Source organism: Sus scrofa, chromosome 4 (genome assembly GCF_054392235.1).
Source record: "Sus scrofa isolate SSC_HxYL_T2T_F1_AM1 chromosome 4, Sscrofa_HxYL_maternal_Yorkshire_Landrace_v2.0, whole genome shotgun sequence".
Classification (NCBI taxonomy): domain Eukaryota; kingdom Metazoa; phylum Chordata; class Mammalia; order Artiodactyla; family Suidae; genus Sus; species Sus scrofa.
The window spans coordinates 26,292,836-26,437,014 of record NC_139386.1 but is presented as its reverse complement, the minus strand read 5'-3'; the positions used below and the strand labels follow the sequence as shown (position 1 = coordinate 26,437,014).

Below are 144,179 nucleotides of genomic sequence, written 5' to 3'. Positions count from 1 at the left end.
CATCATTAACAAGTCGACAAATGACGTTGCATGAGAAGGAGTAGAGAAAAGGGTACCTTCCTTCACTGTTGGTGGGAATATAAATTTACAACCACTATGGAAAATAGTATGGAAGTTCCTTCAAAAACTAAATATGGAACTACCATATGACCCAGCAATCCCACACTTGGGCATATATCTGGACAATCTTGCATCAAAAAAAGATACATGCACCCCTATGTTCATTGCAGTACTATTCACAATAGCTAAGACATGGAAACAACTTAAATGTCTATTGACAGATGAATGGATTAAAAAAATGTGACACACACACACAAACACACAATGAAATACTACTCAGTCATAAAAAAGAACAAAATAATGCCACTTGCAGCAACAGAAAAGAAACAAGCTCTTGGACTTGGAGGACAGACTTGTGGTTGCTGAGGGGGAGGGGGTTGGATTGGGGTAGGATGGATTGGGGGTTTGGGGTTAATAGATGCAAGCTATTGCATTTGAAGTGGATAAGCAATGAGATCCTGCTGTATAGCACAGGAAACTATATCTAGTCACTTGTGATGAAACATGATGGAGAATAATGTGAGAAAAAGAAAGTATATATATGTACGTATGTGTGTATATGTATATATATATATATGAATATGCACATATGTATATGACTGGGTTACTTTGCTGTACAGCAGAAATTGACATAACAATGTAAATCAACTATAATAGAAAAAAAACCTAAGAAAAAGAAAAAAAGAAATTTGCAAACACTATAAATCATGACTTGATTATTTTATTGACTGTCTAGAGCAGAGGCTGACAAAAAACATCCTTTGGGTCAAACACGGTCCAGATCCTCTTCTCACACATTTCGTTTTAACATGGCAGCACCTGTTTATTTATAAACTCTCTAGTGTTGCTCTGCAAATACAAAGATAGAGTTGGCAGCTATAACTCTATGGTCTTCAAGTCCTAAAATATTTATTCTCTAGCCTCTTACAAAAAAGTTTACGACGTCTGGTACAGAGTTAGCAAAGTGATGGAGAAAAATTAGCAATGTAGATTAAAGATAAAAGTGTTTTGTGTCTCTAGCAGTTTTATGCTCTGTAGCACAAAAAATACAGTGTTCTTTCAGTATTATGTGATTTGACCAAAGAAATTGTTCACATCATTGATGGATGAGCAAATTTTCTAAATATGTAAAATGCTGAAAGAGGTTTTAGTTTAATTAATATGATATTTATGATGATGAAAAAAGACAAATAGTAAACCATATCAAACTTAATGACAAATCTACTGAGAAAGTCTATTGATTGCATTGCAGCAGTATTGTCAATCATGATTAAGTTGCAAATGTAAGGAAGGTGGCTATAAATACAAGAGTATAACACAAAAATAATCAGTGAAGAATTATGTGAGTTAATGGCTATATGCAATTTACAATAAAATTGTTGTATCTTTTATTCTTATTTGTAAATTCAATTCTACATATTCCTTATATCAGTAAAATTTATAATAAATTTGTGTAGGTTTATGTACACCTGTGTTTTTTTTCTCAGAGGGGAAATATTTACCAGCATATCACTATATGAGAGAAATATTTTTAAAAGTTTTAAAAAGTTTGCTATAAAAAGTCACATATATTTAAATATATATTACTCATTATTTAAAAATTTATAAACAATAAAAATTTATAAATCAATGGGGGTGGTAACATGTTTAAATCAAAAAGTTAAGTGTATCTCCTTTGGACTATCAATCATTTGAGAAATATAACAATTCAGAAAGAAGTGCAAAGGATGAGTTTATACTTAAAACCAGAGAACACTGACCTAAACAGTGACTGAAATATTTCTGTCCATTAGCTTGCGTTAGTAAAGATATTATTTTGAGATCTGATTCAATAAAGAGACATCATATTTAAATTTTTAAAAGACATAGAGCAGTTATAAGAATAATTTGCCACTCAAGAGTTTGGATCCATTCCAACAATAGAAGGCTCCAAGCCTTCTGGGAAACAAGCAGAACTTGGGGAAAATGAACCATCCAAAATGGGTAACAAATCTTGCCTGTTCACTAAAATTACCAGATCCCTAGCCTCTCTGCTCTAAATTCCTTTAGCAGCTTCTTCTGTTTAGAAAAATGTCTCTGTTCCTTGGTATGACCTCTGAAGCCCCGCTGACTTTGCCAGTCCTAGCTCTGTACAGTTCCTGCCCTCTCTCCCAGCACTTCTTTAGCAAGTCCAACTTCCTTGTTTCCAGGAAATATCAGATATGCTGACCTAAGAGCTTCTACACCTCCCTTTTCCCTTCGTGTTGCATAATTTTGTCCTAGATATTCTTTACATTGTTATCCCTCATGTTTCTCTGTTCAGATGTTATGTCTAAGTTTTGGGTTTTTTCCCCCAGGTCATGCTCCCTCAATACTGTTATTTTCCTCTATCTTTCTCTATCCTTTTTTTTTCTTTTTTTCATGGTCACACCTGAGACACATGGAAATTCCCATGCCAGGGACTGAATCTGAGCTGCAGCTGTGGCAATGACGGATGCATTAATCCACTGTGTGGGGCTTAGGGATCAAGCTGAGCCTCTGAAGTGACTTGAACACCCATAGTCAGATTCTCAATCCACTGCACCACACTGGAAACTTCTCTGTCCTATTTGTCTGACTTAGATTTATTTGCATCGCATATCACAGACATTATTGTGTTTGCTGTTGTGTATTTTTTTTTTCCTCTCCCACTAGAATGTGAAGTCCCACAGGAACAGAGGTTTTTATATTTTATTCTTCACAGTATTCCGCATGCTAATGAGTGCCTGGAAAGTAATGCTGCTCAACAAATGGTTCAAACAAGTTATTGAAAAAGGAAAGAAAGTTAAGAAGTTAGGAAGGGAGGAAGGAAAAATTTCTTTCCTCTAATGTTATCTGCCAAATGCTTTTTAAGCAAAAAATATATGCTATTTTGGAAAGAATCTAGACATATTGACTTACCCTTTTAATTCTCATTTTCACATCTTTGTCTCTCCTGCTAGGCATTGTGATTATTGGCACTCATGAAGAAATTAAAAATTTTTATATGTTCTTTTTGATGGGAAAATTAACTTCTTGACTAAGTTGAAACTAAAAAAAAATCATTTATCTGCTAACACCCTTTATATTGGATAAAAATAAGAACTCTAAGATAATTTACATAAGAAACTACTCTTTGGGTACAATCAACTATATTTTCCTGTTAATTTTTTAATGCTTACTTTTTTAATGCTTACTGTCATGAAGGCAACAGTAATATTGAATATAAAACACTATGTTGATGATGATTATTAAAAGAATAATTTAGTTGCTTTAAATATTGAGGTTTACCTCCCTAAAAGCAAAGGTGTATATCCAGGGTAATCACTGAATCCCCACTGCCCCAGGGATTCTAATTCCTTGACAACATCTGTGTTTCAATTTATTGTCTAATGTCAGAAATAAGCCCATATCTGTGACAAATTTCAAATTAAAATAATTATCCTGGGTAGCTTTTTCATTCTTTTACATTAGATTGGAAAATATAAAGATGTGGGCATTGATTTATTTATCCCCAGGTAGGCTTAATGTTACATCCTTCTAACGCAACCTAACAAATTTATGTCAAGTGCCCAATATTAGGTGTTTTATTAGACACTGGAGTAGTATAATGGTGAATAATGTACAAAAATAATAGCTTCCATTTATTGAGTATTTATTATATGCCAGTTACTCTTCTAAGTGTTTTGTTGTATCAATTGAGTTAATCTTCAGAAAGGAAAGGAAAATAGCTTCTCTTTTCTTATTGTCTCTTTTAAATTTTTATTTGCCTATCTCACAATTCAATATCATTCAGTATCCAAGTTATTCTCCTGATCTTGCGTGTCAGAAAACACACACAAACACACACACACACACACACATTTACTGCTTTCAAAATTATGTATTATTGTTGTTACACAGAAATCACTCTCTTAATGATTTCAAGGGTATTAAAATCTGAGGTCACACAATAAGCAAATGGCAGAGCAAATTGTTCAAGCCAGTAATCTGGCTCCAGGATGAATTACTTAAAGGAATATTTTTAATGTACAAAGATAATGAGAAGCTAGAATGATAAGGCAGAAAGATAAGAGAATTTAGTGTTATACACAATTTGATTTGAATCTGTCAGGTGCTTTCTAGCTGTAAACTACCCAGCAAGTCAATTAAGCATGATAAAACTCACTGTCCTCATATATAAAAGTGATAATTGAGGGTTGGGGTGAGAATTATAAATCACATCTGATGAGCCAATATCTGATAACACACTAAATAATTTTCTAGTAGTTCATATTACCTTTTTTGATTTTTCTTTAGAGGATATTTGTATTTATCACACAAATATTTTCTTTTTGACTTTTCTTTAGCTATTTTTAAAAAGATGAAAATAAACAAAGCTTTTTAGTAATCAATTATGACTGAGAACACAGAGACAGTATATTACCTACCAATATTAATAAAGTTGAAAGGATGAAAAACTCTTAGAAAATATCTTTTGATTATAAGCAATGTTTATAAACTTTGAGGAAACTTTGTGTTTTTCTCTCTTTAGGGTTTCCCACTGTGCATAATACTGAAATAGCTTACCTTAGAACTCATTTAGTATTATTCGAATTGATTAAAAGTCATAAGCAGTTACTTCAACAGTTTATCCCTGCCAACATACAGTTCCTTCTCACAGAAATTGGAAATTTACTCTAAATAGCTTAAGCAAGAGAGAGAGAGAGGAGAGGAGGAAGAAGAAAAACAAGAAGAAGGGGAAGGAGTTTGGAAAGCGGGTAGGAGAAGAGAAGGCAGAGAAGAGAAAGAAGTGGTTGAGAGGGAGAGAGAAATATTGACTAAGCTCAGTCTCAGTGTTTAAAGGACTATGCAGCTATGTAGGAACAGTGAGAAAGCATAGAGGAATGATGTCTAAGTGCTTAATCATGGTTAATTTAAGTCTACAGACATAGTTTAGTATAATCTTCTGCAGTGGTAGAAATTTAGAACGTGTTTTGTGTCACCTTATCATTCCACATAATTTCATTCATATTTAAAGATATTTCTAATGATAAATTCTAGATGAATTTCTCAGTTTGTGCACCTGATGTGTTGTAGTATGCGTATTTCATTTCACTGCATTCAGATTGTTTGCCTCTATTTATACACAAAAACAGGATGAAGCCAGGCAAGATATAAGGAGTATCTACTATATCTATCATAGTATAAAATGGTTTTATGTTGTTAAAGAAAAATACTTTTTCATACACTTGTTGAATAGTAATGCAGACTTTATTCAGGACTTGGCCATAGGTATAGGGACTACTGCAGTGGAGTTTTGCATTGGAGATATTGGGCTCCACTCCAAATACAACAAAGAAAAATGGGAATTTATAGCCATGGACCTGGATGGGCAGGGCCAGTGAATGGAAAATTACTAAGAGAAAACATAGAGTAAGGAGGGGATTTTGGCCAAGTCAACCTAACAATTCTTGCTGAAGTCAGGCCAGGGTGATTATATATAAGCTGGTAGATGGTGGGGGATGAGGAATTTGGACAGATAGTGAGGGTTATTCAATATTAAAGGTGGAAGATTCTGACTAAACCAGCTTAGCAAAATTCTTGCTAAAATTGGACTCTTATAAGGTCATGCCTTATGGGGCTTGGTTGAAAAATGGCTCAGAGGAGTCTGACTAGAGTTTGGTTAAGGAAAGATCTTTGACAGAATAAGTATTCTAAGAATTGTAGTTTTTTTCCTAGGAAAACAACAACAACAACAAACATTTTAATGTAAGTAATAATGGAATAACTTAAATTCCATTTATTTATTTATTTATTTATTTAGTCTTTTGCCTTTTCTAGGGCTGCTCCTGCAGCATATGGAGGTTCCCAGGCTAGGGGTCCAATCGGAGCTGCAGCCACTGGCCTACGCCAGAGCCACAGCAATGTGGGATCCGAGCCGCATCTGCGACCTACACCACAGCTCATGGCAACGCCAGATCCTTAACCCACGGAGTAAGGCCAGGGATTGAACCCGGAACCTCATGGTTCCTAGTCGGATTCTCTAACCACTGAGCCACAACGGAACTCCTTAAATTCCATTTAAATGTAAGATATTAAACATAAGTCAATCTTTGCTTATTTATTCAGGGTTATATTTTTGAGTTTTCGTTATTGCAATCCACAAAACTGGAAAATTTTCCAAAAATTTAGAATTAGCAGAAGCTAATGATCTTGTCTCTTACCTAAAGAACCCAGGTTAAATTTCATTTAGGTATTTTTTCCAAAAGTTTGAACAATTCAGTCCAGAATAGAAAATGTCTAGGGAGTGCCCATTGTGGCTCAGCAGTAACAAACCCGACTAATATCCATGAGGACATGGGTCTGATCCCTGGCCTCGCTCAGTGGGTTAGGGTTCCGGCATTGCTGTTAGCTCTGGTGTAGGTTGCAGAAGTGGCTTGGCTTTCACATTGTGATGGCTGTGGTGTAGGTTGGCAGCTACGGCTCCGATTCAACCCCTAGCCTGTGAATTTCCATGTCCCATGGGTGTGGCACTAAAAAGACAAAAAATAAGAATTATATATATATATATATATATATATATATATATATATGATCAAACTTTTAAGATGTCAAGTGCTTTTTTTCTTATAGAATGCTAGCTAGTCAAAAGGGAGCTGGAATAGTAGTATTTTCTAACAAAATATATACTAGATAAATATTATCAGCTATAAAGAGGGATATAATATAATGAGAAAAGGTCAATTATCCAAGGAGAGAGATAACCTACATTATACTATCAACCACCTTGACCTAATTGACATTTATAGTGTTCTCAGTTCATCATTAGCAGAATACATGTTTTCTTTAAGGACAAGTGGAATATTCGCATGATGTATTCTGGGACATAAAACAACTCCTAAGAAATTTAAAAGTATAGATGTCACATAAAGTATGTTCTAAGACTGCAGTGGAATTAAAATAGTAATCAATAATAGAAAGATAGTTAAGACAGAAATCTCCAAGTTTCTGGAAATTTAACAGCATACTTGTAAATAATCCATAGGTTTAAGGGGAAATAAAAAGGAGATTTTAAAAATTATTTTGAATTAAATCAAAATGAAAACAGGGCATGTTAAAATATGTACCAAAGCAGTTATTTAGGGAAAATTTTAGTGTTAAATATATACAATAGGAAAAAAAGTCTAAAATTAATAACCTAAGTTACCATGTTACAATACTGGGGAAAGATGTTACAAAGTTATAATTTAACATGCCATTCCTAATAATCTAGATACTAGAATAACTTTGCTATTTTTTTAAATCCCAATTATAAAGCTATGCCAGACTTTCCCCCACCCAAAAAAATTTGTTTTTTTTTTCAATTGAAGACAAGTTCTGATATATTATATTTGAAGATAATCAATAGTTCCACCAACTGCCATTAATTTTGAGGGATTGTTAAGTAACTTCTTCATTAATTTTCTTGCTACATTCTTGTATTTCTTTTTTTCTTTTCTTTTTTTTTGTGTGTGTGTTTTTGTCTTTTTAGGGCCATACCGTGGCATACGGAAGTTCCCAGGCTGGGGGTCTAATCAGAGCTGTAGCTGCCAGCCTACGCCACAGCCACAGCAATGCCAGATCCTAGCTGCGCCTGTGACCTACACCCACAGTTTCTGGCAACGTTGGATCCTTAACCCAATGAGCAAGGCCAGGGATTGAACCCACAACCTGATGGTTCCTAGTCTGATTCACTTCTACTTGCCACAACAGGAACTCCCTCATTCTTGTATTTCTGATGGACATTTCAACTCCTGTCTAAGGGACAAAATAATACATCACTTTTATTTTAAAATATTTCTTAATATTTCTCTATCTTCCCCAGTAGCTTCCTCATATCTCAAAATACCTGGGTGAAAAAACAGTAGTAGTGGTTTCTAATCTAAATTCAGTTGCCAGTGTTACCTCTCCTTACCAGCATCATGAAAGCAGCTTGAAATACAATAACCTTTTTCTGAAGATGAATGGAAAAAGCTTCTTAACATAAAAGGCTCAGAGCACTTTGCCCATGTATATATATTTAATGCCAATGAAGGTATCACTTGACTTCATATTTTTAAGTTATCATAGAGGCAAATGGAATGTTTCAAAACAAGTTTAGCATTATAACATGTGATTTATGATAAATTCTCAAGAAACAAGTCAGTTTCTCTGCTGCTGATAGAGGAAAATCAAGTTTGGGATTAAAAATATGGAACTTTCCTTTTCTTCTCTTCTCAGATTCATGTGTATTATTTTTCCCTTCCATTTTTTAAGTTGTCTCTTCTAGTCTGTATTTAGAGAAGCAGCTGGCCAATATTTTGTGTCAATAGCCCCAGGAAGTAGCTATGGGGTTTCTGGAAAAAAAGTTAAATTTTAGAAGTATTTCAAAGTGTGTTTGCCAGGTGGCAGCTGAAATGTTTACAAGTCAAAATTTTAGGCAAAAATGAATTATGATTTGAGGGTGGACAGTTTTCCATGAACTAATAATGACAGTTACAGAAGAATTTAGACATTTTCATTATTTTGATATGTCGTTTGTAGCTGTCACTCTATAAAAAGTTTATGTGCTGGGAAATCATGAGCATCATGCTAGAACATACAAATTTTCTAAGATTAAGGCAAAACTTTGGATTGTGTCTAATTCATCACTCTACAATCTGTTTAATGTGGATTTATCACTAGTTACTGGTTTGAAGTAGGTAATCTTTGAAATCTCTATTCAGTCTGAACAGCGATCTGTAAAATTTCATCATTGAGCCTCTGTAGGACTCCTGTAACTCAGCCAGCATCATACTTAATACAAACTCAAAGCAAAAACAAAAAAACAAAAAGATTTATATCCAGCTGTGGCCAAATTGTAGCTCGCTGCTTTAACTTGTCCTTCCATGAATCCAAGTATTGCAAAAAGAACAGCTGCGTGGGCAATGCTACCCTTTTCTTATTAACCATGCTTGGTTGAAAATTTCTGGAAAGGAAGTTTTTATCTTAAAGGGGTGCTTGACTATGGCACTGAGGTTAATTTATATAAATTGTAGATCATAGATATAGAACTATACCCCTAGTAGTCTGATAATGAGACCTAAATTATTGTTGATACTCTCAGAGGATATCATCCATAATGGTCCAAATTGTTATGAAGTTCTGGGATGCTATAATTAAATTATTTTTATTGTTTCTCTTTTATGTTTTACTTTATAGTATGCATGCATAAAACAACAGGTTTCACTTCTCAAAAAGCCTATTATGTAAATATGCCTATGTTTTTATAGTACTATATCCTTCCTATACTATGATACTTAGATACCCATGTTATTTCTGGAGATCTGAACTAAAATTTGTTTCTAAGATAAACAGTTTTGGAAACTAAAGCAAAAATATTGACAGTAACAGACTAATGCGTATATTTGATGATAGACCTTTGTTAAGACATACAGGGCTGTGAAAATCAAAGATAGTCAAAAGTGGTAGTAAAAGGCATTGAAGGGCTTATTTTTGAGAAGAGACATCATTAGACATAACAAAAGTAGAAGGGGAAAACTAAAGGAGGATGCACTTGAAGCTTATTAAATAACAAAAGAGACAGGTATCCTGCTTAAACAAATAAAAAGAGGCCATTACTTGTAAAATAAGAAATGAAAATGGAGTTCCTGTCGTGGCACAGAGGAAATGAATCTGACTAGGAATCACGACGTTGCAGGTTTGATCCCTGGCCTTGCTCAGTGGGTTAAGGATCTGGCGTTGCCGTGAGCTGTGGTGTAGGTCACAGACACGGCTCAGATCTGGCATTGTTGTGGCTCTGGTGTAGGCTGGCAGCTGTAGCTCTGATTGGACCCCTAGCCTGGAAACCTCCATATGCCACAGTTGTAGCCCTGAGAAGCACAAAAAAAGAAAAAAAAAGGAGAGAGAGAGAAAGTGAGGAGAAATACATTTCAGGACCTATGTTTCACAGAATGTAAAATGTAACTAGATTCTAGGAAAATATTGGTATATTCAAATATCATATGTATAGCTTGCACAGTTAGGAACGGTAGGACTACTGTTCATAGAAGGACTTAACCTTTTAAATTTGTTACCTCATAAGAGACCTTTCCAATTATTGCAAATCCCCTATTTCATCTTATTTATCAGTTTGTCGAAGTGCCCATGGGAATTCAGATTGCAGTATATATGTTAAAAGTATATTTCTATTTCTATGTTAGGATTATTTTATTGAATGCAGAGTTAGCTTTAGTAAATCAGGGAATTTCTTAGAAATTGCTGCTTTTTCTTGAAGGACATGTTCTACTAAGGAAAGAATATCAAGTTCTGCTGGACTTTGATAAGACCTGAAATAAGAGATTTGAAAGTTCTCAGCACATTTTCTTCTCTCAGCTCTGATTTTCTGTGTGATTCAGACTTACCTATACATTGAAAACAACTATGGTTTCTGAGCTTCATCACTGACCTAGGGGAAAAAATAAATTCAGGAAAGAGCTCTTCATGGCCTGCCTACTTGTGTCCAGTTTCTGGGCCTGGGCCAAGAAAATGTGGATAGAGGTAAGGTCATTTTACATAAAACAGTGTTTTTATTTAGTAATCATTCACATGGAGGAGAGAGTGCATTTTCTGAAAATTTTATTTTATTTTATTTTTTGGGCTGCATCCACAGCATATGGAGGTTCCCAGACCAGGTATCAAATCAGAGCTACAGCTGCCTACCTACGCCATAGCCACAGCAACACAGGATCCAGAGCTGTGTCTGCAACCTACACCATAGCTCACAGCAACACAGGATCCTTAACCCACTAACTGAGGCCAGGGATAGAACCCAAAACCTCATGGTTCCTAGTCAGGTTCATTTCCACTGTGCCACAATGGGAACTCCTCTGAAAACTTTAAATGCCGAAGAGACAGACCTTAAACAATGATGATAGAATATATTTTGCAATCTGATAGGAAAACGTAAGATTGAAATTATCATCATTATCAATGATGCTCAGAAATGGATGCTCTTCTAAATCCTAAACTGGGGGATACATTTCTAGCACCATTTCAATATTGTCAATACTACATATTACAGTGAAAATTATCATAACACACTTAAAAATGAAGAAATCTAAGTATAACCAAAAGGATAAATGGTCATAGACTACCAGTAAACTAACTATAGAAAAAAAATATAAATAAGGGTAAATGTCCCAAATCATTCATGACTGAAGATATGCAATTAAAATAAAGTGATATGTCACTTTTAATTTTAAAAATGAAAAATTGTGTGATACTCTTTTTGGTTAGGGTCTTGGGAAAGCTGCACTATAATATTTTGGGGAATATAATTTTGTTTACCTTTTTGGAGAAGACTCTTGTAAACCAAAATGTACTGCTAAAGTATCCTTCAGCCAATAGAGCAGAAGTGTCACAATATTTTAACAAGTATATTATTTGTAATAGAGAAAAAACTGGAAGAAAAAAATCAAGGATTTGTAAAATATGAAATTATATCATGGACTATTATACAATGAAAAGGAGTACTTACTTTTGCTAATATAAATTAAACACAGGGAAAGAGATTAACTCCTTAACCACAAAAGTATTTCCATTACATTGAGATAACACCTAAGATCTTGCTTTTTTCCCCAGAAACTATACCAGTTTAAAATCCCTTCAAGCTCCCATTGTCTGAACATCATCCTACTACTTTCTATCATACCCCCATGACAAATAATTCATGTCATTTGAACTTCAGTTCCATTAGCTCCATACCTTTTTAGTATCCACTACTTTGTTTTTACCTACTTTATCAAGTTTATATTTCAGGGCACATCATTATAAACCAGCCCTTGAAAATATCCTTCTCTCTCTCTCTCATCTATCATCTCTCATCTTTCTAATTTTATTCATAGGATGAAACTCTGATCCCAGATTAAATTTTCTATACATTGTCCATGAATTCACCTTAGGGACTGACCTTGCTGAAGTAAATCTCACAACTAGAGTCCAGTGATTTTATTTTAAATTCATTATCTCAACAACATCTTGGTTGCCTGATAAGCTGATTTCTCTATGATCTCATATGACTGTGTTATATCTTCTCCTTTTTCCTAATGCTTCCAATTATGTACATTTTGCCAATAACCTTTCCTCATATTTCATTAAGAAAATGAAAGCTATGATGGATTTATCCAATATCACATGCAAAAAACCCCACTTTTTTCTTTACTTAGTTTCTATGCCTCCCCTTTTGTTATAATGGAATATTTTCATGTTCTTATAAATTACAAATTTTTCTTCTTGAGCCAGATCTCCCCACTCTTCCCTCCAAGACCCCCTCCCTCAGTGGTCCTTTCTATTCTCATATCTAGCCAGTCTTATACACCAAAATCCTTATGTGTCATCATGCTCTATTAAATCTCATCCTGGAAAACAAAACAGAAAAATTTTATCCCACATATCTCCTATTACTCATTAATTTGGCTTCCATTCCAGACAAATTTTCAAATAAACTTTCTGTATTAGCTATCTCTACTTCACATACCACATTGTTTCAAAAACAATGAACTGGACTTTTTTCCCCACTTATTAAAATTACTTTTCTTTCTTTTTTTTTTTTTTTTTGTCTTTTTGTCTTTTTAGGGCCACACCCATGCATATGGAGGTTCTCAGGCTAGGGGTACAATTGGAGCTGTAGCCACCAGCCTATGTCACAGCCACAGCAATGCGGGATCCAAGCTATGCCTGTGACCTACACCACGGTTCACAGCAGCGTCAGATCCTTAACCCACTGAGTGAGGCCAGGGAACAAACTGGTGTCCTCATAGATACTAGTCGGGTCTGTTAACCTCTGAGCCATGACGGGAACTCCTATCATTAAAATTCTTTATTCCAGGTAACCAACAACTTCCACAGTGCCAAATATGTATATTTACTTTGAATTTACTATGTATTGGGATTTTCTGTAGCTTTTAATATTAGCGGCTACTCCATTCTGTTGAAAGCCTTCTTCATTGGGAACCATACCCTTCTGATACTTATTCTCTCACAATGCCTTTTCATACTTTACTTTCATTATTAGATCTTTCTTTGATTCTTAATTCTGTATATGGTAGCTTTACAAGGATTTCTCTTGGAAGCAGTTCCTTTTGTTTTGTCTAAAATCTTTTCCTATGAGATTACTTCAAATGCCATAGCTTGAAGTAGTGTTTAAAAACTGGTATTCTCAAATGTATCTTGATCTGCTCTATTTCTGATCTGGGTCAGTTCACCCCTCCTTAGGCAACCTGGTGGCCCCCTACTCCTGGAAGGTCACCATATTGATGCTGAACTTAGTGAAGATACCTGATTGGCATAGCACACTATAGCCCAGTACTCCTGGGCTCAACCAATCCTCTAGCCTCAGCCTCCCAAGTAGCTGAGACTACAGGTGTGTGCCACTGTGCCCAGCCTCCCAAATGTATCTCTCATTTTAGTTGCATACTTTTTCATCCTTGATATGTATTTCTACTTGGAACTGTGGAGAAAATCTCAGAAGTAATATTTCCCAAACAATGCCCCGGATTCCGATAGTTGAAAATGGCACCACCAGGCTTCCTGACTCAGCTCATAAGTAGATTATTTCCATTTCTTCCTTCCCCACCTCTGCTTCTTTGTAAGGTTCTGTTTCTTCTATCCTCAGTATATACTTTGATTCTGACCTTCACTATTGATTTCCACTGATATTAATTTGGCCCAAGTCACCATTATCTACTATTCCTCCAAGTTTATCTTCCTTCTTCTTTCAAATTGTTTTATGTTTTTTCAATAGATCTTCATAGAACAATAGGAGTAATCTACTAAAACAAAAGCAATCAAATAAAAATACACTGTAGAGCTTCGCCATTGAACATGTGTCAGTGGCTTATCATTGGTAAAATCTAAAACTATCATGTATCATAAGACATTGCTTGCATGTTGCAGTTCTGCCTTGCTCTCCAACCTCATGTTATACCATGTCTCTCTTTACTGCTATCCTGACACTGGGAGATTCTCTTTTCTTTGAACAAGCCAGGACCTTTTTGAATTTAGGGCATTTCCAGACTGTTTCCTCTCATGTTACTATTCTTCCTCCAGTTCTTCACAAAGTTTTTCCATCTTTCTTCTTATAATCTGTATCATTCAATATGTTTACACCTTGATACAATATCAACTTTATTCTAATTGACCCATAAAATAAGAAAATCCAATGGCCCTTGTACTAGAAGTACAAATGGAATGCAGACTTCAGGGTATTTTAATTCCAGTGACATCAGCTCTATTTCTCTGTAACTCTCTGAGGATTATTTCTGTGGGCTGGCTTTGATCTCAGTGTTTACAAATGGCTATAGCATTCCCAGGCTTCATAGTTACATTCTGTAATATCATACATAAGAGAACGGTTCTTTTCTGCCTCTTCCTTATTAAGTTCTAGGTATTTTTAAAATCCCCTAAAAGCGACTTTAATCTCCAAAACTGGAATTCACAATCTTACTTCAGTCAATGCCCATAGAACAGGAAATATCAGAAGCTATTTTAATTAGTCCTGTATCATCTACCTCATTCGTAGGTACTGTTAGCATCCCTCCATATATATAAGTTGTGGTTATGCAAATCTATATCTGAGTAGTTTCTAAGTGAAAAAGAGATGGTAACTACCATATCCTCTGCAAGGACTCAGTTCAAATATCCTATTTTCAAAGATACCATCTGTGATCATCCTAGCTAAAACAGCTTCCTCCAACTCCCTCACTGCTCCAGAAGGTACATGAAGGCAAAGACTTTATGCTACTACTTTTGTTTATTTCCTTAACTGCTTCAGTGACTGATACATATTAAATGCTATGCAAGTTCCCTATTGCTACTCTAACAAATTATCACAAACATAGCCAACTTAAAGTGACACAAATTTATTATCTTATAGTTCTGAACAACAAAATCCAAAATGTATCTCATTGGACTAAAGGTACTGGTATGGCTACCTCCCTTTCTGGAGATGCTTGGGGGAAAATATCCTGTCTTGTCTTTTTTAGCTTCTAGGCACTGTCCACATTCCTTTGCTGATGTCTCATTTTCATCTTCAGAGACAAAAATGACAATTGAGTCTCCCAATGTTATATCTGGCTCTGACACTGCTTTCTTTTTCCACATTCACAGGAAGTTTGTAATTAAATAGAGCACACCCAGAAAATTCAGGATAATCTTCTTGTCTTAAGGTCATTTGATTAGCAATCTTTAGCAAACTTAATTCCCTCTCCCTAGGTGACATAGCATACTCACAGTTTTCAGGGATTAGAATGTAGACATATTGGAGGACTGTCCAGAAATCCTAAATTAAGATTTAAGTTATTTAAATAAACAAAGTTTAAAATACTAATATAATATAAAATATATAGTTTAAAGTAACTTAAAAAGTAACACATACTCATGAATTCTCAGTTATTAAATTTGTTACTTGAAAGTATATTAAAGAGGCAATAGAAACATTTATGAAATAATGACTCTGTTGCAGACAATGCAAATTAAAATTATAAGGTGTTATTTATAATGATCATTTAAAAAGTGAAGCATAAAGTTTTAGAAAACACCTAAATTAAACAGCTAGATAAGCAAAGCTTGCAAAAGTGCTATCAAAAAGCTAAAGAAGATAATGTTCAGAAAAAGGGACAGCTACAGTCTAATTTGTTAGCTTAAAATTGTGGATAATTTGATATTCTAAGTGCCTAAGATGGATACTGATATGAAAATGAATCAGAAGCAGAGGCTTAGATGGTGGAAGAGACAGGCGCTGAGGAGAAGGAGGAGGTGGAAGGGAGAAAAAAGAGAAGAAGAGGAGGATAAGAAGTCACAGAAGCAGCACTAGTAGAAAGAGGAGAGAAGGGAATAAATGGGAGCATAAATTCTAGAGAAAATGCCTAATAATGCAAAATCAAAGATGGCTTTTATATATTGTATATTGAACAATCAACTGGATAAAGTGATGGGAAAGAGAAGGGAACTGATTAGAAAACTGTATCTTCTAACACCTTTAAGCTAAAAGGTAGTATGGCCAAGTAGTCTAATACCTTTAAGCTAAAAGCCAGGGATTATAGAGCTAATATCATTGCAGGTTAGTGGTTAAGGTACAACATATAATTTCAACATCAAAATTTATGTAGAGGGGGATTTTTTTGTGGGTTTACTTTAAAGGAACCACGATGACAAAGTCAGTACAAGTTGAATATAGGAGAATCATACTAAGTTCCAATAAATGCTGTGCTCAGAGAGAGGAAACTAGAACAATTTAGCAGAAATATGTGGCTCTTGAATCACAAAGAAAACTGATATGAGATGTTTTATGCCTCTCTCCAGATCCAGTTTTGTTCAGACTTATGTGCATCTATCCTGCTGAAGGTTGCCATTTTCCCTCCCATATGAACAGATTGCACCATTTTTAGTCTATAGTTAACCTGTTTCAATTCTATACCTCAGGGTCTTTGCCACATATTTTCTTTCTTGGGCATATGCTAAACTGTTCTAAGTGGTCCATTTTCCTATCAAAATATGTATGCTATTCCAGATCAAATCTCTTCCATTTTAGAGGAAAACTAACCAGGAGAGAGACAGTATACTTAAAATGCTAAAAGAAAAAAACTCCTGCCAAATAAAAATACTTTATCCAGCAAAGCTGCCCTTAAGAAATGAAGGAGACAGAAAGTGTTTCTTAGATGTAAAGATTGGGAGAGTTCATTACCACTAGACCTGCCTTACAAGAAATGCTTAGAGGGAGTTCTTGAAATTGAAAATGTAGGATGCATTGAAACATGACAACATATGAGAGATAAAACTCCCTGCTAAAAGTAAGTAGGTATTCAAATTCAGAATACTCTGATACTGGAGTTCCCTGGTGGCTCAGCAGATTGAGGATCTGGCATTGTCACTGCAGTAGCTCTGGTTACTACTGTGCCACAGATTTGATTCCTGGCCTGGGAACTTCCACATATCATGGGAGTGGCAAAACAAAACAAAACAAAAACAAAAAAAACTATCAGAATACTCTGATACTGAAATTTTGGTATGTAAATCAATTTTAACTCTAATATAAAAGTTATTTAAAATAAAGTGATAAAGTTACTAGAAGCTGAGTTCCTGCCGTGACTCAGTGGTAATGAACTTGACTAGCATCCATGAGAATGGGGGTTCAATCCCTGTCCTTGCTGAGTGGGTTAAGGATTCCAGTGTTTCTGTGAGCTGTGGTGTAGGTCGCAGATGCAGCTCAGATCCTGCATTGCTGTGGCTGTGGCATAGACTTGTGGCTACAGTTCCGATTGGACCCCTAGCCCGGGAACTTCCATATGCTGTGGGTGCAGCCCTAAAAAGACAAAAAGACCAAAAAATAAAAAAATAAAGTTACTAAAAATAACTATACCTAAAATAATTTGTTCATGGATATGCAGTATAAAAAGCTGTAAATTGTGACAGAAATAATAAAGTTGTAGGAGACCATCAACAAATATCAAAACTGCACCTAATTTATCACTAATCCAGGTATGCCTATCCTTCTATTTTATACAGCCAAGATTCTTACTTATACTTGTAAACTTTCAGACGAACAGTCATGATCACACTGAATAATGGTGATTGAGACATTATTAATGAAACCAGAGTTTGAAAAATGCATTATTTAACATGAAAAATGGGGCTCTACTTTAGTAATTGCCATTATTTAGGACCATATAATGGTAAGATACGAAGGGGTAGAAGATGAGGCCCTGAGGCTATTGACTAAAGGAAAAATGTGAACAAAAAGAGTTCTGCATGAGGAATTTACACTTAGATGGAGCATGGAAGAGCACAGAAGTATGAGAGTGTATGTGTGTGTCATGGATAGAAAAGAGAAAGAGGTAACATGAAAGGAGGCAAGAAGCAGTAGGTAAAGGGCATTGGCAAAATTCACTCTCAGAGATGGTATGGCCACAGTATTACAAGGGTAGAGATGTCTAATATGCACCTTTAATTTGCTGCATTTTCTGTAATTTAAGCCCTGAGTCTCTGAACTCTCAGCAAGTATGATGCTCATAACTGTATTGACTTTGAGCTTAAAGGGATAAGACAGTAAATGGACATGTTAAATGGTTTTGTATTCAGCTCTCTATTTCTGATGCTCATGCTGATGAGCATCTTATTTGTTTATTTATTTATTTATTTTATTTTATTTTTCTCTAGAGTAGGTATACCCTGGAGGTTCAGTTTATGAGCATTATGAAGGTGAAATTTATCCACCACTGAGCTGGAGACTTGCAAGGAAGCTGCAGTTTGGGAATAATTTAGGACATTATGTGGGCCAGCTTTATTTTCTCAAATGCATTAGAGGGAAGTGAGTTTAGAAAAGGGGAATTGACATCTGGATTACAGTGATGTAACCACTTACTTGCAGATGGACGATGATTTAATTATCCTAGGAATTCCTATCTGTATAGATACCGTGCCATTAAAATGAAAAAAATTTTACTGTGTCATTTAGAATGCTTCTAAACAGAACTTTATTTAAATGAGGACCATCACAGTATGTTATAATCCATGTGATGTGAACTTTAAGTTGTGCAATGTTTGGGCAGAAAGTAGCAGCTTTTACCGAGGGCTATCAACAGGCACAAGATACAAGAGAATGGAGAGTGAGAGCAGTATGAAAAGAGGGGTATACTTTAAATTTTGAGATGCAGAAAACAACCAAAGATGAAAAGGCTTTTGAGTCATGTTCTTCTACATGCAATAACCCATCTGTCAGATGATTTTTTAGTTATTTAAAGGTCGGCATGTTTATGAACCCTACCACCTCCCCACATACCCCATCTGCAGTTATGCCAGGCAACTTGCCAAGGGCGTTCACAGGCAGAGGGCGTTCAAAAAAAGCATTTGTATTCCAGAGTAGTACACAGAAAATCATGTCATCTCAAGCTCTGAGTAATGTACAGATATAAGTAGCAACCCTTAAGATGAGATAAAAACAACTCTCCTGTTGCTGAGTTGTGAGCAAGTAAATCAGAAAAATTCTGCATCTTCAGACTGGTAGGAAATAAAAAGAAAAAAACCCAGCGTAATTAGGTTATCAAGCACAACAGCATAAGATACCTGATTAAAATGAAATGTAAGAGAGTAAGACAGTGTTTAAGATAATAAGCATACGAGACTTAAAAATGATAATAAAATGTTCTTAAAAGAATAATTTTCTAATGCTATTCAGAAATATCATTGCATCTTCATTAAGAGGTACCAAGGGCTTTCCTGTTGTCGCTCAGTGAGTTAATGATCCAGCATTGTCTCTCTGTGAGGTTGTTGGTTTGATCCCTAGCCTCACTCAGTGGGTTAAGGAAACTGCACTTCCATAGGCTGCAGCATAGGTCACTGATTCGGCTCAGGTTTGGTATTGCTATGGCTGTGGTGTTGGCTGTAGCTGCAGCTCCAATTTGACCCTTGGCCTGGGTACTTCATATGCTACAGGTGCGGACATAAAAAGAAAGAAAACATAAGTAAGTTTTTCTAAAAAAAAGATACCGGGGGTTAGCACCAGGCTCACACTGTGGTATTGCTTATATGTTATCTGTCTACTTTTTAACACATTCATGCATTGTTTTCATATATTGTCCAGTCAAAGGATACCTTTAAGGTTTTTTTGTTTTGTTTTGTTTGCCACTCCTACAGCATGCAGAAGTTCCCAAGCCAGGAAATGAACCTGCTCCACAGCTGTGACCTGAGCCACAGCTGTGACAGCACCAGATCTGTAACCTGCTGAGCCACCAGGGAATTTCTCTTTAGGTATTTTAAAAAATAGCCTTCAGGAGTTCCCGTCGTTGCTCAGTGGTTAACGAGTCTGACTAGGAACCATGAGGTTGCGGGTTCAATCCCTGGCTTTGCTCAATGGGCTAAGGATTTGGCGTTGCTGTGAGCTTTGGTGTAGGTTGCAGATGTGGCTCGGATCCCGCGTTGCTGTGGCTCTGGTGTAGACCAGTGGCTACAGCTCTGATTCGACCCCTAGCCTGGGAATCTCCATATGCCGCGGGAGTGGCCCAAGAAATGGCAAAAAGACAAAAAAAAAAAAAAAAATAGCCTTTAGGGAGTTCCCACAGTGGCACAATGGGTTTAAAATCTGACTGCCGTGGCTCCAGTCACTGCAGAGGTGCGAGTTTGATCCCTGGCCTGGTGCAGTGGGTTAAAGGATCCAGCAGTGCTGCAGTTGTGGCATAGGTTGTAGCCATGGCAAAGGATTTGATCCCTGGCCCAGAAACTTCCATATGCTGTTGGTGTGGCCATTAAAAAAAAAAAAAAAAAAAAAAAAAAAGGTAGCTTTTTAATTGAGAAGAATAACCCGGTTTTGAGATCTCTTCTCCAAATTAGCAGAATACTATCTTTATGAGATCGTTGCAATTTTCTGTCACCCTTTTTATATACACAGAAAGAATGGAAAGGTGTGAATAGAAAAACACAGAAGCATGAAATATTGCTTTTAATCTCTATATTTATTCCTCTTGTGAATAAAAGTATTGGAGTTCTTTATCATTCCAGAGACTACTATGTACTAGGCATAGTCTGTGCTAGTCTCGAATATAGAGGCAAAGAGGAAGGATCTTTAACAGCATTGATTAAAGAAGACTTCCTTATGGAGGTTACAAGATAAATCGTCCTAAAAAAAAATAGTAAACTGGGTAAAGAAAGTGAGCCTGTATTTTCAGTGGCACTCAGCTGGGATGTCACATTAACAACCCACAATAAACCAACCATACCCTCTTTTATTTTCCCACCTGCAGTCCTGCCCACACTGACCTGAATTTAGCTATTTGGCTTCTAACTATAGCCAATGAGATCTTAGCAGTGTAATATAAACAGAGGTTCATATGCACTGTTTAAATGTGTTTGTATCCTCATCCAAATTCATATGATGGAGCCCCAGACCATAATGTAACTATATTTGTAGGTAAGACTTTTAATAGAAGTAATTAAAATTAAATGAGGTCATAGGGTGGGGCACTCATCTGACAGGATTAGTATCCTGATAAGAAGAGACCAGAGGGTTCAAGCACTCTCTCTGCATACAATTGTGAGAAAAGGCCCCAGGAAGAAAGAGAGAGAGTGCAGCCACCTGCACTAGGAAGAAAGCGCCCAGCAGAAACTAAATGGGCTGCAACCTCGATCTTGGGCTTGTAGCCATCAGAGCTGTAGGAAATAAATTTCTAATGTTTAAGCCACCCAGTCTGTGGTGGTTTGTTATGGAAATACAACCTGATTAAGACTTGCACTTTTGCATAATTTAGAATGTGATTTTTGGTACTCAGCCACATAGTTATGGAAGTCCAGACCCTCCTCCTGTATAGAAAGGCTTCCTGGGGTATAAGACACCATATGAAGAGAGAGGACATATGAGGACATAAAGAAAACTGAAAATTCAATTCCTCTCTCCCCCATTCATTTGCAGCCATATGAATGGCCCATTGACATAACATGGACCAAAGGACCCATCACATTTTCTCAAAAGAAGTATAATACATATTAAATCATTGTTGTTTTTATTTTTTTATTTTATTTTATTTTATTTTATTTTATTTTATTTTATTTTATTTTATTTGCTTTTTAGCGCCACACCCATGACATATGGAACTTCCCAGCCTAGGGGTCAAATCAGAGTTACATCTGCTGGCCTACACCACAGCCACAGCAACACAGGATCCAAGCTGCATCTATGACCTACACCACAGCTCATGGCAATGCCAGATCCCTGACCCACTGAACAAGGCCAGGGATAGAATCCACATCCTCATAGATACTAATCAAATTCATTTCTGTTGTGCCACAATGGGAACTCCAAAATCTTTGTTGTTCTAAACCACTATGTTCTGTGATGGTTTGTTTTGTAGCAGTTGTTAACTCAAACAGGCAAGTGGCTTGAAAAAGATGTTTGGGAATGTGCAAATAGTTTAGTCATGGTTAAAAAAAAATAAGGTGTAAGAAAGAGCTGTAGTTCATTAGGGATACTATCAAGAAAATTTATAATGGAATTAGAGTATTTAGTATAATAATATGTTCTTTATTATTCAGCAAATACATACAATTTTTGTCTGAATTGTATATTGCTTTCTTAAATTACTGTGTTAGAACACAATAATAAACCAGATATACAAAGTCTCTTGCTTTCAAGCTTGAAGGAAATTTGCTTACAAAAAAAAATGTGACTCCAGGCCTTTCTATCTTTCCCCATGGAGGAAGCTAGAAAGAGTATCTCTCCCACCCTAATGGGAAAAAAAAAGGATAATTTATATTATCATAATGTTTATATAACCCAACAGAGAGCTAGGGTTACAAGGCAACCAAGTGTTATGAAGTCTTAAGCAAAGACAGGCGCCTCAGATGGGGACAGATGTGAGCACTGCCTAAGGGTAGCAACATGAAGATAGTGAGCTCCCATAAAGCACGAAGAAAGAATTCGGTTACAAAGTTTAAAAATTACTAAAGTTCAAGTGTGTGTTTGTAAGTATAAAATCTAAGGAGACACACACACACACACACACACACACACACACACACACACACACACACACACATGCGTACACACACAGAGGCCCTTTTTTTCTTTTCTTTTTTTTGCGGGGTCTTTTCTAGGGCCGTACCTGTAGCATATGGAGGTTCCTAGGCTAGGAGTCTAATTGAAGCTACAGCTGCTGGCCTACACCAGAGCCATAGCAACGCAGGATCCGAGCCAAATCTGCCACCTATACCACAGCTCACAGCAGCACCAGATCCTTAATCCACTGAGCGAGGCCAGGAATCAAACCTGCAACCTCATGGTTCCTAGTCAGATTTGTTAACCACTGAGCCATGATGGGAACTCCCACAGAGGCCCTTCTCTGTGGACCACTCCAGTACTCCCTGAGAAAGCCCATGCTGTTTCTTCTTATTACATTATCTTATTTTACCCTTAGTAAGTGAGTAGACTTCTAAATTTAATCCGAAATTTATAAAGCTGAAGTTGTGTAAAATGATGACCCCATCTATTAGGTGTCTCCATTTTTTTTTTCCCATAGGGTTTGATATATAGAATAAGAACTGAACATATGAGCATATATGGCTCATCCTTTCTGATATCGAGATGGCTTTCTGCACGTGGTCCAGACTAGAGCACCAGCATAGATACTTTGGTTTGAGTTGGAGGACTACAGGGTCAATTTCACCTTCATCAAATCTCATAGGGTTCTGCTCAGGTGTAAATGAGTTGGACAACAGAATAGTAGTTTGGTGGAGCAGCACTGGGAACATATGACAGTTGTAGCAGAATTTTATTCTTTGCTATTTGTGAATTTTTGCATGTCTAATTCATGAGCCGGGACATTCTTACATAGAACAGTTTATAGCTGACCAAGCTAGGTGCAGTCTTGCTTCAACATCCCATGAATGGCTTGATGTTTTAATATTGGCTTTTACGCTCATTAGCAAACACAAGTTTACATCAGATCTCCATTCCCAAGCCATGAACCCTGGGAAATGGCAACTTTTTAATAATTTTTAATAATTTGCACAATCCTTATTTTCCCTAAGTGTTATATGATTAAATGAATACCCATTGACATACAATGGCTAAGTAGAAAAATACTTTGAATACATACAGTAATTTTGCCTTTAGAAGTTTTGATTATAATCCATGACTAATATAAAGTGTACTGTTTTATTTTTCTATTTTTTATACTTGAATGTGATTAAATCTTATGAAACAAGTCTCTGTAAATGTATAATGTAACCAAAATCTGATACCAGCCCATTCATATCACCTTTTCATAGAAGTTTCATAAGTTTTCAGAGGTAAGATACACATAAGCCTACACCACCAGGCTTGGTAAACTATAAATAGTTATCAATTAGTAACAGAAAAACAAAAACGAGTATTACATAAAGCAGTAATATTTTTTTGTGTGCGTGGAATTGCCCCTATAGCTTATTAATGAAATTGTAACACAAAATTCTACGATGCTAATTTTTGTTCATATCTTGAATCTGAAATGCATAAATTTAAAATATCAAGCAAATGTAAGATCTTTATGTTATAATTTCTTGACTTTAAGAATTTTATCTTGATAGTTACACAAGACTTTTAGTTAGTTATTTTATTTGGATTTTCAGGTCTATAATAAATTTATTTATGAAGGGTATCTCACTTCTGTTGAGCCAATGATGTGGGTCACCATTGTTTTCTTTATCCTGTGTTTTGAAAGAGGATTCATGGCATGTGATTTGACTTTAGATTCTTTGAATTTGATATGGCAAATGAACCATAAATCTCTTTATTGCAAGAATCATATCAAAAGGATTATCTATATTTATTTTGAATTTCTAGTTCAGAATCTCAAATATGAGCCAAAACTATAATATGAGCAGCTGGTAAATACTTCTGATATCTCTGATAATTACCAATATAATGGAAAACTTGAGGAATAACAGAGTAAATTACCCCAAAATTTATACTGATTCTCTCAAAGCACAAATTATTTTGAAGTAATAAGTTAACACTTTTAAGGAGCTTTTTAGTGAACAACTCACTAAATTACTCTTGTCACCTGGAAAAGTTCAACTTTAAAATATGAAAACCTAGATTTGAATCATGGTTTAGCAATTGTTACTTATTTTTCAGGATGAAATTAATTTTATAAATTCAATTTCCTTATCTAAAATAGGGTGTTTTAAAGATGAAATGAAATAAAACAAGTAAAGCACTCTGCACAATCCCAGACCATCATAGAGCTGAATTATCATTAGCTTGTCTTGTTATTTTGGAGAGAAAGCTTTTTCCACATTTAACCATCTCTAGGAAAAGGTATTTCCATCTGCAATTCTAGCCATTGGACTTATAGTTAACTACTGCCAAGTTACCTGAGTAGTGGAAAACAAACATTGATTAAAATCCTAAACTAGGTGTTGCTAAATTATCAAAAATCCTAAATTTGTCATATTAATTTTCCTGTTCTTCTCTGTAAATTTCAACTTTCCCTGAGGTGGGGGGTTAGGAATAAGCGAGCTTATTCTCACATCTTACTTTTATCTTTAAGTAAACATGCATACTTTTATTAACAAAAAAAGGTCATATTACACTTCCTATGTGATCTCTCTGTTGTTTTCTGTCTCAATTATTTTAGAACCGTATTTAAACAGAAGGATATTGATTGTTGGGTCCCATTTGAATACAGTAATTATTACCTGTCTCATGGAATGATTTTGAGGGAAAAGGGATAATCCGTGTAAAAGAGCTTAGAAAGAGGCATGGCACATGTTAAATGTTAGTTGTTATAATTCTTAATATTTTTCAAAAAACTAAGCCTTCTCAAGAGTTATTTGAAGTACAAAGACGATCAAATGAGCTTATGACGCATATATCATTTTAACTAATAACATGTTACATAAGTATAATGATTTTCCAATTCAGGGCATGAGTTAGACTGCATTCCCAGATATTTTGTTCTTGAAAAAGATCATAGATGTATAAACATCACAAGCTTTCAAAATCATCTCAATTAGTCACACTATACTAGAAAAATATCTTAGTGGTACAAAAACTTCACAATGAGATTAGTGGAATAAAAACTTCAAAATAGGATTAGCAATCCATATGATTTCAATAATAAAACAAAAATAATGATTATACTGTTGATGCTTGAATAAACAAGGAGATTCTAACAAGTAAAATATTTTACTGTCATTTGAAGAAAATAAACATATTTAAATAACCCCTTTGACCCCCACCTTGTCTACTAAGAATTCCATTACCTTGGGTTATTACATGGTAGTAGGGTGTAAGCATAAGCATTTAGGTATTAAGTAAATAGGAAAAAGAAGTTTATATATTGCAACAGTTTTACAACATTTTTTGGCATAAAGCTATACCTCAATTATAACTTTTGATGACACTAGACCATGATTAAAAATGAGTTTCATAAAAATTATGCTAGAACTTGAATGAATCCTAGATTAGTAGAATATATTCAAACATATTAGCAAAATCAGTCATATCTGAGCTGAGAGTATCACAAAATATATAATACTATGTGGAACCTTATACCCTATGAAACAATTTCACATTAGTGAACTAGCATTTTCACCATATAAATTCATTAGGTAGTATGAAATATTATTTTTAATACTTAACAGAAGAATGGACATTTGGAGAAGTAAAGAAATCCCCTTAAACTGATGGGTTGATAATAAGAGTTTAATTCTATTCTATAGTTATTAGATCCAGATATCCTGCACCATATGGAAATTCCCAGGCTAGGGGTCCAATTGGAGCTGTAGCCGCTGGCCTACACCACACCCACAGCAGAGCAGGATCCGAGCAGTGTGTGCAACCTACACCTCAGCTCACAGCAACACCAGGTCCTTAAACCACTGAGCGAGGGCAAGTATTGAACCTACATCCTCATGGGGACTAGTCAGGTTCACTTACCACTGAGCCAAGATGAGAAATCCTAAAAGACATTTTTTGTACAAAGTACTGTGGTAAAAAGACCAAGATTTCTCCTACAAGAGGCTACCTGCACTGAGGCAGCGGCTCTCCCAGTGCAGCCCTCCCAAATGGTGAGGATTTTAATAACTAGCCTTAATAATAATGTAGTACAATATTTAAACAACCATTAGAAACCTTTGATAGAGTTTTATGTGTTTCTGTTTCCTGGTGAAGTCAAGAATATTATTAATTATACATTGTTCTTCACTGATTTTAGTTCATTATTATATTGTGTATATATATATCATCTTCAGGCACCATAAGGAGTTTTTAAATTGTTTTATAGTATACCTTAATTAACAAATAAAACTAGTTATATTTAAAAGTAAACACTTTTGCACCAGCCATTCAATTCTGTGAATGCTAGTGTGTGCATTTTAGATCACCACTGTATATCACCACTGTTATTCACTTTTACTTGAATTGAAATGTTTAATAAGAATTTTAAAGCATATCAGGTGGCATTTTGTAATATATTAGATTGAAAGTTTTAATATTTATTATTGAATTATTCTTGATTTTTCATGACACATAAAACTAAGAACATTGAACATAAATAATTAAACATGTAATTTTATGTGGCATGATATGTTTAAAAACAGAAAACATAGACTAGAGGTCCCACTTCAGCTGCATTATTGCCCTGAGACAGACTTTTGTAAATCATTTTGCATTAAAGCTCATAAATCATGTATTCGACTCTCTGAACTGCCATAGGAAAAAACAATGCAAAAAAAAGTTATTTCAGACCAAATGTTAATAAGATGTGGATTATTGCTATAACACTGTGGATGCTAATTGCTAATTGATGGTAGAAATACTAGCTCTAAAGGAAAGATTTTCACAATAAATTAATGCTTTCTGATGATATTTAAGCAGATGCTATTTTTATTTTAATACATACTGAAAGAAAAATTTACATAAAATTTTACTATAATTTCATTAAACTATTACTAAATTAATAGGAGCATAAAATATATATTTTACCTTTTATTAACCCATTCAAATCCATCATGCTTAAAAATAATCGCCTTTAAGGGACATTACAGCAGCTATTATTATTCTAATTACACATTCAAAAAGGAGAATAGGTCTTTAAAATTAAGGAAGCCAAATATAAAACTGGAATGTTGTAATAGCTGGAGTGTCCCTTTAAGTGTATTTTATATACTTATTTATTGATGAAACTATACTAGTGGAAATGTGTGGATCCAAGTCCATGCTTGTTCTTAGAACAAAAACCTTCCTTAAAGCTACATCTAATTAAAAAATTTTAGACTTGATTGATTCAATTTTACATAATTTGTTAAACTAGTCAGAGTAGTGGAAAGAGTAATTCTAAGACATAATGGTAGATGTGAGATGTGCCCTCACAGATAAATTAAAATGATTTGGAATTCTAAAGAATGTTCAGATGCAGCTTAATTTGTACTTCTGTATGAAAAATGCCTCTTAGAGAAGATCAGAGTAAATCTGCAGTCTATAGAGAAAAGAGTTCATGTTCTGTTTGCCTAGCCAACCTGTAATCTTTGGTTAATATCTTCAATATATGTTCCATTATGTTTTACATGCCACATGTCTATTTTTCTAAATATAACCAAGGAAAGCTATTAAATCATAACATTTAGCAAATATTCTCATTCACATTTCTGTAACAAGATTGTATCATTCATTTCTGTACTGTAATGGCATTAGATCCTGTTGTGAATCATATTATAAAGAGTTGAGGAATGATTTTATGAATCTCTAAAGAAAAATTAAGAGAACTATTATCTGCATTCTTATATTTTATTATCCAAGATATGCAATCTTTCAAAAAAAAGTCCTTAATGTTTTAAATCAAAATATTTTTTTAAAAAGCCAAGAATTCAGGTATAGGAGGAATCATAAATATAAGCTCAATCTAAATACTTAGGGAAAGAAGAGATTTCCCAAAGCTCTCATACTTTATAGCAATATTACTTTTACCAAATAAAACAGAAGGAACAGTTGTCTACTGACAGTTATGTTCACATGGCTCTAGTCAACAGGAATGTTATGAGTCCCTGTTGCCCATGCAAATCATCAAAACATGTTTTCATTGAGAAGAGAGTGATTAGGGAACTATTTTTATAAAATAAGTCATGTCCTTTTGGGATGGCATCATGAGTTAGAAATTTTTGCAATCTAGCTTATGTTAATTTTTCTTCTACCTTCACTCTAAGCCGCAGATAAATTTGGTCTATACTGTCAGTTAATGAATATAAATTCTATAAAGCTGTCTACCGAGCATGCGATAATATTTCAGATGGAACTTTATTACAGGATGTACCTATCAAAGAACTGCAATCAGAAGCCTAGGTGTTCTGTGTACTTCTCCTTCCAAATTTCTCCTCATCCATCCTCTGTGTTGACTTCATTCTCACTTTATTCTTCATTGATAGTAGGGTGGCATTAGCAAAACAAGGCCTCATCAGACCCAGACAAAAAAGTAATACTATGTATGTTTTTTGGGGGAAATCAGATGGTATCATGAGACCCTCCTATCAAATTTCCCCTCATATTTCATTGGCCAGGATAGAATGTGCCTATTTCTTAAATAATCCCTGACAAGGTAAATGGGATTTCCCCTTAGACCTGATGTAATAGCGGCCAGATCTTCAGATTCCCCTGGAAACAAAGCTGCTAAGAGGGAAGTGATAGACATGAACAGCTAAGGTTCTGTAAGAAAGAAGGAAAGAATGCTGGTAGGTAACAGTTTCTATCGTACCAGCTAAACTAAAGAGACTAAAAATATGTATATATACTAATTGCTATAATGCATAATGATATGTCTCCAAATATAAGTTGTAATACTATTCATTAAAATCAACATCAGGAATTCCCTGGTGGCTCAGCAGTTTAAGGAGCTGGCATCGTCACTGCTGTAGCTTGGGTGTCTACTCTGATGTGGGTTCAATCACTGTCCTGGGATTTTCCATAGGTATGGCCAAAAAAGAAAAATCAATGTAGTTATTTTCCATCAATGATTTATGATGAAATATCTGTACTTATAATAAAGTACTCATATGGACCAAGGGAATAGGCCCATAGACAGGGTACTTTGCTCATGGAGGTGATCTTCTGGTACTCTGAATTTTTTCCAGTGTGTTCATCAAATAAAATTAATACTTATTATCCAAGTAATTATTCATGTCACTCATTCACCAAGCAGTGATCGAGCATTCATTAAAACATATATGAGCTAAAAGGAATGAAAACCAAGGTAAGTATTTATTGACATTGTGTTTATGTGGTAACAATTAGTAACAGGTGTCACTAAGCCAATAGGAGTTTTTAAACTAATCAGGAATTTAGATTTGATGTAAGATGAAATGTGAATAGTAAAATAGCCTTTGGAAGAATACTGAAAGTTGGTAAAGAAGTCTAGCAGGAGGGATCAAACAGTTAAACAGTACAAGAACATGGATACACTTAGGAGCAATTATTTAGTGTAGTGCACTAACAAACTAGATAACCTTTAAGGAATGGACGTTTATTTTTCCCTATTCACTAACTCGTGGCATTTTTTTCTTCCTTCTTCTCAAGCATGTTTTCTCCATGTATTAATGGAGGTAACTCTGTGATTTAGGATTTTATAACCATTACTGCCAGCACTTGCTTCTAGAAGAAAAAAGGTTAAGCATCTCTCCAGCATCCATACCAGTCTCCAAAAATTAAATTTATTGGCTAAGCTGTATTCTCACATCAATAACAAGGGAGGTGAAGTAAGTTGACATGTGGCAGGGGAGGCTGTTTCCCAAAGGAAGGGGTGCAAAGTTAATGAAAGTAGATGTCTATTATATATTTATATATATTATATATTTAGTGAGAAAAGAAAAATCTTTATTTATAGCTTAAGTACAAATGGTAAAGAAATGAAACAGCCTTGAATCTTAAGGTTTATATTGTCATGAGAATTGGAAGAACAGAAGTTTCACCAATAAATGCTAGAAGATATATTATTCTCTTACAACCCCAAAGCACTTAAGTAGCTGACAATTACTCAAAAATAGGACTTGAATGAATGCGAGTGTATAAATGAATGAAAAAAAAATCGATTTGAGCAGATCATTGAAATACTTACTGTGTGTTAAGCCTTATATGGAAAATGCAAGGAATAAGATGACCCAGTCTTTATCTTCAAGGATTTGAATGCTATAGGGGAATGTAATTATTGTAAAAAAATTATCATAAAAATGCATATAATTATTGTAAAAAAATCTCCTAGATGATGATTACCATTTGAAATATGCCAACAAAGAATTCCAGAGATAAAGGAAAGATGATTGTTTTTTTTCCTCAGCAAAAACTTTCTTTGATATCTGTTTCTACAAAATGCTCAGTTGGGACTTCAGGACAAGAGTCTTTGGGGGAGATTTTTTCAAATGTCACACACCAAAGTAGGTTTTTTTGTTTCCTCTTTTTAAAATCTTACTGAAGTATAGTTGATTTATTACAACATTGTGTTAATTTCTCCTGTACAGTGAAGCAATTCAGTTATGCATATACTCATACCCATTCTTTTTCCAATTCTTTTCCCATACAGGTTTTCACAGAATATTGGGTAGAATTCCCTGTGCTATACTGCAGGTGCCTTTTGACCATCCATTTCATATACAAAAATGTGCATTGCCAATCCAAACCTCCAATCCATTCCTTCCTGCCACCTTTCCCTTTAGTAACCATAAGTTTATTTTTGAAGTCTGTGAGTCTGTTTCTATTTTCAAAATAAATTTTTTGTATCATTTTTTTAGATTCTACATATCACTTATTCATGTGATATGTGATACTGCATATCACTAGTAAATGAATATCACTTATATGTGATAAAAAATAATGTTTATTTTTATCTGACTTGCTACACTTAGTTTGATAATCTCTATGTCCATACATGTTGCTATAAATGATATTATTTTATTCTTTTTTATAGATAGTAATGTTCCATTGTATATATGTACAACATCTTCTTTATCCATCTGTCAGTGGACATTTAGTTTGCATCCATGTCTTGGCTAATTCAAACAGTGCTGTAATGAACACTGGGGTGCATGTCCCTTTTTGAATTATGGTTTTTCCTGAATATATTCCCAGGAGTGGGGTAGCTGGATCATATGGTAGTTCTATATTTGTTTTTCGAAGAAACCTCCATACTGTTCTCCATAGTGGTTGTACCATCTTACATTCCCACCAACAGTGTAGGAGGGTTCTGCCTATGTTTTCCTCTAAGAGTTTTATAGTATCTGGTCTTACATTTAGGTTTTTAATCCATTTTGAATTTATTTGTGTGTATGGAATTAGAGAATGTTCTAATTTCATTCTTTTACATGTAGCTGCCCAATTTTCCCAGCACCACTTATTGAGGAAACCGTCTTTTACCCATTGTGTATTCTTGCCTCTTTTGTTATAGATTATTTGGCTATCCATGCATTGGTTTATTTCTGGGCTTTGCATCCTGTTCCTTTGATCTATATTTCTGCTTTTGAAATAGTACCATACTATTTTGATTTTTGTAGCTTTGTAGTATGGTTTGAAGCCAGGGAGACTACTTCTTCCCACTCTTTCTCAGGATTGCTTTGATGATTTGGGTTTTTTTTTGGTGTGTGTGTGTTTCCATACAAATTAAGCAATTTTTTCTAGTTCTGTGAAAAATAAGTCATGATGGTTAATATCAGGTGGTTTGAAAGAGGTGAAAAAGAATCAACTGGAGTTCCTGTCATAGATCAGTGGTTAATGAATCCAACTAGGAACCATGAGGTTGCAGGTTCAATCCCTGGCCTTGCTCAGTGGGTTAAGCATCCAGCATTGCTGTGAGCTGTGGTGTAGGTTGCAGATGCAGCTTGGATCCCGTGTTGCTGTGGCCAGCAGCTACAGCTCTGATTAGACCCCTAGCCCGGGAAACTCCATATGCTATGGGAGCAGCCCCAGAAAAAGGCAAAAAAAAAAAATGAATCAGATAACATTTTAAATGAAATTATATATGCTTGTGGCTTTGATGATGGGTAAGACATTCACTGAGTGTTGGTTGACTGTATGCAAGAAGAGAATATATTCCATATATGACTTAATATGTTTAAAGAAATCAACAAGTAATGACATTTTTTCAAATAACATACATTACTGAGTCCCTGTGATGTTAGCCACACAGTGCTCAGAACCAGGGTTATAGGAATGAATTGGACATTTCTCATTTCAACTTACATTTTAGTGGAAGAGGTCAAATTGATGAGTAAAAAAAGAGAAAACAATACTATCAAGAAATATACGTACATTATGGATATTAATTATCTATTATCCTCCTCAGAGACAAAATTAAGATTAAAATTAGTACCGGTACCGTGCAGTACAGGTAACCTGTGTCATAAGAAACATCACATAAGCAACTATGACTAGAGAATCAATATAACTATGGCAATATAAGTCCTGGAGCAAATCAAACTGACCAAAGAAATTTAACTGAACAATTCCTCTTTCCTCTATAAATTAGGATATTAAAAATCTTGCCAGGAGAATAGTTCTTAATTTATGCATGTCAATTTCATACATTTTTATTATGTACATTATTGTCAGTGAATTCTTGGGATTTCAAATATATGATGTCATTATAAAGTAAAAACAAAGCTCTGATGTGGGCTGATAATATAAACCATTATTTACAATAGCTACACATTTAGGAAAATTACATGTTATTGTTGAAAGCTCTATCTGTAGATACATTTATTATATTTATATAACATAGTATATCACATTAATTTATACATTTAAAATGGATGATGTGAGATATTTTAATGAAAAAAACTGTCCCTTAAAATACTTCACTGAGGGAGTTCTTGTTGTGGTGCAGCAGAAACAAATCCAACTAGTATCCATGAGGATGTGGGTTTGGTCCCTACCCTATCTCAGTGGGTCGGGGATCTGGTGTTGCTATAAGTGTGGTGTAGGCCACAGATGTTGCTTAGATCCCACATTGCTGTGGTTGTGGCACAGGCCAGTGGCTGCAGCTCCAGTTTTACCTCTAACCTGGGAACTTCCATATGCCACAGTGTGGCCATTAAAAGAAGCAAAAAAAAAAAAAAAAAAAAAAAAAAATTTCCTTTAAAAAAACAACAAAGAGAAATGTTTTGTGATCTTTTGAAACAGAAATTACAATATTGTAATGTCAAATTGTGTCTTTCTCTTTACTTGGAAAGTGGCTTATTGGGATTTAAGAGATTATAGTAAATTGATTTTACATAGTATTTTGAATATTATCTTAAATTGAATGTTTTATTCATAATCAAGGTGTTAGGCATTTATGAATTAATTATAATATAATATGATATGTATAATAATACTGTAATATATATTACTATAACACTTTGGTGTGATATATCAATTTATTCAGCTATTTTTTTTTTTAATTTTCAGATAAATTCTTTGAAAAGGAATCTCAGAATAGTTATAATTTTGATAGTTGTGTTCAGATACACACAGGGCAAGATTTATCAGGAACCAGCTGGGCTTCCTGAGCAATGCTCCACAGCGGCTTAGAGGAAACTCTCCTGGTCTTAATTGGCAGTTTGTTTTTCACAGGACCCCTATGGCTAATTGATGTCCCTGGAGCTGTAAGGAGGGAAGAAATGAGAGAGAAATGATCCAGTTCCCTGTTCTGATTCCTTAATTATAGAAAACTGCTGAAACAAACAATATATATATAATCCAAACTTCATTGCCCTTTGTTCCCACTCAGTTTTACATTCATTTGAATAATGGTGGATTCTGCTCACAGATCTTTATACTCAATGAAAACTGTTTTTGAAAATATATTTTTCTCTTTCAGAAATATGGCATTAACATTCTGCCTTAATAGCCTAGGGTAATTATTATCCTGTTTTGAAAGAGAGACTTTGTTACACTAGGGAGACCAATATATACTTATACATTGTCAAGGTTATACCTATTATTTTAATAGAAACACAGTCTTTTTGTTGTTGTTGTTTTGTTTTTTGTCTTTTTGCTATTTCTGTGGGCCGCTCCCGAGGCATATGGAGGTTCCCAGGCTAGGGGTCCAATCGGAGCTGTAGCTACAGGCCTACACCAGAGCCACAGCAATGTCAGGAAAGGGCAGATTGAAATTGGGGTATGTATTCCTTTGACTCCTTCTCTCTGTAATGTCATGAAGTGTGTTTTTTTTTGGGGGGGTGGGTTGTGTGTTTGTTTTTTAATACCACCCAAAGCCAGCACTTCCGTCACTTGGCTCTCTATTTTTTCTGGCCTAATAGGTGACCCCCTTACCCTTTTAGTTGTAAGTGGGCCAGTGATGCACAATTCATGCTACCCCCATGGCCTGCCCTATCTATCTTGAGTTTCCTCATACCTTTGTTAAGTGAAGCCATTATTAAATTATTTTCAGATTAACTTGTGTGCCCCATCTCTTTCTTTCAAGACCATGAATGATTCAGGAAACATTTTTTTTCCTGCCACTGGTGTTCTTATTCTGATTAACTGTAGCGATTTCATTAAATATCTATTAGAATTTAGTAGAGTATAACACACATTACAGTTAATGTGTGTACTTGCCTTCCATTCTATTAGATTGTAAGTATTTTGATAGCAAAGACCTTGTCTAATTCATTTTACCCTCTATAGAACACCTATCGCAGAGATTTACATTGTAGGAACTCAAGGAATATTTTCTAAAGGTTGAATTATTTATGGGTATATTCTGGGTGAATTTATTTGTTATTTATTTCCTCTTTGCATGCATGAGAAATAAAACTCTCTTAAATATATATTTATTTTTCTCTTCAAAGTAAGTTTTATTGAGTGTGTAAACAATTCATTAGCAAATAAAATAATTCATTTCTTTCTAGCTGAGTAATATATTACATGAGTTGTAAGTACAAGCTACAGCATATAAAAAGCTTAGATTTTGTGCTTCCTTTACAAATTTTTAATGAAGGGTAAATTGACCTTTAAAACGTGATATATGAAATGAGAATACAAATATTTGTGAAGAAATATGCATAGTACACATAGGTTGTATAAACACATAAATGCATGTATACCTACATATATGCTTTTCTATATGTATAGGAATAAATTTTGCACAATGCCTGGCAAATATCAAAAGCTTGAGAAATAATAGTTATTAGGTGAGCCTTTGTGTAGACCATTTATTTGTGCTCTTCTTCTTATTCACCCTGGATACATTTAATGTCTTGAATAAATACAGTTTCTCCTTATATGTCTGATTCATTTTTTGAATTTATGTTACAGCCTATAACTGTAACTACAGTGCATAAATTCTCCAAAATTGTCTGTCATTTTATCCCACCTTATTGAGGTATGATTGAAATATTGCTGTACATATTTAATCTATAAAACTTGATGAGTTTAATGTATAAAATTTCTCAATGAATTTCAAGAAATCCACAATTTGCAATTAGGTATGACTAAATACTTTCTTCATTCATTATTTCATGTGTATCTTGTATTTACTTGTTGTCTATTTAGGCTGTATATAAAATTGTGGATTCCTATTAATCTCAGATAACACACAAAAAAGACTAACATCATGCCTCCTCTAAAGATGAATTCACATGAATTTTTCACATGAATTTTTTCCTTAGCTATTTTATTCATTTTATTTCCCACGCTATTTTATATTTCATATAATCTACCACATTGCATGTTTATAACAACCATATCAAACTCATCAATCTCCTGAGCTGCAGAATATCCCCACATTAAAAAAACAACTGTGCAAGATATTAAGTTTCACATTCTCAAAACACATTATTTCCAATTCTGGAATTTTCTGTGTCAAAGCTTTTGCATCATCATCTATCAATTTCTCTAGTTAACCTAATTTTTTTTTAATTAATCATAAAATTTAACTGTTTTTAAATCTGAAATGCCTCCTAAAATTAACACTGCTCTCCATTTTTCCATACCACTATTACTCATTTTAGTTCTTTGTACACTGAAATAATCTCTTTACTGCTTCTAGTGTCCGATTACTAATACACCTCAATTCTGAACTTCTAATGCCATTGTATTAGCCCCCCCAAATCAAAACAAAATACAAATCTGAAATCTTATCATTTCCCACTTCACTTAAAAAACTTTAGTTACAAGTTCCCATTGTGGTTCATTGGATTAAGAACCCAACACCGTGTCCATAAGGATTCAGGTTCAATCCATGGCCTTGCTAAGTGGATTAAGGATCCAGCATTGCTACAAGCTGTGATTTAAGTCACAGATGCAGATCAGATCTGATGTTGCTGTTGCTGTGGCTGTGTTGTAGGCCAGCACCCTGAGCCTGGGAACTTCCATGTGCCACAGGTGCAGATGTAAAAATAAAGATAAAGAACTTCAGTTGGCTATTTACTATCGCATGAAATTCCAACTCTGTAACTTGATATTTAAGGCCTTTAGATTCAGGTATTTTCAAACTCATCCTCTCTGCTTTTCCATCTCTTATATCATGTTCTGAACTCAACTAGCCTTCTTGATCATCTTACCCCGCTTTATAAACTCTCACACATTAGAAGTCTTGCTCAAGATTTTCCTTATAGTCAGACTACCCTTTCATCTTTACTAATACACTAAAATTATATTCACCTATTAATGTCCAGATTAAATCTTACCTGACATGTGGAGTTTTCTTCTGTCTACTTAGAAAAATAATTCAAAAATCATGTTGTTTTTATATTACATATAGTACATTAGGTTTAATAAATCAATATAACTCTAAAGTAGTGGATGTCCATTTATTTCCATTGCCAAATACATGACACTTTCATATTATATTTAGTTTTTCACTGTGAGAGTGATTCTTAATTGTGTGTGTGTGTGTGTGTGTGTGTGTGTGTATCAAGGTTGAATACTGGGAACTTGTGGTTGGAAAGAACCCTGTAAGATTTTTGCTTTTCCTTTTTTTCAGCTTTAACTTCTTAAAAATGTTTTCCTATTTTGTTAAGTAAATCTGAATTGATAGTTGCCAAATTTTTGTTTACTGCAAATTAAATAAGTGATTTATTACCTTAAATCAGTAATTCTTGATGGGGGTTTATTTCTCTATGAGGGACATTTGGCAGTGTCTGGAGTCATTTTTGCCTGTCAATCTGGGTGGAGAGATGCTGTAATCTAGTGGGTAGAAGCAAGGAGTAAGGCTAAACATTGTATAGACACAAGACCGTCCCACAAGAAAGAATTATCTGGCCCAAAATATCAATAGTGCCAAATTTGAGAAACTCAGCCTTAAATGTCTTGCCTAGTATAGTTTACTGTCATTGAAATTCAATGTATGGAATTGAATTAAAAATTAGCACTACAATCAATCTTTATAACAGGAACTGGCGATATCAGGAAATAATATTTAAAAGATAAGAAAATACAGTAAAAAAATAAACAGCGACCATTCTATAATTAATTTTCTGGTATATAACCTCCCCTCATTAAGTATTTTTTTTGTTTGTTTGTTTGTTTTTGCTTCTCAGGGCCACCCCGTGGCATATGGAGGTTCCCAGGCTAGGGGTCTAATTAGAGTTGTAGCCGCTGTCCTATGCCACAACCACAGCAACGCCAGATCTGAGCCGCATCTGCAACCTTCACCTCAGCTCATGACAATGCCGGATTCTTACCCACTGAGTTAGGCCAGGGATCCAACCTGCAATTTCATGGTTCCAGGTCGGATTTGTTTCTGCTGCGCCACAGCAGGAACCCCTCCGCTCATTAAGTTTTAATTCACTTTTCCAGAGCACATGTTCATATACATCCATAAAAACACATGTACTTATTGGACAAATTACTATTTTAGCTTATAATTTTATAACAACTATCAAAATGTTGGCATAATTTAAATATAGTTTTGTTGATCACAAATTATAGTGATTTTCTAAATAACAACGGTATCTTCTTAAATGTAATCAATCAATTCATCAACTTGTTAATTTGTAGTTTATCTAATGTAGCCAATTAAATAATGAAATTGAATGATCCATCATCTCATTGTTCTTAATCTTGCTTGCTCAAGTATGGTACCATAGAACAAAAGAAATTAATATTAAAATGGCATTGCATAGCACGATATTTATTACATCTTCAAGGCTTTAATAGAAAAGATTTTTTGTTTTGAAATAAAAAATTTTCTTACTCTAGCAGATAAAATTTAATTAAAATCTGCAAATAAACTCTTTTCCTGACACCCTTTTGCTCTCACAGTGAAACTCCGAAATTACTAAATGAGTTCAACTTGTTTTAAATCTCAATGAGTTGAATAGATTTAAAATCTTCCTTTGCGTACCATCTACCACAATGATATCAGAATATGACTACTTAGGAGTTACTACATACAGTCATAGATCATAACTGAAGAAAAAAATCAATACATCACTGAATTAAAACAACTACATAGTTTAAAAAGTTGCCTTAAAGCCAGATAAAAAGGAAAACAACACCATTTTTATAGGTTGGACTTAGAGGTGAGGAGGGCCTCAGCTTTATTTTTACCATAGATCTTGAACTTGTATAAGGTAGGACCATCAGCGTCCTAACTGCCTGAAATATTTGGGGATAAGGAAATAAGTAAACTCACTTTAAAGACAATAAGACAATAAGGAAAATGAGCTTTTGTGTATATACTGGAAGCTGTCACTCAAAAATTGACCTATGGTGCAGGCTTGAAAGAGTCTATACTGGAAGGATTAGAAAAGTATAATTCTTCACTTTATCTCTGTAAGACAATGAGAACTCAAGGTAACACAGTTTTGTAGGTTACAGGGAGTTAGGCTGAATGATGATTATCTTTTACCCAATCCATAGCAGTGTCTTTAACCACTAGGCTCACCAGGGAACTCAGGGGGTTGTCTTAATGGAGTTATTTTGAAGCATGTTAGGGCATGGAAAGAAAAAAGTGGCCTCAATATAAAAGTGTGATAAACACTATTTAGAGTTTGATATTGTCCACTTTACAAGTACAGGAGCCCAGTCCTAGATAGGAAGAGTGAAGGATGCCACACCATCTCTGATATTTAGCTTGGAAACTTAAATATGCAACTGAAGAGAATACACAGGATGAGTTAAGAGAACAACTAACCAGCAGTATTTGATTAATATTGAATATTAACAATTTTAATTATATTTTAATTTTATTAATAAAAAATTTTTGATTTGCTGCACTAGGTATCTATTGCCTAATTCTGAAATGATATATTTTGAGGGTCCTTTAGATAAAAATGAAAATTCATTGTATATTTCTCTATTTTACCTGGATATATGTACATAATTTCACATATGCATATATATACTATTTATGCATATATGTGTATGAGCATTCACATACATATGAAATTTGGTTTTATTTATATTTTTTCTGTCTCTGGGTTAGTTTTATTTGTTGTGATCCATGCACACAGGTCAGAAAAAGAATTTTCCAGGATAGTGAGGTGAAGAGAAAAAAGAGTTTATTGAGATAAGAGTTGCTACTAGTGCAGCAGAATGACTTTCTGATGATCAGGTAGAGCGGACCCTGAGTACATGGTCCTGTCCTGTTTTTATAGCCCAGAGGCAAAGGAGAGAGATAGAATTGTTAGCATACACCTGTTGACCTGATGATTGGTTGGGGAAAGATGAGCTCTTCTGATACACTTGCTGGTTGGTTGGGAGTGTATAAGGCCCCTATAGGGGCAGGGTGGGCCCCAGGGTGGGACCCATACCCTTTCTAGTAGGGGATAGGAGGCCAGGTCGCTGGGAGGAGGAGGCTTGTTCTCAGGAACATTGTAACAATTTCAGTGAAACAGGTGGAATGATATGGGTCTGATAATTCTTATCTTGGCCAGATGTATTCTGAGTTTTATCTCCTTGGAGAGGACTTGAAGTCCCAGAGTATTTCTTTCTGTAACTCTCTTTCTTAATATGTATTTTTCTAGTGGCTAGGTAATAGTTACCTATTTTTTTCATAAGTTGTATATGAAAATATTCTAAAATTAAGATGCAATTGTACATTTTAATCAGATTTTCACTGTACATAAAACACTTGAAATGAGTTATATATCTTCAAAACAATATAAACATTTTAAAGATATTTTTCCATTCTTAAGATATTACACTACCTGTAAACATTCTAATTCCTAATTTTGAATATAAAATAGACTTTTTTCTACTTAAAGAAAATGATTTCACTGACTCTTTCCAAGATTGAAAAGATACCTAACTCATTCACTGTGGCATCTATAAAATAAGCATGAATATGGTTCAGTGGTATGCAAATCATATGGAAATTGTAAAAAATTATATTCACAAAAATTTTAAAATTATATATATATTTTATTTATATATTTATACTCATATATATATATATATATATTTCCTTGAGGAAAACTAAAATATTTTAAGTTATATTTTTTTCAAAAAACACTTAAATAGAAAAAAAAGCCATTTTAAAATCATTAAGACATTAAATTTTGAGGTTATTTAGAATTAGTTTTAAAATAGTTTATGTCATATCTGTATAGTGTTTTAGAACTCACAAGATATAGTTACATACCTCATATGAACATATACTAAAAAAAACCCAGAAGATTTGGGTTCTTTGTTATCAGAAAACATAAGATATTCAACTCAGACATTTCACATAGTCTTAATAAGTGTTACCTGATAACTGGGTTTGCCTCTTGGTGAGTGCTGAGCCAGTATTTACAACCAAGTCAAAGATCGAAGAAGAAAAGGATATATTACTTGCAGCAAGTAAGGAGAACACTGGGGACCTTTTCCAAAGATCTGTTTCTTTTGAACAGAAAAACTGGGGGAGTTTTAAGCTAAAGGTACATGCATATTCATGAGAGCAGAGGAGAATTCAGCATAGAATTGGGACAAATGTTGACAGAATCCAAGCTTTAGTTCATAGACATCAGGAGGGTCAACATCATCTTTCCATCTTCCACTGTGGGATGGGGGGGCTTTGATCCTGCAGAACTCAAAGGAATTATTATGCCTATCCCTTGAGGAACTAGGATCCTGCCCCAAGGCTGTAGTATTGTTTCTTGACTGCTCCTCCCTAGCTTCTGCATCCCCTCACTTCCCTTAAGATCATTAATTATTCAAAGACAAGTATCGAGGCTAGGCTTGGATCACAAAATTGCTTAGGCCAAAATAGGTTCTCCTGTCAAGAAAGCCATTCCTGATTCTTTCTCCAGGGACCTCCTGATGACGGAAATATGTTAACAGAATCCAGGTTCTTTCACACAGTCAAAGAATGAACTCTGCGAACACACAGGCAGCAAGCAAGCAAAATCTTTATTACGGGAAAGCAAATAGCTCCCAGGACAGCTGGAAGTGGGGGAGAAGAGCCCCCGATCTCTATTGTCCAATAAGGATTTTTATCCCATAAATACGGGGGGAGGGTACCAGCATGGGGTCCAGAAAGATGTGGTTTTCTCCCATTGGCCTTGCCCAATTACCTATATCAGTCCTTGTCTAACAGGGGTTTTAGAGGTGGCAATTTCCCATAAGTCTCATGGGTTTTTTTTATCCTTTTCTTCCCATAAACTGAGTCACAGGAGTTTAGGGACTAATGTCCATCTGGGTGTAGGTACACTCCCTATAGTAAACAAGGCCTGTGGGGATGTTACTCCCTGGAGCCATTAAGCCACAAATGTTAATCAAAAGCCATATCAAAGAATGCATCGAAGCCCATGCTCCTACACTGACTACCTGAGTTATTATTCTGCCTCACTCCTAACCTATCTGTTTATAAAAGGACTATTCTAGGAGTGCAGGGAGATTAAGGAAATAACAGAGTGTGTCAAATCACCCAACAACAAGAAGCAATTCTGGTAACTGGGCCCTGAAAGAAGTTAGGGAGTGGGTGGTATGTTTATAGACCATGAGAAATGAAAGCCTGGAGAATATCCTGCTTGATAGGTGCTGTGGTCATGGAGGAAGTCAGTCACTTTTAGAAAGGTGGCTCAAAGAGGGGAAAGAGCAGAAAGGAAATACCTAGGGATTGTTCCATTGTTCATTAACAGTGAATCTCTGAATTTTAGCTGGGTCCATTTGAAGTAAAAATGAAATTTCTCCATATCCTTTATGATTAGTTAGTCCTATAGCTAAGTTCTGATCAATGTGACAAAAGTAGAAGTGGTGTAATTTCTGGGATGTGCCCTTAAAGGAGCTGGAATATTTCCTGCTGGATAGAGTATAAATATATGGCTGCAACTTGCACCTTTCTCTTCATGGCATCATTTTTTGAAGATGGCTGTGCCAGTATCTTCCCTCTGCTCCTCCAGATTGATTCTCCATCTATATGATATCATCACAGTTTCCCTGGTCCTTGTCTCACTGTAACAAAGCATTGGGATAGCAGATGCTTTACAAATTTATTAAAGTGAAAAAACATTTTCAGAGAGGGAAAGAGGACTCAAGTGCACACAGGTTAAAAAGAGGGCCTGACTTCCTCTGCAATAGTCTTTATACCCAACAGTGCCACCTGAGTGGAGACCCAATCTGATCTTCTGATTGGTCTTGGGCAGGATACATAACTTGCATGAGGAACAAGTTATATGGTGGCCAGGTGAGGAATGGGTGACATTCCTTCTCTAGCAGGGAGTGAGCAGCCCAGGCTGCAAGGCCGGGGATTACAATGAGACATGACCAGAGGCTTTGGGGTTTAATCTTGAAGGGGACTTGAAGCCTGTAACACTTTCTACCTTGTTCAGTGCCCTATAGAGGCTGATCTATATGGGCTATTTTAACAGGCTTACTTCTCAGGTTTCTGGTTAGGTTTAAGTAGAGGGCAACCAAGTCAATAAATTGGAGAAAGTATTGAGAGTGAACTCAAGCTGTTAGTTACTCCTGGCTCCCTCCCAGCTATGTCATGGTGTGCTAAGAGTACCCCTCAACTAAAAGTCACAGCTCTTTTCAAGTTTGTCTTTTGTACAGCGCCTTTTCTTTTAGGTTTGAGTAACTGTTCCCCAAACTCTATCCCTTCTTACTTAAGGTTATTAATGATTCCACTGCTCCTAGCCTTGGGTTTTTAGTGTATCTCAACTATATCCTTTAATCATTATATAAAATCTCCCCAGGTGATTCTAATTTGAGTTATCTCAAATTTCTGTTGATACTCTAAGGATGGAATGGTGGAACAGTAAAATAGAAGGAACTTGGTCCCTGTAAATTTGGATTTATATTGTCTTACTGAAAAACCAATGCTAACACACTGATTATTATGATTACCTATAATTGTTGAATGGCCCAGCTGAAGTTTAGAAAGAGCAGTGGTGTGTGCAGGGTATACCTAACAGTGATAGAAATAGGCCTAAAATTAGCTCATTTGATATAAACATTGTTTACAGAGTATCTGTTATGATCCAGTCACTCTGTAATGGTTTAAAAATACAGAAAACAAGAAAATGTGGCTTTCTGAGTTCCCGTTTTAAACCTCCTGTTATAGGTGGGACTTCCTACTTGAGATAATTAAGGTAGGATTAATCCTGCAGATAGAAGAGCACTCTCAGTGTTCATGTTCTGGGAGAGGCAATCGTTCAGACATCCAGTGGAATCTTGTTGAAAGGCATCCTATACAGACCATCATTACTTCTCTCTTGTACTTCCCTGTGTCCCTATTGTTTTGTTATTGATCGATTTCACTTCCCAAATAGATAACTTTCACTTGAATTCTTATCTCAAAATCTGCTCCTTGGGGAAAGAAACTTAAGGCATATGTATTTCTGGGTTATTCCTTTTACTTCCGTGAACTAGTTTCCTCTTGTCAAAACCCCACTATAGGAGTTCCCATCATGGCGCAGTGGTTAACGAATCCGACTAGGAACCATGAGGTCGCGGGTTCGGTCCCTGGCCTTGCTCAGTGGGTTAACGATCCGGTGTTGCTGTGAGCTGTGGTGTAGGTTGCAGACGCGGCTTGGATCCCGCGTTGCTGTGGCTCTGGCGTAGGCCGGTGGCTCCAGCTCCGATTCAACCCCTAGCCTGGGAACCTCCATATGCCGCAGGAGCGGCCCAAGAAATAGCAACAACAACAACAACAACAACAACAAATTATGATAACCTGTACATAAGCCATAGTACAAGGCTAGCTACTTTTTTCTTTGAAATTTTATGTTATTCTTGGACTATTATAATTCTATGTAAACTTTATAATCATCTTGTTTTCCTACAATAAGAACTTGCTATTTTTTTTTCTTTTTAGAGCCACATCTGTGGCATGTGGAAGTTCCCAGGTTAAGGGTCAAATTGGAGCTGCATCTCTGACCTATGACACCGCTTGCAGCAACACTAGATTCTTAACCCACTGAGCAAGACCAGGGATCAAACCCACATCTTAATGGATATTAGTCAGGTTCTTAACCTGCTGAGCCACAATGGGAACTTCAAAATTTTGAATGAAATAAAATAATATCTATAGAATAGTTTTGGAGAATTTTTGATATTTTTTTATTTCATACCAAATCATAATTTGGAATGAAATAACATTATATCTATAGGATAGTTTTGGAGAATATTTGATATTATTTTGAAGTATAAAATTTGTCAAAACTAGGATATTACATAACCCTCCATTTAATAATTTCTTTAATTTGTGTAGATAATATTTATAGTTTATTTGGTAGAGTTCCTACACACCATTTATTATAACTTTTTTTTTTGGCTGCACCTGCAGCACATGGACATTCCCAGGCCAATGATCAAACCTGGGCCACATCAGTAACTGGAACCACAGCAGTGAGAATGACAGATCCTTAACCCACTGAGCCACCAGGGAACTCCTATACATTTTTAATGCTATTTTAAAAGACATTATTTTAGAATTTTATTTTTTTGTCTGTTGCTTATATGTAAAAATACAATTGATTTTTCCAAATTGACCTCACAAATTCATTCATTGATTCTTATAGTTTATCTGTAGTCTCACATGGAATAGCAATGAAAAGAAGCAGAGGGTATCTCAACAATTCAGATGTAAAAAATACATATATGCCTTTATGAATCTTAGTAGTACTGTAATAATTAATGTTCTGATTTTCCCATGTGGAAATAGCAGTGGAATACTTGTTTTTGTGTCCCAGAGTCTTTGTTGGCTTGCTCTGCCTGCACATATTAACTTCTGCAAATTACTTGACTCTTGTATTGCTTCTTATTACCTCTTCTACTTCTATTTGGATAGATACACTTTTTCAATATAGTCTGAACTTTAAAAAAAATATAGTATATAAATTCTTTTTTTATCTTTATGGCTTAATTCCAAAACTTCATTCATATAGTTATTTCATTCTCTGTATTAGGCATTTTTCTGACCACTGGATTAGGGGAATGAAAAAATTGATCATGTTCTTGTGGAACTTAATATCATAAAAAATTATGAATTAATTCTCAGACTCTCATTGGATCATTATAACTGACTCAACCTGTTTAGTGCATTTTCAGAGTTTCAGCCAATGCTGTAATTAGGGTTCTGACATTCTCTGTGTTGCCTTATCCTATGGCTGCCAGAACTCCCATTTGGACAGTTAGGCAGTGGGCATGCTTCTCTACACCTCTTTATATAAGATTTGAGCTATTGAACTACTTAAATAACCAGTTTCTATATTTATTTTCTCTAATAAACTGTGAAATGAGCTGGTTCCTTGTTCATTTTTCACATATTCAAACATAAAATGAGAATGTATTCTTATGACAGCATTTGTTCATTTTTCTGTAGGGGAGAATGAACTGTTTCATTACTTATCATTAGCAGTCTATTTATATAATAGGATGGTGAAAAAAATAATGTGAAAAACAATTGGACTTGTAGGAGAATTTCAGGTTTACAGAATGCAATTAATCAAATGTGATGACACTGTGGTCATAATCCTGCTTGGTGAAAAGTCCTGAAGAACCTTAAGGGTCAGAGGCGTGGTTTTGTATTTCCTTCTAAAGAAGATTGCCTATTCAGCAAAAATGAAGTTGAATTTCTAATTACTTAGTTGAAATAAAATTTAACTCCTAAAAATAATTCTTAAACAATTTGTAATCCTACCCACAAAACTTGCTAAATTCTTTGAAATGGTAATCAAAAATATCTTCTACACTCTAATTTGAAATAAGTATGATGTTTAACAAAATTTCATTTTAGAAAAGGACTTCCTTTCAATATATTATTTTTATTTTTACTATCTAAAATATTTTCTATTTTCTGTTATAATTTACAATTATAAGTAATTGGGAAATAGAGTCTTTGGTTTTCAAATCAAATTTTATGAAATGGCAAGCCTGAAGTTTTAATAGGAACATGAATTGTATGTAATACCTGAGAATTGCCCTGTTGGGTTAATACTTTCTTACTGATGGAGCCATCAAAACAAATTAGGTTCTTTGATTATCCAGTACTACTCCTTAGCGTATCATCACCTTCTTCAAGGTCATCATGCTTTTTAAACATGCTGTACTCTCTATCTGGAAGATTTTATTAAAGTCCCCTCCTTTGTTTCACCCATAAATAAATAACAACAGAAAAACAAACAAACAAACAAAACACTCAGAAAGCCCCCAAAATACTAGACCTATGAGAAGAAGTTCCAGTATTCCAGAAGAAATCTTAATCCTTTATCTTGGTTAAATTTTTCTTTGCAATAGAAAAAAAAAAAATATTGGGGAATGGAAGTTGTTCAGCCTAATATCTTTGTAGTAAGTGAGCAAGAGTAAAGGCTTGCAAGTCTAGATATGGTGCTAAATGGCTTGAATTTATTCTTGGAGAACATTATTAAAAGATTAAAAGAAAAGCAATAATTATTAATTGGTTTTATAGTGTTATTGAGGTACATCTGACAGTCAATAAACCTGACATTGAAACCTTTTTTAATGTAAAGGGAACTATTCGACAAGTATATAGACACTATGAAATCATCACCACAATCAAAATAAACATATTTATTCCTAAAAGTTCCATTTTACCCATTAGTAATCCCTTCTTCCTTATACCCAAGCAATAAATTTTGCATGTTTTATAACTGCACATTAGCATAACTTTTCCAGAATTTTATATAAACAGAATCAAAATGGTATGTATTCTTTCTTTGGATTCTTTCACTTAGCTTAATAATTTTGAAATTCATTGAAATTGTACCTATCAATACTTTGTTCCTTTTTATTTCTAATTAGTATCCCATTGTATGCCTATACTCCTATAAAGTGGTTGTCTATATACCTGTTGATGAAATTCTGGGCTCTTTCCAGTTTGGAGGCATTACAAAAAGCTGCTATAATCTGGAGAATTAAAAAATCTGTTATGAATAGTTGTATATGAATCTTTGTGTTGACATATGCTTTCATTCACCAAAAAGCCAGAACCTGTCTAAGCTTGCATGAATTTAATAATATTGCCTGATTGACAAATTGATAGGAGTAAATTAAGTATTAGAAAAAAATCCGCTATCATTGGAGGGGGATAAAGCAACATTTCTCTCTCAGTAAATGATAAGATAAAGAGCAGTAAGTCAATCAGGAAATAGAAGATTTGAACAAGCTGATCCACTAAAATGATCTGACATATTTATCATCTCTATCCCTATCATCTATCTATCTATCTATCATCACCCACTTATATCTCACTATAATAAATAAACCTCTATGGAACATTATGCTAAAGGAGTACTTAGGGGCAGTGGATGATATCATCCAATGAAAAGAACCTAAGGAGTTCATGTTGTGGCTCAGAGGTAATGAACCCAACTAGTATCCATGAGGCTGCAGGTTCAATCCCTAGCCTTGCTCAGTGGGTTAAGAATTTGGTATTACTGTGAGCTGTGGTTTAGGTCACAGATACATCTTGGATCCTGTGTTGCTGTAGCTGTGATGTAGGACAGCAGCTACAGCTTCAATTCGACCCCTAGCCTGGGAACTTCCATATGCCACAGGTGCAGACCTAAAAAGACAAAAAGACAAAAAAAAAAAAGAATAAAATAAAGAAAGATAACCTAAAACATTTGGGAAAAAGATTGAAGTAATGAAGGAAAGTGCTCTGGAAGCAGAAGTAAGGAGCCAGTGGTACAGAGGGCACCTACTCTACGTTCTGGCCCAGGGATGTGAACAGTAAGAGAAAGCAACCCATCCCCACTGAAGAAAGGCAAGGAAAAGGAATGCAGTCAGGAAAGAGCTAGTATTCCTAAGAGCAAGAAGGAAATACAATGGCAAAAAAAAAAAAAAAAAAAAAGAATTTGAAGACAAAGGGAATTTCGCTTATGAGGACACAGTGAAAGAATTGCAGAAGAGAAATGGAATCAAATATCAAATTAGAAGATTTATAGAATTTGGTGGTGGGAAGGGTGAGCCTGTGTGCTGAGGAATGACTTGGATCTCTTGAGATCCTTGAGTTCCTTGAACACTGCGGTAACAAGTTAATGGGTAAATCAGAACTGTTCCATAACAGAGATGATGAAACTTAGTAGCTGAGGTATAGTAAGGGTGGAGGCTTGGTCAGAAATATTCAGAACCCCCAAGTTGTGTCTTAAATTGTTTCTCTTGTTTATTTTTAGCACTCTGTGGTAACGCAAACCCTCTATTCTTTAACACCACCCTCCTGAACAGTCACCCAACAATCTTCAGAATATGACAAACATTTGCTCATTGTCCACGACTAGATTCTGTGGGCTTCTTTTGAGAGAACACTCTCCAGACTAAGAAACTTCTATCATTAGCAGGTTGGTTGGTTTCTTTGTTTTTTTTTTTGTTGTTGTTGTTCATTTGGTGTTTTGGGTTATTTTGGGAGGGTTTGGGTTTGATTTTTTCTCTGTGACTGATGACTTGTTCATAATTCACTCTGCTTAGCTTCAGGATGAATAAAATTTAAACTTCTTAATGAACTTGGATCTGTAATTCTCGAAACCCATCTCTTGCCACAAACATGTTTTAACCTACTGAATAACTGTAGTGATGCCTTAACTTCCCACCCTTTACCACATGTGTTTACTTCTCTCCAGGATTTCCCTTGCATTTCTAATCTGAAAAGACCTAACCATGTGTCTAGAATGCCTGATTCTAAATCTCAAAAGTAATTCAGTTCTAGGACTTAAAGGCTTCCATAGCAACTTGGCTGTGTGGCTATAAACTGTACTCTGTACTAGAATCAACTGCTATACTTTACATTCCTTGTCTATTTCCAATCCATGTGATATTCAGTGTTGGATATTATTGATGAGGAAGAAAACCTATTGTATTAAATGTGAAAATACACACATTAAATTCATAAAATTTATGTGAAAGTTTTGTATAGGAACAACTATGTGATTTTCCTTAGAAATGCTCAACATATTGTATTATTATAAATATAATTATACTTTAGGAGAACAATTGTGAAAAGGAGGAAGGAGCCACAAAACTTATTCCTTGATCTTGTTACACCCCACAAATGTGAGGTGTAACAAGATCAAGCTTTAACTAAGATTGTATTAGGTCCAACCAAGACTATTCTAAGTATTATTCATATTCATCTGAGTTCAAGAGTCCTTCTCTTGAGGAATCAAAAAAAAAAATTAAGAAAAGAAAAAGCAAGTGCATAGCACAGAATTAGTTAAATTTTAAGGAGAGATTCTCATGGAGTTTTGGAGAGATTTTAATATTATCTAAGAATGCACTTATCTGGAGGAAAAAAAATTTAAGGGATGTTATGAACTGAATTGTGTCAAGACAAAATTCATGTATTGAAATTCTAACCCAGTACCTCAGAATGTAACTCTTTTTCAAGGTGAAACCTCTGAAGAGGAAATTAAGGTAAACGAGGTATTCTGAGTGAAACTTAATTCAATATGATCTGTATCTTTATAAGAAAAGATTAGAAGACAGACATGCATGCACATGGAGATACCAGAGCAATCTGGCCATCTCCAAGTCAAAGAGACAGACCTTAGAAGAAACCAGTTGTGCCAACACCTTGATTTCAGACTTGTAGCCTCTAGGACTATAAGAACTAAGTTTTTGTTGTATAAGCTCCCCAGTCTGTGTTGCTTTGTTGTGAAAGCCCTAGAAAGCTGATACAAGTGGTTAAAAAATGAAAATATCTAGCTTCCCTGAAAAGTGTCTTGATATGGCAATTGTTTAATAAATTTTGTTGTTTATAATGGTGTGGCTGTAATTAGGGCAGATGAATTAAATGTTTATGAATCCCCATTGCTTTTCACATTCTAACTGGAGACTCCACTTGGAGGCTTTCTTCCCTTAGTGTTCATAGATAAATTGATTCCTTTATCTTTCTGTTACTAAAGACATTTGGGTGGGGGGAGTAAGAAACTGGAGAATAGCGGTCCTACCTACAGAAGTCTTATTAATTCATTTAGCTTAAATGTTATGTAAGTAGATGGCTACATATAATAATGGATTCATAATTAGTTTTTGTTTTTATGATTAATTTGATACTTATGAAAGCCCTAAAGATATTTGTTACTAAAACAAAACAAAACAAAAAAATAGACAAGAGAATTATTGTGAACACATGGGGGTAATTAAGCAAATAAAAGATATTATACTGAATAAAGGATGTATATTCTTATATATTTACCAAAATGTAACTGTCTGTAGATCATTATATTTGTGTGCCATGTAAAACACTGTGAAGTTACAACAAAATTTTTCATTGTTTATAAAATTAGGTTTTTGCTATTTACTACACAATATGAGTGCATATTAAATTAGGAAGAGTAGAAATTAACTTAGTGGGATAAATATGAAAATCTTTAATTAATTTCATAAGAGACTTACACTTAATGTTGTTAATTAATCTAGTTAGCTGATGGCATGTTTATAGTAATTTTAGAATCATTTATATGGGGAAGTTTAACACCTAGTCAAGGTTTCAATTAAGTGAATCTTTAAGAAACTACAATTTAGAAATAATAAAATGTCGAAGAATTGCTATAAATATAAAACACTTGGTGAGTCATACTTTTTTCAAAGCTGATTTCACTTGATGGTGCTATTAAAACTTGGGCTCTGAGGTGGTATTTTTATTTTAAAGAAAATAAATGCATTTGGGAAAAGTGAGAGATGAAAGAAATTAAAAGAAATACTTAGCGATTCTATATGAAAAGAAAGCATACAATTTTGGAGATTGATTTCAAATCCAAATAACCTTTTTTGTATAATTCAAAATCTTTATTTTATTGATAGTTAACAGAATATGTGTTCTCCTTTTGCACTGGTCATTGAGATATTAATATACTCATACACATTAATATATTTGTAAACAACACTTCAAGCAGAAACATTTTAAATAAGTGACTAAAGTCTAAGAGAATACATATTAAAATATCTACATGTTTTTAATATACCAGCAATTTTAAATTACATGTATATCTTGGGGGCTCTTCACTCCCTTCCCAGCAGCTCTGGGAGCTATTTGCTTTCTTGTAATAGATACTTTGCTTTCTTTCTGCCTTTGTGTTCAAGGGGGTCAACCTTCAACTGCGTGAACAAGAACCTAGATTCCAGTAACATCTTTCTGGCATCATCTTTTGGGGACTTGTATAGGATACGATCCAATACAGCCTGAATGTGTCTGATTCCCTGCTATATCTCTGGCAGCAGATTCATAAGATGTTGGATCCATCTCCAGCTTTTAGAGCTGCCCTCTGGAACTGATTGACCTCCTCCTCCTGGTGGAAGCATTTCCTCACCATAGTCATCATTGTGATCTTGATCCTTTTATTTGGATCCTATATAATTGGTTGTATTCTCACTTCATTACATCCTGATTAGAAGCTATCAGCCTTCAAATGGTGATAAAAGGGGTGCCCAATGTAATGTATCAAAGCCCACTCAACTGTTCCATGAGTGGAGACCTAACTGCTTTCCCCTAATGATGCCCCTTTTCAGCAGGAAGCAGTCAGAGATGTCTTCACCCCTTTTCTCTGCAGGTAGAGTCTCCAACTCTAGAAGGAGGGATTGAGGCAGAAATATAACTCAGGAAGTCAGTATAGGAGTGTGTGCTTTGATGCATTCTTTGATATGGCCATTAATTAACTTTATTATTATTATTTTTTTTTTAAAAGTTATTACCCCAATAAATTTTTTTTCTACTGTACAGCATGGTGACCCAGTTATTTATACATGTATACATTCTAATTTCACACATTATCATGCTCCATCATAAATGACTAGACATACTTCCCAGTGCTACACAGCAGGATCTCATTGTTAATCCATTCCAAATGCAATAGTTTGTATTTATTAACCCCAAGCTCCCCAACGATCCCACTCCCTCCCCCTCCCCCTAGGCAACCACAAATCTATTCTCCAAGTCCATGATTTTCTTTTCTGTGGAAAGGTTCATTTGTGCCTTTTATTAGATTCCAGATATCAGTGATATCATATGGTATTTGTCTTTCTCTTTCTGACTTACTTCACTCAGGATGAGAGTCTCTAGTTCCATCCATGTTGCTGCAAATGGCATTATTTTGCTCTTTTTTATGACTGAGTAGTATTCCATTGTGCATATATACGACATCTTCCTGATCCAATCATCTGTTGATGGGCATTTGGGTTGTTTCCATGTCTTGACTATTGTGAATAGAGCTGCAATGAACATGCGGGCGCATCTGTTTTTCTAAGGAAAGTTTGTCCAGATATATGCCCAAGAGTGGGATTGCTGGGTCATATCGTAGTTCTTTGTATAGATTTCTAAGGTAACTCCATACTGATCTCCATAGTGGTTGTATCAGCTTACATTCCCACCAACAGTGCAGGAGGGTTCCCTTTCCTCCACACCCCCTCCAGCATTTGTTCGTTGTAGACTTATTAATGATGGCCATTCTGACTGGTGTGAGGTGGTATCTCATGGTAGTTTTGATTTGCATTTCTCTAATAATCAGGGATGTTGAGCATTTTTTCATGTGCTTGTTGGCCATCTGTACATCTTCCTTGGAGAAATGTCAATTCAGGTCTTTTGCCCATTTTTCCATTGGGTTGTTGGCTTTTTTGCTCTCAAGTTGTATAAGTTGCTTGAATATTCTAGAGATTAAGCCCATTGCATCATTTGAAACAATTTTCTCCCATTCTGTAAATTGTCTTTTTGGTTTCTTTTTTGTTTCCTTTGCTGTGCAAAAGCTTGAAAGTTTGATGAGGTCCCATTGGTTTATTTTTGCTCTTATTTCTGTTGCTTTGGGAGACTGACCTGAGAAAATATTCATAAGGTTGATGTCGGAGAATGTTTTGCCTACATTCTCTTCCAGGAGTTTGATGGTGTCTTGTCTTATATTTAAGTCTTTCAGCCATTTTTCATACACACCATGTATGAAAATAAACATTAATTCACTTTTGTGACTTAAGAGCTCCAGAGAGTAACATCCCCACAGGCCTTATTTACTATAGGGAGTGTACCTATGCCCAGATAGACATTAATCCCTAATTCCCTGTGATATAGTTATGGGAAGAAAAGGGCAAAGAAACTTTGAGACTTATGGGACATTTCTGTCCCCAAGACCCCTAATGGGAAAGGACTAATATAGGTAATTGGGCAAGGCCAATGGGAGAAAACCACATCTTTCTGGACCCCATGTTAGTACCACTTTATCTTTAAGGGGTAAAAACCCCTACAGGACAACAGAGATCAGGGACTCTTCTCCCCCCAGCCAGCAGCCCTGAATATATTCTTATGTGAGTTTTGATGAATTATGTCTTTCAAAGAGTTGCTCTATTTCATCTAGGTTTTCTAATTTGTGGGCATAGAATTGTTCATAATATTCCTTTATTATCCTTTTAATATCCATAAGATCTTTGTCATTTTTTAATTTCTTTTTCTTTTTTTTTTTTTTTTTTTTTTTGTCTTTTGTTGTTGTTGTTGTTGCTATCTCTTGGGCCGCTCCCGCGGCATATGGAGGTTCCCAGGCTAGGGGTTGAATCGGAGCTGTAGCCACCAGCCTACGCCAGAGCCACAGCAACGCGGGATCCGAGCCGCGTCTGTAACCTACACCACAGCTCACGGCAACGCCGGATCCTTAACCCACTGAGCAAGGGCAGGGACCGAACCCGCAACCCCATGGTTCCTAGTCGGATTCGTTAACCACTGCGCCACGACGGGAACTCCTTTAATTTCTGATATTAGTAATTTGTGTTCTCTTTTTATCTTAGCCTGCCTAGAGTTTTATAAATTTTATTTATTTTTACAAAGAATCAGCTTTTGGTTTTCCCTATTGATTTCTTGTTTTCAACTTTATTGATTTCTGCTCGAATTCTTATTCATCCTTTTCTTCTACTTATCTTGGACTGACTTTTCTCTTTTTTTTCCCCCAATTTCCTAAGGTGTAAAGTTAAATTATTGATTTTAGATCTTTATTCCTTTTCTAATATGTGCACTTAATGCTATAAATTTCCCTCTAAGCAGAACTTTTGCTAAACTCCATAGATTTATTGTGGTTTTAATTTATTTAGTACAAAATATTTTAAAATTTCTCTTGAGGTTTCTTCTTTGACCCATGTGTTATTTACAAGTGAGTTGCTTAATCTCTGTGTATTTTGGGATTGTTCAGTTATCTTTCTGTTATCGATTTCCAGTTTAAATTTCATTGTGGTCTGAAAGCAAATATTGTATGATTTTTATTCTTTTAGTGGTTAAAGTGTGTTTTATGATTCAGAGTGTGGTCTGTACTGAATGTTCCCTGTATGCCTGAGAAGAGTTTGGATTCTGTTATTGTTAGATGAAGCTGTATATAGATAGTAATTATATCTAGTTGAGTTCAACTATGTCCTTACTAAATTCCTGCCTGCTGGATCTGTCCATTTCTGATAAGGATCTCCACCTATAACAATGGATTCATGTCATTCTCCAAGAATTTCTATAAGGTTTTCCTCTAGACATTTTCAGGCTCTATTGTTAGGTGCATAGGATCATTATGTCTTCTTGGAGAATTGACCCCTTTATCATCATGTAATACCCCTATTTATCCATGATAGCATTCTTTCCTTGAAGTCAGCTTTGTCAGAAATTAATACAGCTGTTCTTACTTTCTTTTAATTAGCATTAGCCTGGTATGTTTTTCTCTATAGTTTACTTTTAACCAATATGCACCTTTATATTTAAAATGGATTTCTTGTAAACAGTCTAAAGTTGGGTAGTATTTATTGATCCACTCTGGCAGTATGTATTTTAATTGATGCATTTAGGCCATTGATATTCAGAGGGATTATTGATATGTTGGATTAATATACTATATTTGTTACTGTTTTCTATTTGATGTCCTTGTTCTATGTTGCTATTTTTCTTCCACTTTTTGTCTACCTTTTGTGAACTGAACATTCTATATCATTCCATTGTCTCTTATTTCTTATGATATAGGCTATGCTTATATTTTTTTCTTTTTTTTTAATGATTACCTTAGAATTTGCAATATATATTTACCACTAATCCAAGTCTATTTTGAAATACATATTACCACTTCACAGGTTATATGAGAATGTTATAATAACAAAATAATACTAGTTCCTTTCTCTTGTCTCATATCATTACTAGTGTTCATTTTAGTTTTATATAAGTGTATTTAAATATATATATATATATATACACACACACACACATACATATATAAAATACATTGTTGGTATTTTTTTGAACAAACTATTATTTGTTAGATCAATTAAGAGTAAGAAAAATGTTTTTAATTGTACATCACTTATTCCTTCTTCATTACTCTTCCTTCCTTTATGCTGCTAGTTTCTGACCCATGCCATTTTCTAAAGAATTTTTAAAATTTTTTCTCTTTTTCCTAAAGAAGTTCTTTTAATATTTCTTGCAAGACTGATATACTGACAACAAATCTCTTCAATTTTTGTTTTTCTAAGGATGTCTTTATTTCTTCTTTATTTTTGAAGGATAATTTTCCAAGGTACAGAATTCTATATTGGTATTTTTTTGGGGGGGAGGAGTGGTTTATCTCAAAACTAAATATTTTACTTCATTCTCTTCTTGTTTGCATGCTTTCTGAGGATGTATTGGATGTAATTGCCATCTTTATTCCTCTACAAGTAATGTTTATTCCCTTATCTTTTATTTACTGTAATTTGAAAATTATATGCCCAGGTACAGGGTTTTTTCTGGCATTTTTCCTGCTTGGTATTTTCTGTGCTTCCTGGATCTGTGGTATGTTGTCTGACATTAATTTGGGAAATTCTCAGTGATTATTATCTCAAATATTTCTTCTTTTCTCTTTTTCTTCTCCTTTTGGTATCCTCATTAGGCACATGCTATTTCTTTTGTAGTTGTCCCACAGCCTGGGAGATGCTGTTCTACTTTTTGGACCTTTGTTCCCTTTTCTTTTTAGCTTTGAAGGTTCCTAAGGAGATATACACAAGGGCGATGTTCTTTACTCAGCTGTGCTCAGTTTACTAATAAACCCAAAAAAACCTTATTTCTGTTACTATGATTTTTATGAGTATATCTTTTTGGTTCTTTCCTAGATATTCCATCTCTCTGATTATATTGGCCATTCGTTCTTGCATGCTATTTATTTTATCCATTAGATCCTTTAGCATATTTATCAAAGTTGTTTTAATTTCTCTAGTCCAAATAATTCCAACATCCCTGCCATTTCTTCTTCTGATGCTTGCTCTGTTTCTTCAGATTGTGGTTTTTTTTTTTTTTTTTTTTTTTTTTTGCTTTTTGATATGCCTTGACATTTTTACTTGCTATGTAGAAATGATGTACTAGGTAAAAATGAACTACTTTGTTTATTTATTTATTTATTTTAAAATGAACTACTTTAAATCAGCCTATAGAAATGTGGTGATGTGTAAAGGGAAAGGAAACTGTTTATAGTCCAATGATTATGTCACAGCCTTTTAGTGAGCCCTTGGTCCTCTGTTCTGTGAACTTCATAAGTCTTTCTCAGGGTTTTTTATTTTTGTTTTTTTCCCCCCTCTCTCAGATGGGAGAAGACAGCTAGAGTGGGGAGGCATTGGGTATTTCCCCTCCCCCAGGTCAGTTAGGCTCTGATTGTACTGCAGCAGGTTAGGCTCTAGTTAACTAGTTTCTCCTGAGCACAGGCCTTGTTAAGAAGGACAGAGTGCTCTATTGCATTTCAAAATAGCTTCTTTTCCCCTCCCCTTGCCGGAAGTAGGAGGACATTTTTCTCCAGCATTTATTGTGAGAATCTGGTTGCCCTCCTGGAGGTAAATCTTGCAGGTTTGTGGAGGCTCTTCTATGACTGAGTCCCTTTGAAGTTTTTCTCTCAGAATTGTTTCCACTGAGCATGCAGCAGTTCTTCCATTATAGTTCAGCTTTTCCTGTCTTGGAACTGGTTTCATGGAGAATTCTGCTCATGAATCTTTGCTCTAGCAAGGTAAGCCACAACTCCCTGTATTCGCATGTCTCTCCAGTCTTGGGGGCAGCATTTGCCCTTGTGTTTTTACCTCTTTTGTGGATACTAGAAAGGTCATTGACTTTTCAGTGTGTTAATCTTTTTACTTGTTTGGAGAAACAGTGTATTCCAAGCTCCTAACCTGTGGATTGGAAATGGGAATTTCTTTGATAGGCTTTATTCACTCTTGGAAACTATCTGTGTTGTGTATTAAACCTTCCTTGTACTGAATGCCTGATTGCCTCGCATAACTATTGAATGTTTGCTATCCCTCTATCAGTGAAATATTAGGTCTAGTGTTTAGGATTTTTCAAATTTCCTGACAGCATTCCTCAGGAAGCCTTTTTCATTACTGACTGAGTAGCAACTGACAGGTAAATCTCTATTGCTAACTGAAATATTTCACACTGTACAATGGGTTTATGAGCACCTTTGCTAATTTGAAGAAAATAAAAGGAAATCATGGGCTTTATTTTTATCGTCATGGTCATAACTACAGCATTTTATCAAGTAGGAATACATGAGCATGCAAATAAACCTGGTTTAAAGCAATAAATTAAGCTAAATTAACCATGAAATATAAACCATACAGAAATTAAAAACCCTTTCAAATGATTACTTAAGTCTTATTGAATGTTGTTTTCATCTGTGTGCAGATTAATTTTATTGGCTATATCAACAACGTGTTTCTTGTGTGCTCAGTTTACAGTGTTCTAGGCCTTTCGTGTGGTCATTTGTCTTAGTTTTAATTAGGTAATTATAGTACAATCAATACTGAAATGATATCAACAGAGCAATTTACAAACAAAATTTCAAAAAATTTATTATTCTTGAAAAAATTTCACCAAATACACATCAGAAACCATTTTTCACTTGCATAAGCAGACTCAATTGAAGAGTTAAGTGTTTTTGTAACATACTCATTAAGTGACGATAGTAATCAGGTGAATCAGGGACACAAACTAGATTTTCTTCAGTGTGAATGTAATCTAGCTTCATCTGGTTTATTGATTTAGTACTACTGCTAATTTACCATTTTTATATATATATATACATATATGTATGAGGATAAAACAAATTGAAAATAATCTTACTTTTCTTTATTGAAAATAAGAGAGACTTCCCCATTCTCAGAGTCTTTACTTTAGGAAACTTATAATTGTTGAATTTTCTCATTTATTGAAATCTGTGAAGTCCTATAAAGGCTAATTAAGCCTCTTGACAGCTTTAAGAGCCAGAAAAGTCTTTCTTAGGGCCTGTATACCATCTCTTTGAGGTAGCACCCCCCCATCTTCCAGTTTCTTTGGGAGGACATAACTTCAGTGGATACCAATTTGGGAGAATGACCTCTTGTCGTAAATATGAGGAGCATATATTTTCCTTGTTGTAAAGACAAAAAATTGACACGGGTGGTCACCCCAAGTGCTGAGTAAATTTAGAGTAAGCTGTTGTGACAAATGGTTCTGTCAAGTCCTTTTACTTGAGGACTAGTTATTATTTATCTTGAGAATGTATAATGGGTTTTATCTTCTTGGCCAAAAAAAAAAAAAAAAAAGGGTGAGATTCCTTTCTGTCTTTAAATCCCTTAGCGGATTACCTGTGTACATCACAATTTGCTTCAGTGTTTATTCAATAATACAATTGTTTCATTCTCTTTTATGTTTGTGAAGAGATTTTCTGAGATGAGAGATTTTGTTTTAAATTATATTTCCCAACAAATAAAACTACTGCATTATTTTTAGCATTTGCAATCAAAAGGAAATTGGAACATAACTAGTAAAGAGCTAAGTCAACGAGTGATATAAAATGGCATTTTTAAAAAGTGATGCTATTTAAAATGTCAAGACACAATGCAGTTACTTATTTCATGTTTTGAAGTATGAGAACTTCAAATAATCGAAGTCTGCAGAAATACAATTTTTTTTTTCCTTTTGTCTTTTTGCCTTTTCTAGTGCCGCTCCCACGGCATATGGAGGTTCCCAGGCTAGGGGTCTAATTGGAGCTGTAGCCTCTGGCTTACACCACAGCCATAGCAATGTGGGATCCGAGCTGCATCTGCAGCCTACACCAGAGCTCACCACAATGCCAGATCCTTAACTGACTGAGCGAGGCCAGGGATCGAACCTGCAACCTTATGGTTCCTAGTTGGATTCATTAACTACTGAGACATGATGGGAACTCCCAGAAATACAAATTTTTGAAAAAGAGTTTTAAACAAGCCTGTGGTGACTTTGAGATAACATTGTCTCAAAATGCAAAATTGCATTTTTGTTTTTTGAAAATAGTACTTGTTCTTGACCTAGTAATTTGAGTGCTTTCCAATTTGATACTCTTTATGATATAAGGTTTACATGTTTCAAATATATTACTTTAATAAGGATGGGGAGATGCCATATTTCAACATTTTATCGATTCTCATACACTTGTACATTAGTATCTGAGAATTCTCTTTATAGTAAATATTTATATGATACCAAGTTGGCAATTTCTGAAAAGGATTATTATATATTTTATGAAATACTTAAATGTTATACACTAGAATGCTTTCTTATTTGTAAAATTTTAAATTTTGTTGCAGCTATGTGTGTAGGATATATTCATTTAGAGATTAAAACATGTAGTAAACTCTTGAGTACCTGATAATACACTGAGCATAAGAGACTATATAGTCTTTAGTGTTTTTTTTTTTCAATTAACATATCATGGGCATTTGTGTTAAAATTATTTTAAAATTTCATTTCCGTGATTGTCATATACCACCTTCTGTGGTGATTTAATTCTAGTGTGAGCCATTTCCAAATCTTAAGTTTTTAACTGACACTGCAAGAGAAGAACTTGACTATACATTGGAGCTACAGAAATAAAAAAAGTCTTTACATATATTTGTGGGTAGAATGTTGAACTTCTATGGCTCAGTTTCCTTACTTGTGAAATGAGGTACTGAGACTACCTCATAATTTTGTTTGGAACAGTAAATGAGATAAGGTATGCGTCACAATATCTGAAAATATAAGTGTTCAGTTAAAAGTCAAGTGCTTTGGCACTTAAAGGTGTAAGGGGAATTTATAGCAAATAACTATGGCCTAAATGTAACCTCAGAGTATTATATGCCACACATGTAGATGCACTGAAAAATTATTATAACATATCTTAAGTGGAATAGTAATGTAATATACAGATCAGAATCTGAAGATAATAGAGAAGATCATCTACCAAATTAAGGTCAAAGAAAACTTTCAGATAATGGTACCATTTTTGAGTCTTTAACTCAAAGGGCATAAGGGCTTAGGAAGCTCAATAATAAAGTCTGAGGAGATAAGCAAAGCAGTTTTTCAGCATGAAGAAAAGTAAGAAATTACATTTCCAAAGAGAACTGTAAGAGATGCTGCAGAATAAGTGAATCGGAGATTGGATCATATCTAATCATCACACAAACTCATACCCAAGTACTTTCCTAACTATATACCTAATAACACATATCCTGCAAATTTATTTAACCCCACTTCCATCCTCTCCCTCTTTCTAGTGTGCTGATGGAACACATTTTAGGAACAATAGGAGAGAGTGAGGTAAGGAATCATATTCTATTTCAGAATCAGGTCTCCTTATTTGGAGGGTGCAGCTACAAGATGATTTTTGTCCACCAGACTATTTTATTTGTTTATATATGTGAAGTTTTCTTAGACAAAGACTTAATGGAAGTGATGAGAGTGGGCATCCTTATCTTGTTCCTGATCTTAGAGGAAAATCTTTCAGCTTTCATCATTGATTATGATGTTAGCTGTGGTCTTATATATATGGCCTTTATTATGTTGAACCACACCCTATTTGGTTGTGGTTCCTTCTTTGGTTGTAGAAGCTCTTTTCTTGTAGGTTGCCATTTTTCTCATCAATAGTTTCTTTGTAAATAGTTGTAATTTTGGTGTGGCTATGAGCTCAGGATCTTCTTGCATCACCATCCTGGGAACTCTAAAAAAAAGTACTCTTTTTGTGTAAAAAACAAACAAACAAAAAATGCTATTAAAAAACATTTTCCATGATTTTATACATATAATCTTAGACTTTGGATAAATATGTTTAAGTTAAGATGCATTTGTATAATAAAAATCTATAGCACAACTATCCCTTTTATTTTTGCCAACTAGAGGTGCCATTTTATACTGCTTCATGGTTGGCATGATTTGTGAGAAAAAATGAACTTCCTATAAGAGAGAATGTAAAGACTGTATAAATACATGACATAGGTCCTCATGTAGGTGCTTTCAGCATAGTGATTTCACTAAATTTTTTTAATAGCATTTGATTTTGAACACTATTTTACAGCCAGTCTTTTGAAGAAAGCAGATATACTCTATGTGTGGGGAAATTTTTAATAAATATAACATGTTCAAGATAAATATCCCATGCTATAGGAATCCTGAAACTAATTTTTTTCACCATGCAGGAATTTATATTGTAATTTAACAAAACTTAAAATGAAATTTGTCGAGACATATTTATATCCCATGATAATGATGTATCAATAGACAGATTTTCCAAAAATTAATATGGTTAGGCTATGGGGGATAGAGTATGGTTATGCTATGGGGAATAGCGTATTAAAGGAAAATACTTAAGCAAGGATATAATTCTATGAAATATAGCTCAAGTATAAAAACATAACTATATGCACTGGGGCAAGATCATAGAAATATAAGGAATAAACACGAATGATGTTAGAAGAGACTCAGTGAAATTCTAGAGAACAAGAAAGGTGAGATAAGCCAGTTACTTTTTTTTTTCTTGTTCAAGCCAAAATGTCTAGAAAATTAAAGGTAGTATTTGTAGAAGTAAAGCTGATTGAGGAGATGTTGAAAATAACCTTAAATGTGAGTTCAATATATTTATCCTGAAATTTCCAGTAGCAGTCACATTTTAGAACCCTAGTCTGTTTGCACAAATGTTTTATTGGTTCCATTTTTTAGGAAAAAATATTTCCTTTAATTTTTGTTGAATTTGAAATTTAATGTCCAGATAAATATATCCAAAGCCATAGAGATGAGAGATAGTGGTAAGGAGTAATGTCAAAGAAAAAAAATGGAAGTAATTAAAACCAAGAGGAAAATAGAAGAAATTCTTCACCATATGAGTCTTCACAAAAAACCTGAGCCTGCATTCTACCTCAACCTAATTAGCATCTTATTTTCTCCATGAAAGGAGAGAGTGAGATGAAAACTTGAATGTAGGTCATTCCCCTCTTTATGACACCACAAGGTCACAGCAATGCTGGATTCTTAACCCACTGAGCAGGGATTGAACCTGCATCCTCATGGATGCCAATCAGGTTTGTAACCCCCTGAGCCACAATGGGAACTCCCAAAGCCTTTCTCATTGTTGGATTCCTATAATTTATGAGGCTAGATCTTGTACTTTACCATTTTTTATTTCCCTAGAATACACAGGTTGTCATCTCAACCTTCATGGCATAATCTTGTAAACTGGATAAGTTTTTTTGTTTTTTTTTTCTTATTTCCTCTTTGAATGGTATTTCACTTCAGTGTGTTTACATCTCTTCCTTCATTCTTCTTTAGGTATTCTTTCATTCTCTATGTCTTTCAATTGACTTTTCTCAACCCAAACCTTATGTCAGTTTCTCCCTCCCTCTAAGTCATGTCTGTGCATTTCTGTTTTGTTTTCCCACCTGGTTGTTATTTCTCTGAAGGGTTTACTTTTTTTCTCATGGCATCTATGTCCATGCTGTTTTCTCATTTCATGTATGTCCAAGCACATTTAATCTGTTGTTTTTTCATATATCTGCTTGAAAAGCTTAATATCTACATTGAATTCTTTATTTGCACTTATGACCATAGTGAGATTTTTAAGTTTTAATAAAAAATTAGCTTATTGCAACATTGATTTCTAATGAATGTTCTCATATAACATTTACTTATTTTATTCCCTTTGGTTATAATGAGCTTATATAGCTCCTATTTGTGTTCCTTTTTTATTGTCAGTTATTTTTGAGATTGTGTTCTTGTTAGAGAAGTTTGTGTGGAGGAGAGATCAAACAGGACTCTGTACATCAGGGATTCTTTCCAATTCAGAATAAATTTTCTGTGTTTTGGACTTGACTACAGAATGGCTTACATTTCCAGGATTGTTACAAGGTAATTGACAGAAGGCAGGGAGGATAAAATATATGACCCTGTCCTGGTTTGCTGATGAAATTAAAATTTCTGAATCTCACCTGAAAAGGCAATGACATTTATATTAGTTAAGGTACTACTGTTTCTCTAACAAACAAGTCCCCAAATGTATAATGGCTAAAATTTCTTAAGTTTATTTTACCTTGAATTTATTTGAAATTGGTATAATTGATTGGTGTGACAATCTCTCCAAAGACTCAAGGACATGGTTGTTAAAATCTCCTCTGTCTTCAAAGTATAGCTCCAATTCCATCATCATGTCTCTAACACCCTGGCAGGCTTCTAACACAGAGGATATTATGTGCTTAGCATTGAAGTGATACATATTCACTTCTATCCTTATTCAAAGGAAATTGCTAATTAGCAGATGATACTTGTCACAGCAATTATTCAATATCTGGATCCCTGCCATCTTAAAACTTTTCCATCTTTAACATGTGTTGTCCAATGTTCACTATAATTTTATTAAGAAATAACTTGTTCATTACCATGCATAATGGAAAAGAAAATGGAGACTAACCTATGGGAGGTTTTGTATTTGTCAAGTTCAACAGTGTTATTATTTGCGTGCACAGTCCACTAGCTAGAACACAATACCCAGCAATATGCAGTTAGGAAAAAAGCTATAAAAATTAATCTATTCATATTTCCAGGTCAAATAAGTGTGTTTTCTGAATAGCTAGTTATTCACAGCCATGTTTATTAAATATATTAAGTGGTGAAAAAATATTGAGCCTCTTCATAAGTTGCCTAGTACATGGCATTATTCTCATATTACTTTGAATAGGTAGTAACACTGTGAGGCTACTCACGACACACTTTGCCTGGACACATTGTGAAAACTTTTTTTTAACCTCTGTGGTCATTCTCTCTCTCTCTCTTTTTTTTTTTTTTTTTTTTTTTTTTTTTTTTTTTTTTTTTTTTTACATAATTTCTCTCCAGAATGTAAACTAAAAACACCTCTGCTCTTGGATTCTTTTTTGAAATTTTGTCTATCATCCCACCCCAGGGCTGGGACTGGCTTCTTAAAAACGGGGAAGTCTTTAGGATCAATGTGTCAGGAATCTATTTGTCACTTGTGTGTTTCTCTCATCCAATGCTCATTCTTCCACTGAGAAAGCCCTATCTATCCTGGGAATTGGAGGGGGGGTATATAATAATTATGTATGTTCTCACATTTGTCTGGAACAGATTTCTTTGAATTTTCTCTAGGAGTAAATATTTTAAAGAAAAGACAGAAAAGAGTGCTTAATTCATCATTTTCTTCTAAAGTCAGCTTTCCTAAGGCAAGGATCAGAGACAATTGTAGACTACTAAAAGAGTGAAAAGATGAAGACAGAGAAGCATGAAATTGGCTGAGGGTAGATTTAGAGTGTGGATGAGAAAAGCAGTACATGTTGATTAGTATTTCAAAGTTACGCTATTTATTTTTACTTCCTGCCCACATGCCCATTTTTACACATGGGCCAAGATTTCTCTCTCAGGCACAGGGCATTTAAGACTACTCTTTCCTGCAATGTTACAGGGTTTTCTAGTTATATGTTCCCCATATTCATAGTGTCTTTACAAATGTCTGAAGTCATAAGCATGATTGAGAGACTTACCTGCTTAGTTAAAAGGCAGATATCTACTAAGAGGTCTGTAGGAAATACTGTTACTGAATAGTCCCTTCTTTCTCCCATGTGTTAATTTTTCAATAAACTATAACATTAAGATAACTTTTTTTTTTCTGCTTTTTAGGGTTGCACCTGTGCAATATGGAGGTTCCCAGGCAAGGGTCTAATCAGAGCTACAGCTGCCGGCCTACACCACAACCATAGCAACACCAGATCCAAGCTGTGTCTATGACCTACACCATTTCACAGCAACCCCAGATCCTTAACCCACTGAGCGAGGCCAGGGATCAAGCCCGCAACTTCATGGTTCCTAGTTTCTGCTGCACCATGACAGGAACTCTGATAATATCTAATAAACACATTCTGTGACCTTGGCTTTTTAGGTATACTTCTTGGCTTCAAAATCTTTTTCTTACAGACAAATGCCAAGAAACCTATATTTATTTGGCGTAATAGTTTCTTCCAAGTACATTTCATCCAAGAAGTTATAAATAAATCATCGAAGACAGTTTTTATTACGTTTGAGCCATTTTATTAGGTAGGTTAAATTATAATAACTATCATTCGTTTAATGAAGTAGGGCTTGACTTGATAAAAGTCTCAGAATGGACATGGGATCAGAAGTAACTTTTTTACTTACACTATGAACAGAACCCATGCAAAGGTAGGGGAGAAAAGAGGGTGCGGCAGTTACGGAGGGAAAGTAGGCAATAGAAAGATTCACAGTGATACTCCTAATTCAAAGAATGAGGAACAGAATGCTTCTTTGCTCAAAATGGGGATTGGACGTTTAAGACTATACAAAATTACCCAAAGATAAATAAAAAGCAGAGTCAGTGAGGGCACTGGGAGAGGTTTGCTGGTGGAGAAAGCAAGCCCAATTACAAAATTTATTTTGTTAGACCAAGGCCAGGGGTTAAAATGGGATGAAGGACAAATTCATTGGCTATGAATATAGACCTGAAAAAACTGAGAATAAGATTAAAATTCCTTCATAATTTGTCATTACTAAATTATATGGGCAGCATAATGGGAGGAAATTTTATGGGCAATGTTATGGGAGGAAAAACAGTGGTTAAAAACTCAAGATGACTAAGACTGTTTTTGTTAACTTTGAATGGAATTTGAAATACAGAATAACAACTCAGAGAACAATTTTTAAAATTATATTGCTTGTACATCTAAAATTGTGAAGGACGTATGTATGAATTTTCCTAAAAGGTCATCTGATTATCTATCATCTTGTCGATTAAGCTCAGCCCATATAACATTTCTTTTCTGAGCCTTTGAAAACTCTATAGGAATTGGTGCAATGTCATACAGAAAAAAATAAATTTAAGATTCCAGCTGGAATTTCTCCACGTCTCCTTGATTTCTGCCTGCCCTTGAATTTTCTACATATTCCATGATCTCTCCTGTCCTCTTGCAAAGACTGGTCTTCACTTAGATTAGCTTGAATTAGGCTTTGTGTTGCAAGAGCCAAAATATTCCAACCATGCACACTCTGATGAAGTCTTCAGAAATACTCAGTAGCTTTTGCTCCCTATCCTTTATTCTTTTTCCTTCCCTATTTTGTTCATTCTTTTCATATTTTCCCTCTTTAAGAGAGTCAAAATCAGTATGTGAAGAAAACATGCATAACTATTGATTTTTGCTTCCATCTACAATGAAATTGCTTGTGTTATGAAGATTCTCCTACTTGAAGAATCATAATGGCTGGATATTTTTAAAAAATAGCTTTTTGATAGCTCTAAGATAGCAAAATAGGTTGCCTGAACTTGAATCAAAGTCCGAAAGAGAAGGAAAATATGGTAGTGTAAATCTAAACACTTTTACCTTCTGTTCTCTTATAAAGATACTGGTAGTTGAGAGAATGAGTCACCAGAAAACAAAAGCATGCATATGGTAGGGAACAAAAAAAATTATGGGTGCTATTCAGACAAAGTGAGATAATGTCAAGCAGTATCAAGGATTCAGGTGAAAAAAAAAGAATGCATATTAATGTTGAGTATAAAAGCAGCTTAGGTATACTTAAGTAAAATTTATAAATATGTACAGCAAACACTAAGCTATGTATTAAACTATAAAAAATTATATATACATGTATAACTACTCATTTCAATATTTGTAACAATTCATAAACAACTTAAAAGTGGAATAATTAGCCCCAATGAACTATATGATCTTTATTAAAAGGAATAAAGCCTATAAACTCTGTTGATTAATAAAATAATATATCACATATAATTAAGCATATACATATATATGATACATGAATGACACTAAATACTTTTATAGAAATATCATGTTGGCTATATAACCATAAATATTTTAACTTGAATTTTCTAACTACTAGTAATCTTCAGCATCTCTTTATATATTTTGGTCTTCTAGTTATCTTTTGTGAATTCATAACCTTATCTTTTTTTATTGGGTTTGTCATCTTTTCTCATTGATTTCAAGGGATTTTAATAAAGTCAGAATATAAATACTTCCTCTGGCAGAGGATATATGCATCATCTTATATAATTTATTCTGCCTATAAATTTTATACATAGGTTTTATATAGTGCTCTCTGTTCATTTTACTTTCAAGATCACTTTATGTATCAGTATTTGGGTAGAAATTTAAATGAGAAAACAAATACATCTATCTATCTATCTATTTATCTATATTCTTCTTAGTGAACTGAAGTTCAATTTTTAGCTTGAACCAACCAGAATAAATCGTTACCTGTTTTATCTTCTCTTTGGAACTAGATATGGCCATGTAACCAAATTCTAATATAAGATTTAGTAGTAAGTGTTGCACGCCACTTTCCTTAAAGACATTTAAAATCAAGTGATTCACCTTGGGATTTTCCAATTTGGTCTTTACTGATTTCTTCTCACAATATTTGAATTTATTATCATGGCTAGAGTTTCAGGAATTATCCTGGATCATGAATTTACCTTGATGATGAATAAGGGGATAAGGGTGTTGTTGTCTAATGGGAAGGCTAACCAAAATAATTTCTAAATATAAGCATTGAATTTGCCATTGTAGTCAATACTAAAGCAGGAACTGTTACTTCAGAAAGCCCAGCAAAATATCAGTCTTCCTGTACTAGTTAGAAAATAAAGTTAGGAGAGAGGGCAGAAGACAAAAAAGATGCAAAAAAGATTTCATCAGGGCCATGATATAGGGACCAAAAAATTAGTCTGGTGAAATTCCGTTGAAAGTGCAAAAGACAGAAGTAATGCCAGTATCAAGAGTACTTTCCTACACTTGGACTAATAACAAGCTTTTACTTCACCAAATGCCTTAAATGCATTCACAGCCCAATCCATGTTTAGGACCACTTCAGTGACATAGTAAATCTCAATTTTAAAACTCAAACCAAGTATTAGAAAAACTATTTCTCTAAGTTTCTCTTATTTTATAAAATCACTAATTCAATAAGCTTCATTAATCATTTTATAACACAAATCTCTAAACCTATGCATATTACATATGTCTAATTTAAAATGAGCATATTGCTGCTCTTAAGCCCATAATCCCATGATAACCTGTTAGAGTAAAACATTATGTATAATTTGGTGAATGTATTTTAAAACAATCCAAATTGAATTCATTTAGAGATCCTGCCTGAGCAGGATTTTTCTGTTTTTGCTGCCTTAAATCTCCAAACTGGACTTAAACTTTTCCCAAACTTTACTTCAATGCCATCTGTGATAACTGTGTCAGATGTACTCAATTTATCAAGTCATTTAAGATCAGCTTAACTATTGTCTTTTCCCGAAGTTCTTTAATATCAAGATAACTTAAATCACACTTCCCCTGCAACAAAAAATTACAAATATAGTTAGGATGGGGTAAGAACTAACAAATGTGTTTGCAGTGACCTTCTTATAAATCAAGACAAATATATTCACTTTTGTACAAGACCACTCAGTCAATAAGTACAGTATGAATCATGTTCTTTCTAGGTATCTCCAACCCATGTACTTGTTTTAAGTTCCACCAGCTATTCTTCTTTTGTGAAGCAACTTCACTGAAGGGAATTGGGGGAAGGGTATACTGATTTAAGTAACCTTGGAACTTTGGAAATGAGTGGATTCTGTAAGATGCAATGTAAAAAAGTCATACATGAGCACTTTACTATTTTTGATGGTTATTTCCCACAGTAGTATAGATGAACAATTTTGATTCTAATATATACTTATACTGGAATTGAACAATTAAGTAAATGAAAAGTTTATGGTGGGAGTCAGGTTTCTTACTGTTTGAGTGGAAAGCGACAGACAGAGAGTAGAGTGACACTTGTAGCAATGGATTTGAGTTGGAGGTAGGACCATAAACTCATATTTTACTTAACATATAGACCTTTACATGTGGAAACAACTGTAGATATGCATATATGCAAGGGCTAATATACACATCTTTCCTTTATCAGATGGAAGAGTCTAGAAGGAATAGTACTCCAGTAACAACTATAATACCTAGAACCTAGATCTTGTTTTCTAATACAATGCTCTAATAAAAAGAACGTGGGCTCCTGAGAAATAGCTGATCCTAGGACTAGGGCAGGAAATATATTAACTGAAGTACCTTACAGTACCAGAAAACAATTAAATGCTCACTTATATCTGGAATCTAATATAAGTCACAAATAAACCTTTCCACAGAAAAGAAAATCATGGACTAGGAGAATAGACTTGTGGTTGCCAAGGTGTGTGGGGGTGGGTGGGATGGATTGGGAGCTTGGGGTTAATAAATGCAAACTCTTGCCTTTGGAATGAATTAGCAATGAGATCCTGCTGTGTAGCACTGGGAACTATGTCTAGTCATTTATGATGGAGCATGATAATGTGAGAAAAAAGAATGTATACATGTATGTGTAACTGGGTCACCATGATGTACAGTAGAAAAAAAATGTATTGGGGAAATAAAAACATAAAAGCTATTTAGTATAAAAAACAAAAAACAATTAAATTCTCAAAAGAAAATAACACACACATCTCCTCTCCCCAATAATTGTGTAGATATGTCAAAGGACATTACTGCCAACTACAGATGCTTCCAGTCTCGAGAGATGGAACAATTTGATCAAGAAAATTTTAGCAACTGAATTTTAAGTCTAACTATAAAACTTCCGTGAGTCAATTTGAATGAAATTGATTGAATATATAAATACATGAGATGGAAGAAACTTTTCATGCAGAAGAATTCTAAATAATTTATGTAGCAATTCCATCCTCAAAAATGTAGAGCATAATTTTCTATTCCTTATGTGTGGACCAGACATACCCCTGGTGACTTTCTTCTAAGAAGTATATCACAGAAAGAAGGGAGAGTCATTTTACAGTAGGGAAATCTGAAGAACATTTCATGTGACAGGACAGTCAAGTGACCAAGGTTAACGTCAACAAATAAGTCACATTATGGTTATTAGTATATACTTTTGATACAATGAAGGAAATGGAACTGAATCTCTGTGGTAAAGAACATATAACTGTCATCAAAACATGAGAAAATCATGAGACACATCCCAACTGAGGGACATTCTGCAAAATATCTGCCTATAAGTTCAAACTACCTGACCATAACTATTAAGGTCATCACAAACAAGGAAAATTCTCAGCAACTGTTGTAGTCAAGAAGAGACTTCTGCAGGTTGTGAGAGGAGAGGTGGGCTGGGGGTTTGGGATGGAAATGCTGTACAGCTGGGTTGTGATGATTGTTGTACAACTATAAACATAATAAAATTCATTGAGTTAAGGAAAAAAGACTGCTATATGTCATGTGGTATCCTAAATGAGATCCTAAAAGAGGAAATGATATTAGATAAAACCAAGGAAATTTTGAATGAAGTAGGGACTTTAACAATGTATCAATATTGATTTATTCTAATGTTATATCTATATAATTATAATTATTAAGCTTTTCCAACTTGACATATACATGCATGTCTGTGTATATGTGTATATATATATATATATGTATATATATATATATATTTTTTTTTCTGTGAAGACCATTAAAATCTCCAAAGAAAACTCAATTATTTCTGTAATTTGTCCTTTATACCCACTAAGATGTTTCGGCAGGAAACTGATCATTGGACATAGCAGATCATTAACAGCAGATATTGTAAGATGGTGTAATTGCCTTACCTTGTGATAATGCTTCTTTGTAATCTCTATATTGGACAGGTCATATCAGCAAGAGGAATGATGAGAGCAGGGAAAGTTATCTGTAATTAAGCTGCCTAAATAATTCTCAATCTAGTAAAAATTACACTAGGGAGGTCAGTTATTTGTAGGCTCTCAAAGGCATTAGTTTATCCAACAAAGTTGTTCTGAGGAATAATAGGGGAAAAAAAGCAAGATATCTCTCTTGTTTTTTAACCATACTAACTCAGTCAGATCAGTGGGAAGTGGAATAGGCCAGCAAAATCCAGAAGCTCTTGGGACAAAAAGCCTCAAAAATATGTAATATTCTTTTCTCAACTTTTGCTGCTGGCAAAAGGCCCTACCAATTTCCTTCCCAGATCTTTGATAAAATGCAACAAACTAAACAATCAATGTGCTTACTATATGTCCAATGACAACCTCTACCCCAACTCCCCCAAATTAAACATAATTTTATTTACAAGGTGGGGCAGAGGATGAGGGGTGTGATCTGTAAACAGAATGATGAAAAATGGGGTATTCTCAGTAAATGCTTCACTCTACTTAGTCATATTTATATTTTGTTTCCTTTCAAATCTGTGATTTAAAAAATGAAAAGCACCCCATTTTTTTTTTTTGGTAATATTCTCTCCTTAGGATCCTAAGTCAGGCCTTAACTATTTAACCTTTTCCTACGTCTTTCTGAGTGTTCCTCTCTGGGCAATAGAAACAGACCTATAAGGGATTCAAATAATTAAATTTCCAGACATGAATCTTAATTATGTTTAATATTTGAAGAAATAAAAGATTTCTATTAGCAATGCGTATATGGACAAAACGTATTTGTAATACATAAAACTGACATATTCCCACAAATAAGAAACAACCCCAAAGTAAAATTGGCATGGAATTTGAATAGCAATTTCACATAGGATCATAGCCAAAAGTCATTAATTTGTGAAAATGTGCCCAGCTTCATTAGTCATGAGGGAAATGCACATCAAAACAGCAATTAACTACCTCTAAATGTACACCAGATTGCCAGAAATTGAACAGGGACAGTACCAAATGACAATAGGAAATGGAGCAGTGGGAACTCTCTTGGACAGGTGACAGATATATAGTTGTTTATGTACAACACACTTTGGAGAAAGCTTTGGCAGTATTTTCAGTAAACAATATGCATACAATATGACCCAACAATTTCATTTCTAAATATATACCCCCAAATATGTTTTTTTGTGTGTATATATATATATATATATGTATGCAAATAGTTCATACAATAATGTTCACAGCATGTTTCTAAAAGTCAAACAATGAAAACAATCCAAATAATCATGAGCAGTAAAATAGATCAATATTTGAGATCTCCTTGTGCAGTGCAATACTACCCAGCAAAAACATAAGAACTGTAGCTCCCAATATCAAGTTGGATTTATCTCACAAACGAAACTGTATAAAAAAGAAGCTAGACACAAAAAGATACATAATAAATATTCAATTTATATAACAAAAGTAGGCAAACATATGGTGTTACAAATTATTACATTTGGCATAAGAAAGTAGATAGTAATTGGGCATCAATATGATGGAGGCTTCTGAAGTATTGGTAGGAGTTTAGTCAGTGACCTGAGTAGTGGTTACACAGATATTCAATTTTCAGTCATCAGTTTAATGTGTGATTATGACTCATGAATTTCTATGCATTTGTATTAAACCTCAACAACAATTTTACACATGACTCAAGTTTAATGAATAATATATGTAAAAAAGACTTGCAAGAAATGATATAAAAATGAAGGATATAATTTCCCAAATTTTATAGTTACACTATTTTTCAACATGGTTACCATCTCTTTTTTTAAAAAAAAATTTTAATAGCTATTTCCCCAATACAATTTTTTTCTACTGTACAGCATGGTGACCCAGTTACACATACATGTATACATTCTATTTTTGCACAATTTAAAATTTAGTTTTATGGACATGTAATTTATTTACAATGTTGTGTTAATTTCTGCTGTACAGCTAAGTGATTCAACCATACATATACACATATCCATTCCTGTAAGAGTTATCACAGAACATTGAGCGGATTTCCCTGTGCTATACAGTAGGTCTGTGTTGATCATCCATTCTATATACAAAAGTATTCCCCAAACCCAAGTCCATTCACCCTGCTCCTGAATCCGTTCCCCTTTGGTAACTATAGATTTGTTTTCAAAGTCCGAATCTGTTTTCTGTTTTGTGAATACATTCGAATGTATCATTTTTAAAATTCCACATGAGTGATAGTACATGGTGTTTATCTTTCATTGTTTGACTGACTTCACTTAGTATAATTTCTAGGTCCATCCAAGCAGCTGCAAATGACATTTCATTCTTTTATGGCTAATATTCCATTGTATATATGTACCACATCTTTATCCATTCTTCTGTTGATGGGCATTGTAAATAGTGCTGCAGTGAACATTGGGGCTCATGTATCTTTTTGAATGCATGTATTCTGTGTATGTAAATGTATACATATACACATAATATGTATTTATGTGTGTGTGTATTTTTGTGTGTATATGTCCAGGAGTGAGATTGCTAGATCATATGGTGGTTCTGTTTTAAGTTTTTTGAGGAGCCTCCATCCTGTTTTCCATAGTGATTGTACCAATTTACCTTCCCACCAACAGTATAGGAGGATCCCCTTTTCTCTGCACCCTTTCTAGCATTTATTGCTTGTAGACTTTTTGATGAGGGCCATTCTGACTGGTGTAAATTGGTACCTCATTGTAGTTTTGATTTGCATTTCTCTAATAATTAGTGATGTTGAACATGTTTTCATATGATTTTTAGCCACCAGTCAGTCTGCCTTTGGAAAAAATTATTTAGATTTTCTGCCATTTTTCTTGTTTGAGTTATTTATTTACTTTGATTGATTGATTGATTGATTGACTGATTTTTGCTTTTTAGGGCTGCACCCTTGCGATATGGAAGTTCCCAAGCTAGGGGTCAAATCAGAGCTATAGCTGCCAGCCTATGCCACACCCAGATCCCAGCCACTTCTGTGACCTATACACCATGGCTGATGGCAATTCTGGATCCTTAACACACTGAGTAAGGCCAGTTTGAACCTGCAACCTCATGGTTCCTAGTCAGAATAATTTCCACTGTGCCACGGTGGGAACTCCTATTTATTCATTTTGATGTTGAGCTGCATGTGTTGTTTGTATACTTTGGAGAGTAATACCTTGTTGGTCGCATTGTTCGCAAAGACTTGTTCCTATCCTGTGGGTTGTCTTTTTGTTTTACTTACAGGTTCATTTGCTGTGCAAAAGGTTTTTCATTTCAATGAGGTTCCATTTTTTTTTGTTTTTGTATTTTCGTGACTGTAGGAGGCGGATCATAAAAGATACTGCTATGATTTATGTTGAAGAGTGTTCTGCCTATGTTTTCCTCTAGGAGTTTTATAGTATCTGTCTTTACATTTAGGTCCTTAATCTATTTTGGGTTTTTTTGTGCATACAGTATTAGAGAGTGTTCTAATTTTATTCTTTTGCATTTGGCTGTCCAGTTTTCCTAGCACCACTTATTGAAGAGATTCTTTTCTCCATTGTATATTCTTGCTTGCTTTGTCAAAAGATTAATTGACTATAGTTATATGGGTTTATTCTGGGCTGTTTATCCTATTCTATAATTACCAAGACTGATTAGTGTTGGAATCTCTAAAATTTTCTGCTTAATGAATGTGAAATGCAGTTTTCTCATTTTAATTTGCAGTATATATATCATGTAGTAGTTGAATCTCCTTGTTTTGTAGTCCATATGGTTTTCTGCTGTTAATTTTGAGTTTCAAGCTCTTAACAATTTTCTAAGCATTCTTAGTCTTTTTCTCTTTGATTTTAGAATAAATGTACTTGTGTGTATATAGACATATTCATGTGTAATTTCTGTCCTATTCATATATATATATATATCTACCTTTATCTATGTAATATACCTAAATATCTTCCTTCCTGACTTGTATTAAATTTGTATATATATTTTTTTCCATTATGCAAAGGTTAAATTCAATTTTTTCTAACATTTTTTTTTCCTAGCTAGATTTTTTTTTTCCTGGTACAATTCAGTTAAACTTTTCATAATTTACTGTGACTCAGAATCTCACCATGTTTGCTCTTAAATATGCTCTAGAATCACATCTAGATGAAATAGCCTATTGTAGATTAAGGTTTCAATAACACCAGGAGTAAGTGATGGGGGGGAGGAAGGAAGAAATTGGTGAATATAGGTAGTGATGTGGTATTTGAAGTGGGGGAGCAGGTGATTCCAGACAGTCATTTCAGTTGGTGACCTAGGAATGATTCACTGTCCTCAGATTCTAAAAGGAGTTGGTTGTATTTTTGGGGACGTAATCATGGAGGAATATACACTATAGGCTCAGCTAACACATGAACTCCTGCTCCAGGAGCTATCTGAAATGGTACTTTATAAAGATTGTATCAGCAGATTAGTGTGCATGTTATTAAAAATAGCTTTTCTGAAATGATTGACCTGCAGTCTGGCCAAGTTTTGCAATAAAGATTTTCTGTTTATATCTAACCAATTCTTAATACTTTTCTCTCCTTGAGAGTAACACAATGTGTGACTTATATAAATGAAATTGAAAGATGTGTTCCATCTTTCAACAGTCTTGGTTAAAATGTAAAAATAAAACAGTAATTATGTTGAAAAACTTTGTAATAATTAACATGTATTTTAGAATTCAGATATTTTTCACAGAAAATATGACACAGAAAGTTAGAGAATATTTACTTTCTGGTGATCATAACATTATTAACCAAAGCACTATTTTAAAATCAATATATAAATTGAATATACAAAAGTACATTTTTTATAATATGCATGGATCACATAAAAAAATTAATTACAAAAAAAAGGAATACAAGAGAAAAAAGAAAAAAAATGCACAAAGTGTATAAGCAGGAAACTCCCAATAGGGGAAGGCTTAATGACAAAGAGATAAAGAGGTGCCCAAACTCACTAGTAAACAAAGCAATAAGTTTAAAGGAATAGTGAGACTCTATTTTAAACCATCAAGTTAGCCAAGATGAAAAAAAAAAATCAAGTAATATATCAAATATACAAAAGTGGAGCCCAGGAGTGCTCATGTACCCCTTAAGTATAAGAAATAATAATATTTTGGTGCTCTATTTTACAAAATACTTTGTGAAATGTCGATGATAAGAAAACACACCTGAGTGTATAAACCAAATACTTGAATGTTTAAAGGGAACTTGTAATAAAATTCCTTCTTACATAGCTCTCATGAGCTTAAAGCTGAGTGAAAATTAGTTGTCCATCCTTCAGAACAAAGATAAGTAAAATGTGGTAAATAAACATAATAGAATACTATGGATGTGTTATAGATATGTATTTAGAAACAACGTTAGATCTTACCCAAACTGTATTGATTGGAAAAGGAATGAGATACCAAACTCACATGTATAAATTAAAAACAAATAAACTATATCGTTTACAAGAATAAAATAGAATATGAAGAAGAAAATTATAACATGTCAACAGAGGGATTGTAAATGAGACTGTTAGTTGTATTTTCTAGCATCTGTCCTAAACTATTCCCCTAGTGAGAGAACCCTAAGTTCTACCTGAGCACATTACCATTAAGTATTCAATATGTTAACAGCACTTCTTTGAAAATGTTTGTGCCTGTGTTAAGTGCTGACACTAAGATATTTGCAGAAGACCTGCATAGAACTTCAAGAACTTCTGCACAATAAACATTGATTTGCCTGGGAGGAGCACATTTTTATACTTAAGCCACTGATTTTTTTTTTTTTTTTTTTTAAGCAACTGGCAAACTGATCATGCCAGAAGGAGTAGCTGTTTATACTAGGATGCTACCTTGAGGATCAATGTGATTCTCTTATCGCGTTGCACCAAGGACCAAATTGAGGTTTGGGGGTTCAAGCAGGAAGAAGTGGATCTGTAGGGAGTTCCTGTCATGGTGCAGCAGAAATGAAGCCAACTAGGAACCATGAGGTTGTGGGTTTGATTCCTGGCCTCACTCAGTGGGTTGAGGATCTGGTGTTGCCACGAGCTGTGATGTAGTTCGCAAATGTGGCTTGGATCTGGCGTTGCTGTGGCTGTGGTGTAGGCTGGTGGCTACATCTCCAATTAGACTCCTAGCCTAGGAACCTCCATGTGCTGTGGGTGCAGACCTAAAAAGCAAAAAAACAAAACAAAACAAAAAGACAAAAACAAACAAACAAAAAACAAGGAAGTAGATCTGTGGACAGTGTGATGACGTTAATTTAGGCACTCATTGATAGTTGCCAGACTGGTTAATTGCACTTAGTCTAATACCCAAACACACACAAAAAATGTTAATATGTCTGTTCTAGTCAGTAAAAAAAATTCAAAGTAAACTTTTCATTCTAGCAAATCCTAGATCTTTAAGAAAAAAACACCAATATAAAACTTTGCTTTTAGATCAAAAGCCTTAAAAAGAAGCAAGAAAACAAGAGGGGTAAGGAATAGGGCCAAGGTCCAAAGAAGAGTCATCTTTATTTTTTAAATTAAGAGTCGTGAAGTAAGTACCTAACACTTCTGTCAAAAGAATGGCTTTGGAGTCTAAATATATATACACCCAAATGAATTCAGTATCGAATTTTCTCTAGTCTTAATTGGTTTAATGAACAAATCCACAGATGTTTCCTTATTGGGGTTAGGAAAACTTGGATAAAAGAGGCATTGCCTTTTTACTGTTCTTGCAATTAAACCAAACCTGTCTTTTTGTCCTTCATTACAGAACATGATTCAAGTCAGCTATCTCAATGAAATGTGAGTCATATCACTCCACATGGAGTCTGAGATATTAATGATCCCTTAGCTTTTAGAGTGTTAATGAAATAGATCTTCATAAAAAGGTTGTTCCAGGTATGATGATAGTCCTATTTTCCTTTATGTGCTATTTCAGATCACTGTTATATTTGTTCTCTAGTCCCTCTTTAACTTGTTAGGTCAAGACATTATTTGCAAGACATGATTGCATTTATACTCAATTAAAGAAATATGTTCCCACACTAAAACTTTTCCATAACTTCTATCATCTACTAGGTACTACTTTGTTTCTATCTTCCCTCTCAATTACCAAAATAAAATTATCTACATCTTTTGTCCTTATTTTATGACTTCTCATCCCTTCTCAGCCTACCATATAGTTTGGCTGCTGTGTCTAACCCTCCACTAAATCAGTTTTTACCAAATCCATCAAAATATGTAGGATACTGAGCTTAATGGACTCTAGTGGGTCCGTTGAACTTTGCACCTAATTAAGATAAAATCCCTACTTCAGAAGTAGTAATGACATCAGAGATCATCATTTTGACTTTTATAGTTGTGAAGTTGAATTTCAGAAATATTCACATTCAAACATCGTGAATCTCATTTCCATGATTCACTGCATTTTTAATAAAGGACTAGGTGCTAGAGTGAGGGAATATTGCAGATTTAGTTCAAGTCCCAAAGGTACTTGGGGGAAGTATTATTATGTTTTAGCCAGGGTAGGCCATATCCAGTAGGGATCACAGTAAATCAGATGCAGTAGCAAAGAGTAGAGTGCACTAAATTATTTTCACTTACTTTGGCCACACAGATTCAAATCTATGCTATCTATCCATCACCAATCTTCAAGGGACTCCTTGGTAAGGTCAGGAAACAGACAAGGAAATGGAAAGTTATGTTCAAACAGTTGTGCTTTCTAAATGTTATTCCATTTTTTTATGGAAGATAATGTGGAAATATATTTACCTAAGTTTCTCCACTATTTTAATTTTGTTTTAATCTTTCCTGTTTTACTTTGATAGAAAATTCAGAATAATTTGAGAAAGTTTGGAGTTCCCATTGCGGCACAGCAGAAACAAATCAAAATGCTATAAAATTGGGTTGTGATGATCATAAATGTAATAAATTCATTACATTACTCATTATAAAAAAATAAAGTTACAGTTTAAAAAAAAAAAGAAACAGATCTGACTAATATCCATGAGGATGCAGGTTTTATTCCTGGCCTTGCTCGGTGGGTCAGGGATCTGGCATTGCCGTGAGCTATGGCGTAGGTCACAGATGAGGCCAGGATCCCATGTTGCTGTGGCTATAGTGTAGGCTGGCACCTGTAGCTCCGACTTGACCCGTAGCTGGGATGCCCTGCGTGCGGCCCTAAAAAGCAAAAAAAAAAAAAAAAAAAAAATTAAATGTTTTTGCTGTTATACAACAATCTACCATTATCTTGATTGGAATTCAGATTGTATAACACTCCATAAAAATGAGGTATCTAAAGTAGTCAGATTTATAAAAACAGAAAGTAGGGTGTTTATTAGGGTTGTCAGGGCTGGGGTAGGTAGAAATAAGAGGTATTCAATGGGTATAGAGTTTTAGTTTTGAAGATGGAAATATTTTGGAGATCTGTTGCACAACAATGTGAACATACTTAGCTCTACTTAGCTGTGCATTTAAAAATAATATGGTAAAAAACCAAGAACCTTTTTCAAGGAAAGTTTAAAAATGATATGGGGAATACATCAAAAATATTATTAACATGATAAAAGATTTATGAATATTAAATTTTATGAACACAAATATTTTTATAATACATAATACTGTGGAAAGTAGATGTTTATCTGGGCCTAAAGACTTAGGCCAGAGGGTATTAGAAAAAAACTTTTAAAAAATTAATAGGAAATAAGGCAGAGAGAATGCCCCTCCAAGAAGAAAATTGATACTTCAAGATCTTCTGTACTGTACTTGCATAGTAGTCTTTTAGGAAGTAGCCATGGTTCAAGGGGCTGGGTTTCTGAATTCACTGGGGCCTCTATTCAAATCCTGTCTCACCACTTTTTACCTTTTTTTTTTTTTTTTTTTTTTTTTTAAAGTTGCTTAGCCCAGTGGATTTTTTTTTTTTTTTTTTGTCTTTTTTTTTTGTTGTTGTTGTTGTTGTTGTTATTGTTGTTGCTATTTCTTGGGCCGCTCCTGCGGCATATGGAGGTTCCCAGGCTAGGGGTCCAATCGGAGCTACAGCCACCGGCCTACGCCAGAGCCACAGCAACGCGGGATCCGAGCCGCGTCTGCAACCTACACCACAGCTCACGGCAACGCCGGATCGTTAACCCACTGAGCAAGGGCAGGGACCGAACCCGCAACCCCATGGTTCCTAGTCGGATTCGTTAACCACTGCGCCATGACGGGAACTCCCACTTTTTACTTTTATGACCTGGCACACAATATTGAAACTTTCGTCAGGAATGAGTTACTATTAATTAACTTGATAGATTTTAGGATCAGATAAATGCCATTTGTCTGCATTTCCTTTGCCCAGTTCATAGCATCTTGAAGATATTTAATAGTGAAAGAACGGTGAGATTCTTTATTCACTATTATGCACAGTCCTATTACCAAATTTATTTTCTATTAAGAACCCAATTCATATCAAAATATAAATTTTGATATTTCTCCTTCTTAATATTGATTGAAATGGTGTCTAAATAACTATATCTACATTATTATTGTTTAATGTCTTGCCTTTCTTCTGAACAATAAGCTCTTTAAGGGCAGAATCCATATCTGATTCTGTGAACTCTCTCTCCAGTGCCTGCTTTATATTTAAAGTAACTATTGATGGCTATAGAATACTATTGCTGATTAATTTTTTTTTCTGGTTGATTTTTAATCCATTTGTTTCTTTTTGCTCTTTTCCTTTGATAAATTTTTGCAGTGGTATATTTCAATTCCTTTGTGTATCTACTATAGGCTGTTGTTTTGTGGTTGCCTTGAGACTTATAAAACATTTTATATTTGTAACATTTTTTAAACTGATAACAACCTAACTTCAAACATACACAAAATTCATATTTTATATTTTTGATTTCACAATTTATATTTTTTTACATGGTGTCTCCACTAACAAATTATCATAATTATTTCATCTTTTTCTATCCCCTCACTTTCAATTTATGTGTCCTTTGCCCTAAGGTGAGTTTCTTGTAGGCAGCATATTGTAGGCTTTTGTTTTTTTATCCGGTCTGCCGCTCTATGTCTTTCTATTAGAACATTGAGTCTATTGACATTTAAGGTAATTATTGATAAATATGTATTTATTGCCATTTTAAACCTTGTTTTTCAATTGATTCCATGTTTCTCCTTTGTTCCTTTCTTTTTGATTGGATGATTTCCTTTTATTTTATGCTTGTGTCCTCTTCTTTTTAGTTCTTGAGAATGTATTTTTTGGTTTTGATTTGTGGTTACTCTGTTTAACACCTTCCTATATCTGCCTGCCTTAGCCTGATAGTCATATAGGCTCAAACACATTCTAAACAACAAGAATCTAGATTTTCTTAATTTCCTTCCCCACATTTTATTATTTTGATATTCTTTTTTACACTTTCGTGTTTATCCTTTTGGTGTTCCTTGTGTTTATTGTTGCTTTTACAAATACATTTGTTTTTTCTTTCCTTGTAGATCTATATACTCATTTATATAAGTGATCACTTTCCAGCTGTGATTTCCTCTATCCTGTATCTTCTTTCTTCTTTCCTGTTTGGAGAGTTTTCAGTTTTTCTTTTAGAGTGGATTTAGTATTGCTGTATTTTTTTGGTTTTGTTGTAGAAAACTTTTATTTATTCTTCTATTTTATATGATAATCTTGCTGGGTAGAGTATTCTAGGCTGCAAATTTTTGTCTTTTAGAAATTCAAATATATGTTGCCACTCTCTTCTGGCCTGTAGTGTTTCTGTAGAGAAATCAGCTGATAGCCTCATGGATGTTCCCTTATAATTAATGCTTTGTTTTTCTCTTACTGCCTTTAGAATCCTTATATTTAACTTTCGCCATTTTTATCATACTGTGTTTTGGTGTGGGTCTATTTGGGTTCAACTTGTTTGTGGCCCTCTGTGCTTCCTGTTTCTTGATAGCTAGTTCCTTTAGATTTGGAAAGTTTTCAGCCATAATTTCTTCTAATATATTTTCCATCCCCTTCTCTTTTTCTTTACCTTCTGGAATCCTATTATGCATAGATTGGCCTGCTTTACATTATCCCATAGATCTCTTCTATTGCTTTCATTTTTTTTTTTCATTTGGTTTTCTGTCTGCTGTCCTGATTGGGTAATTTCCACTATTCCATCTTCTAAGTCACTTATTCATCCCTCTGTATTATTCAATCTGCTCTTCAATGCCTTTAACTCAGTTTGTGACTCTGCAAGTGAATTTTCAAATTTTTCTTGTATCCTCCTTATATTTTCTAGTTCCTTTCTAAAGTAATCTGCATTACTATTTATATTCATTCTTAATTCCTTCAGAATTGTCATTATCTCCTTTTTGAACTCAGTGTCTGTTAGATTCCAAACATCTGTTTCATTGTTTGCTCCTTCGGGGTAATTCTCCTGTTGTTTTAACTGGGAATGGTTCCTGAACTTCTTCATTTTACTTATATTTTTCTAATTCTGTGAGTTTAGAGAAGACAATGACTATAGTCTTTGAGAGCTATTTATATGCAAGAATGCCCCTGGGTAGTTTGTGAGGGCTTCCTATTTGTGTGTGGGGGGCTGGGCAGGGGTTTCTTTTGCTTTAGATGTTTGCTGTCTCTTTTTCTCAGTGTGTGCAGGCTGTTATCTTCTTGATAGGAGGTGTGCCAGTTTTAGACCTGTAGAGGCTTCCTGGAAGATGGAGGCAATGGGCAGGGCTAGTAGCCAGTGCCTGATTCAGGGCGCTTGACACCAGTAAGGACCTGTGGAGAGGTGGCACAGTCTGTGTCCTGGTTTCAGGGCCCTGGATGTGGCAGTGACCCTTGGGAAAGTGTAGGAGGGACCAAAGCCTTTGGTAGTGGCAACAGCAGTGTGTATGCATTCCCAGGGGAGTGAGAGCAACAGGTGGTGCTAGGTGGCAGTGCCCTCCTCTATAGTGACCCCAGAGATGACTGGGGCCATAGGTGGTACCTGTTCATGGACCCCTAGTTGTGGCTGTCCACACCCACCTCTGGAGTCTGTGATGGCTGCAGTGGTTTGCCCCTGCTATTTGTAGTCCTTGCAAGAGGCATTTGGCCAACTGTAGCCTGCACTAGATGCACCCCACAGCCCAGGAACCTGTGCATGCACAGAGAAATATATTCCTAATGCAGTCCTACCCCTTCTCCTCTTGCCCTCCTCCTCTTGCTTCTACTGGGGGCCCAAACCTCTTCCTATGCTTCTTCTGCTGTGGTTCTCCATTCCCCAGCCTGTGCTGTACTGCCCCCAAGTCCTTCAGGCTCTCTCCACACAGCCAACCCTAGTCCTTTCCCTGGAACTGACCTCCACAGCCTGAGTCTCAGCACCCAACCTCTGCCTGAGTGTCTCAGGCTGTGGTGTCCAAGAGCTATGGTAACAATGGTCTGTGTAGCTCTTTTTGGTTTTCCCTCCCCAGTCTTGCAGCTACACTTTTCTTTGAGGCTTTGGGGTTCCCCCCTCCAGGACTGTGGCCTCCTAGGGTGTAGGTTCCTTCCTTTTCACAGCTCCCTTCAGGATTGCTGGTCCTGTTCTAAGTCTTTTTTTTTTCCCTTTCTTTTTCTTTTTTTCCTTTTGTTCTACCCAGTTATGTGTAGGGTTTCTTGCCCTTTTTGGTGGTTTAAAGACTTCTGCCAGAGTTCAGTAGATGTTCTGTGCCAATTTTTCTAGATGTAGATTTTTTTTTTTTTGATGTGTTTATGGGAAAAGGTGAGTGCCATGTCTGACTCCTCTGCCATCTTGATTCCCTTATTTGTAAATCACTTTTTATTAAATTTGCTTCTGGATATTTATCTTGTTCTTTTGTTTGTAACATAGTCCTTTGTTTCTTCATTTTTCTTAACTCTCTAGGTTAGATAAAGCAGCCTCCTTTCCCAGTCTTGACAGAGTGATTCCATGTAGGAAATGAACCTCATCAATTAGCCCAGCCTCAGCCCAGTTGTCTTCAAACTTTTGTGATTGTCCAAACTGCCTTCTTTGTTCTTTGTGGCTTCCAGTATTTGAGGATGTACCAAGATCTATCATTGTCCCAAAGGGGAAGATCACAGTCAGCACCTAGATGCAGGCTGATTAGTAACTGTTCCCTAGACAGCAGCTTGGAAAGTATGTAATTAAGCCTCTTCTAGGGGGAAGCTGTGAGATGGGCATATTTTTACTACCTCCATCTGCTGATCCTGGGTATATAGCAGTTGGTGCTCCTGTGCACATTAAGAACCACATCTTTGTTTGCTAAGGTACAATGGGACTCCTGAAGGCAAGCCTCATTGGCTCTCAGAGTCAAGGAATGATGGGGTTCATCCTGCTGGTGGCAGCCATAAATGCTGGTATGGCCACTGTGTATACAAGATCCTTCCAGGGAAATATTTGTGACTTGGAGCAGGCTTGAGGGAGAAGGTGGGAGTGGTGTCCACAGACTTCCCAGGTCTCTGGGGTGGTTTGCAGATGGTTTTTGTGGCCATTTTTTCAATCTATCCCATTAACTAGATATTAATAAATAGATAATACTAAGTTAGTCATTTTACAAGGACTTTGAATCTAATTTTCACAAGAACCCTTAGAGGGAGCAATACCAATATCCATTTTACAGAGGAGTAACTAAGGAAGAAAGAGAATAAGTAGCTTGTCTAAAGTTATTTAATCTCTTGCAAAGGGATCTTCATTTCCACACCCTTAAATGTACCCTTTACATAACTGGTTTTATGTAGTTGTAAGACACACAAAATTACTATTATTTCCTTTTCAAATATGTATGTACTTATTTTTAACAAATTTTTGAAATATAACCTCACCATCCTCAAACTCCTATACCCTCATCTTGGTAAACTTTTAGATGTGAAAAATCACCTCCATCTTCTGAAAAGCCTACCCTGGTTTTCCCTACTAAATTCCCACCGTGTTATTTCTTACCTTACACTTATATCTGCTCTTGCATTAGTAATTTACAAAAAATATTTTCCTTTCATTTATTCTCTCTTGAGTTGTGACTTCCTTGAAGCCCCAGCTTTAGGAGCCTGATACAGCATTAAATGTCTTTTTGTCATTGAAGAATGAAAGAAAATACTTGCCCTTGAGCAGCTCATTGAAAGTTGTGATAACAGATAGGTAAACATATATCTATGTGTACCTATTAAAATTATTATCCCAGGCCTCAACATTTCCCTTATTCTTATTCCTAGAACTTCTCTTAGACTAATCTCTTCTTCCAGGTGCCCTCAGAGGATATTATTTAAGTACTTAAACATAATATTTACTATATCTTTGAACATGTCTCTAGACCCCTAATTTTCTAGTGCATAGCAGACAACGAAAGAGAAAAAAAAACAAACTGGACAATCTTTCTTTACCAAAAGTTTCTCAAAATTTCCTTAAGTTATGACCTTTTTAGTATGATGTAAAGTTTCAAATGTACAAAATATTATAATTGGCTCAGTTTATTTGTACATTATCCTCCTGTACATTGTCATCAATCACTCACACATTTTGTTTCTTATCTCATAGTATCAGCTCACAGGAGCCTCACTTCTCTTTGGGCACATTCCATAAGCATGCCTAATTCACATGGACTCCCAGTTCTAAAGATTCAGTTCTAGTTGTTGCCTGCTCGTTTGTATGCCTATTAAGGACACAGTTTTTCTCTGGATACTTTGACATGAGTGCCTTCTATCTCTGAGGATATTTTAGATCTGAGCCTGATAGAAAAAATAGATTTGAAATTACAAATCCTCTGCTGACTACTCAAAGTTTCAGAACTACATAGTGATTTTTCCGTCTGAATGTCCTCTGCTTTCTTGAAAATGAGCTAAGGCCTCCTTTATGGTTTTAAAAACTTACATATGGGAGCTAATGTGCTCAGCTGACACAGCAAGGAAATAGATGCATTTATTCTGACCTATGCATACACACATAAAATATTTCTACATGGGATCATCTATATCCATATATTAATAGACTATTCTTATTCCTTATGATTCATCCTACAATTTTCCACAGGGGTTTGAATGAGGATCCAGCAAGGAATTTGGCTTGTAATATGTGCATAGAAAAACAATTTCCCATTGAAAATATGGAATGTCTCATATTTTTGCCCATTCTGAGCTAATTATATATGTTAGATTTAGGTAATTGTTTGGTAAAAACTAATGCCAACTATTCAAAATAATTAGACTATTAAGAATAATTATAAGCCAAGAACTCTTTCCTGGGGCTTTTGCTGTTGTTGTGATCAGATATTTAAACGTAAATAGAGTAATTTAATTCCAAGAGAGAAAATTCTTGAAATATGCAAATTTCATGCAATAAAACTAGAGCAGCAATGGCAATGCTTTATATCGTTAAAACATAATGGTTAAAAAATTGTCACACTCATTGTTGCATTTGATTACTCTGTTTTTAGGATTGTTAGAAAATAGTACCTTCATTTTACAAATGGGTGGCTTAACATTTTGAATAAGAATTTTGCCAGGTTTGATAATTAAAATGAGGCTGATTTGCATTTACCTGATTAGTTATGTGAGCATATTTTCATGTACCTGTTGGCCATTTGTATGTCATCTTTGCAGAAATGTTTATTCACACCTGGTGGCTATTTTTTAGTTGGGTTATGAGTTGTAGGAGTCCTTTGTATATTTTGATAAATATTAATTATTTATCAGATAAATGGTTTGTAAGTATTTTCTCCCATTCCGTAATTTCACTTTTCACTCTGTTTATTATTTCCTATGCTGTGCAGAAGCTCTTTAGTTTGGTCTTCCCAGTATTTATTTCTGCTTTTGTGGCCTGTGTTGTTAGTTTCATATCCAGCACATCCAGGGAATCATTACCTAAACCAATATCTATCATAGAGACTTTTTCCCTATGTTTTCTTCTAGAGTGTTATAGATTTAGATCTTTCATTTAAATCTTTAATCTGTTTTGAGTTGATTGTAGTGTGTGCTCCATTTTTATTACTTTCTATATGGATATTCAATTTCCCCAACACTATTTGTTCAAGAGACTATCCTTTACCCATTATGTATTTTTGATAGCCTTGTTGAAAATCACTTGACTGTATACGCATGGTTTTATTTCTGGGCTGTCTAGTCTGTTCTATTGGTCTAAATGTCTGTTTCTAAGCAAGACTATGCTATTTTGATTACTGTAGCTTTGTAATAGATTGTTAAGTAAAGAAGTATGATATATTCAGCTATTTTCTTGAGATTGCTCTAGCCATTTGGGTCTTTTGTATTTCAAAATTAAATTTAAGATTTTTTAAACATTTCAAAAAAAACACATTGGAACTTTGCCAGGGAATGACTTTGGTCTTTAGATAATTTTGGACAGTGTAGACATCCTATCAATATTAAGTCCTCTAATCCATGAACATGGGATATGTTTTCATTTATTGACGTCTTTAATTTCTTTCACTGAAGTATTGTATTTTGCAGTGTACAAGTCTTTGATCTCTGTGGTTGAGTTTATTTCAAAATATCTTACTCCTTTTGATGCCATTATAAATAGTATTGTCTTAATATCCTTTTCAGATCCTTGTTAATTTATACAAGGTGTTTTATGTTTATTTTCCATCCCGCAATTTTACCGAACTGTTTAGTTCTAATGGATTTTTTGGTAGTGTATTTGTAGTTTTCTGTATGTAAGATCATGTCCTCTCTGAACAGAAAGAATAATATTTCTTCCTACTTGATTTGGATGCCTTTTATTTCTTCTTCTTCCCGAATTGCTCTATGTAGGACATACAGCACAATGTTGAATAGAAATGATAAGAGTAGGCATCCTTATCTTTCTGATCTTAGAGAAAAAGCCTTCAGTTTTTCACCCTTAAGAATGATGTTAGCTGTGGTCTTATCATTTGTGCTATTTATTTATTATGGTAAGGAACACTTTTTCTGTACTTGGTTTTTCTGAGAATTTTTGTCATGATACTATTGAAATTTGTGACCCTGCATCTGTTGAGATGACTAAAATATTTTTCTTTCATTCTGTTAACATGGTATGTTTATATGCATATTATTTTGCATATATTCAACCATCCTTGCCTCCAAAAGATAAATCATAGTTGGTCATGGTGAATGATCCCCTTATGTGTGGTTGAATTTGGTTTGGTAATATATTGTTGAAGATTTTTTTGCATCTGTACTCTCAGGGATATTGTTCTGTAGTGTTCTTTCTTGTAAGTGTCTCTTTTCCACTCTGGTAACAAGGTAATTGTGGCCTTATAAAATGAATTTTGAAGTTTTACCTTTCTTTCAATCTTTGAAAGAGTTTAAGAAGTTTACATCACCTCACACCTATTAGGATGGATATTATAAGAAATTATATGTGCTGGCAAGGATGTTGAAAATTTGGTACACTTATAATACTGTTAATATCAATGTAAAATTGTACAGCTATTATAAAGAGTTTGGGGTGTCCTGAAAAAATTAAAAATAAATTACCATATAATCCAGCAATATCACTTCTGGGTATATATCCAAAAGTTTTGAAATTAGGATCTTGAGGAGATAGCTGCACCCCATGTTTATTACAGCATTATTCTTAATAGCTAACAAATGAAAACAACTTAAATGTCTATTAACAGATAAATGGATAAGGAAATTGTAGTATACAATGGAATATTATTAAATCTTAAAGATGGAAATCCACTATATGCAAAAACATGCATGAACTTGGAGGACATTATGCTAGGAGAAATAAGTTAAGGTACAAGGAATAAATACTGCATGATTTCACTTATATGATATATCTAGTATAATCAAACTTATGAAATAGAGAGAATGATGTTTACATGGTCTTGGGGTGGAAGGAAATGCAGAGTTGCTCTTCAATAGTTTCAGCTATATATAAGAATATGTTCTAGAGATCTGCTATACAACATTTTACCTAATAATACTATATTATACAATCAGAAAATTTATTGAGAGTACATTTCCTGCTAAGTGGCTAAGGCACTTCCAAAGCCAAAGTTCATGGAGTCTAAATTTAAGGCCCTTCTTGAATTGAATGTTATAATTCAACATATATTAGGGATAAGTATATATGTATATAATTTATAACCTGAAGTGTTGATGGTTGATTCAGTCATCAGATCACATCATATTGTCACAATGATTTTTAAAATATTATCTTTTTTGTTTTCATTTCCTTTTACCCACCTACCTTATTTTCATTCCCCACTCACCTCCATGGAGAAACACTCAGATTTTTTATCACTTTTTGATATTTTCCTATAAAAATAAATACTGTTTCTGTATACAGTTTTATTTTACATCATTAATTATGTTTCATGTATCTCAAACATTATTTTACTTTTTCCAACAATTCCTATGTTAAGACCTATCCTCATTTCTATGTGCAAAGATAATGCAATGTTTTCACATGCAGAATCATGCATATGCTTGCAATCTTTATACATTCTTTCAGTGATGCACATCCTGGTTACCTGTACTTTTCCACACCACAAAAAATACACTATACTGAATATCCTTGTATATATTTACTGAGGACTTGTTTGAGACTTTGTGGGGATTATATCTAAGAACATAATTGCTAGTTAAAAGTTATTCATGTCCTGTTGTCACCAAATATGGTTCAGTTACTTCACAAAGAGGCTATATTATTCTCTACTCCCAGCAGCAGGACAAGCAGGTTGTCATAGGCTCCCATCCACATCCAGCCTTAATAAGCATTTTCTTATACATACAATTCAAGTTATGATATAGTTTCCTTGTGAATAAGGAAACAAAATATCATAAACATAGTATTTAGTTTTGACTAAGTGTACACAAATATACCTAAGCCACAAGAAAAATGCTGAAATTAGATTTAGTGTATGACTTGACCTTCGCTCTCTCTCTTCTCTCTCTCTGGTTTCTAATGAGGGAAGGGGCTAGACTTGTTACCTACCGATAGAAAAATTGGATCAAAGCCTCAGCTACATTAGGAATTGGCAAATGGCCAGTTATCCTCTCCCCTAACACCCCCAAAACAGGGCTTCTGAAAAAGTACGTTGGAAGTAATTATTTCAATGCCAATTGATTTTCCTATTCGGCATCTCTCACCCTTCACTTAACACTAGGCAAGGAATCAGAAAGAGCGGAAACAGTTGGATGTTACCTTCCCCTACCCCTATTCCACATATATACAATATATACAACATGCATACTCAAATACTGTGATCACAGTATCCACTGTTACTGTATCCTCCACTGCTAGATGGAGGTGCAGAAGAAAAACAAAACAAAACATTATCCTGAGGGCATACAGATGAGATGCCAAGATGGTATGACATTCACTTAAAGAATTAATTAAATATTGAGGCTTGCTCTTTTACCAGAAATGCTAGTATGGATTCTAGACATTCAGCAGTTAGTAAAACAGGTAAAATTTCCACCTTCAGAGATATATTATGGGAGTTCCAATTGTAGCTCAGCAGATTAAGAACCCAACACAATATCCACAAGAATGCAGGTTGGATCCATCACCTTGTTCAGTGAGTTAAGAATCTGGCATTGCCACAAGCTGCAGCATAGGTCACAGATGTTGCTCAGATCCAGTGTTACTGTGGCTGTGCTGTAGGCCAGCAGCTATAGCTCCAACTTGACCCCTAGCCTGGGAACTTCCAAATGCCAGAGGTGTGGCCCTAAAAATGAAAAACAACTACAACAAAAACCATATTCTTGTAGGAAAATGTCTGCATTTATAGACAATAAATATATACATTGTATATGTGTAGCTAGCTAGCTATAAAGATAGTTATATTTACATATGTTTACTATATGTTTATATATATTTATACATGTTTATATACATGTATACTATATATACATGTATATCCACATATACATAAATAAGTGAGTATATGCACCTCTTTTAAAGAGAAATGTTTCTCTCTATATGTCTATAGAACTGTCTATATAGGTGTGTATTTTCATAATTCTTTGTGAGGCATATCTACACACATATGTGTATGTTTATGTAAGTTTTTATATATAAATATATATATATACACATACATACACAGATATATATGATGTAATGCAAGTATAAAAAATATTAAAAGTGAAAATAAGAGTCCAAGGATATAAAAGATGGAGCAGTCTTAGATTGTACAGAAATGAAAAATGAGCAAATATCTCAAAGGAACAAGTGATACATGCAGACTCTGGATCCATAATGTTCCAGGAAAAGGAGACAGTATAACATGAGTTCCTTAAAGAGGTGTCGTACAAAATGTCCTACAAAAACAATCAGACTGTTGCTACTAGAGTACAATGAGAGTATAAAGACATGCTGTACTAAGAAGTTTGATGTTATATGTTAAGGGAGGCCACTGAAGGGCTTTGAGAAGGGAGGTGATATAATTAGATATATATTTTACAATGATCACTCTGACTGTGATATGAAGAATAGGCTCTAGGTAGATAAAATAGAAGCATAGAGACCCTCAGAAAATTGTTACAGCTTCAGGTGAATCATGAGGTTTGATTTGAAACACTGTGATAATAAATGCTTTGATGATAAATATTTGAATCTGGGATTTATTGGGAAGGCAACACCATTGTGATTTCCTGATAAACTTTAAGTGACATACAAGAGCAAAGAGAAGTCAGGGTCCGTGCAGGCTTTGGGGCAGAGGAATTATAAGAATAAAGTATCATTTACTGAGATGAAAACACCAGCATAGTTGAGGATTGAGGGATGGAAATAATTAATTTGATTTTTAAAGTTTATGTTGCTTTTTGAGAAGCCTGTTAAGCATCCAAGTCAAAGATTTTTCTATAGACAGTTGACTGCATACTTTTTTTTTGGTCTTTTTGCCATTTCTTGGGCCACTCCTGTGGCATATGGGATGTTCCCAAGCTAGGGGTCCAATCGGAGCTGTAGCCACCAGCCTACGCCAGAGCCACAGCAACGCGGGATCCGAGCCGTGTCTGCGACCTACACCACAGCTCACAGCAACGCCGGATCGTTAACCCACTGAGCAAGGGCAGGGATCGAACCCTCAACCTCATGGTTCCTAGTCAGATTCGTTAACCACTGCACCACGACAGGAACTCCCTGCATACTTTTTATATATGAGTCTATAGATACTAATTTGAAAATTGTTAGGAAATAACTATATTTTTTAAATTGTAGAGTGGTTGAGATCACCTAAAGAGTGAATATGACAATGTAGACAAAAAAGGAGGTCCAAGAATTGAGGCTTAACACCAAAATTTGGAGGTTGTAGAGTTTAAGAGCCTCCACTAAAGACACTGAGACACTACAGGGGAGTAGAGGAAAAGTAGAAGCTAAGCTAAGTAAATAAAGTATTTTAAGTAAGGAGTGATCAACTCTGTCAAATGCTGATGGAAAAACAGAAAACTGAATATATGCCATTGCATTTGGCAACTAGAAGTTGATCACCTTGGCAATTATGATTTCAGTGGAGTGGTAGAGATGAAAGTTTGAAGAATATAGGTTCCAGTCACAATGGGAGGTGGGAAAGCAGAGATGGAATATAGACATTTATTTCTAGAAATTTTGCTCTGTAAAGAACATGGAAGTGAAGTGGAATTTGGATTTGGGACCAAAGGGATTTTTGTTTTTTGTTTTTACTATGTGGTGAAAAATATTTCCTTGTGTGTGTTAGTTTGAGAATGATCCAGTCAGAGAGGAAACTAATGACATAGAAGGAAAAGAAAAAAAGTGTAGAAATTAAACCTGTAAGAGTTGAAGAGAATTGTGTAATTAAATTCACTATAGGTCTCAGTTTTCTTCACACTTCTGCAAGAGCATACTCTTGCATGTTTTAATTCTTTCTACTACGGGGGAGAGGATTTTTTCCTGCCTCTTAAATTTGTGTTTGGCCATGTGACTTGCTTTGATCGACAATGTGAGACAGAAATGACAGGGTGACTAGCTAGGTCGAAAGGCCTTTTGTGTTTCTACTTGGTCTTTTGAACTTCTGTTATCACCTAGAGAAGAAATGCCTTTGGGGAGCTGCTGCATCCTCTGCCTGGGCCTTAGAATCAACCCAAGTGGAACAGATCTGAGCCAAAACCTTTGCAAAGAACCAAATCTCACTGGATTTGCTTCAAATCAAACCTGGAAGAGCCAAACTATAGTATGGTTGTACATTCATCAATCAAAAGAATAAAATTGTTGTGTTTAGTCACTAAATTTTAGTGATTTATTACAGGACAAAAACTGATTGATAGGGGATGTATCATAGAAGCAAAAGTGGGGATGTTGGTCTTTGGAAGGAGTGAGAATGGTTTGTACATTGCAATAGAAAGGGAGACAGGTCTTAGGGGTTTTGATTATTGGGGTTGGTATGTTAGTTGGTAGGAGCATGCGAAAATTGTTTTCCAAAGGCCTCTTTTTTCTGGTGAAATAAGCAAGAGTGAAGGAGAAAAGTGGCATTTAAAGAAGGAGGAAAAGCATAAAGTAATTAACTTGGGAAAGTGATTTTTTAAATTTTTAATTGAAATACATTTGGCATATAATACTGTGTAAACTTAAGCTTTACAACATATTAATTTGATATATTACTATTTTTAATATGATTACGTGTGTATATATGTGTGTGTATATATATAATTACTATTGCCATTATAGTGATAGCTCCTCAATGTCACATGATTATCACTTCATTTTTGCGGTAAAAATAATCAAGATCTGTGAGTTCCCATTGTGGTGTGGTGGAAACAAACCCGACTAGGAGCCATGAGATTGTAGGTTCAATCCTTGGCCTCTCTTAGTTAAAGATATGGTGTTGCTGTGAGCTGTGGTGCAGGTTGCAGATGCTGCTTGGATCCTACATTGCTATGGCTGTGGTGTAGGCCAGCAGCTGTAGCTCTGATTTGACCCCTAGCCTGGGAACCTCCATATGCTATGGGTGTGGCCATAAAAAGCAAAATATTAATAATAATAATTAAGATCTAGTCTCAGCAAGGTTGATGTTTATAATACAATATTATCTATACTCATTATACTGTGCATTAGATCCCTAAGACTTAATACTTTGTTGTGAGTATGTGTGGTTTAAGTAACATCTTTCGTACCCCCTCCACCCTCAGCCTATGGTAACCTCCATTTTACTCTCCATTTTTTTTTTTTTTTTTGTCTTTCTGCCTTTTCTTGGGCCGCTCCCGCGGCATATGGAGGTTCCCAGGCTAGGGGTCTAATCGGAGCTGCAGCTGCTAGCCCAGGCCAGAGCCACAACAACGCGGGATCCGAGCCAAGTCTGCAACTTACACCACAGCTCAGGGCAACGCCGATCATTAACCCACTGAGCAAGGGCAGGGGACCAAACCCGCAACCTCATGGTTCCTAGTCGGATTCGTTAACCACTGTGCCACGATGGGAACTCCCATTTTACTCTCCATTTTTAATTAATTTGCCTTTTTTAGATTCCACGCATAAGTGATATCATACAGTATTTGTCTTTCTCAGCCTGATTCACCTCACTTAACTTAATGTCCTCAAGGTCCATCCAGGTTATTGTGAACGGCAGGATAGCTTTCTTGCTCATGGCTAAATTACACAGACATCTGTATTATGTATATATATATGCGTATATGTATGTGCATGTGTGTTTAAATGTGTATAAAATATCACGTCCTCATCCATTCACCTACTGACAGGCATTTAGGTTGTTTCCTTGTCTTGGCTATTGTGAATAATGCTGCAGTGAACATGGTGTGCATATATCTCTTTAATTTTCTATTGTTAATTCCTTTGGGCATATACCCCAAAGTGGAATTGCTAAACCATATGGAAGATGTAATTTTAATTTTGTGAGGAATCTTTGTGTTGTTTTCCATGGTGGCAAACCAATTAAAATTTCCACCAAAATTGTACAAATGTTCTTTTTCTCAACATCCTCACCAACATTTGATTTCTGTTTTCCTGGATGATAGCCATTCTAATAGGTGTGAGGAGATATTGTGGTTTTGATTGACATTTTCATAACAATTAGTGATTGTTGAACATCCTTTCATGTACTTCTTGGCTATTCAAATGTCATTTTTGGAAAAATGTCTATTTAGTTCCTCTGCCATTTTTTAATCAAATTTTTTTTGAATTGTATAAATTATTTATTTTGGATATTAATCCCTAATTAGTTACCTGCTTTGCAAAAATTTTCTCCCACTTGTTCATTGTTTCATTTGCTGTGCAGACACTTTTTAAGTTTTATGTAGTTCCACGTGTTTATTTTTGTTTTTGTTGCTTATAGTTTTGATATCTATATCCAAAAAAGACCAGTGATGAGATTCTTGCCTATATTTTCTTCTTAGTTTTGTGGTATCAGGTCTTATGTTTGTCTTTCTTCCATTTCAAGTTAATTTTTGTACATGTTATTAAATAGGGGTCCAATTTCATTTTTCTGCATGTGTTTGTTCAGTTTTCCCAACATTACCTGTTGAAGCAACTATCCCTTTTCCACTGAGTATTCTTGGCTTCTTTGTTTAATATTAGTTGGCTGTGTATGTGGGAATTTAATTCTAAGCTCTCTATCCTATTCCCTTGGTCTATGTATCTAATTTATATGCCAATAATATACCATTTTAACTACTATAGTTTTGTAGTATAGTTTGAAATCTGAAAGTGAAATGGCATTGGCTTTGTTCTTTTTTTCTCAGGATTGTTTTTGCTATTTGGAGTCTTCTGTCATTCCCTATAATTTTTTTTCTATATCTGTGAAGAATGCCATTGAAATTGTGATAAGATTGAGTTGAATCTACAGATGACTTTAGATCATATAGACATTGTAACAATTAATTTTCTCAATCCATGAACACAGGATGCCTTGCCACTTCATGTCATCTTTGATTTCTTTCAATAAAATATTGTAGTTTTCATTGTGTAGTTCTTTTACTTCATTTGTTAAATTTGTTCCTAGGTTTTAATTCTCCTAAGATCAGGAACAAGACAAGAATGCCCACTCTCACCTCTCTTATTCAATATAGTACTGGAAGTCCAACTAGAGCAATTAGGCAAGGCAACAAAGGAAAAAAGGCTTTGAAATGGGAAAGGAATAATTAAAATTATTATTTGGAGATAATATGATTTTTCATATAGAAAAATCCTAAAGACTCATTTAAAAAACTGTTGGAACTAATTAACACCTTCAGTGAGTTAGGTCACTAAAAAAAGTAAGTAAAGTTGCAGAATATAAAATCAAAATACAGAAATCAGTTGCATTTCTGCAACCTATGTATATGTGTGTATTTCTGTAAATTATATATACTAATAATGAAACATATGAAAAAGATATAAAGAAAACCATCTCATTTACAGCAGCATCAAAAACAAAACAAAACAAAACAAAAAAACCCCAAATACCTTGGGAGAGTGAATTGACTAAAAAAAATGTACTTGTGTTTCCAAGAATTGCTGAGGGTACAATTGAAGTTTCTGGTCATGAATTTACACTGAAGTAATTTACCTTCTGTTGCCCTGATGTGGTACAGGAATCCTGGTACTAGGTTTTCTAGGTCAGTACTTTCATAGGAGAAGAAACAGATGAGTTGATGGCTTGTGCAAGAGAAAATTATGATACATATGAAGTCAAACCAAATAATCAGGGAACTGAGGATATGAGAGATAATGGACATTAGCAAGGAATATAGTTAGTATTTTGGAAATACCATTATGGTCAAGCGGTCAAGCTACAGTTGGCCTCAAAATATGAGAAGAAAAAAACCTTCAAAAATAAGAAGTGTTAATCAGAGTGGAAGCTTAAAAAATGAAATTTTAGAGAGGCTGCAATTATTATTGCTAGGGACAAAGTATGGGGTATGACCAAGGGGATTGAAAGCAAAGGGGCAGAGAACAAGATCATTAGATTTAAAAGAGAAACAAGAATTAATTAATCATTAGAGAAAGAGAGAATGAGAACACGGCTGTGAGTCAGATGATAAAACTCTTTAATGAGTGGGGAGGAGTGCCGAGACCAGCTCTGCAGGATGGGACTGAAGAACTGGTACTGTGAAACTTAAGGAAAAAAGTTAACATAAAGCAAGACACAGAGACATTTATCTTAAGTAAAGGTGGGAACCTGGGGACTCAAGGTCTCAGGGACCAAGAGCCCAGCCTCAGGAAACCACACTGCTTTTATTGTGCTCTTGAGGATTATGTCAAGTGAGGAGGGGGTTGTAGGTGCAGGATATAGGTTTTTTTAAGTTATTTTAAAAGTCAAATAGCTGGTTGCTGACCTTTTAGGCATTTAACAATCATTAGCATTGAGGAAGCTTGGCGTCAGCTATCTATGTGTAGCATTCTAGAGAATCACCATTGTGCTTCTGCAGATGGCGTGCCTATCTGCAGCAACCTGTGTGCCTAGGTTTGCACTTCTGTTCTCCTTGCCAATGCATATCCTGCTAACCACCCATCATAAACCCCTTGGGGCCATGAGGCTCATCTTCCTCTTATTCTTTAGAGGACATATCATGCTTGTGCAAACAACATGCCAATCTGCAGAGGTCCAGCCTGCCTAGACCAATGCATTTTTGTCCTCATTCAGCTGACCCTATGAATAACTTATGCCTTTAGGTCTTTGTTCTTAAGCTTAAGTCATTTACCAGCACTGTGACTGTTTTTCAAGCAGGAAGATGGGGTAAAATAAAGCAGGACAAGATGGAGTTTTCAGCAAAGAGGCTAAGAAAATATTGTAGAAACATGTTTTGTGACAGAAGAGTAATCAGATTTACATGTAACTATGACGAGGAGAGGTAGAGATTAAAAAAAATCAAAGCCATGTGTCTAAGAAGTTGGAATTTAGAGGAAGAGGAAAGGATAATGGTCTGGCAGTGGCTATGAGGAATTACACCTAACATGGGTTGTAAGAAGACAATAGCTATCATTGTAGACGCTAGAGTGGAAGCATAGTTGTTATGAGATAGCCAGGTTTTACATGGCATTAGAAGTTGAAGGAAAAATTCAGAACTGTAAACTCTTGATATTTTGCTGATGACAAAAAAAACCCAAAACCACTTAGATAAGTATAAGTTTTAGAGGAGCATGGGTGAGGTCATGGATGCGTAGGAGAGTTGATTAGGTGAAGTGCTATTCAGAGCTGAATGGAAATAAGATTCCATGTGAGGGACATTTGGAGCCTGCTCTGGAGACTGCAGAGAGATATAGACACAATGGATTGGCCTTGAGTGTGACTTTTAATATACTGCATATACAAGGAGTTGTTACTTGGTAGACTTCAGGCTCCCACCAATATGGCAAAACTTTGACTCTTGGAGAGGAGTAAGAGATGAAGGAGAGATAGAAATATTCATTGCAACAAATCATTCCCTTTCTAGAAAGGAAAGAGTCTCCTTATTAATATAACTTGATAAGATAGTAAGATTTCTATCCCAGTAACAAATAGTTGAAGTTTTATTTTGTTTGTTTTATCATTCTTAAAAAAAAAAAAAAGGGTAGTATACAGATGCGATTGAAAATAAAACTTGAGGAATAAAGTACCAGTGGATGTTTTTGCACTGCTAATATATATTTACAGTGACAGGCATGAGTCCCTTAAATATATTTTTAATAGATTTGGAGTTGACAAGTCATTGTTGCTATTAAGAAAAAACTTACATTAACATACTCGACTGGTTTACTATATATTTTATAATTCAATAAATAGTCATATTTTCTGTCAGTCTGAAAAATTCCCATTGTGCTACTTAATATAAAAATAATAAAATTTATGAGGCATTGGAACAGGAAAAATTATCCCCTTTTGAAAAGTAGTTATCTTTTAAATACTATTCAGAAAATATTACTATTTATAATACTTTGAAAATAATAAAGAAAATAAATACACATTTTTTTTTAGAATGCCAGGAGATGTAATTTCAAAACTGAGAAAATTCATTATGAACAATAAATGTTGATATTCTGGTGTATTTTGGATAGTTTTTATTAAGAATAAGCAAATAAACTTCAGTAAAATAAATGCCTAATAAACAATCTGAGCATTTTCAGAGGCAATTAGTAAATCTTAAAATGAGATGCAAATAAGCAATGCTCCTATAATTTTTTTTGTTTTCTCTCTTCTGAATCAAATAATGAACTGTAAAAAATAAGAAACAACCACATTTTAGAAGTATCTACCATTAAAAAAAAAAAAAATCACACGTTAAAAGCCATCCCTTCATTAAGAGCAGAACCTCTGGAACCTCATGTTTCCATACCTAAATTTATTTCCATTTAACATACTAGAAAATCTTTCAACCACATTTATACTGCTCCAGGTGGCTCTGTGGTGCAGTGAACAGTGCATTGGATCTCTACAATGCTCCAACATTATGGAGCTAAGTCTCCAATATCAAGGAAATAAATGGAATGGCAAAATCCTGATGAATGCCTGAATAAGTTTGTATTATGTCTTAGGTTAGAATCAATAAATATTTGCAAAGTAAATAAATTGTGAAATTAATATCTCTGTAAACAAATTAAATAATTTTTTGAAGACATGGTAAAATGGCCAGCAGTTGAGTGGTATCACTAAGAAAAATAGTAGTTTGAGGATGAGAGATCTTAGGTCAATTCTTGGTTATTTTTTAAAGCAATATCTTGTTTTTGGTCAATGTACTTTATTATTCACATACTCTTTATTATAAAGAGAGAGGGGTTTTCTTGTGGTATTGTCGTGATCCATAATGGCTAATGTTTTTGATGCAAGGACCTCAATGTAGCAGCCAGGAGTCACTCAAAATATAATAACAAATACAAGTTAGTTTGGTTAGGGAAATGTTCATGGAAAAGATGTGCTTTATAATAGGAGGGATGGCATATTAGAGTTCTTCGGAAAAACAACCAATTTTTTGTGTACGTGTGTGCGTATGTGTAAGAGATTTATTGTAAGAAATACACAATTGCAGAGGCTCACAATTCCAAATCTATACACAGTGTGGGCTAGCAGACTTGAGACCCAGGAAAAGCAAATGTACCATTTTAGTCTGAAGGCCAGCAGCATTCATAACCGGGAAAGCAGTGGTATAGGTGAAGCCCGAAGGCAGTCTGCAGAATAATTCACTCTCTTACTCAGATAAGGGCTGGCTTTTTGTTCTACTCAGGCCTTCAGCTAATTGGATGAGTACAACCCATATTATAGGGGGCAATCTGCTTTACTGATTAAGATGTTAATCTTATCCCAAAACATTCTCTTTTAGAAACACTCAGAATAATGTTTAACCAAATAACCTGGGAACTGTGGCCCAGCCGAATTCATGCAGAATAACCATCACAGATGGAATTGACATCTATTGATGCAAAACTTATAAAATTGACATTTGCTTCACTCTAAGTAGTCTGGAAGACCAAAAAAGAGGGAACTAAAGAAAGCAAAGACTCATAATATTAAATGAATGAACAAAAACTGCCATGCAACATAGTTCAGTTTTGGTAATCATTTCATTGTTTAGCATATATTACAAAAAAATTATTCTTGAGTTCATGGGAAGAATACAAAAGAGGTTCATTATTGTAGCAAATGTTTAGTGAATCTCCAGTATATGCCACCTAGCACACAGTACTGAGAAACCTAGAAAATATCTGTCCTATCTGCTGTGTTATAATTGAGGACAACAAAAAAGAAATGAATATATGCATATATGCTATGAAGACCATATATGCCAGTTTTTGAAAACTGAATAAAAATTCTAGTAGAGCAAATTTTTTTTTTCTTTTTTTTTTTGGTCTTTTTGCCATTTCTTGGGCTGCTCCCATGGCATATGGAGGTTCCCAGGCTAGGGGTCTAATTGGAGCTATAGCTGTCAACCTATGCCAGAGCCACAGCAATGCGGGATCCGAGCCACGTCTGCCACCTACACCACAGCTCATGGCAACACTGGATCGTTAACCCACTCAGCAAGGGCAGGGATTGAACCTGCAACCTCATGGTTCCTAGTCGGATTCGTTAACCAGTGCGCCACGACGGGAACTCCATAGAGCAAATTTAAAAGTACAATAAATATATATTATAAGAGATTAGACTGACTGTTCCTCACATTTTTCATGTTTGGGGCAAAGGAGAATGAAATGTTGGAGAAGGGTGCAGCTCAGCAAACATAAGTGTAAAGTTGAACTTGATGGCTATTGATAAGATGATAAAGAAAAGTGATGTTAATTGTTACAGGATAGAATATTATAGTTTTAAGTAAAAATGAAACATCGTATCTCACATAAAAAATTAATGCAATGCCATTTAACTTCTGTACAGGTTTAGACTAAAGAATATTTATTACCCCAATTACATAAATGATTTTTAAATTCTGGAGTTTTAATTTTGCTCCACAGCACCAAATTAACTGATAGAAGATGAAAAGTTAAAGCATTTTAGGTAATGGATTTCAAAACAATACAATTTTTATAAAGATACAATGTAGAAATTTCTTTCAAATTTATACTCTTCCTAAAACTTTGGAAAAAAATAACCTATTCTTTCATTGCATAATCCTCTTGCCTGCTTTTAATTTTGATTTTCTATCTCTATGTGACAACTGAACATTTATATTAATATACATCAGTGAATTAATCAATGCACATATTCCTTAGAACTTAAATGGCAGTAATTTAAGTGTTCCTTGACCTTGGAGTGTGTTGATTTTTTTTTTTGCTTTACCTGTTATACAACTGTGAATCAATAGCTTTCCAGTCACTGGGGAAAAGCAGTCCATTTCATTCTCATGCTTTGCTTTATTTGTGATAGTTTAGTTGGCCTACGACATTTTATTCATTTGGGCATTAGCTGATAAGAATTCTTGCCTCTAGATCATTGTTTTTCCTCCCAGATCATGAGAGTATAAGCTGAAAATAAAAAGAAGTGGAAATTAAAAAAAGTTAAGATAACTATATATTTGCTTTGATGTCCTGCTTGTTTTTCTTTGTTCCTGGCTAGTGAGCTAAGCAGTGTGGAAGAAAACTCAAGTTTCATTTTATTTTTCTATTTTATTTTTTAAAACGATTTTTATTTTTTCCATTATAGCTGGTTTACAGTGTTCTGTCAGTTTTCTACTGTACAGCAAATAGACCCAGTCACATACATATATACATTATTTTTCTCATGTTGTGTTCTGTCATAAGTGACTGGATGTAGTTCCCAGCACTGTACAGCAGGATCTCATTGCTTATCTATTCCAAAGGCAATAGTTTGCATCTATTAACTCCCGCTTCCCCCTGGCAACTACAAATCTGTTGTTCAAGTCCATGAGATTTTCTGTGGAAAGGTTCATTTGTGCCATATGTTAGATTCCATATATAAGTGATACGGTATTTGTCTTTATCTTTCTAACTTAATTCACTTAGTATGATAGTCTCTAGTTCCATCCGTGTGGCTGCAAATGGCATTATTTTGTTCTTTTTCATGGCTGGGTAGTATTCCACTGTGTATTTATACATCTTCTTAATCCATTCATCTGTTGATGGACATTTAGGTTTTCCATGTCTTGGCTATTGTGAATAGTGCTGCAATGAATATACAGGTGCATGTCTTATTCAAGAAAGTTTCATCCAGATATATGCCTAAGAATGGAATTGTTGGGTCATATGGTAGTTCTATACTTAGTTTTCTGAGGTCCCTCCATACTGTTTTCCCTAGTGGTTGTACCAATTGACATTCTCACCACCTTGTGGGAGGGTTTCCTTTTCTCCACACCTTCTCCAGCATTTGTTATTTGTGGACTTATTAATGATGGCCATTCTGAATAGTAATTCTTAATTGTCCTGTCAGTAGCTGAAGTGTATCTCTGGTTGAAAATAAGATATAAACATTTCCAAATGTCTTAGTTTTATTGACATTACTAGTAACATTACATTGTTTTCCTCAATTTTTAGAAATATGGAAAATAGCAGAGCACATATAAAGCTTCTTCTGGTATCATATACTCTTGAACCACAATACCCTCTTAATATTTGAAATCTCCTTACTAATTTGAAATTAAAGTATTGATTAAAACTTAATAAGGCAGAACCAGTATTTATATTAAGAAAATATATAAATTAACTTAAAATATTTGTCATTATATACCCTGCAAAAATATTTGACTATAGTCTATCAGTGGAATTGTAACAAAAGAGCTTGCTCAAGAAAGGTAGGATTAGGGAGTTCCCATCATGGCTCGGTTGTTAACAAACCAGACTAGTATCCATGAGAATATGGGTTCCATCCCTGGCTGTGGCGTGGACCAGCAGCTACAGCTTTGATTTAACCCCTAGCCTGGGAACCTCCATATGCTGCAGGTATAGCCCTAAATAGACAAAAGACAAAAAAAAAAAAAAAAAAGAAAGGGAGAATTAAAACTACATGATATAATCATAAGGCAAATAATCCCTTTTAAAAAAAGAAAGTGTTGCATGGGAGGCAGATTTATTGACTAGATACTTATTAATTAGGAATATTTTTTTCATGCAATAAGTGTTGTTAGATAATTGGAAAATAAGTATAAATAACAATTTGATTTATTAGAAAGTATATGAAAAATAAGTCGGTAAATTGAGTCTAGAGTTTGATAAATGTCTAATGTTTTAACATTACATGAGTATATACTGTATAATGTGCTAATGGCAATTTAAGTTAAAGAAAAGGAAATGCGGAGTTCCTGTCGTGGCGCAGTGGTTAATGAATCCGATTAGGAACCATGAGGTTGCGGGTTCGGTCCCTGCCCTTGCTCAGTGGGTTAAGGATCCGGCGTTGCCGTGAGCTGTGGTGTAGGTTGCAGACACGGCTCGGATCCTGCGTTGCTGTGGCTCTGGCGTAGGCTGGTGGCTACAGCTCTGATTGGACCCCTAGACTGGGAACCTCCATATGCCACGGTTGTGGCCCAAGAATTGGCAAAAAGACAAAAAAAAAAAAAAAAAATGAAATGCAATTAAAATAAGGTTTCCTTTAAAAAATTTTTCAAAAATGCTAAAAATAACTACATGGATAAAATACAGAAAATATATATAATAGTGTATAAATAATTATGTATATTTATACATAAATAAATATATAATTGAAATAATATAATTATAAATTGTAATTAAAAAAACTGTAATCATAGTGCTATTTGTTGGCTCACATCGATGGTATGATTAAAAGTGAAAGGCTTAATCTGAGTATATAATCAAAGCCATATTATTTTATTACTACTCAATTTGAGTTTTAAAAAGCCAAATAAACACAAGTGAGAGAGAGTTTTAATGGTTTAAAAGAAAAATAAGAGATTTGGATTTTAACTCTTGAGGTGTTAGAATTGGTCATAAAGGGTTGAAAAAACAAATGAGGTCATCCAGGCACTCTACCAAATTAGGATTGCTCACTCTACTTAACTTTCTGCTATCCTGTCTGGTTTCAAACAGATATGTTAATGTCATTTCCATTATTTCCTCTAATTGAGTCATGATCTTGGACAGTTCCTCAACCACAGTTTTCAAAGAATTATGCTAAAAAGTTACCCTTTCAGTGAAATTATTTCATTTGCATTGTTTGCCTCTTTGAAAAATCCCTGTTTCCTCTTGCCGTAAAAAACATTCAAATAGTAATCAGCCAGCAACAATTAGGTTTTAATGAATGCAAAGGGAAACCCAAACAACACTGTTTGATTCCCTATTTCATTGGAAAAAAAATCCCCTTTTCGAAGAGAGTTCAAAATCGATGAAAATTATTTCATGAATATTTCTCAACTGTCTTTTAGTTGTGACAATCTAGAGACCAGCTGGCCAGTGTGAAGTCTTGGTTTCCTCATCTACAAGCATTGCTCTCAATTCTTATCTTGCAGCATTAATGTCATCAGTAGATAATGAAGTACCCTTTACGAAGGGAGCACAGCCTTGCACGTAGTTGATAATTAGCATGTGACATTTTTTTTCCTAAAGGCACATCTTTTCATTATCACTTTAACCACTAGAGAATAAAAAAAAAAAATAGCTATTATCTGTTCTCTCCTCCATCACATGGACCATCTGTTCAGTTTAGGAAAATAAGTGGCATTTAATAAACTATGTGGGATGAAAGCCCACTCATTATCAATTTTATTGAAAAAATATAGTTGGAACATTTGACAGTGTGAGCATAGGGTTAATAAAAACCTTCCCCATGCTTCATGAGAAAATAATCTTTGTTCCTGTTTCCCTGGAAACCTAATACAGGTAAAAATGAAAACTAAATTGCTAGGCAACATCACTTATGATTTAAAAATGACTTCGGGTTTATATACGTCATCTGGCCTGGAAAAACTATAAAAATGTGATAGGTGCGAACTGTCTGATCTTCATCCTTTACTGCGATGACTTTTGTAACTGGCCATGCCTCTTGTGAAGACCCTGAAAACTATGTCTATAGAGATGTTACAAAGATAGGACCACATGGGATATTGTGTTGGTCTACTACAAGAACTTGGACAAATGAAGAATGTATGGCATTCTTCTGACAAAGGGTAGTGTCTGTTGTAAATACTTCTGATTAGTTTGAGGTTCAATGTTGTCTTTGACTTTTGAGACTGAATATTTAGTCGAGTCTAAGAAAAATTTCTTCATGAGCATTATAGATAGTAATGGCAAAACACTTCCAAAACATCTCCCTCCAAATCACTTAGTTTTATTTATTCAATTTAGAACGTTTAGGGATCCATTAAAAAATTCTTGTTTATGCTATTTTTCAGCTACAAATTACAATTACTCTAGCCCAGAAATGATCTCAAAATCCTGTGTAAAATGTGAGAATCAGTCTATATCTAAGTAGCTATTGATTCACGTGCTGATTAAAAAATAAGGTAAAGTAACATTAACTTCATTATCCTAAAAAGCAAAGTAGTTTATAGCTTTATCAATTTCATAGAAGGATAGAAAAATGTTTATGATGAGTTTACAACTTTCATGACAGTCATTTTAAAATCTGTTCTCTAAAAAATTCAATTAAGTCCAAAATACGGTGCTAAAGGCTAATAAACCTAAAAAGACAACATCACTGTTAAGAAGGTAGGGGAGTTGTAATTAATATATTCTAAAATTGGCTTGTAAATTGAAAATTACCTATAGTCACTATATAATGAAAGTATGATTTACTGAAAACTAAATACGCATGTAATTACGACAAATGTAAAATTCAATGAGATGGATTGGAAGCATGTTCTTTGGTACCCATGCCTTTTTGGGTCCCTTTCCCATATTGACTAATAGTAAGCTTGGTGGCGGTTGCATTCATTGGCCAATGGAATGCAGCAAAGTGGTGCAAGTCTAGCCTTAACAAGTCCTCTGTCCTGGGGCTTGCCCTGTTAGAACTCTGCTGCCACCATGTGATGAAATCTGGTCTAGCACCCTTCTGAATGAAAGATTACCTAAGTCTGCACAAAGCTGGTTTTGTGCTGTGGCTGTCTCTACAATTAAGGGCAGGCATCTGATGGCTGGTTTGAGGACACTGCACATCAGGGCCAGCAGTCATGAGAGAGTAGATGCAGGATAGCAGAGAGTGATGGAACCCACCAGGTATCTCTGAGTCTGTTCATTGCCACTTCATCTGAGTGTGAAAAGACCAGAGTTCCTTCACTTCCACATTCCAGGTCTTATGCATATTTCCCCTCTTGTACAGAAGTGTGAAGGTGAAATGATTCCAGGAAACATTTTCCCAATTTAACCAAGTTATCCAATACATTGTACACCATAGCCCCCCCCCCCAACATGGTATCTCTATATATTTCTTTTAACCATATTTAATTTAAATACAAAAATATGCTTCTACCTAATATATACAACTTGCACTACTGAAAATGTATTAACTCTCTCTCCAAAAGTGGTGACACACAGTCCCAAGTGGTCCTTAATCCATCTGGTAGTGATGTATAAAATCACACTATACTCTGATAGATGTAACTTATAGACATGCAAGATTAACCACAATTAGAATATCTATTTAAGAGTAAAATATATATAAAAGAAAAACAATCACTATATTTATGAACAAGCTGAAAAATACTCATTGCTACAAGCATTAAGTTCAGGGGAATATGAGATAGTAATATAACATACACATGATTCCTTTCAGAGTTGCTGGTTAGAGCTGGTGAAAGTCTAGAAATGGGAAATGGAACATCAAAAAGGTATCATCCTGAGAAACTAAACTGTCTAATTACCAAAGAGAAAACAAGGAGTTAGAGCTACATAGAGTGGTCTGTGGGAATCCGATGCCTCTTCATAGATCTTCAGAAAGCAAGAACTGGGAATGAAATCCAGGAGAGGAAGGGAGAGCTGGAACTCCGTGTCTGTGCATATGTGTCTGAGACTTCATCTGTAGTGGAAGTCACCATGAAGTACCAAAATTCCCCTTCAGGGTATAGCTTTCCAGTTGTTGGGAACTGCTATTGACTGATGGCCCTCATCTCTCAGCCTTCTCCAGAAATTTCCCCTAGTTGAAGAGAGCCACCATGCCAAAATCCATGCTCTGCTTCCAGGGACAACCTCTCTTTGGCAATCAGTCTGTAGAACATATACATGCATGGCCCCTTCGCTCCAACTCAGAATCATACTGAAAAGCTTAGGGGCTTTTCAAATAATGTCCAAGGAGTTGGTAGAGCATTTAGGGAATAAATGGCAGCTTACTTCTCTCTTTGCATAATCATGCCTCCTTCCCTGCATGTGAACCTCCACCCTAGAGTCTGCTTCCTGGGGTTTGAATTGGTACCAGAAGAGGGACCTGAAAAGTTAGTGCTGAATGGGATAGAAAAGCTGGATTATCTCCCAACCTGCTGATAATAGAAATACATTACTCTGAGTGGTGAGAGATGGTGTCTACTATGTTCCAGTATGGAATCTGTTAAAATTTTCACACGTGAACTGGTAGGATAAATCAAAAGAAGTGATTGTACTCGTGCAGGGGTTAGACTACTGAAGGCTACCACCTGTTGTTTTAAAAAAAACTTTTATTGAAACATAGAGCCATGTTTTACCTATGATTGCTTTCACCCTACACAGCAGGTTGCAATAAGTGCTATAGACACTGTATTGGCCACAAATCCTAAACCCTTTACTATCTGGTCCTTTATAGGAAAACTGCTGAACCCTGTACTGGTGAGTGAAATATAGCAGGCATTTGAGAAATATGAGTGAGATAATAATTATCAGGATTTTAAAATGAGGTAGCTGTTATTGAGGTTAATTGATGCTTGAGATAATGTAAAGCTAATCATTTAAAAGCTATGTGTGAAAGTCAAAGAGACTTTTTGGCAATATATAAAGAGATACCAATCCCCTGTTGATAGAGTACTGAGAAATCTCAGGACTAGGACGGAAACTAATTATAGAGTATCAGAGTGCCAGAGAGCACTAAATTCTTACTCTAAGCTGGTCTGTTAAATCAAGATCAAGGCACTGATTGGGAAACAATAAGTCCTTCAGGAATTGATGAAGATGTCTGAGTTGGTACACTTAAAAACCTTGAATTCCTATATGCCCCCAAACACTGAAGCCTGCAGAAACCTGCAGAAAGGTTAACTCTTCCCTCTAAAGTATCCTAAATTGATGGTGTCACCTTGATTGTGCAAGATAGCACACACCCATCCTTCTAAAATCTGCTCTCACCTTTCCTTCTGATTACTATGTTATTAATAGAATTAAATCACACTATTACCAGTGGAGAAAGTTCTTGGCCTACCAAGGAAGTTAAGGAGTAATTATTACCCCAAAGAAACTGTCATCTCATCAACATAGACCAAAAGGAGCCAGGATCATACATCTAGAACTGTACTGAGAGTACTAGATCAAGGTATATGGAATACAAAGTTATGTGAAGAGAGTTTATTGATATGTCGGCATTTTCTCAGGATACAGAATCCAATACTCTGACACAGACCTGTTAGATAATGCAAGGGCACCACAAGAATGTCTCCTAGAAACTTGAAGAAAGCAACACTCAGTTAAGTAAGATAGAAATTCAGAGAATTGAGCATGCTAGAGTGCATATATTATGTTTGTCCAGAAAACCACTGAAGGTGTCTTTCTATCTTTCTATGGAAATACTACAATATATCTTCTTCTTTTCCTCTTCTCCCACCCCAAAGGAATTAAAAGTAAAGAAAAATGAAAGAAATTAGCTAGCAAGAATGGTAGCTGATTGCTTGAAATCTTGGGGGTGGCTCTCTTTTGTTGCCCATGGCTGATAATAAGATTCCAAAATAATGGAGACCAGGTGGTAGTGCTCAAACATCAGAAGAAAGTAGCGATAATAACTATAAATGACAAGCAGAACTGGAGAGAAATTTTAGGATAGCTAATGCATAGAATGTCTATAGAGGCAAATTAGGTAGGCAGGTAATATGGTCCATACTCAGCCTGTAAATCTAGAAGAAATTGGGAATGCACGATTACCCACATGCTGGAACTGAATCACTTCCCTGAGATGTGACCCATTAACTGAAGGAGTGGCTAGATTTTCAGAAGAAAGAATCTTATACTGTGTTAACTAATCTGTGAATGATTATCCCCCCATTCTTTCCCCATGGGGACATAATAGAAATTTATTTGCATTATTGGCATAACTATACACAGGGGGAGAAAAATAAAGGAATACTCAGATGTTTCTGAGGACATGTAAATACAAGGTCTAAACTGACTTGATAGTGAAGGACCCAAAGTTCCATGGTAGCCCTTCTACTAGAAGCGGGGAACTCATGCAAGCCTGGAAAGAAGTGATGTTCTGTCTCAGATCTAGCTTATTATGAGACCTCTGGGTCTAAGGATCCATCTGGTGGTCATTTTGGTCCTCGAATATATAGTTGGAATGGATACACTTTGTAATTGGCAGATGTCCCACATATTAAAATTCTGTGTACTTTACCTGCAAATAGTCACCACTTTGGCCATCACCATGGTCTAGGGGTATGCATACTGGTGGTTTTTTCTATTCTTTTGGGGCTGGAACCTCAGAACAGATCCCACTAGCTCCAGAAGGGGCATTTTGGGAAGGATCTGTATTCCAGGTACCCAGAGAAAAGTCCTAAACAGGGAGGAACCTGGTTTCCAGGTTGGCACACTCTTACAAAGATATAAAAAGATGAATGATACATAGGATTCTCTAAAATGAAGGTTGAAGGCAGGACTCTCTCACTGTCCTCTAAGGATAATGCTAATGGGAAAGAGAAACTCAGACTGCCAAGTGGCTCCCAGTCTCCATTGGCTATGGAGAGATCAATGTTAAAATACTTCCCATAGTATGTGAAAATGATGTATTTATTTCAGCTGCCTAGTACACTTTGATATATGGTTGGAGATATCCAACCCTTAACTATTGGAAAATTATGTTGAATATTTTCTGTTCTTGAAACTTCTCTACCAACTGGATTTTAGGAACTGTACATCAATTTCTAACAATAGCTATAAGGATTCTGACTGGTATTGCCTTTAATTTATAGATTAACTCTGAGAAAAAAGTTATATCATTATGATGGTAAATCCTGTCTATGAACATAATTTATATTTCTAGTTTAATGTGAGCTTGCCCAGAAAATAGGACCCCTCTTGTATTGCCGAGAAAACTGAATTAGCATTAACAAGGAGAGCAGTTTGGTAATATCAATCATGAATAGCTGAAGATGTTAAAATCATGTTATCTAGGATTTCTAACATACATGCTCAAGAAATACAGAAAAGGATTTTTTTATGTAAGTGTAGAATATTAAACTATTAAACTATAAATATTAAACTATAAATTGTATGTGAATATAGAAAGACATAACTCGTGATTTATGCACAGATGTATTTACCAATAGAAAACTGTACATGAATTGTTATTAACTAATTGAGCCACATTAATTAAAAAGCTAATAGTAGAGATAAAATATTTTCAATAAAGGACTTGTATCTAGGATATATAAAGAATTTTCAAGGAAGGAGGCAAGATGGCAGAGGAGTAAGAGGATGTGCTCACCCTCTCCCACAAACACATAAAAAAAAACACACATCAACATGTAAAACGACTCACACAGAACATCAACTGGGTGGCAGCAGAAGAACTTAAAGCTCCAAAAAGGGCAAGAAACTCTTGGCATAACTGGGTAGAATAAAAGAAAAAAAGAGAGAGAAAAGTCCCCTAGCAGTCCCATGAGGGAGCTGTGAAGGAGAAAGGGAGCCCACACCCTGGGAAGCCACCTAACCAATGGTAAGATCAGCTGAGTCAGAGAGATCTCCAAGACACCGAGAAAAGTGCAGCAGTAGGTCTGAGAATCAAAAAGCAGAGTGAGAGATGCACAGATCTTCTGAACCACTGGCAGAGACACCACAGTCTGAGATGCTTGGGTGGGGGCTGGGCACTGAGACTTGGGCTCCTGAGGTCAGTACCTGGGAGCAGGCGGGGTTGGCAGTGGGGAGGCAGCCTGAGGGACTAGGGAGTGGTGTGCTACGGGCAGGGGGAGCAGTATGCTAAGGGCTGGGGAGAGGAAAGCCACCGCAGAGGGAACCCCAGAGAAGGTCTGGACCTACAGGAGAGACAAGGCACCACTGTTGGGAAGGGGAGAGGAGGAGGGGCAGGCTGCCATAGAAAACTGGTGCCCCAGTGTGCGGGCTTGCCCACCAGCTCCCAGAGAGTGGAGCATTCCTGGCAAAAATGCCCCAGCCACAGCCAGAAATCATTTTCCATCCGCTGCAGACCGCTTCCCTACCTGCACCCACCCACATGGGGCCACCCCGCTGGCCCACCATACGCCGGGAGCCCCCACCTACACAGGCCTGCCCTGCTGGACCACCCTGGACTCTGCTGTACTACTGTTTGTCTTCCCCAAATTCACAGAAAAACACAAGCACGATGAAGAAGCCTAGAAACCATTCCCAGTTAAAGCAACAGGAGAAGTCACCTAAAGCAATCAAAAATGAAACAGACCTCTGCAGTCTGACAGACCTTGAGTTCAAAAGGAGATAGTGAAAATACTGAAGGAATTAAGAGAGGATATGAACAGTAATGCAGATTCTCTCAGAAAGGAACTAGAAAATATAAGGAAGAGCCAGGAAAAACTAGAATATTCATTTGCAGAGATACAAACTGAACTTGAGGCAATAAAGACCAGAATGAATAATGCAGAGGAATGAATTAGTGACTTGGAAGACAGAATAATGGAAATTACCCAATCAGGACAGCAGACAGAAAACCAAATGAAAAAAACATGAAAGCAATATAAGAGACCTATGGGATAATATAAAGCGGGCCAATCTATGCACAATAGGAATTCCAGAAGGAGCAGAAAAAGAAAAGGGGATTGAAAATATACTTGAAGAAATTATGGCTGAAAACTTTCCAAATCTAAAGGATACTGATATCAAGATACAGGAAGCACAGAGGACCCCAAACAAGTGGAACCCAAACAGGCCCACACCAAGACATATTATAATAAAAATGGCAAAAGTTAAAGAGAGGATTCTAAAGGCAGGAAGAGAAAAACAAAGCATGAATTATAAGGGAGCCCCGATAAGGCTATCTGCTGATTTCTCTACAGAAACACTATAGGCCAGAAGGGAGTGGCAAGATATATTTAAAGTGTTGAAAGGAAAAAAAATCTATAACCTAGAATACTCTATCCAGCAAGAATATCATTTAAAATAGAAGGGGAAATAAAGATTTTTTTCCAACAAACAAAAGCTAAAAGAGTACAGCAATACAAAACCCATTCTAAAAGAAATACTGAAAGGGCTTCTCTAAATTTAAAAAAAAAAAGGAAGAACTAGGATGGAGGAAACCACAATTGGAAAGCAGTGACTTAAATAAGTCAGCATACAGTTCTAAAGATGAAGAAGTTAACAACAACAACAAAAAAAGACATCACAATCATACAGTGTGGGCAAGGGAAGTAAGAAAAAAACAGATTCTTTTTTTTATTTTAATGATGTGTTTGAGCCTATATGATTATCAGGCTAAAGCAAGGAGATAGAGGAAGGGATTAACATACTTAAAAAATAGGGCAACCACATTACATTCACAAAAACTGAAAATAAGCATAAAATAAATGGAAACCATCCAACAAAAAAAAAAAAAAAAAGAAAAGAGAAACATAGAATCAACTAGAAAACAAGGTCTAAAATGGCAATAAATAAACATCTATCAATAATCACCTTAAATGTCAATGGACTGAATGCTTCAATCAAAAGTCACAGAGTGGCAGACTGGAAAAAAAAAATCTACAATCTGCTGCCTACAAGAAACATACCTCAGGACAAAGGACACATATAGATTGAAAGTGAGTGCATGGGAAAAGATACTTCATGCCAATGGACAAGACAGGAAAGCAGGAGTAGCAATACTCATATAAGACAAAATAGACTTTAAAATGAAGGTCATAAAGAAAGACAAAGAAGGACACTATTTAATGGTTAAAGGATCCATTCAAGAAGAGGATATTACAATCATCAATATATATGCCCCTAATATAGGAGTACCCAGATACCTACAACAAATACTAACATATAAAAGGAGAAATTGATGGGAATACAATTGTAGTAGACTTTAACACCCCACTCACATCAGTGGACAGATTGTCTAGACAGAATATCAATAAGGCATCAGAGATCCTAAAGGAAACAATAGAAAATTTAGACTTAATCAACAACTTCAGGAAATTACATCCAAAAAAATCAGAATATACATTCTTCTCAAGTGCACATGGAACATTCTCAAGGATGGATCACATACTGGGGCACAAAGCCATCCTCAACAAATTTAACAGTATAGAAATTATTTCAGGTATATTCTCTGACCACAATGGCATGAAACTAGAAATCAACCACAGGGAAAGAAATGAGAAAAAACCTACCACATGGAGACTAAACAACATGCTATTAAAAACTCATGGGTCAATGATAAAATCAAGAAGGAAATTAAAAAATAAGTCAAGACAAATGATAAGACAAAACCAGTCAAAAATCTATGCAAAAGCAATGCTCAGAGGGAAGTTCATAGTAAAACAGGCCTTTCTCAAAAAAGAAGAAAAATCTCAAATCGACAACTTAACCCACCACCTAAATGAATAAGGAAAAGAAGAACAATCAAAACCTAAAGTCAGCATAAGGAAGGAAATCATAAAGATCAAAGAGGAAATCAATAAAATAGAGAATAAAAAAACTATTGAAGAAATCCATAAAACCAAGAGCTGGTTCTTTGAAAAGGTAAACAAAATTGACAAACCTCTGGTTAGACTCACCAAGAAGCGGAGAGAAAAATCCCAAATAAATGAAATAAATGTAAAAGGAGAAGTCACAACAGATACTACAGAAATACAAAAAAAAAAAAAGAGAATACCATCAACAATTATATGCCAACAAATCTGACAACCTAGAAGAAATGGACAACTTTCTAGAGACTTACAGGCTGCCAAAACTGAGTCAAGAAGAAATAGATCCACTGAACAGATTGATCACTAGAAGTGAAGTTGAATATGTAATAAAACACTCCCTACAAATAAAAGTCCAGGACCAGATGGCTTCACAGGTGAATTCTACCAAACATACAAAGAGGACCTGGTGCCCATTCTCCTTAAAATTTTCCAAAAGGTTGAAGAAGAGGGAACACACTCCCAAAGACATTCTATGATACCACAATCACCATAATTCCAAAACCAGACAAAGATACCACCAACAAAGAAAAGTATAGGCCAATATCTTTGATGAATATAGACACAAAAATTCTCAACAAAATTTTAGCCAACCAAATCCAACAACATATCAAAAAGATCATACACCAAACCAGGTAGGATTCATCCCAGGTTCACAAGGATGGTTCAACATACACAAATCAATCAACGTCATATACCACATTAACAAAAGAAAAGTCAAAAACCATATGATCATCTCAATAGATGCAGAAAAAGCATTTGACAAAGTCCAACATCAATTCATGATCAAAACTCTTACCAAAGTGGGTATAGAGGGAACATTCCTTAACATAATCAAAGTCATTTATGACAAACCCACAGCAAATATAATACTCGATGGAGAAAAGCTGAAAGCCCTTTCCACTAAAATCTGGAACAAGACAAGGATGCCCACTCTCAACCACTGTTATTCAACATAGTACTGGAAGTCTTAGCCAAAGCAATCAGGCAAAAGAAAGAAAAGGCATCCAAATAGGAAGAGAAGAGGTAAAACTGTCACTGCATGCAGATGACATGATACTATATATAGATAACCCTAAGGACTCCACACAAAAATGACTTGAATTGATCAACAAATTTAGCAATAGCAGAATATAAGATTAACATTCAGAAATCAGTTGCATTTCTGTATACTAACAATGAAATATAGAAAAGGAATACAAAAATACCTTTTAAAATTGCACCCCAAAAATTCAAATACCTTGGAATATAGCTGACCAAGGAGGTGAAAGACTTATGTGCTGAGAACTATGAAACATTCATCAAGGAAATTAAAGAAGATGTAAATAAAGGGAAAGATATTCCATGCTCCTGGGTTGGAAAAATTAATAATGTAAAAATGGCTACACTACCCAAAGCATTCTACAGATTCAATGCAATCCCTATCAAATTACCCATGACATTTTTCACAGAACTACAAAAAACAATCCAAAAATTTATATGGAATCACAGAAGACCCAGAATTGCCAAAGCAATCTGAAGAACAAATTTTCAAGCAGGAGGCATCATTCTCTTAGACTTCAGGCAATATTACAGAGACACAGTCATTAAGACAGTGTGGTACTAGTACCAAAACATTCATACAGACCAATGGAACAGAAAATAGAACCCAGAAATAAACCCTGACACCTATGGTCAATTAATCTTTGACAAAGGAGGCCAGAACATAAAATGGGAAAAAGACAATCTTTTCAGCAAGAATTGCTGGGAAACCTGGACAGCTGCATGCAAATCAATGAAACTCGAACACACCCTCACACCATGCACAAAAATAAACTCAAAATGGCTGAAAGACTTAAATATAAGAAAAGACACCATTAAACTCCTGGAAGAGAATATAAGCAAAACATTCTCTGACATTAACCTTACAAATATTTTCTCAGGTCCATCTCCCAAAGCAACAGAAATAAAAATAAAAAGAAACCAATGGGACATAATCAAACTGACAAGCTTTTGCACAGCAAAGGAAACCAAAAAGAAACCAAAAAGACAACTTACACAATGGGAGAAAATAGTTTCAAATGATGCAACGGACAAAGGCTTAATCTCTAGAATATACAAACAACTTCTACAACTCAACAGCAAAAATGCCAACCACCCAATGGAAAAATGGGCAAAAGACCTGAATCGACATTGCTCCAAGGAAGATATACAGATGGCCAACAAGCACATGGAAAAATGCTCAACATCCCTGATTATTAGAGAAATGCAAATCAAAGCTACCATGAGATACCACCTCACACCAGTTAGAATGGCCAATATTAAATAAGTCCACAAATAACAAATGCTGGACGGGGTGTGGAGAAAAGGGAACCCTCCTGCACTGTTGGTGGGAATGTAAGCTAGTACAACCACTGTGGAGAACAGTATAGAGATACCTTAGAAAACCATACATAGAACTGCCATATGGGAGTTGCTGTCATGGCACAGTGGTTAACGAATCCAACTAGGAACCATGAGGTTGTGGTTCCATCCCTGGCCTTGCGCACTGGGTTAAGGATCCGGTGTTGCCATGAGCTGTGCTGTGGGTCACAGACGCGGCTCGGATCCCATGTTGTTATGGCTCTGGCATAGGCTGGCGGCTGCAGCTCCAATTAGACCCTAGCCTGGGAATCTCCATATGCAGCTCAAGAAAAGGCAAAAAGACAAAAAAAAAAAAAAAGAACTATGTTATGGTCCAGCAATCCCACTCTTGGGCATATATCCAGACAAAATTTTCCTTAAAAAAGACACATGCCCCCACATGTTCATTGCAGCTCTATTCACAATAGCCAAGTCATGGAAACAACCCAAATGCCCATCAACAGACGATTGGATCAGGAAGATGTCATATATATACACAATGGAGTACTACTTAGTCATTATAAGGAACAAAATCATGCCATTTACAGCAACATGGATGGAACTAGAGATTCTCGTCCTGAGTGAAGTAAGTCAGAGAGAGAAAGACAAATACCATTTGATATCACTTATATCTGGAACCTAATATATGGCACAAATGAACCTTTCCACAGAAAAGAAAATCATGGACTTGGAGAATAGACTTGTGGTTGCCCTGGGGGGAGTGGGTGGGAGTGGGATGGATTGGGAGCTTGGGGTTAATAAATGCAAACTATTGATTTTGGAATGGATTAACAATGAGATCCTGCTGTGTAGCACTGAGAACTTTGTCTAATCACTTATGACAGAGCATGATAATGGGAGAAAAAAGAATGTAAACATGTATGTGTAACTGGGTCACTATGCTATACAGTAGAATAAGAAAATTGTATTGGGGAAATAATAATAAAAGAATTTTCAAAAATTAATAGTAAATAATTCAATGGAAAAATGAACCAAGGTATTAACAGGCATTTAACTAATGAGAACATACAGATGGCAAATAAACATATGAAAAGATACTCAATTTAATTAGAGAAATTTAAACCAAAAACCACAAGATCTTTCTTTATATTTATCAGATTTACTAAAAAAGAAAAATGTAACAACACCAAATACAAGTAAGGACTTAGACAAACTTGATCATTCATGCAATCCTGAGGATATAAACTGATATAGCAGTTGTGGATGTGTTGGGCAGGCATCTACCAGATGACGTGGCAATAGCACTCTTGTACATTTATCCTGGAGAAATGTAGACTAATGGTCACACAAATATCTGTACACAGATGTTGTTTGCAATTTTATTCCTAATAGCCCCAAACTGAAAACAGTTTAAATGTCCTTCAGTGAGTAAGTGATAAAACAAACTATAGTATATCCACATAATGGGATATTACTCAGAAGTGTCAACAAACTATTGATGCATGCAACAATTTGGATGAATCTCTAGAGAGCTATGAGTCAATAAAGTAAATCCTAAAAGGTCATGTATTGTAATGTTATAGAGCATCCTTGAAATGAAAAATTATAGAAAAGGAGAGGAAATTAGAAGTTTTCAGGGACATTGGAAGGGAGGCAGATCTGAAAGGGAGATGGGTCTGGCTATAAAAGGGCAACAGGAGGGATCCTGGGGGAGATGGGATTGTTCTGAATCTTCATAGTATTTACATCGATTTCTTGGTTGTGATAATGCATGACAGTTTTGCAAGATTTTATCACTGGCAGAAACTAAATTAAGGGATTTTTCTGTATGTCTCTCAACTGCATGTGAATCTACACTTATCTCAATTTAAGTTCACTTTTCCAAAAGCAAAACTCTATTTATGTAAATCAGATGGTATATAAAATCTGAATTTTTTTATCTCAAAGTTAGAAGATTTGGAAACACTTGACCTATAATCTTTTCTGAAAGATTCAGTTGGATTTAAATTGCAGCTGCCCTTTTTATGCAAGATACACACTCTTTGAGTTGCTTAGGGTAACAGTTCTTCCTGATGTTTCTCACACACCTTCTGCTTATTTACACAATCCTTTGCCTAAAGACTAATTCTCTTCGACCCTACATGCCAGATTGGAGTTTTGATATAGAGAATTAAGTTCAAGTTTTCAAGTCCCTTTGGATACAGTAATTATGAAAGCTACCTACCAATTTCAAGACCATTCTATAGCTGTCATTGCATCAAGACCATTCTACCTCATTATATATAACCTTTCTTTGAGATGTGTATAGTTATGATTCTTATTTGCTTGGAGCATTAAATTTAAGGTTTTTTAAAAAGAATATAGCTAAGCAATATATTTTCTAAGCCAATGTACATCTAATAACAATTTCCACAATTTTGCCGTAAGACATGTCTATTATATATCATTTGGGGGATCGCAACCTTTTTTTACTTAGACTCTTAAAGTCTATAAAGCAGTGTTTTGTCTGGAACTTGGTGTTATGAACAAGTTGTAATTGAGCTAATTGCAATTGAAATTAAAACTACATGATTTCGTTTTTTGGGGAATATTTAGAAACTTTAGATATCTTGATATAAATAGTACATTTACAAAACTAAGCATGAGTAGGTCTCTTTTCAATAAATATTTCTGAAATACAGCAATGTCTTAAATCTTCAGAGTCAGGTATTTTTAACCTTAGAACACTATTCTATTATATTCTTAAGTGTTGTTTCTAAATTCTTCTGTAGGAATCCAAGTACATTCCTAGGTGGATTTTCCACCCTTTCACACATTTTTTTTTTTATTTCAAGTGTTTTTATTTATTTTTATTTCCTCAATATGTAATTTTTTTTTCTACTGCACAGCATGGTAACCCAGTTACACATACATGTATACAGTATTTTTTTATCACATTATCATGCTCCATCATAAGTGACTAGACATTGTTCCCAGTGCTAGGATCTCATTGCTAGTCCATTCCAAAGGCAATAGTCTGCATCTATTAACCCCAAGATCCCAATCCATCCCACTCCCTCCCTCTTCCCCTTGGCAACCACAAGTCTATTCTCCATGTCCATGATTTCCTTTTCTGTGGAAAGATTAATTTATGCCATATACTAGATTCTGGATATAAGCGATATCATATGGTATTTGTCTTTTATGACTTTCATTTATTAATAGAGTTACAGTTTATGGCAAGCATTCAGCTATGTTAGCAATTCACATAACCAAATTTACATTCATAAAAGCCTTTGAGGTCACTATTTTACAGAAGAGGCTAGAGAGGTAAAGCCATGGAAAGTTAAACAGGAATTGAGTCCATCTGGTTGGTCAGGAGGGAGAGAGACACAGGGAGAGCATGGCCCAGAGACTTTTTTGGAGTTTCCATGGGAAAAAAAGTGAGTGAGGTGTGGTAGGTACACTGAATAAGTTTAGGTTTGTATAGTTTGAATAATTTTATGTGGACTCTGGGTTATGTTGATGGTCTATTGCTGTCTAGTACCCGGCTCTGGTCTGAATTAGGGCGGGGGAATATTGGTTTGGTGTATGAGAATTTGATAAAGGTTGTGGATGTGGGCTCTGGATTGTTTGGTTTGTATGTGAAAGGCATGCTCCAGGAGTTGGCTGCTAGCTCTGGCAAGGGCAATCTCTCCAGGATCATGGCCTCCAATGCTAGAGCATTAAGAATACAGAACTTGAGAAAATATAATAAATATACTCTGCCTCAATAAAGTCTATTTTTAAGCCTTCCTTTGAAAACAAAATAAAAATTTAACATAGATTCTTTTGTTACCTGAAGTAAATTCTTCCCCCAAATATTCTTTCCCTCTGGTTCTTCAGGACATTATATGCTTTGCAGCAGTTTCATCATTGTCACTATGTCTTTTTTATTGTTTTTGTTTGGTTAGTTGATTGATTATGCAATACTTAAGGTTGGGAGATCAATCTAAGAATTAGGTTTGTAAAGAAAGCTGATGTACTCTTTCCTCAAATGCCTTATTTCAGATGTTAAGTCTAGAGATTGTGAATGGTTGTACTCAATTAGTGCTTTCTGGTGGGTTTTCATCTAAGGTGTTACTAGGTGAGATTTGTTTCTGCTCCCACTCTGTCATTCTCTACTTAGGAAAAGAAAAAAAAGTCTCAGTATTTATAGTGCTTTATAGTATTCTTTGACCAGACATTTTGTATAAAAACTACAGCTTCACAATGTGTCACTCAAAATTTCTGTCCATAAGAGGGATCTTTTTATCTCAGAATAAAACCTATTCCTATTAATTTTTTTCATCTCACCTCATTATCACCATGTTGTACAACAATAGGTACAACTTTGTGTATAGATATCAAAGTATCATAACTACAGAGGGGAATGTCAGAGAAACCATTCTCTTGACAGTATTAGCATAGATCTTATATAAGTAAATTGATACATACTTATGCATCGGCATAGGCAACTATGCAATTTACGTAATATTCCTCTTGTTTTAAACTACAGCATACATAGTTACTACATCAAGAACAGCAGTTTTTCTAAAGAATTTTTAATTTTTAAAATTTTACCTATTTGTCTATGTGTTAATGTCTTCCAAAACCTCCAGTACATAAATATACATTTCAGTTTGCACAAAATAGGCCTAATTTATATCTATTGCTCTGCCATCACATCTGATTCAGAATTTGTCTCTGAAATGAAGCACCTTAGAGTTATCATGTAATATACTGTCTAAAGAATCTCTGATCAAAAAGCCTCTCAAAGAAAAAGTTTAAACATAATTCTTAAATTAACTAGGAGGTTTTAGTCCTATAATCTTGAGCTGTCATTTAAATGCTTAAAACTTTGATCTTTGCCTCTATAGAAGTCACTTTGGCAAGAAAATTAAATCTATAAAAATTTGTATCAGGCATAGTGTCATGCAAATATAACACGGTTTATGAATTTGTGTGACGCTAATATTCTAGAACTTTAATTCTTGAGGCTTCTGAATGTTAATAGCAATCATTTTTGCATTGCTTACAAATCAATAATGAAAGCAAGTTATAAATTTAAAGCTAAATAATAAATTCACAGACTCCAGGAAGTCACAGCTAAGAAGATACTACTTTGAAGGCACTTTCAGAATGTACCAGTAGCTCCTGGAGAATATAATTTTTTAATTATTCATATAAAAAGGATGTTTTTTTTTTTCCCCTCCAGAATCTTTGGTACTTGCTAAGTGAAGACTTTAACCTCTACCTGCTGTAAAAAACAACTTAATTTCAAACTGTGTAGCAAAAACACCAGTAGCAACCCACTGGCAGCCCCTCACATGCCCAGGTATTAAATCTTCTTCCCTGGTAGCTTCACAAAGCATCTCCTGATGGCCTCTTAGTTCTTACATTAGATACCTATCCATGTTCACCTTACCTGCTGAAGATTTTCCAGGCTTTCTTCATAGTCAGCTCACATTACGCAAAGTGTACCATTTTTCCTCAGTAGCAGAAACAAGACAAAACAAAATAAATGCATGTTTGGTTTATTATTTAATATTAGTAATTCACAGATATTTAACAAAATGTTTTTTCATTATTATTTTTTGCTCATTGCATTTGTGCTTAAAAATGAAACTGAATTTACTTTAAAATTGGCATTTTAAGTATGAACTCTTTCACATACACAAAAGTAGATTAATCCTGGGTCCTGAAGATTTTCTGCTATTTTTTTTAATAGTTCTACTTTTTGTGTTTAAGTCTTTGGTGTATTTTGAGTTAATGTTTTATAAAGAATAAACTTTAAGTTTAATTTTTTTATATGCCATTTCCTAATTGTTCTATATCCTTTTTTTGAAAAGGTCATCATTTCTTTACTAAATTGTTTTTGCATCTTTGACAAAAATCAGCTGAGACTATATGTGAGTCTTTACCTGGGTTCTATAATCTGCTCCATTGATCTGTATGACTATCCTTCTACCAACACCTCATTACCTTGACTACTACATAGCTTACCGTAATTTTGGGTATAGTTATTTCTCCCACTTTATTCTTTTTTTTCCCCAAGAGTCTTTTAACTATTCTAGGGCATGTACCTTCCAAAATAAGTTCTAAAATAAGTCTGTCTATGTCTAAAAAGATCTCCTTGGGATGTTGATAGGAATTATACAAAACCTATAACTGGGAGAAATTGATCTTTACTGAATTGAATTTCCAAATCCACAGACATGATGTGTCTATTTAGGTTTTCTTTTTTTTTTTAAGTAGAATTTTGTAATCAGCATATAGATCCTATAGATTATTGTATTAGGTTTATAGTTAAGTATTTCATCTGAAGTGGTGGTAAATAGTTCTTTTTAAAATTTTAGTTTCAAATTTCTATTGCTAGTATGTGGTTATTTTTAAGCACAGTTTTGGTTAAAAGAACCACAGTTGCAGACCAAGTTTCTATTGAAAGTTACAAGTTTGCAAACTATGCTGTAGGCAGAGGAATTGACAAAAAGTCAATGGTGAAAATATTGTGCTATTTAGTGGAGACAAATAGCCTTAATGGCAGTAAATGGACTTAGCTAGGCAGTTCTCAGTAGCAAAGTCAAAGGGATTGGGTTTATGGTAAAATTCTTATTCCAGCAAAGAACTGTTAAGCTCAGTACAACTAAGAACTAAGACAAACAGAATGGAATACAAGTGCTCAGAGCAGTATACAAGGGCATATGACAGAAACAATACACAGAGATCTCATCTACAGTTGGGTTTGAGGCTATTAATACTCTGCTCGTGTTGACTAGAATTGGCTCAGAAATTTGCAGTGAATAAGTCTCTCTGTATTAAAGGAGCCAACCTGCTTGGAATGATATGAGTGAGAAAAAGCCTGGTAGACTGCTTTTACTTCCAAATAAAGGAAAAAAACAAAAATCTTACTGTTTTTCCAAAGTTTCCCCTTGAAGTGACAAACTGCAAATGACTCAAATATTTGCATATAAGAAACGGGAGATAATCTTCTTTCTTATGGATATATATATACACACACATATATATGACTATTATTTACATACCATGTCTTCTTTACGCATTCATCCATTGATGAACACTTGGGTTGTCTCCTTACCTTAGCTGTTGTGAATAACACTGAAATGAATATGGGCATGCAGATACCTTTTACAGACCCTGTTTAAATTTCTTTTGGATATATACCCAAATATACCTAGGGATCTAATGCATAGCACAGTGGTCATAGTTCATACTGTATTATATACTTGAAAGTTGCTAAGAGAGTCGATTTTTAATGCTCTTAGCACTCACACGGTAATTATGTGACATGGTGGAGGTGTTAGCTAAAACTATGGTGGTAATCATTTAACATAACATACACCTTAAACTTACACAGGTCATACTGCAATAAAGCTGGAAAATCAAAGGGGAAACAGGAAAGCAGTCAATGTAGACAAGATGTGTGTGGAATGGCAGATTGAAAACATGGTGACGGTATTTCACAACTCCCATTGGGAAGTGGTTTTTCTCTACACCTTGAACTAGCTGGGGCCTTGTGATCTGTGTTGAACAGCAGAATTTGAGGAGGAAAAGTTTTGAGCCTTCTGGATCATGTGTCCTGAGAACATCTTGAAGCTACTGCTCTTGCTCCATTGGAATTCTACCATGTAAAGAAATTTGATCTAATCTACTCTGCCACATAGAGCAGAACCAAGGAGCCCCAGGTAAAAGTAACATGAATTGCCGGACAACTGAGAAAAGACATCCCTCTCCAGATGTTCTTTGAGTTGAATACACCCTCACGAATGAGCCCAGACAACACTGTTTATTTGAGGTATCACCAACAGAATTTTAATAAGAAATAAAATCGTTGTCTAATACACTGTGTTTCTATTTGAGAGATTCAGACAGAAGATTCAAATATACTTGAAAATTCTAAAGAATTACATTGGGGGTGGGGAGTGTAAGCTAAAAATAATGTTTGAACTTTCCAGCTTATATTGTTCTTTAACTTTCAAGATCTTGAAAGTTAGGCAGTTATGTGAATGTAGGGCAGAGGCATTTTTTTCTTTTTTATTGTTTCCTAATAAATATCACAGCAGTCCTACTCAGCAAACCAACTATTATTAACATTGCAATGCTATAACCAAAAAAATTAGAGACAATAAAATATTTGTATTTTAATAAAATATAATGTCACAATCCTACTAGCAACCAAAATAAAATTACTTGACTTACAATATTAATACTCATTTGCAGTGTGAAAATTTCAGAACTTAAATTGTATGGATTTCAGTATATTTTAAAAATGGAAATGTCCCATTTTGGTATCACATGGTCAATATACACTTTACAATTTTGTGTGCTAATTTATTTTACAAGTCATGAGGCCCATAAAATTAAAAAGAAAGCTGATAAAAGGCACCACTCTTTCTGTTTTGCTATAAATATGGATGTAGACACATGTGGTGTCAGATTTACATTTATTAAATTAAGGTTTTAAAAATCAAGGGAAATAAATGTTTATTGTAAAATTAACTAATATATTAGGCTTATGGGAAAATGATAATCTTAGTAAAAAAAAAATTTATGTTGAAAAGATAAATGTAGCACACCCCTTAGTTATTCCTTTTTCTTTACTTTTCTGCTCAGTGGATACAGAAATTTCCCTTCTGTTTTCATTCAGTTAAATCCTAAAGCAAGTTCAAGTTCCTTCTAGACTCTTCAAACTCACTCTGTCATGTCTGTACTTCAAGTTTTGAGTCAGAAAAAGAAGGCTCATTTTTGCATTTGCAATATAACACTGCTATTTTTACTTTCATCTCTGGACTCTCAACTCACAAGAGTTTCTGAGAGGAACTGAAATTGAACTGGAAAAAAATAATGTAACCCTAAAAATTACTGCCATAGAAATGCAGAGCATTGGACTAGCTTTTGAGTGTTTGGGCATTGTATGTATCCTGGCTTGTCTTTTCAGCTTGTTACTTCCATTATGGATGGAAAGTGAAACCCTAAAATCTATGCTTGCATTCACACATTTTCTCAGGAAGTCAAAAAAAAGAAAAAAAAAAAAAGTATGAGCTAAGCCATCTCAAATCAGACTCTTCTATTATTTTAAGACGCTAAAAGCAAAATGAGCTCCTTTAAAGTCTCTTTTACAGAAAATTTCGCCAGCAGGTAACCAAAATAATCAGGCTGACAAAATGGAGCACATGGACAGTTGAAATTTATGTTGGAAAACCAATAACTCTCTTTAGACAGAAGAAATGTCAAACTCAGATTTATTACTCATTTCTGTGCTTGGTAATAATGATGTTTTCCACTCAGAAATTCTATCAAGCGTCCACTGGACTTCAAAATTCAGTCACTGTAATAAAAATACTTGTAACTAATAAGGGGATGTATTCACAAATCATGAAGACATTTTAAATTAATTCTACACGTTACAAAATACTTTATTAAACAAAGGCACGGCATTTGTATGCTCTATGTTTGTATGTTGTAGCCTAAAATGGATAAAATGGCATTATTTTGAGAGGTTGTTTTAATAGTCTAAAATCCCCCCAAAAAAAGATGTCGTGGTGATTAAGTAACAAAATATAACACAGGGCAGGTAATGAAAGGTAAAGCCTGTAGAGATTTTTTATAATTATCCTAATAATCATAGTGTTTTATGAAAGAAGACCTTATGTATTATCAGCCTTAAAGTCTTAATTTTTGATCCTATCACAATTATTACCTATGTCCTAGAGAGTTCAAAAAGCTTAGGGAATGTCAGAGTGGCTCTTCTAGCAGAGATATTACTACTTTTTTTATTGAAAAATATACCTAGGGATTACTTGTTGTAACATAGATTAGAATGCAATTGAGAAAATACCCATATTACCATTCGACTTTTCAAAACAGTCCCAAAATACAAAATGAAGCCTAAATATTATGATTAGCAATAAAATATAAACATATCCTAAGGTTATAGGAAATATTTAAACTTATGAAAAAAACATAAAAATATGCATTAAATTGTGATACATTACATTTTTTTCAGATATTTGCTTAAACTTTGCTACTTTAACATGCATCACCATTTTGACCGCATAGTGATAAAGCATTATCACTACATGGTGATCATGTTATTACCCTTTGAAATAAAAAAGTGAAAGTATAAGGATAAATAAAATAATAACTTGGCCTAACAAAAGCTACTCTATAGGATTTTATAAATATATAATGCTGTGAATAAATAGCACTAATATTGCTGGATAATCTATTTACTAGACACCATGTTAACTTCTTTATATACACATTGTTGTTAAACACATACAATACTAAAATGGTGATTATTTTTTCAGATGAGACAAAGTTCGGAAGAGCTAAGACACTTGACTAGTTGAACTTAGTGAATTTCCTATTTAGGGTTTATATACAAGACTGTTTGACCCCGAAACATGAAATCTTTCCACTCTACCACACTGCAGAAAACTATTTTTCATCCACATAAAAATAGTACAGCAGTTAACACCTGTAGATTCCCATACCCTGAAATACTGATGACTGTTGCACCATCATATATATATAACTATCCCAAATTTGATGAATATTCCTTATTACCTTGTATGGGCAGTTGAAAAAGCTAAGAAATACTGTACTTCTTAAAAATATTATATGAGGCATAAATAAGATGTTTTCAGCTTCATTCAGTATAAGAAATATTCTAGAGAAATTCTGAATTTGGAGAAGACTCCCATAAATAGTCCATAAGTCTAACCAGTTTCCTCTGAATGAGGAGATGGCCAAAGTATCTAGAAACATTTAGCTTTCTTATAGCTGATAATACCTGAAGTATAGATTAAAAGTATAGACCTGGAATGAGAGTAAATGAAGAGATACAGAACAAATACACATGAAGGGTTAGATTTGGAGATATATGGTTTTGGTATTAATTTTAAAGAACTCGTGTTTCATATGAACAAATGGAACAGATGGAATTGTAGTGAGGTTGATATTGTTTAAGGACACCAGAAATGCATTTATTACTTTCCTGATTTAAACAAGACTGATTATTTTCTTCTTGACTCTGAAATGATGGCTTATATGGTGAAATTAATGATGATAATAAGGGTAATTATAAGAAGACTTTCATAATCGTGAAAGTGATGGTACTTAGAACCTTTCCCCAAATTAAAGAAACAAGAAGGTTAGAAGCTGTTAGAACATTCAACTTTGGAAGCAATCACATCTCCTTGGAAGAAACCAAGTCCAATGCACCGAACTTAGTAGGTCATGATGTTCATAACCAATAGGGAGCTTCTACTACATTTCAGTTATGAAATTATAACCTGGTAGTAGTTACTGCAGAATGCTTATCACCTCTCTTGGTGTTTCCTTCCAGTGGAGGAAATATAACTCCAGTTAGTATACTCAGCTTTCTTTTTATCCTGGAAATGTAGAATTGATAAATTTAGGGATCACATCTGAGAAGGCATACCCCTCAACTCTTTCCTACTTTCCCACAGGAGTAAACTACTTGCAAAAAGTACATGTTCTTCATTTCCATCCAGGCTTTTTCCTATTGAGTGTGGCTTTCTTTAGTTCAGTGTTGTTGGTGCCCAATTAGGTGTGACTCATTTTGGGCATTAAGTGCATGGCCTGATTGACTCTCATACTAAGCTGAGATTTCCAGCTTTGCTTTTTGAGAACCATAGGTGGTATCTCATTCTCTGTGCTTTCTTTCTGTTTTATTTCATAATATTTCCAGAATTCAGTTGACGAATTGATGGTGATATTATTGAGAACTCTCAGGAGGCCAAATAGTGCTATATTTATTTCAAGCTCAGGAATCTAGAGTCATGTGGAAAATTGAGGGAATGCAAATAGGAACCTCTCCTAACAGGCTCAGTGAAATATAGTACATTGCTTATGTACTATATGATTTATTCAACTAAGACTATATGATTTATTCCTTATTTTAACCTCAAAAAATCAGTCATAATTCTGAAATCGATGTTTTTGAAGTTAGAGGAATCTGCTTATAGCATCACTACAAATTGTACAAGTATAATGATACTGTTCAAGTAGTATTTAGAACTGAACCCCTGTCTCTGGGTTTAAGTGTACTTCCACCATGAGTCTGGCTTTTTCACTGAGATTGTATGAGTGTCTCAAGAGGAAATGTGTTGCAGGTCAAGTGTACATTCAGTAGTTCTGCTTTTGTGTCTGAGAGTATGGCATTAACTGTCACAAACTAGATTTGCAAACCTGTATTGTGAGGCCATAATTTTGTATTGCCTTTCTGAAAAGTAAAGGATGACACCACCAATGAAGTGTTGTTTAGAATGCTATGAAAGCCAGTGTGCTAGTCCCACATGGATGGACTAGTTGGAAGGGACATTTAGTCCAGGAAGTTCAGGCTCTGTGCAGCTGAATCTGGAGGAAAGCATCTTTTCAATTCTACTTCGTATGGTATCAAAATTTAGGGAACATATGAGAATGATGTGTGCAGAGGTAGCAAAGGAACTTTTTTTTCTTTTTTTTTCTTTTTAGGGCCACACCTATGGCATATGGAGGTTCCCAGGCTAGGGGTCCAAATGGAGCTATAGATCTGGCCTACATCACAGCCACAGCAACGTGGGATCCAAGCTGCATCTGTGACTTAACACTATAGCTCACGGCAGTGCCGGATCTTTAACCCACTGAGCAAGGCCAGAGATTGAACCTGCAACCTCATGGTTCCTAGTTGGATTCGTTTCCGCTGCATCACGAAAGGAGCTCCCCTAAGAGACTTCTAAGGAATTGACGATCTTCTACTAGTACCTGGGTATAATAGATTAAACAAAGTTAAAATTATTGCCATGCATTAAATTGCTTATTCAAGTAAAATTCATGGATATTAAGTGTATAATTAATTGACAAATGGGTACCGATATAATCAACATAGCAGTCAAGATAAAGATATTTCTCCTATCCCAGAGAGTTTACTTATGTCCCATTTCAGTCAATCTCTACCCCTCTTTACAAACTACTGCTCTGATTGCTTTAGCTCTAAATTATTCTTGCCTATTCTTTAATTTTTAAAATTTATTCTTCAGTTTGCTTTTGTATCTGACTTTTTTTTCTAAATATATACATTTTAATAGTCATCCATATTGTTATGTCTTAGGCAGTTTATTCTTTTTCTATTTTAAATGAACTTTACTGAGGTAAAATTATATATAAAATTTACCCATGTTAAGTGTATTATTAGATGAATTTGGGAAAATATGTACAGTTGTGAAACTACCACATGCACAATCATGTTTTTTTCCCTAAACTCAGTGAAATAAAACTTGGCCCTAGATGATGCCAAAATGATTCATGGAAAGTGACACAGTATAGCGACTATAAACAAATTTTGAATATTTTTTTTCTTGTATCAGCTAGTAATTTGACTAAATGCATATTTTATAGTAAAATGTTAGAACAAAAAACAACATAATTATGCCAATTGCTTAGTTTTTTTTTTTTTTTTCCCTAATCTCTAATATGGGAATGCTCAAACAATGCTGGACAGTGAAGAAATAAAAGGAAAAGAATTACACTGAGACCAATAACATTTGGGGTTTAGTGGTATCAAAAATTATTTGGAACCCAACATTCACTTGAAAAGACACAGAAATGAAGAGTTTGAAGACAATAGCAATGAAAAAAACAAATAGGTCAGACTGCCTAAAGGGTAATGGTATCAGCATTAACACAAAATCTCAAATTGATTGAGGATAATTTTCTGTGTGTGTTTGTGTTACGGTGTCTGTACATAAAACATTTATGTTGTATTTAAGAAACCAATTTTGAACAGTTAACATATGATTGAGAATCCATTACAATAAAGAATTCTAAAAATTACTTCAAATTGCCATATGGAACATGGATATTTTTATTTGCTTTTATGTTGAAAGTTTAGAGATCTCATTGAAAAACAATTTTCCATAAATTCACATCTAGGGAAATAGCATATATCCTCTGCAGATTTTGCATACATAATTTTTTAGTCTTTGTGGGACACATGAGTGTTTGAAATACTGCACTCTTAGCAGCAAACGACAAGTCATTATCAGAGACTTTAAATGTCTATTTATTTTAACGGCAACAAATATATGCAGTTATTGCTGTATCACGGTGGATTGGAAAAAGGGTAAAGACTGCTTTGGGTGAACAGAAACAGGATACAACATCTCTGAGGAATATAGGACTATATTTTTTTATTGTAATTAAGATTTTTTAAAAGACATTTTAAGAGTTTTATAAATAGTTGAAAGATTTTTAAAATAATGTTTTTTAAAAATGACCAGAAAAAGCATTAGTTTAATCAACATATCAGTAGATACTGAATACAGAAATAATGATTATAAAATACACTAAAATCTCAGCCAGCTGATCCGTTAGATAGGTTTTTATCAGAATTGCATGAGTAAGCTTTCTCTGTCTTGGCTGAAATCATATTAGTAATTCTTTCGTACCCACCCAGGGGAAATAGTCTCAAAAAAACTACCTAGATATTAAATTGCTACATACTTCAAGTTAATAAATCCTTAATTTAGAGTTGGATTTTGAATAAAGACAAAGACACGTGAAGGAAGGAGGGAAGAAAAGAGAGAGGGAAACGAGAGAGAAAGGAGGAAAGTAGAAAAAAGGGAGAGAAAGAAAACCTCTTAAAACCTCTTAAAGTATTTAGCCTAAAGGCCCTTGACATCAGCAAAGCTCCACTTTTAACTTACTCTTTCCAGACCCAATTGCACTATTTTTGTAGCTTTCTTTCTGGACTTATTTGGCAGAAAAGCAGAGGTGGCAGAGGATTCAGTTAGGAGAGTTACTCTCCAGGGCATATCTGCCAGTATTTTCTTTTCCCAATACATCTTATTTTAAGCTATAGCAGCAGTAAGAATCGAAGCCCTATTTAGCAAAATGAAGATTTTTTTTCAATATGTTTCTCTGCCAGTGTTCACTCCAACACCAGAGTATAACCACTCAGGCGTCAGTAACCATACAGTAGTAGTGCAAGAAGCCTACCTACTTTCTTACTGGTGTTCAGGTAAAAAGCATAAAAGCATGGGTGAAAGTAAAATCAAAATATCCTTATGTCAGTTCTGGTCTCCCAGAACTCTGTTATAACCAAAGATCAATACAAAAGGGAGAGCAGAAAAAAAAATATATGCACATAAACACACATTTATCATTCAACCATGTTTTATAAGTTATCTTTGTTGGAGAAATATAATTAAAAACAAAATCTTTTCCCATCTCACATTGATTCCACAAGTGTGGTAATGAAATAAAACACTTTTGTTACTGCATAAACTTTAAATCAGACTGTGACGTACAAAACAGACAATTTACTAAGAGATGGCAAAGAAGGAAATTTCACCCTTTCATATGGCCAAGCAGATACAATCTGTTACATACATGTTCTCAAGAGGAACAATAAATAATCTTCAAGAAAGAGGATTTGACAGTACCATTGATCACACATAGTACATCTTTGTAATTGCAGTGACCCTCTGTGTTAGCCTGTTGTCTTAACTCGGGAGAAACTTACTTCTCACACCTTTTATCAGAGAAGGTTCTAGGGTAACTTGGAGCAAGTAAGGCTCCTACCCTCCTCCCAAAACTGAAAGACCTGGAGTGCCAGCTCCTTTGATATTTACATTTCAAAGAGATGGCTCCCAGGTCCTTGAGAAAGACTGTCCTGCGTCTTAGAGCTGACAAAAGACCTATCTAGTTTTCAAAAGGATTTATATAAATTTCAAATGGAGAAAACACTTATAATTATTTTTTTTTTCTAAAGTAAATGCTCTAAAAAAGGGGAAAGGTCTCTTCCCTTACCTTCAACAAGGAAAATTAAGCCTCATTTTTTTCATTTTAATTTCTCTTTCTACCTTTTAGTTATTTAACACATTATGTATTCAGCAATTGTGCATTAATAAAACTCAACTTCACTCTTATAACTTATTTGAAAAAATCTCACAAAATTTTTAAAAAACACCATAGCAGAGTAGAGGACCAATATCTCAGGCTAAAATGATCTAAAATCATTAAATGAAATTAAGAATAAACTTATTTTTCATAGCTATGTATCATAGATGGTCCAGCGTTTCAGGTAAAACAAAGTTTTAGTCCCAAAGTCAGATGTTTTAAAGGGATAGAAGAAAGCCCCAGAAGCAAATATATCTTTAGCTTCTATGGATACTAAACTGTATGGTACTATGACTAATCAAATACCAGCATAAACGATTTTCATTTTGCTGACTAGCAGAACTCATCCTTAATCCAATCTGAATGGAAGCAAAGACAATACCAAAAGTCTTTTCTAAAACATAACATAAAAATAAATAGCATTATAATTCCAAACTGATTAGAATCTGTGTGTAGATTTACATATAAAATTCTAATTAAATTTCAAAACCATTTAAGTTAAATTTTCTGAAAAACCAGCATAACAATGGTTTTCTGTATCACATTGGTTCTCAACTATGGACAGTGTTCCTCTTTCCCCAAAAGGTGGACCTTTTGGTAATGCCTGGGGCATTTGGGGCTGTCATAACTTGTGAGGGGTTACTGATGGCATCTAGTGAGTAGAGGCCAGGGAAGCTGCCAAACATCCTGAAATGCACAGGAAAGTTCCCTACTCCCCTCTGCCCTCGACAAAGAATCATCAAGTTCAAATGTCAATAGTGCTGGGGTTAGGAAAACCTGATGTAGTTAATTTTGGACAGTAATTAGCACAATTTAACTTTCTTTTGCACGGAGAGTCTAACATGGTATTGATCTACAGATCCTAAACTGAACTAAGTTGATTCTGATTTGCACTGAAAATAGAAATTGTAAAGTATGAATCAATAATTATTCTAACCTGTGAGAAGCTTAACAATTTTCTTCCATTATTAAATAACATGGCATAAAATACCTGAAGCTGTCAAAATGATTAAGCACCATATGTAATAAAGAGGTAAAAACTATCCCTAAAGTCTACTCGCTTGACAGTTTACTGTGAAATGATTTAGTATCACAAAAAGTAAAACCCACCAACAAAGTACAGCGATTATCTGGTACTAAACCTGACATGTACAGTGCTTCATTTCTAACCAAACAATATGCCCAAATCAAATCACATTAATAGCTCTAGTAATAGTTGGAAGTAATAGAGGCAAATATTTGGCTATAGAAAATTAAATACTTTAAGAATATAAAATGTTTAAAAAAATACTGTCTAAAGAACTTGAACATGAAACCTTCCTTGAAACACTTATCTGAAAAACATATAGTTAGGTTGTATTTTATATAGTGAAAATTTGTTTATACGAGAATATACATTTCTTACCAACACATATTTATTCAAATCTTTTCTTAATATGGAAGGACAACCATCTCTTTTTTTTTGTCTTTCACGGCTGCACCTGCTGCATATGGAGGTTCCCAGGCTAGGGGTCAAATTGGAGCTATAGATGCTGGCCTATGCCACAGCCAACGCCAGATCTGAGTCGTGTCTGTGACCTACACCACAGCTCACAGCAATGCCAAATCCTTAACCCACTGAGTGAGGCCAGGGATTGAACCCGCAACCTCATGGTTTCTGTTTGGATTCATTTCTGCTGCACCACAATGGGAACTCCAGGACAACTGTCTTTAAAAGTCAAGTTCCATTGCCCCAGAGTTATGTCCACAATATAAAGTTTATTGCCAGTAACTGAATGGGATTCACAAAAAATGTATTTCTATGGTTTGAGTGGTAAAGGTACAGAATTCTGATTATACTAATGATTTTATAGTCATCTACGGAGGATACTTAAAATCTCCACCTACTTGTATAAGATTTTTCACTTCTGCTTAAAACATAATTTTATCAAAGAAGGTAAGGCTATTCACAAAATTACCTCATGTCCAAGGACCTGAAATTCCCTTTGCTGTGATTACACTGTTTCAAAATCCATTATTTCTCTAATGCCATCTCTGAAACAATTTTTTACTGTGATTGTATTGTATCAAAAGCGGTATCTTTTATTCTCAAATAATGGACTTTTTTCCAACTTTCTTGGCACCAGACAGGAGAAGCATCTTCACTTTGATAATACCTGAACAAAGTCTACTTTCAGATGAGTTTTCCTTTGTATTTGCCATTTTCAGGATTCACTCCTACTTGCAAACCACTTAAAGTCCTATTCTGAATAAACAAACAAAAATTCCCATTATAAGAGACTTCCAATTCATAATGATGAAACAAAAATAAAAATCTTTTGAAGATATAGTTTGAGTTTCTGTGTCTACTATCTTCAGAATAAGTAAAAAAGGAAAGTTAATTTTCAAAAAGAATAAAATGTCTAATGGGTTAGAGAAATATTTTTTAGTTTCTCGTGCTAAAAGATATATCAGAGGAAATTTAAGCTAACTCTTCCATGTCCTTCTATAATGTATAAGAACAAACCCCAAAAATAAATACTTGCTTATTTTGTCAAAATAAGAGCTGGTTTTGAATTTAGGGTAAGACACTTTGGAAATAACTTTAAATATCATTTAAAAATGACATAATACATTCCTTCCCTCCTTCCTTTTCAGGCTTTTATCTGTTCCTTATTTCCTTTAGTAAATGAAAGAAGTTACACATAAATGGTTTTTGCTTAATGATTATATATAAAGTTTTCTATGACTGGATAACAAATTACTACAATGTCAGTGGCTTAAAACAAAGTGTATTTATTGTTTTAGGATTTCTATGGGACAGATGTTTTGGCATGACCTAACCGAGCATGACTTCTCTACTTAAAGTGTCTTCACCAGGCTATAGCCAAGGTGTCAACTGGACCTACTGTATCACTTCAAGACAACTGGGGGAGGATTCTATTCCAAACTTAATCAGTTATTCAAAGGATTCCTCTTCTTGTGGGCTGCTAGACCAAGGGTCTCAGTTTCTTCTTGTCTTTTGTCAAGAGGCTACTTTCAGTTCCTTGCCATATGGGCCTTCACGTGGCTAGGTCACAACTTCATCAAAGCCAGCAAGAGGGCTGTCTACTAGAAAATACAGAGGGTACAATATAGTGTAATAGAATCTTGGAAGTGGCATTACATTCCTGCTCTATTACAATAGTCAGAAACAACTCTCAGGCTCTGCATGTATTCAAAAAGGGAGATTATAGAAAGACATGAATGCCAGGAGAAGTTAAGGCGGTAATACCATCTTAGTCTATTCTGCAAAATAGCTAATATGTATTGGAAAAGTAAAGTTCCAGAAACATCTGATTGTTCCTGATTCTTCATTCTTTCTGCAGTACTAAAACTTGTGAATCTTGTCTAGGCTTATAACTCCCAGGAATAAATGATACAGGTTTTTTTTTTGTTTGTTTGTTTGTTTTTTTGCCTCCCTTACTGCGAATCATAGGCAGCAAATGGAATAAGTGCAAGTTACGTACTATACAACTTCCTTCTTCACACATTATGGAGCTTGAATGAATTAATGAATTATCTTTGATTGCATGGCAATACTGTGTAAATACTGTGCATGTACTAAAACACCTTATCACACACTTCTAAAAGGGAGGGAGTCTACCCTAGCCTGGGAACCTCCATATGCCGCGGGAGCGGCCCAAAGAAATAGCAAAAAAGACAAAAAAGACAAAAAAAAAAAAAAAAAAAAAAAAAAAAAAAAGGGAGGGAGTCTAATTACTTTAATATTACAGACAAGGACAGTGAGGCCAAAAAGTGAAATATTTTGTCTAATTGCACCCAAAATTTCTGGTGCTGCAGTCTGAACACAAAGAGTATAAATGTAGAGCTTACAGTTTTACCATTATTAATTTTCTTCTTTATGGCTTCACTATTGGCAGTAGTCACATACTTAAAAACATTTTCAACTCAGACCAAATTATTGCCATGGAAAAGAAAAAAACATTAGTCTATCACAGAAATTTTTCAAAATATCCATTTGATTTCACCAGTGGTGATTCCTATGTTGGTATCACTGGAAAGTGGCCCTCAGTAAGCTAAGCTACAAATGTTTTGAACTTTTATTAATACATTTTAAATCATCCTTTATATATAATGGAGTTTTCTGAATAGTTTCTATAAGATGAATGATGCATAAGAAAGACCAAGAAGTTCGTGCTGAATGTCCATTGGATTTGATATTATTAACGAAAATTGACTAGTTTGAATACATGAGATAAATTCAAGATGTATTTTTTAGGTTCTCTAGCATATTTAAGTAGTAGTTTACCCTTTAGTACCCCCGATTTTTTCTTGCTCTCTGAATTTCTATTTTCATTTCCAACCAAGAGCATAAATGTGCACACACATGTGCACACTTTCAGAACAAGTTAAGTGCTAAAAAGGACAACATCAAGAATTGCTTATTATGAGGAATAAAGCAATTTGAATAAAACATTTGATACCTGAGATTCAAACCCTGTCTAACTGGGCCAGAGCCGAAATTTCTTAAAGTTCACTGCACTGTCCCTACGTCTCCATTCACTGCTCATCTTTTCTGAGAATTGAAACAAGCAAGCGGAGCTTCCTCTTGTTAGACTTCAGGTGGTAACATGCACATCTGGCAACTTAAATTCCTTGCCACTCCAACATGTCTGAGATGTCCACAGAAGTATTTTAAGTGTTGATTTGGGGGTTAAAAATATATTATTGTGGGTAGGCAAATTAGCAAATGCAGAATCTCCAAATAATGAGGAAAGATAGATATCAGTTTGAGGTAGTACTTGTAAAATTATTTTCCCACTCTAATCCTTAGAAGAGTCATATCATTCTTTCATCTTACCCGTGATTCTCTGTGGTAACAATTTTTTAAAGAAAGGTTTTTATGACCCCTCTGAAATGTTGGTTTGTTTCAATGAAGACAGAAAAATGGTGAGAGCTTCACTCCAAAATTTTAAAATATCTTCATTTAAATTATTGATAAAATAAATTTGTGAAGAGAAATTAGTATGTTCTCAACAACAGCAAACAACAAAGCAATTATACATGCTTATAGGTAATTTTTTTTTTATTGGAGGGGATAAGAGACACAACCAAATTCTGTTTATTATGACAGGGTTTTTGATATATTTTAACATTAATCAAGCATCTAGCATTATTTAAAATAACCTCTATTTTTAGGCTGATTACAATTTTTAGTCTACATCTCTCCCCATTATCATGCTTCAGGCTTCCTTAATTAAATTGTTTTGTATATCCATTTAATAGATATTCTTTGCTTCACTACTTCATGCACTTTGTACCAATTTGATAATGAGGTAAAACAATTTAAGATTTTATTGAATTTTTTTTTCATTTAACTCACTAGCTCTGAACTTAAACATTTATTTGTAAAACATTTCATTTTAATCATGGGCATTGCTCTCAAATACAATAGTAATACATTTTGCCTTACATTACATATTTAGGTACTACATTCTCATTAAACTTACTATTAAATGTCCATATAATATATAAAATACTCTATCCCCAAGCAATGTCACCTTTGCCTCCCTGCAAACAACCACCATAGCAAAAAGTCCTGGAGTTTATCTGGAAGTTCTAGAAACCTAAGATAGTACTTATTTCCACACATTCATATGGCAAGAATACTGTGCTAATACATTTTTACTTTGCTCTTTCACCAACTCTGAGCAAACCATCGTTTTTTCTCTGAACCTGATTAATCTATACAGTTGAAGGAATGCTGTCAATGGTAGATACTCTATGGTTATGGTGAGGATAAGATAAATTGTGAAGTTATTTTAAATTGTAAGACAAATATAAATTTTTTTCCATTTGATATTTTTATGGATATTTAAAAAGTGAACAGAAATATAATATATAATGTTTTGATATAAAAGTAACTATGTTCAGTAATACTTGTTTTAAAATTCTGCATCAACACTCTTATCATCCAAAGAGGATGCCCTATATCACCCCTCCATCAAAATTCATAAAATGGAACAAGAATTACAGCCTATTTAAAATAATTATTGTTCTCTGTGGAGTTAGCATGTTAAAGGTTTGATATCAATAGAAAGTAGCTGTGGTAGGTAAAATAATGGTCCCCCAAAGATGCCATGGCCTAATCCCAGTAGACTGTGAATAGGTTAAAATTCACAGCAAAAGAAATTTTGGAGAATTGATTAAGATTAATGCCTTTGAGGAAGTTCTCATTGTGGCTCAGAGGTAATTAACAAGACTGGTATCCATGAGGATGCATGTTTGATCCTTGGCCTTGCTCAGTGGGTTAAGGAGCCAGTGTTGCAGTGAGTGGTGGTGTAGGTCGCAGATGTGGCTTGCATCCCATGTTGCTGTAGTTCAGGCCAGCATCTATAGCTCCATTTCGACCCCCCTAACCTGGGAAATTTCATATGCCTCAGGTGCAGCCCTAAAAAGCAAAAAAGAAAAAGAAAAATGAAGGCCTCTGAGATTGGGAGAGATCCTGAATTATCACAATGGGTCCAGTATAGTCACAGAAACTATAAACTGGAAGAAGAAAGCAAAACAATGAATATGAACAATAATACAGAAGATAGATGTGTAAAATATTTGACCCATACTTGCTGGCTTTGAGGATGGAGGAAGGAACAAACTGGGAATGGTCTTCAGAAGAGCAAGAAAAAGATTTCATTTTTACCACTGTAAATAAATCATGCCACAACCTGAGTGAGATAGGATGCACTGATCCTCCCCAAAAGACTAAAAAGAAATGCTGCTTCACCATCACCTTAATTTTAGTGTAATGAGAGCCATATTAGACTTCTGGCCTACAGAATTGTACGATAATACATTTGTGTTGTTTAAGCTACTAATTTTGTGGTAATTTGTTATGGCAGAGATTGGAAATTAATACAGCGATTGATGTTACAACCAGGAGAGTTTGTCAAGACTTAACAGGAATTGTAGCATTGCTGATAAAGTTCACCTTTACAAAGACAATTTCACACTGACCTCTTTCCCTTCTCAAATCAAGAGGTAGTCTTTACAGATTTATTACATATTTTGAGAATTCACTTCAGGCATATCCTCTGCTAACAAATTCCCAAAGACATCATTCTCCAGGTTTGCTATGCTTCCAGAGCATGCCATCCATACTACTCCTCGAGCACTTGTGACATTGCATTTTAAATTTGTCTTTACATATCTGCTCTTCCATTAAAAATTATTTTTTTAGGGTCATTTATTGCTGTTGTTCTTATTGATGTTTCCTTCTTCTATATTTAGCATAGTGCCTGGTCCAGAGCAATTTCTCAAAATGTTTTTGTTCAATAAGTAACTGAGGATAAACCTTGTCCTCCAAACCAAATTATTAGGTAGAAGCAAAAATAATTGCTTATATATATTTTTACTATTTTTAGTTTATAAAGCTTTCTCATATATATATATACACACACACATATATATGTACATACACACACATATGTACATATATATATATATATATTTTTTAGTTATTTCCTAAGTTTAGGATTTATTTTCCTTTGTAAATAAGTAACAGTACTACTTTACACAACTGTCAGTATTGTCCACTTAGTTGCATCTTTGGATCATATTTTGATGAGAAAGATTGAGAAAGACTTTGAAGCAGCTGTCCTTTGGTGTAGTAGTGGTCCTTAGCTGAAAAACTATGAGGCTAACAGTCATAGAAAAACATAGTGCAAAGTCTGACATTTAAACATTGAGGAAAATGGAAGACTATTGGTATTAAACCAAACTTTAATAACTGCCTTTAATGATCTAAAGATTTTTTGTTGCCCAGTCACATTCACTTAAAAGGGTGAACAATTTACACTTAAAAGCTAGCTATTGATTTTCCAGATGCTTCTGTTATATAATAACAGATTGAATTCAGTTACGATGAGCATTAAATCTTTTTGTTTCTTTCACACTTAACGTAGGAACAGTTTGATAATTTTAGTGGGGATTCAAACATCATTTAAGGTTTCTAATTTAAAGATAAAGAAACTACCTAATAACTTGAAAATTTCAGAATTCTAAATCTCTTCAGCTTTGGATTGAACAGAGGGAAGATGATTCATCTGAGTGCACTTTCTGTCTCCCACATCAGCAGGATGAGGGCTGCTCTCTGAATGTTGACGTATCAGTGTGAAATATAGTGACTTAATAGAGGCAATAGTATCAACTCTGATGTTATTTTTTTACTTATTAGTTTTTATAGAAGTAGAGTACCCTGTTGTGGTGGCTGATTTTTAAAGAATGTACCTCCTCCCCCCAGTAAATCATGCCTATTACTATTCACCTTGCTTAGTCTGATCCTGCAGTGAATCTGCTCTAGTTCTTTTACTATATTTTAATCAACAAATCGTTGCAGGAGTAATTAGGTGCCAGGATATGGATGATTATTACATACTCCTTATCCTGAAGGAGCTTACTATCTTTGAGCAATTTGTCTTAAATATATAATTACATGAAAAATGTGATAGGAAATACAGAGAGATATGAATGCAAACAACTTTGAGAATATAAGGAGTGACTACTTAATTCTTTCTGGGATAATTTGTAAACCACAGATCTTGAGTAGTAATTCAGGGTTTTAGAATAGAACCAGGAACTTAATTTTTCAAAACAAAAGAAGGCATTACAGGCAAAACACATTATATTAAAACTTAAAGAGTATGAAAGTCCATGTTTCCCATGTAAGTGTTAATGTGGTTAATATTATTAACAGTTGGTCTGGTGAATGCTCTCTGGTCAGAAATGATTGGAGAAAGCTTGGAACTAAACAATGGGACCAGCCTCTAAAGATTCTTATGCGGAATTACAATAAAGTTAGATTTACTATTATAGCCAATGGGAATGTATTAAAGATTTTTGCAGGTAAGTGATATTATTAAATCTAAGGAAAATCTGTTGCCATGTGGAAGATGGCAACGTTATATATGTTTATTTATTTGTTCATGTATTCATTTCAAAAGTATGTATAGACAACTCCTCTCTGTCAGGTAATATTCTAGGCTCCCTGGAATTGGAGCAAACATAGCACACAAGTTTTCTGCTTGCAGGGATCTTACATCCTAGTGGGAAGATAGCTATGAACACAGGATATGGAAAAGCAAAATAACAACAAAAATGTTAGTCTTGGGGTTTTTTGTTTGTTTGTTTTGGCTAACCAAGAAAAATGATGAAATTGAGAATACTGGGATATAAAAAAATATCCAGGGCATTACTCTAGTGAGTGAGTTAGGGAGGGGTATTCTGAAGAGAAACATATAAAGTGAAGACCATAATTTGCAAGGGCCAGCCCAGCAACAATCTAATTAGGGAAAGTTGATTCAAAAAGACCAAGAGCAGTATGGTCTGAAGTCAGGGAGCCTGATTTCTCTTCTGCTCCATTTTTCTCCCTCAAGATTGCTTTGGCTTTTAGGGGTCTTTTGTGTTTTCATACAAATTTTAAAATACTTTGTTCTAGTTCTGTGGAGAATGCCATTGATAATATGACAGAGATTGCATTGAATATGCAGATTGCTTTGGGTAGTCTTGTGTTTTAACAATACTGGTTTTTTCAATCCAAGGACATGGTATATCGTTCCATCTGCTTTTGTCAACATAAGTGACTTATAGTTTTTGGAGTATGGGTCTTTTGCCTCCATACATATGTTTATTTCTAGGTATTTTATTCTTTGATGAAATGGTAAATGGGATTTTTTCCTTAATTTCTCTTTCTGATCTTTTGTTAGTGTATAGAAATGCAAGGGGTTTGTGTGGTAATTTTGTATCCTACAGCTTTACCAAATTCATTGCTGAGCTCTCATAGCTTTCTGGTAGCATCCAGAAGATGTGGTATACATATGCAATGGACTATTACTCAGCTATAAAAAAATGAAATAATACAATTTTTAGTAATGTGGATGGACCTAGAGATTATCATACTAAGTGAAATAAGTCAAAGACAAAAATCATAAGATATCCCTTATATGTGGAATATAAAAAATTGATGCAAATCAACCTATTTATACAAAAGAAATAGACCTATAGACACAGAAAACAAATGTATGGGTACCAAAGAGAAAAGGGGAGGTATAAATTATGAGTATGAGATTAACATATATACATTACTATATATAAAATATATAACCAACAAGGACCTACTGTATAGCCTAAGGATCTACTGTATAGCCCTACTGTATTTTGAGTCTATATACTTAATATCTTGTTATAACCCATAATGGAAGAGAAAGTTATATGTATATACACACCTATAACTTGTGTAAAAGTATATATGTATCCTTTTTATATATATATATAGATAGGTAGATGTATAAGCTGAATCACTTTGCTATACACCTGAAACTAGCACAACCATGTAAATCAGCTGTATTTCAATAAAAGTTGAAAAACAGACAAAAAATGACAAAAAAGACAAAACTGACAAAAAGCCTGAGTCCAAAAAATTTTGACGTCCTTGAAAGTTTATATGGACACAAATGTAGCTGGAATGTATTGGAAGAGGCTAAGAACGGGAAGAAAGTTCTGGATGGAACTTCTAGGTGGAAATACACATTATTTAGTCATTGTCAGGTAAAGTCCAAGGGAAACCATTTAATTTATTTAAAAAGAGGTGTCATGTGAAAGGATGTATCTATTGAAAAAGAAAATTCTGCTCACTGTGTTATAGGTATGTGTGGAGAGAAGGGGTAGTAGATGGAAGTGTGTGAGCAGGAAGACTTTTGAAAGATCCTAGAGATATACAATGGAAGTGGCACAGGAAAGACAGAGAATGGATGCACAGAAGCAGTACTGACACTTCTGAAAAGGTCCGAGGAACTGAAAGAGAGAACCCATACTAAGGATGTAATATGTAATAAAGAATGGGAATAGTTGATTATTATGAAAATATATAGAAGTTAGTATAGGATGTGGTATTTAACTTTATAGTATATTGGTATCTCCATTTCAAAAGAGTTTCATA

The 144,179-nt window shown here is 34.8% G+C and overlaps 1 long non-coding RNA gene and 1 pseudogene across 2 annotated transcripts; one reads left to right on the top strand and one right to left on the bottom strand.

The window, feature by feature from the left end:
- Nucleotides 1–13,202: 13,202 nt before the first annotated feature.
- On the bottom strand, nucleotides 13,203–13,480 carry LOC146403732 (signal recognition particle RNA; annotated as a pseudogene).
- Nucleotides 13,481–57,656: 44,176 nt separating this feature from the next.
- On the top strand, nucleotides 57,657–125,141 carry LOC146403731 (uncharacterized). Of its 2 annotated transcripts, XR_014844984.1 has the most exons (3): nucleotides 57,657–57,876; nucleotides 61,421–61,463; nucleotides 124,656–125,141. It is a non-coding gene; the product is annotated as an uncharacterized LOC146403731 (long non-coding RNA). The 2 variants fall into 2 exon arrangements; XR_014844985.1 differs by lacking the exon at nucleotides 61,421–61,463.
- The last annotated feature ends 19,038 nt before the right edge of the window (nucleotides 125,142–144,179 follow it).